The 144,179-nt window shown below is 37.2% G+C and overlaps 5 protein-coding genes across 6 annotated transcripts in view; 4 read left to right on the forward strand and 1 right to left on the reverse strand.

The window, feature by feature from the left end:
* The first annotated feature begins 8,250 nt into the window (after nucleotides 1-8,250).
* Nucleotides 8,251-11,588, forward strand: LOC149839524 (S-adenosylmethionine synthase 2). Its single transcript, XM_090002595.1, has 2 exons — nucleotides 8,251-8,327; nucleotides 10,128-11,588. The coding sequence occupies exon 2, from the start codon at nucleotides 10,137-10,139 to the stop codon at nucleotides 11,316-11,318; it is 1,182 nt and encodes a 393-aa protein (XP_089858721.1). The 5' UTR covers nucleotides 8,251-8,327; nucleotides 10,128-10,136; the 3' UTR covers nucleotides 11,319-11,588.
* Nucleotides 11,589-17,012: 5,424 nt separating this feature from the next.
* Nucleotides 17,013-23,577, reverse strand: LOC149839525 (uncharacterized). The gene is made up of 8 exons (XM_090004160.1): nucleotides 23,063-23,577; nucleotides 21,130-21,163; nucleotides 19,804-20,037; nucleotides 19,488-19,577; nucleotides 17,803-17,868; nucleotides 17,631-17,722; nucleotides 17,439-17,486; nucleotides 17,013-17,355 (listed from the first exon to the last, which is right to left on the reverse strand). The coding sequence occupies exons 1-8, from the start codon at nucleotides 23,401-23,403 to the stop codon at nucleotides 17,241-17,243; spliced, it is 1,020 nt and encodes a 339-aa protein (XP_089860286.1). The 5' UTR covers nucleotides 23,404-23,577; the 3' UTR covers nucleotides 17,013-17,240.
* A 15,562-nt stretch (nucleotides 23,578-39,139) lies between these two features.
* Nucleotides 39,140-87,395, forward strand: LOC149839526 (uncharacterized). 2 transcript variants are annotated; one of them, XM_090002596.1, is made up of 7 exons: nucleotides 39,141-39,445; nucleotides 40,954-41,053; nucleotides 76,794-76,889; nucleotides 77,017-77,069; nucleotides 86,159-86,207; nucleotides 86,978-87,025; nucleotides 87,208-87,395. In XM_090002596.1, the coding sequence occupies exons 1-7, from the start codon at nucleotides 39,240-39,242 to the stop codon at nucleotides 87,301-87,303; spliced, it is 648 nt and encodes a 215-aa protein (XP_089858722.1). In that variant the 5' UTR covers nucleotides 39,141-39,239; the 3' UTR covers nucleotides 87,304-87,395. The 2 variants fall into 2 exon arrangements, with proteins under 2 accessions (XP_089858723.1, XP_089858722.1); XM_090002597.1 differs by lacking the exon at nucleotides 76,794-76,889 and having other exon boundaries at nucleotides 39,140-39,445.
* Nucleotides 87,396-109,046: 21,651 nt separating this feature from the next.
* Nucleotides 109,047-113,758, forward strand: LOC149839527 (putative protein phosphatase 2C 47). Its single transcript, XM_090004161.1, has 4 exons — nucleotides 109,047-109,510; nucleotides 111,490-111,687; nucleotides 111,815-112,050; nucleotides 112,774-113,758. The coding sequence occupies exons 1-4, from the start codon at nucleotides 109,316-109,318 to the stop codon at nucleotides 113,321-113,323; spliced, it is 1,179 nt and encodes a 392-aa protein (XP_089860287.1). The 5' UTR covers nucleotides 109,047-109,315; the 3' UTR covers nucleotides 113,324-113,758.
* A 25,537-nt stretch (nucleotides 113,759-139,295) lies between these two features.
* LOC149839528 (dihydrolipoyl dehydrogenase, mitochondrial-like) overlaps nucleotides 139,296-144,179 on the forward strand; it is a 10,475-nt gene continuing 5,591 nt past the window's right edge. The window contains exon 1 of the mRNA XM_090002599.1: nucleotides 139,296-139,636. Within this exon, the coding sequence (XP_089858725.1) occupies nucleotides 139,364-139,636 (273 nt within the window). The 5' untranslated portion in view covers nucleotides 139,296-139,363. The remainder of the gene's footprint in view (nucleotides 139,637-144,179) is intronic.

Below are 144,179 nucleotides of genomic sequence, written 5' to 3' on the forward strand. Positions count from 1 at the left end.
TTCTTTTCCAGTTGCTCCAAATATTTTCTTCCTTGCGTGTTTGGTAGAAAATGCATACCATAGAAAACGTGTGGATTGATGGTGACCAACGTGGGATCCAGTAGTCCCTCTCAAGTGGCCCACCTCTTTCATTGATGCGATCATGCTCTTCAATTTCTCACATGACTCGATTGACTAAGATTTGGCAGTCGGTGGACTCCCCATAGTCCCCCTTTATGAAATAATGAAAACAAAAATATTGAAATTAACCCTGCACAGAAAGGCGTCTAGGTGAGCAATTTAAATACCATATGAATATTACATTTACGTTTAGCTTACGTTTCTTAAAATAAAAAGTCCTTGTCCTCATGTTTCTGTTTTCAGAAAAAAATTTGTATATTCATGTCCGGTGTCCATATCGAATCCGTGTCCGTATCCATGTATCCAATCTTACTTTCCATAGAAGCATTTGCTGGTAAACGTCCCTCTCAATCACTGTCGTAACCATCTTTTTAGTTTCTACCAACCTTTGGTGAGAGAGGTCGTACGCTTCTGACCCTTCCAAGTTCAAACCGTGTGTACAGAGGATACAGAAACTACCAAATTACCAAAGCCTGACCTGACTTTAAAGACAGCCTTATTTGCGACCGATGACAGCCTCAACTTTTGTCCTTCCCTTTCCATCTTGGATTTTTCAATCCCTTATATTCAATACTTTCATCCATGGTTTTGGCAATCACATATACGGTAAGTATAACCCACTTCCATGTGGGTTTTGTGTGCGCGTGTGGGTCAGAGAGAGAGAGAGAGACCATTAGGTTCTACATAGGGATCCAAACGGGTCTGGTTTTGGATTTAAAAGACATTGGAGAGTAGAGTCTGTTTGGATTCGACCCATGATTTAATTGAGTCAGTTAGTTTTGCAAAAAAAAAAAAAATATATATATATATATATTAGTCACCAGCTCACCAAGCAGCCGAAAATGAAGAAAATTCCTTGGTGGTGGCATAGCACTAATCAGTCAAAACAATAAAGAAAAATCGATGATACCTTGTGCTTTAGCCACCGAAGAAGTGACATCATATTTCGGGTCACCAACCCCTTTGCCTTTGGGCCTTGGCCCACCTAATAGGTGTCGTTCCCATACTCGGATTTCTTACCAACCGCGTTGCAACCGCTACGTGGCGGTCCACAACTGCGCAGGAGCAACCCTCGCTGTCTTTGTACAGTTAATGCAACGTCGTTGGCAAGCTACGGCTCCTCGGCTCGGCTCAGCTCAGCTCGGCCTAGGCGACGTCAGTTTTACCGATTGGAGTTTTCTTTTACTAGGAGAAACCGCCCCAGGCGCAGTGACCTAGCCTGGGCTGGTATTTACGGTCACTGTCCTGTCAGCTTAAAGCTTTGAGGGCTTACCCCTCGACCCCATGGAGTCGCAAAGCTTTGGCTTAAGCTGTCCGTCAAAGGGCCTGCACCCATCCCACTACGCCAGACCCACCGTCACCGTCGTTGGCAAGCTATGGCTCCTCGGCTCGGCTTAGGCAACGCTAGTTTTGCAGAATAATTGAAGTTGATTCAAGAAGAAATCACGGACAGTTATCACAACAGTACGTTACAGAAACAGTACAAGTTCGAGTATGAACAACTTGTAGGTATTAGGATTTTAACTATAAATCTTATTGCTTACAAACCAAACACTTCAACCATCTTCACTGTATGAAACAAAATACATGTAAAATTATGACATTGGTTGTTCATACTCCAACTTGCCAAGCCTTTTTCACGAGTTCGAATGAGCTCTTTACCGGCCGAACGTGTGTAATGGATTGACACCTAAGTTAGGGAGCCCGAATAGTGTTATGAATGGCCTTCTACTGGTACCAAATAGCGCTGCTGGTCATAAAGAGTTGATCACGACAGGTGATCAAAGCAATAGTGACGCTTTTAATTTTGTCCCACCTTTTGTCCCCGACAGCTGATCCAGAGATCTGCCAAACCACTTTAAAAAAAGGGATTTGGCATCCTCACCGTCCACAATGTACACCAATGAACGGTTAAAATGTCAAATCACTTTCTTAACTGCACTTGTGTGCCCCCTGTTAACAATAGAGACAAGAGAGATAATCTCGATCACAATAACGGCGCTCTCACAAGAGGTTTCAATAAGATCAGATGTGAAGCGAGTTACAAACAAGATCAATCACGATAATCAGACTCTCACAAGAGGTTTTGTTATTGTCAAATGTGAAGTCGGTTATGATAGAAATCACAATAATATCAAGCACGTCAACGACACTCTCACAAAAGATTTTGATAAAACCAAATGTGCAACCGATTATAATAGAGATCACAATAGGACCAATGGCGTAGCTAGGATTCATGGGGGGGGGGGGGCAAACAGGGGTGTATCAAGGGCAGCTAGGACTGGACTGGGCTAAAAAAATGGATAAAAATCTATTTCATATGGAATCAGGACTGAGCTTTAAAAAAAAAAAAACTGTTTTGGGAGGCTAGGACTCTTACAAGAGGTTTTGATAACGCCACATATGAAGCTATTGACAATGGGACTCTCACAAGCAGATATGAAATCAACATTATCAAATATAAAGCTAATATAATAGAATCCAAGCTTACCGATAATATCAAGATTATCGATGATAACAACAATCTTGATATTAAAGTTAATATGGTTAGAATAGAGAAACCAAGATAGTGAATGTAATAATCTTATCAAAGAGGAAGAATCTAGAGAAAATCGACTAAGAAAAGTTGATAAGCCATGTAATACTTTAAATAGTAGAAAACTCCACAATTGATGTTGTTGAGTGAAGTATCATGGATGTAGTTGGTAGTTCACCGAACCACGTTAAAATCGTATGTGCATTCTCTTCTTTTATGGTACCAGAGCTTCTTGCATCCTAGGTGATTGGTGTATTCTTCTCAATGGCGTCAACATCTATCGACTGCTCTATCAAATTCTCGTACTCCTTCAACCTGAATGTGGTGAATTTTGTCACAATTAAAGTCAATCATTCAAATTTTCTATTGTGGAAGACACAGTTGCATGGCCTTATTGAGAGCCAAGACATTATTAGCTTTGTAGATGGCGAAACTTTAATTCCAGCTCAAACCATTGATGATGTCTCAAATTCAGAGTTTATTGTCTGAAAAAAATTTGACAGGCTGCTGCGAGGATGGATCACGGGCACTTTGTCCGAGAAAGTTTTTGAATGCCTCTATTATGCCTATAACATCCATCATACCCACAAGTTCGATAATTGTTCTAGAGAGTGTGTTCGAGTGATATTCGTACGCTTAAGTTAGGTATAAAGTGTATGTTCTTGAGTAACATAAATTTTTTGTTAGTAGAGATGTCAAATTTTATGACAACATTTTCTCATTCTGAGATCATAGACTTCCTCACAATGATGACGTTAGTGTATTGCCCATCCTCATTTTTGAGTCACAAGAGCTTCCTTTCTAAACCCAAAAAGTCACTTATAACCATATCTAATGGTTCACAAATCACAGGCTCTTCACCCTCCATGAGTTTCCCTACATAAGACACCGGTAATATACCTTAGACCGTTTTCTCAAGTCATGCACATGAACCGGCTCCTATCAAAAAATCTGATCAAGTTCATCACCCATCTTCGCATCTTAAAGATTTTAGATGTTACTCAATTGCTCTCATCCTCGAATAAGACAATTCGAGCAATGTGGCTCCAAGCACCAGTCATCCTTTCATCCATTTCCTTTCTTATAACATGTTTATCACAATCACCAAGTTTTCTTAGTAGCCATCAATCAAAGTTCTGAACCTAAAACTTTTCTTCAAGTCATACAACACAAACACTGGCACAATGCTATGACCACTAAAATCAACACATGGTCGGTGATCGATTTACTTGAAGGGAAACAACCAGTTGGATGCAAATGAGTCTATAAAATAAAACATAGATACGATGACTCTATCAAACTATATAAGGCGTGGTTGGTTGCAAAGAGATATACATAGATCAAGGGGCTTGATTACAATGAGACATATGTTCTAGTAGCTAAATTTGTTACAATCATATGTCTTCTCGCTATTGCTGCCATTCACAATTGACATTTATATCAAGTTGATGTCAACAATGCATTTTTGAACGGTGATTTGGATAAAAAAGTATACATTAAATTTTCTTTTAGGTTTTCCAGTAAGAGGGCACATCGGATTTGTCGTATCAAAAAATGTTTTTATGGTCTTAAATAGTTTTCGAGAAATTGGTTTGCCAAACTATCTTCATTCTTGAAACAAATCGGGTTTATCCAATCCAAAGTAGACTACTCATTGTTTTTAAGAACCAAGAAGCAAAACCATTTCTATTAGTATACATTGATGACATCATCATAGCCAACAATGATCTCATCAAAATTAAAAAAACTCAAATGAGACTTCAATAATCGGTTTTGTCTCAAAGATCTTGATCTCCTTAAGTACTTTCTTGACATTGAAGTGGCCCAATCTAAGAAATATATAATTTTATCTCAGCAAAAATATGCTTTAAACATATTAGAGAATATGGGATATTTGGGAGTTAGACCATGCAATTTTTCTATGGAGCCGCATCTCAAACTTGACAATGAGGGTGGTGATGCCCTCGATGATAAGCATGTATCGCCACCTAATCGGACGTCTTTCCTACCTCACCATCATGCGGCTGGATATCTTATTTGTTGTTCACATTTTGATTCAATTCCTTATCCAGCTGTGTGCTCCCCACTTGGACAGCTTACCAGATCTTACGATATGTTAAAGTGACAATTGGACATGGTCTACTCATAAATGCAGTCAGCTCCTTCAACGTTATTGGGTATTGTGATACAGATTGGGCCCCATGCCTAATGACCCGCAGATCCACAACCAGCTATTATATCATGATTGGGTCTAATCCAATTTCTTGGAAATAAAAAAAACAATCCACCATCTCTTGTTGTTCCACATAGGCTGACTATCGATCCATGGCTCTTCAAGCTACGAACTTACTTGGGTGAAATACTTATTGACAAATCTCGAAATCCACCATCCTCACCATATGATTCTATATTGTGACAATCATGAGACTCTTCACATCGCTACCAACTCAATCTATCATGAACGTACGAAACACATTGAGTTAGACCGTCATCTTATTCGGGAAAAGCCACTCTTGGACATGGTCTACTCATGAATGCATCCAACTCCTTATACATTATTGGGTATTGTGATTCAGATTGAGCCTCATGCCCAATGACTTGCAGGTTATTATGATTGGGTCTAATTCAATTTCTTGAAAATTAAAAAACTAATCTACAATCTCTCATTCTTCCGTAGAGGCCCACTATTGATCTATGGCTCTTGCAAGCTGCAAACTTACTTGGGTAAAATGCTTATTGACAGATCTCAGAATTCTTCATCATCAATATATATGATTCTATATTGTGACAATCAAGTGGCTCTTCACATCGCTACCCACCCAGTCTATCATGAATGTACGAAACACATCCAGTTAGACTGCCATCGTATCCAAGAAAAGATCCAAAGTGGTCTCATCTGGACCAACTTCATTCCCACATGTTCTCAAGTTGTAGATATATTTACCAAGGCACTAGTTAGTGATCAACTTTGCATCTTAAAATCCATTGGGCATGCTTGACCCGTATGCTCCAACTTGAGGGGGGCGTATTAGCGTTATTATTTTTATTGTTTTACTTTTTTGTAACATTGTGTAAGTTTTCATGTATATCAAGACGTTTTCCATGCATATCAGGAAAGTCAATCCTCTTAATTGGAGATATCGACTTACCATTTGTAACCATTATGCTTGATTTAAGAAAATTCAAATCAAGCAAATTTATATATCTGTACCCTGCCTTATTGAAATAAGATATCGAAAATACATAGAAAGATTTTTCCTCTCATCATCGTCCCTGCACTCCTATCATGCTATCATCTTTAACACTATGTTAGGTAGATACAAGTGCGGGTATAGGTACACAAGGAGGATACGGTATGAAAATTTCAAAATTTGTTAGCATCCATTTGGAAATACCTACATAGCACGAAACAACAAAATTTATGAAAGAATGAAGACGTTACTAAAAACTTTTTGCACTAAAAAAGATGAATGAACAAAGGCATAAAAAGGATTTAATAAAGAGTAATGTGCTCCTTAGGCCCCCTTTTCTCGTTAGGTCTCATTAGGCACCTTCAAAAATCATAGTTTTTAGTATTTTTCTCGCATCTAATACCATAGATGTAAGTTATAGGTTTTGTTCAGTGGGAACCCACTTTTGGATTTTCGAAATCTGACGTGTATACAGGTTTTTTCGGTGATCCAAGAATCAATGGTTATAAAGGCATCAAGTTTTTTTGGCTTATAAAAATACATTTTTTTGTCAAAAAAACATAATCTTAGAGTCAATTCCTACTAAATTGAGCATGATAAATACATCTAATGGTTCAGATCTATCATAAAACACTTCAAACTATGGAGCCTAACAAGACTTAATAAAAAACAGGGCCTAATACATTCAATTCTCTTTAGTAAATAATATAAATAAATAAATAAATAAATATTTATTTATTTATTTATTTATATTGTGGTGACTCCGTGGGGGCAAGGGGTAAGCCCTTGAAGCCCGCTAAGCTAGGTCTATGATCCTAGAGTGGTTTCTTCAAGTAAAAGAAACATAAATATATGAAGTAAAGAAACGACTTGCAAATGAGATTTTTTTTATTGAGAGTAAATGTAATGGAATTACAAAATGAGATCCAAAACTAATGTCAGATCAAGATCCAGTAAAGTTGGATCCATGTTATAATTTTTTTTTTTAAAAGTATTTTCAATACAAATTTTGTGTTCTAGACTTTGTTATCTCTTGAATTAACACCATTCGCTTAAACTACCCATCCTGTCTGGAAGAACCAACCTGGGCCATCTCTCACCGTGTAGCTTAATTTGCACATCTTACATATATTCAAGCAGGTTGAATCTCCCAACTCATTTGATTTCTTCCCATCGGAAAATTAACAATATAACTCGAACACCCGGTCTACGGCTGTCAATGGGCCGGGTCTTTACCTGGTAGCCAGCCTGATGCGAACCTAAAACCCCGGTGCCGGCGCTGTCAATGGGCCGGGTCTTTACCGGGCAGCCAGCCTGATGCGAACCTAAAACCCCAGTGTGGGCATAAAAAGTGCCAACCCAAATATTAATTGGGTCACCCCGAACTTGACCCGAGTAATATGCAGGTAGGAGTTGGGTTAAGATTTTTGTTAGATATCCTATCTAACTTAGCTTTACCCAAGTGCTTTTGTATGCACCTTTATTTGATATAATCTCCTTATGGATCCAAGTTTTGGATTTTATGTTTTTTAACCAGACAAAACCTGGATCAGACCACAAGTTATTTGGGTTGGTTTGGGACTTTGGGTGCGCCCTGATGAATCAGAGAACCAACCCATTGACTGCATTACCCGATGCAATCTGAATGTTTGTCATAGTGCTGAACCGGGTTCGTCTTTCATACAGCGGATGTGGTCGCAAAATGGCCGTGATTTTGATCAATATCTGACCTGTTTGAATCTATGTTACAAATATACAGGTACGACCCGATGCTTGACTGTGACTAGAGTTCGACAGGCATGTTCAATTTTTTATTTTTTTTTTAAATAAGATACGACGACCACGGAATTTTTGAAAATTTTAATCAATAAAAAACTATTTTTTTGATGTTTTATTATATAAAATTGTATTTTTTTCGGAAATGTTATTAGAGAGCGACAAGATAATATTTAACAATATTAAATGAATGTTTGTACGTGTCATAGTGTCCGAGTCATTTAAGTCATGACGCGTCCCTAATGGCGTGTCATTGTGACAGGCTTGACGAAGACCGAGAAAGAGAGGGAGGTCAGGTAGGGGAGTTAGTCGAAATGATCATGGGCAAGATGGTCATTGTAGTTGATGGAGTCCGCAAATTGTCGGCAGCGCGGCTCGAGCCAAAAACTCGAGCAGCCAAACTTTGGGGACTGGGAGTTGGTGGGTGACCGGCTACAAGCGGTGACCAAAGGGTCGTACTCGTAACGCATCGTTGTCCACCACCGACTCCCGAGGAGATTTGGCCGTACGATGGCCCACGATCCGACGATGGGGATTACTCTCTGGGCGTGAACTGCAGCCGTCCGATCTGGACTATGAATATTTGGCAGCTGGAGCACCCTATAAATACCGGGCGGAGTCCCTCATTTCACCCCGCCGAATTACGTTTTTGTATCGAGGGGTGATTCTTCTACTCCGATAAGATCCGCTCTTGTCAACCTAAGGTGTGTCTTTGCCGTTCTCGTCCTCCTCCTTCCATTTCGTCTTTCCGTTCTTTGTTCTGAACTCAGATCTTTGATGTATCTAGTACTCTCGGTCAAGATCTGGGAAATTTTTAGGGGTTTTTGTCTTGGACTTGGGTTTTGCTTTTAAAAAGAACAGATCTGGTGCGAAACAGTGTTTCTTATGCTTCTTTATGGAGATTTTCAGAAGTTTCCTAACCAAACAGTGTTTTTCTTTGTGGTTTGAATGTCAATAGTTGAATCCGTTGTAGATCTGTTTGTAGTTGGAAGATTTTTCTGCGGGATCTAGGGATTTGGATCTGTAGTAGGCTTTTTATCACTATTTTTACTTGGATCGGTTTAGAATATTGTAGATCTCCGTAGATTTCCTCTATATTTCTTTCATTGGGACGGAATGATGTTATTTTTTTATTTTGTTAACAGTTTTTCTGGGGGACGTGGTTTGGATCTTAGTTTTCATTCAGTTTCCTTTTGCTACGATTCTTGAAGATAGTAATAAAGACTATAAACATCTGATTCGTTTGGGGTTTTCTCTGTTCTGTGCTTTATTTGCATCTGGGATTATATTTTCATTCTGTCTATTCTAGTCTGAGGCGAAATTCATAGTTTATCAACACTGAGTTGCTTTGTAATCCTAGATCTGATTTGTTTTTTTCCTTATTTAGCTATCACAATGTTTATTAAGTCATCTCTCTATTCGACTTATACTATGCTTGTTCCGGTCCAGTATTATGATTTTGATCTCTCTTTTCATGTCAAAGCTATTTGCTTCAGTACAGATTCAGTGATTTTTCTTTGCAAAATCTGAACTTGCTTTCTTCTTTCAGATTTAGAAAGAATAAGTGATTTCTAAGATTTCAAATTGCCCTGTGATGCCAAATTAAAAAAGAAATGCTAGTCGCAGTGCTATGCGAAATGGAAATTGTGTTAGCTTGACACCATTTTTTGGGTTGGTGTCCACCTTTTAAAAAATCCGCTCTTTTTGTTCTCCTGATTGGGTTATACCTTGTCGAAAACATGTTTTCCCCCTTAATTTTGTCCTTCATTTTTTAATTTTGTCCTCCATTTTTGTTGGTGTAACTATGTACCGAGTTCTGTCCTGTCTGTAAGTCTTTTCGATCGCAGGGATAAGGTTCAACAGTGTCCTTGTCCTGTCTGTTAGATTTTCAAAGTTTCTAAAATATTTGGGTTTTGCTTACAATTTTTTTGTGATTCATGCAAACGTGTAGGTCTTGTTTGTTTGTTTGTTTCTGGATCTCCACCAATATCTTGTCATTGGCAAGTTCCACACATCACAGGCACATCTGTTCCATCAAATGCTGCACCATTTGGGCAGTCTGGACATTCTTTTTCCATCCTACCTTTGACTTCCTTTAGTATCCAGGCCTCTGTGTGCTAGTTTAATTGTTCGTGCTTGAAACAAAATTCTTGACATGCTCTGTCAATTTCACTAGTTGAGGTTGTGTGCCAGTGTTTTGTTTAAGCAATTTCTTGTTTGTTTATTAAGTTTGTTGGTACCGCCCTCAAACTGAGGCAGTTCTTCCTGTAACCACTGCAGCAAGAATCAGTATTCACAAAATCAGGATGACTTCCTGTTTCTAAGAATCAGGTTACCTGCATGTATATTATTTGATACAATTTCTTGGTGTCTTTCAGTTGTCCCTTGGGAATTCACAGGAGATGTAGAATGTATTCCATGGCGTCTTGTAGTGTGGATGATGCTTAATTCAGATGTTGGTTAAATCATGGGTTATACTGAACGGTTTCCCATGTTGTATGCAGCTTGGAGAAATGGAGACCTTCCTCTTTACTTCAGAGTCCGTCAATGAGGGCCACCCCGACAAGCTCTGCGACCAGATCTCTGATGCCGTCCTCGATGCCTGCCTTGAGCAGGACCCAGACAGCAAGGTTGCCTGCGAGACCTGCACAAAAACCAACATGGTGATGGTGTTTGGTGAGATCACCACCAAGGCCAATGTAGACTATGAGAAGATTGTCCGTGATACTTGCCGCTCCATTGGCTTCGTGTCGGACGATGTTGGGCTTGATGCTGACAACTGCAAGGTCCTTGTCAACATTGAGCAGCAGAGTCCTGATATCGCCCAGGGTGTCCATGGTCATTTCACCAAGCGGCCTGAGGAGATTGGTGCCGGTGATCAGGGGCACATGTTTGGCTACGCCACTGATGAAACCCCTGAGCTCATGCCCCTCAGCCATGTCCTTGCCACCAAGCTTGGTGCTCGCCTCACTGAGGTCCGCAAGAACGGCACCTGCCCTTGGCTCCGCCCTGATGGCAAGACCCAAGTGACTGTCGAGTACTACAATGACAACGGTGCCATGGTTCCCGTCCGTGTCCACACTGTGCTTATCTCCACCCAGCACGATGAGACCGTGACCAATGATGAGATCGCATCTGATCTCAAGGAGCATGTCATCAAGCCAGTGGTCCCGGAGAAGTACCTTGACGAGAAGACCATCTTCCACCTTAACCCATCAGGCCGTTTCGTCATTGGTGGCCCGCACGGTGATGCTGGGCTCACGGGTCGCAAGATCATCATCGACACGTACGGTGGGTGGGGAGCCCACGGTGGTGGTGCCTTCTCTGGCAAGGACCCAACCAAGGTCGACAGGAGTGGTGCATACATTGTCCGCCAAGCTGCAAAGAGCATTGTGGCCAACGGGCTTGCTCGCCGCTGCATTGTTCAGGTCTCTTATGCTATCGGTGTGCCGGAGCCACTCTCGGTTTTCGTTGACAGCTACGGCACAGGGAAGATCCCAGACAAGGAGATCCTGAAGATCGTGAAAGAGAACTTCGACTTCAGGCCTGGGATGATTACCATCAACCTGGATCTGAAGAGAGGAGGGAACGGAAGGTTCTTGAAGACCGCTGCCTATGGGCACTTCGGAAGGGACGACCCCGACTTCACGTGGGAGGTTGTGAAGCCGCTCAAGTGGGAGAAGCCCGCTGCTTGAATCGTTTGTTCCGCGCTATGTTTGGTTACGTTGGCCTAGTCCTCCCCTCGTATCTTTACCAGGCAAAGAATAGGTTGAGGACGCTGAAATCATAATGCTATTTTTTGTGGTAAAAATCTGTGTTTTTTCTTTTCTTCTTTTTGTTTTTTTGGTGGGGGTGTCTTGTTCCTTTTGGAATTTAGTATTTGTTGTAGTTTGTGGCATTGCCTCTCTGTTTGGAGGTCTTCTTGATTAAGCAAAATTTATGGGATCTGTTACTTTTATTCAGTAGTACAACTCGGTATCTTTTTTCCTGTTAAAAGTGGAAAAACGTCATGCTGATGCAAGCATGGTCTGGCAATTTAGGGAAAGCAAAGATCATTACTCTGTGGTGTGAAGATGAATGGCTTGGGACTTGTTTTGGGAGTGGCACAGCCTTTCTTCTGTGTTTTCCTTTTGGAAACTCAGTCAGGTGCTTCAGTCCTCTATGTGGATGGGGTTCCATCAGAGTGTCTGCGTCATATGTAATCTCATTCTATCTCTGGATTCGATCAACTCTTTCGAAAGAGACAATGAATCTGCTCAACTCTTCTTGATGTCTGTCTAAGCTAGTGCTACTGGTGGCTTGCCTGAGTTCGAAGTAGAATTGCCCGAGTTTATCAGTTCCTTGAGTCCGGTCATCAGCTTCCACAAGCTTGGATCTGGTAGCTTAGCTCAAGTGAGCAAGCCACCAAAAGAAAATATTACTTGGTTAATCCATTGACGAGCCCGGTTGCACAGTGCAATTGGGTATGGTTTGTTCGTACGGTTTGTGTTAGGGTTTACTTTGACTCAGGCATCAAAAAAGTTCTTTGAAATTTGAGCTGCTCGTCACCCGGCGATTACCCACTTCGACTGGAAACTTCGTCATAAAAAAGAAGATGAAGCATAAGGCCGCAGATTCATTGAATCTGGACAAGGAAAAAGTTTATGGCTAGTGCAGTAGTGCGTGCTCCGCGCTCAACGCTTGCCATATTTGGGATAATTGAGTGCGGAATGTTGAGGGCAGATTCAATCACATTGCACACTTTGAGTGTGCTGCTTCACCTCCTCCTGCTCTTCCGTCTCTGGAGTATACACAGCCTGACAGCTGTGGGACCCAATATAAGATGGAGGGCAGATCACATGCAGCGGCACTGTGCAATGGGATTGCAACTGGTCTGCCGTCTTCGGGATGCTCTTTATGTCAGCATATCCTTAAAGTGATCTACAGACAGGCACGGCACCAGGTTGGTTTTCAAGTTCATTTTCTGGCCTTTTTTTTTTTTGAAAACAGAAATGAGGGAGATCGGTCATTTGAAAAATTAACAAGATTGTGATGCATCTGTATTGTTTTTTTACTCTAAGGATGGATATTTTTAGCAATTTTCAATGTTGAGCCCTTTCTTTTTGGCTAAGCCAAGAGAAAACCCCTCACTGTAGACTGCACAACATTGGCGGGGGGGGGGGGGGGGGGGGGGCTTTATTTTGGTAAAGCCTTGAGGTCCTACCAACGGGGCTCCGCGTCTCCCTGTGGCAGGTTCAAAACCCCAGTGGTACGTTGAATAGTAACTGGTGGGGTCTGCCTAACCCCAGCTTGCCTTTAAAAAAAAAAGAAAAAGAAAACCTTGAGGTCCTCCTTGCCCGCTTGGCAGTAGGTAGGGCTGGTGAACGAGCCGAACCAAATGAAGGGTGTTCAAGCTTGCCTCCCTGTGGTGTGCCGAGCTGACCTCAAGCTCATGGTGAGACCACTAAGCACGAGTAAAGATTGAAAATAATATAATTTGAACTGAAAACCTAGTGAGCCAAGCTGAAACTGGTTCATTCAAAAAAATTGAACTCTAAATTTATTGTTTGCAAGCCAAACACTTCAACCATCTACACTCCACAATATAAAATATATGCAAAATATATTTATTACCAGTTGAAGAAAAAAGCTGAGCCGAACACTCATTGTCTGTCTTCAGCTTGCCAAGCCTATTTCATTTTCTCTAATATCTTTGCCTTTCAAGAAAGCTCCATTCTCGTTAAAATCCCTCACATACGACTAATCATCACTTTTGTAATAATATTATACAAAAAAATTAAAAATTGATATGGGTAAAAAATCTTTAATATCCATATCCCCTTCCATCTTAGGAATCAATACATTGGGTAGAATTGATATTTCAAACAATCTTATCTTTATTGAATAAGTCCTGAATAGCTCTGGTCACGTCTGCACCAACCACATCCTAGAAAACCCATCTGATCCAGGAGCCTTCTCACCATTTGACTAAAATACAACAATTCTAACATTCCTCAGTATAGACCAAGCTGACCAAAAACTCATTCTCATTTTTACTAACACTAGGACCTAGACAACAAGGAAAGCTATCCACACGCGAGTTGTCCTCAAATAAGAAATTTTGGAAGAAGTTTAAGCACAGCGGATGAATCTCACCCTCCTTCGAATAGTGGCAATTCCCCAACTTCATATTATAAATATTATTCCTCTGTTGCCTGTCCTTGACACTTGCCATGAAAATTTGGAGTTTCTATCACCCTCCTTTAACCACAGGGTTCTCGATTTTTGTCTCCAAAAGGATTCTTCAATCAATAAGGCCTTCTTTAACTCCTCTTTCATGTCAATTTCATCTTGAAGATAATTAACACTGGGATTAGGTCCGTTAACATGCAAATGCATAGCAGCTAACTCCTCTTTAATCCTTGTAACATTATGTTCAACATTGCCAAAGCAATTACTATTCCAATTAGATAGTTGGTTCCTTACCTCATCGAGTTTATTAAGTACTTGAATCATAGAACAGCCAACGTAATTCACCTTCCAGCAGTCCTCCATAATAGCTCTACAATCCTGGGATTCCAACCAAGTTTTTAAAAAATTAACTTTCTTTCTTCTGTGCTGGACTTTTCCCGCTTCAAAAATAATGATGTTATGGTCTGAAACAGAGCAAGGTTGGATAGTAATGCAGCTACTCATACCCACATCATCAAACCAATCGTATAGCTAACAGAACAACTATCCAATTTTGATTGAATATTATATATATACCCTGCTGGTTATTTGTCCAAGTGAAGCTTGCACGATGATTAGACTTCAAATAAACCACACAGACAGAAAATCCTAGAACTAATATGCGTAAAACAAAATAGGAGGATTGCCACCCACCTTCTCTGATTCTTCCAATATGTAATTAAAATCTTTCATTAACAGCCAGGGCCCTCTAACACACAATATTAATTTCTGCAGCTCCAACAATTGGGAATAACGCAAGTCTGAATGAGTACTCAGATAAATGCCATCGAGAAGGAAAAAAGCATTCTTTTCAAGATGCCTTACTCTACACCAAATAAAACCCGAAGATGCATTAATGCCTTCACAAATAGTCTTTTATGTGTTCCAAAACAAGACCACAGTTGCTCTCTCATCGCCACCTAAATTATGGACAACAATAAATTCCTTGAATCTAGCTTTAATCGCCTGAAATTTCTTAGACAGAATCATCGGTTCTTTAATACAAAAAAGATCAAGCCGAAATAATATAATGGCATTTTGCAATTCATGCTAAGTTTGGCCTTAAAGAATGCCTCTAGTATTCCACAAAATAAATCTCATTGTGAAGAAGGGGATTGAGCTTTAATGACTCCATCTTTAGAACCCATGTCTTGTGCACTAGAATGGAATCAAAGCACCCTGTCCACTCCAAGAATAGCCCCTTTGGACTTAACACCCACCTTCTTAGGCCTACCACCTTTACCCCTAGAGGGAACTTCTGAGGCCCTAGGGATAACAATCTCACTCTATGGAACAAAAGTCTCAACCATGAAGTCTCCTCTCACCTTATCCCCCTCCTTCCCAAGCTCCAACTCCCCAATGAATTCTTCAAGAACTACAGTCTCGTCATCATAATCAACTTGTGTATGCCCATCCCCAGGTGGTTTAGGCACTTGTTCTTAGCAAATCTCATCAGCCTTGACAAGAGAAGCCTTCTACTCCGCACCAGCATCCTCTTCCTTTATGGACTAAAGTATATCAAACTTACCGTTACTCTCTATGAAAAGAAGTTTCCTATTCGTTAGCCATTTTCCTTTATGTATGAGGCATCATATGGGTATTTATGTAAAGGCCCATTGCTGGGATAGATGGGTCATCATTTTTTCTTCTTTTAAGGTGCGTTTGATTCATCGGATGCAACTGCGTAAGACCAGCCTGTCTAGACAACTAGTCTTGCGACACTCTTTTGTCCCAACAAATTGAGACTCAAGGCATACAACAGTCCTGCAAATTGTTGCATTCAAGGATACAAACAGGATATATATATATATATATATATAGATAGATAGATAGATATAGAGAGGGAAAATATATGTAATCATACAAATGCATTTAGCATTGTTTATTTTGTTAGATGGTTTTATCATGTTTAATACATCATCATATTCATCTTTGAGATAGCGAAAAACCAATGGCTCACAATTCATGTAAATGAGGGTGGTTTAGAAGTAGTATAAGACATTACATTTCAGTCAATTTTAACGCATGAAAATAGTAAATAGATGCTAAATATGATCCAAAGGTTAGGTTTTGCTTATTGAGCTTAGATCTATGCAAATCAAGTGTGTACCATCATAAGTTATAGTGGGAGATGATTCTGTGCACATTAGCGTACCGGCATCCCTATATACTCTACCATTTTCCAGCCATTATAATACCAGAAAATGGTGAAATCAGTACGCATCCTTATATACTCTACCATTTTCCAGCCATTGTGATACTAGAAACTGGTGAAATCAGTACCATCTCAAAGGGTGTGATGTTCGATACCCATATTCGGTCTTGTGCAACAAGTAAATGGCCATAAAATGTTTAGACTCATGAATGCCCTTCACTATAATAATTGATAATTTTAAACCTAGTTTGACTTGAAACAAGCCACTCCTTGACTTGAACTATTCCAGCATCAGATCAGCTGGAAACCATCAGGGTGACACTGTCCATGCTGACTAGTGTGACCCTAATAATTGCAACTAATCTGATGGTAGAACATGGAGAAAAAATGTTAGTGTATCAACCATCCTGGCACACTTTACAAAACATTTTTCCTATATATATAAATAAAAAAGATAGAAAAAGCGAGTTGTAGGTGTTTGCTTAATTAGAACTTTTAAATATACCTTCTTGAGTTTTTAGTAGAAAATATTTATTAAAATGGGCATTTTTTTATGCTATAAATGCGTTTTTAAAATGACAAAAGAGTAACAGCTCATATTGCAGTAAAACTTGATAAAATTAAAATCAATTTTTCACATCTGATTGATTCAATTAAAACCATGGTTTTGAATAAATAAGCAAATGATTAACACATCCACAACTTTGGATTAAGTGAAAAATACTTGCAACAAAGTTTTTTAGAAGTGTTTAGGATATAAAAATGTCTACCTTGGTCATATCTCTTAATGATAGATCCTCAAGAAACTCTAGCATGCATGAACTTTTAATAGATGAATAGATCTTTATAATTAAGTGAGCTTTCATTAGTTTGTCCAAAATAATTTTTAAAACTTATAACATTAAAGATGAGTTTTTATCAAAGTACATCCATCTCATTTTCAGCTAAACTTGATCATGCTATGAGAAGGATATATGCTTTACAAACCATCAAAACTAATGAACTATCATTGTATATCCTAGCATGGCATCCAACAAAAGCAGGCTTTGCACATTTGCTACCTCCAATAGATCAACAAAACTAGAAGGCTCCACCCACTCTAATACAAAGTAATCAATGAAAATTTGAAACTAAAACCCAAATCAAGGAGCTCATTTTTTAGTTTTTTTATTAGTCATGACAATAATCATGCAAACAAAGGTTGCTTTTCAACTATACATAAGTAGTTAATACATTCTTTGTGGCAGATGGACTATGACCTTATAAATAAATAAGGAAATATTTTTGAAAAAAACATATTTTTAATCTTTACAATCAGGGCATATAGACCATAACATGGGACGTGAATCACTGCCATGATGAAATACCTGCATAAAGTTCATTTATCACACGTCAGAATGTGATTATGGTCCTAATAGGAATACACAAAAAAATTAAAATCATGATTTACCATAGAGGAGCCCACGGAGTTGAGAGCTCAATAAAAGGATAAGGCCACCTAGAAAAAAGAGAGGGAAACTATGTTTTACTAAGTTAAAATAATGAAAAAGAAACCAACATGTTAAGTTTTACATGTGGCTTAAAAACTGAGTTATCCCAAAAAAAAATAGAAACCTAGTTAAGCAATAAAAATAATACTTACAATGAATATCCACAAGCATGAATGACCCATTGAAAAATGATATAGATGCAACTCCAAAGCACGAAATATGAAAAGCGAAACAAAGGAAATGGCTACAAATTAAGCATGGAGTTAGATTTTTTACTAAAACAAAATAACTAGAATAGTCATTTCATGTACAAGTTTGACTTACCAAATTGTTTAAGGAGGTATCTAGGAGAAGAAATATAGCATTGAGTGTATGCATACATCCCGTTAACTGTCAACAAAAAATTTAATAGTAATCATGAACACAAATGTACAACCCCTTTAAGGAGTAAAAGGCAGTATTTCAATAAATCATAAAAGATATGCATAGTGAAATATTCTCTGAAAACTTGGATAAGAGTTAAAGGAGGTTGAATTTGGCTAAAAAGTGGAATAGTCAAGTATTAAATCCTAACATCTACAAAAAAACTAAAAAAAAATAGTTCAAACCATCCCAAATGGATTTAATCAAATCCATGCAAAGAAAACCATCCAAATCAAGGAACCAATTTGGATGGATTCTAATGTCTTGAATCTCACTAGGTTAGATATGTTTAAATGAAACATAAAGAAATGAAAATAATAATGGATATAATTTGCATAACATCAGTAAAATCCAGCCAAGTCGAACTGATTTTATCAAAAAAACAATTCATGTGGACTCAATTTCAATTATGTAACTACTCTATGTTAAATTAATCAAATTAGATAAGTTCAATATGATAATTTTTAACATTTTTCATAAAAAAAAAAAATCAAAACTAAACAAATTGCAAAAAGTAGCATTCAGTCATTCCATTGAATGACATAATAAAAACATTTTGTAACAATTTACATATTCATTTTTATGAGACTAATAAATAGATACGAAAGTTCTAGTATATTTATATTTGATTTTATATCACATTATGCTATAAAATGGGAACATTGAATATACAATTTTATGTTAATCAATATTGTTGATTGAAAATTTCTTTTTTACACTAGGAAGAGCACATGCTAAGTTCTATAACAATTAAAGAATTGAAAAGAAAATTTTCTTACATGTATTGACTTTTGTATATCATATAAGAGACTCTCTTAATGGTCCTAAAAATTTTTTTTTTCATGTATTGACTTTTGTACATTACATAAGGCTCTTTTAGTGGCCTTAAAATTTTCAAAGTAAAATATTAGGTTGTAAAGGATTCCAACAAAGTTTATTTCACTAGATAGATGAAACCTATATGAATTTGATTTTTGTTTCTATGATTAGATAAAAAATTTGTGACTTATTTTACAGTAAAATAATAAAACATTACAAGGCTTCTATTTCATGCTCACTTAAAGAGCAATTGAAGAGTTTGATATTCATGCTTCACAACATATATATATATATATATATATACATATATATATATATATATATATATATATATATATATATATATATATATATATATATATATATATATATATATATATATATATATATATATATATATATATATATATATATATATATTGGTCTTACTACTTCTATATCTTGCATCACAAAATAAGTTGAAATAGTTAATATAAAAATTGCCACAAATTTCTAAAAGATGTCGCTTGTGCATTATCATATTACATTTTCTATCTCCATGTTATGCTGAAACTCGTCCTTGATATTTTTGTTAGTAGTTATTCACATCCATCATGCAGATTTATTTACAATGCTCTTTGATATTTGAAACAAAAAATAATATATATATATATATATATATATATATCAACATTGAATAAAACATTTTATCATAATCATTATTGTAATTTGCTATTTTCAACAACATTACTTTTAAACACAAATAATAACAAAGAAAGAAGTCATACCGTGTTGAGGGTAAGATTCTCTAATTTAATAAATGGGACAATAAGACACCAAAATACAATGTCTGTTATCACCACAGCACCTGCACATGTCTGTTTGATTGATTAAATCAATTTTAGTACCAACCAAATAAGCATAAAAGTAAGAACATAAGAATTTGATAGAAGTGGATATAACAAACCCTATCTAAATTACAAAACACATATATGTGTATGTATGTGTGTGTGTGTGCGATACATGTTTGTATAAGGTGTTGTAACAAAAGAAATGTTGCATAACAAATGCAATATAATATAACACAAATTAGCATAAACAAACCTGGTAGGTAATTTGCATGGCATACCCCCAAAAACCAGCTCTTCGTTCAAGCTCTTCTCGTTCATAATGACTTTGCAATTTGATGGCACCTCGATGTCCATTGCTTTTAAAAGTGATAATTATAGACTTGCTTTCCTCTGCATCTTGAACATTGGTTCTCAAGAAATTAGCTTGTTCCTCCCATTGCCTTTTTGAATGTAACCAACAACCATGTGCAGAGACAATGGTTCCAATCTATGTGAGAAATTGTAATCGTTAGCATGTTGCTATGAAATCTTTAAATTTTCTAATTTGTTTCATAAAATTGATATAGATAACCACAAATATTTCTCTTTGAGATTTGTCAATTCAAAATCAACAAGTTTGATAGCTTGATGCAACATTGTGTCCCTAGAGAGGTGTTATGTATTTATAAGCTTCCAAAATGAGTTATTGGGATCTCAAATCCAAGTCTAAATGTCATGGCCCTAGGTTGAATTTTACTTGGGTAATTTTAGGGGATAAAAATGAGGAATTAATAGCCTAACTTGAGTTCCTAAGGATGAGGATGATTTCCAAAGAGAAAATGACAAAATCCACAAGGTTCTAAGAATTTTGAGCCTAGATAGGTTCTAAGCATTTTGAATCTGGATCGAGTGATTACTCGAACCTATTTTGATAGTTCATCTTAGAAACCCTATAACTTCTCACTCCAACTTCCAATTTTATCAATCTTTAACTTGTTGGAAAGAAAAAATCTTAAATCCAAAAACCAAATATGTAGTTTTCAAGATAAAAAACTTGGAGAAATGGGAAAGCAAATTGAGCTTGCTATCTAGTTCCGCATCCTAAACAATAACTTCTAAAGCCTATAGCACAATCTTGGGCTTGTTGGAAAGCTAAGATCATGGATTATAATTTATCTTTTAAGCTTAAGAGTTAACTTCCCATATTTATGATCAAAATGAGTGTGCGATCCAAGTCCACCATCCAAATAGTATGCCTTCTAGAGAGCATACCTTTATGCTCTATTGTTTAATTTATGTGGTCTTTGGCTTGTTGAAAAGCTAAGGACTTGAGTTATGTTTCTTATTTTAAGCTCAAGAACCAAAAAATCACATTTTGAGTGTCAAAAATATGATTTATATGAGAGTATGGTTCATAGGACTAGGTTTCAACTTGGATCTGTTTGCTGGTTCTACTGGATGACCTGACAACCTGTGATGGAGCTCTATCACAAACCTTTTCTTCATGTTTTTCTTTTTGAAAAAATGTTATCAAAATTTGGGTGTCTATAGTGTGTGTCAATGTAAACTATTAATACTAATGCATAGAAAAGATAGTTACCACAAAGTATACAATGACTAATGTGAAGGTCCACCTGCAAAAGAAAAACTTAGAATAAGTGGTCTGAATTCTTGATCCTAGCAGTGCGGTAATAAAATTGGCCTTACATAAGAAAATAAGGCACACTATATCATGAAAGAAGACAATTTGATGCTGTAATTATTTGAGCATTGCATATAGCTTTTAGACATTATTAATGCTTTAATAGCCCATATACAATTTAGCTCCACAGCTTCATAAAAGCTAACTAGTTTCTCACACAAAAATTGAACTTCAGGTTGCAATAAGCTGGTATAAGTGGCACTTGAAGTATATTCAAGGCCAATTGTTGTGGTGTTGAACATTTAATCTAGTATATTAGAGCCATTGAATACAGTAATTCAAAAGAGCCACCTAGTAAATGCACAAGAAATAGGGATATAGAAGTATCTTGCATATGATTAAAAAGAGTAATTGTAGAAAGTCCATATGTATTTGGAAATAATACATACCTGTCGCAATTAAAAAGTAAACAACATTCATGAACATTAAAAATGGCCGTTGAATTTGGGTTGGATTCAAATTTAGATTCTGATGCAAAATTGGATGCCGAATTTGAACTTGATTATTAATTGGATCCAACTTGCTTTACAAAGTCTGACTAATCATATTTGGATTTGGCCAGATAATGGATCCAATTCTAAGAAAAACATTTTCAATTGGCTCTCTCAATTAATATCTTAATTTATTGCTTTCCTTTCTTCTCTCTCTCTCTCTCTCTCTCTCTCTCTCTCTCTCTGCTTCACGTTAGGCTACCTTAGTTAATATCTAAAAGTTTTTGCTTCTCTCTCCATGTTTTTGTTGAGGTGAGGATAAAATTTACATGAAAATGATTTCAAACTGTTACAAAAATGAATCTCTCTTTTAGATCCATTCAATGTGGCTATTAAAACGGACCTACTTTTTGATGTACTAATACCTTATGTAGACTAGGGCTCATACACATCGGCATAAGTTGCTCATGCTTGATCCAAAAAGAATTTGGATTTTCTGCAATGGATTTGAATATGAGCTTGAATGCTAATAATATTTGATGAAGTATGGTTGAATACAGTACAAAATATACATGCTAATAGTGGACACAGTCAAAGAAAACGGAAAACAAACTCTTAACATGTAAACAGTGTAATTGAAATTAAATTTATCTCAATCCAAATATAGATCCAACATAAGATATTTATTTGAACCCAATTGGATTCAAGCTACTTCATAGGATCTCATTAGGACCTAGGTGTGTGTGTGTGTGTGTGAGAGAGAGAGTTGTTAACGGAACGTAAGATGCTTTAACACAAAAAATGAGAGAGAAAGGTATCTGTTTTTGGTTACTATGGGTCCGCATCGCATTTCTCAAAAAAAAAAAAAGAGGGTAATTCATGGAAGCCCGCTTAACTTTCAGCTATTTACAGAAAGGCGTACTTTATCCAAATGTATTTAATTTGAGGTACCAAATGACATGCTTGTCCTCTTCTTACAGGAAAACTGACACTTCATAATCTTTCCGGCTTCTGCTAAACCGATCAACGCTGAGAGCGTTTTTGGTAACTTCGTTTGCTTAAACAAAGGGCAGCTGAATAATTTAAGAACAGTGTGTATCTATGAAATAAAAATTAGTAAAAGCACGCAGCTAAATGTAATTACCATGACGTTAGGGTTATTCTATAAATAGCTAATAATTTAGGCACATTTATGAAAATTACTTAAAAAATAATGCCATGTTTGGATAAGAGTAGTTGTTCATATCGAAAAGACAAGAACTGAGGTAGGGCAGGAAAACGGCCATCGCCTTTTCCATAATATCCAAACACAATAGCTAGGAATGAGAAAGCCAATTCCCACTCCCCACCAAACATACGCTAGAGCATCATACGCTAAGGCTGAGGAACAAAGCACATACTCAGTGTAGTAGATGAAGACACCGGCGCCATTAGTCCGGATATCCCATGCCAAAAAAGCAGCCATGACAAGCCCGGAGGCCAGCCGGATCACCAAAAGCACGCCAGGATGCACGCAACGCCAGCAGCTCATCCATAACAAATCTGCACCAACATGGCCTGGATGTGTGACACCTACAAACTCATCTTCTTCGGGCCTAGTTAGAAGCAAGCTTTCGTACTTGGGCCCGGTCCGGTACTCGCCAGCGTTCTCTTTGCGCCAGATTACCCACAAGGAGCCGATCATGGCAGCTCCGACGATGGCGAAGCAGATGAAGTCATACCAGTACACCACAAGCGCCATCTGACCTTGACCACTGCCGGAGACCCTGCAGTGATCAGTGATCACACCTCGTTAATCTTTTGATTCAGAAAGGGCAAGGGAAACGAGCAACCAAACAATGTGGGTTGGGTCACATTGGGCTGGTAGGTTTGACCATTTGGTGTCTCACATATGTTTGTTTATGGTCAATATTGTTACTGCTGATACTGAGTGGTTGTTGTGGTGGGACCAAAATGAGAAATATAGACATCAGTCAACGACTTATAGGATGTACCACCTACATTGTTTGGGTTGGAAATTGTGCTGGAGTAATTTGAGTTGGGATCAATCAACTTTTTCACTTTTTAGGGTAATTTTCTGATATAGACCTATTGTTTCCCTCAAATTTCATTTCAGTCCTCACTTTTCTGAAATCCTCACTCGACCTAGGTTTAGCCATCAATGGTCAAATAAGGACCTGTTTTAACCTACCTTTGTCCTCAACTAGGTAACCCGAGCCGAATATTTTAAAATACCAAAAATATACTTTTGCTTTATCCCAACTAGTTAACTTGAGCTCAATATTTATAGAATTTAGTCAAGCATATTTATTCGGGATCTGACCACAAATTTGGATTTATGCTATCCAAAACTGAAAATACGGTTTAGATCTATTTTGGATCTGGGTTGAAACTTTGATCTGTTTCGGTTATCGTAAACTTGTAGAATTTAAGGGTGGATGAACGTAAGTTCATAACATACAAGAAGGGAAATTATGTATTTTTAGTGAATTTAAAATAGAAATTTTAGAGCACTTTAAAACGTTTTCTATCATTGTGTATATGAGCAAGATTAGTTCAAGGTCCTTATTTGACCAGAAGAAGACAAACGAAGAACCTCTGAAAAATGAATTGAGATCAGGTGCAATGTCATTGCATATTTCAACTGTGCTGCTACCTACTCTCTGATATGTTGGGCCCCACAGCTGACAGGCTGTATCATCTCGAAGGTGGTGGGTGATTAGGTGTAGCAGCACACAAAAAGTGTGCAATCACATTGCACCAGATCCTCCCTCCTGAAAATTTGATATATTTCTTGTTGGTTCTGGATTCTGGAATGTGTTCTTTTTTTTTTTTTAATATTTAGGGCTGTCTGGATCATAATGACATATCGCGAGATTTATGAAAACGTAATAATATTGTAAGAAATTACCTGAAAGTTAAAAACGGTAATTTCTCGTGATATTTTCAAAATATCATGATTTTTTATGCAAAAACATAAATATCATGATTTAAACGCAATATTTACGTTTTAAATGGATATTTATCATGAAAAATCATGTGGTTTTAATTTTTAAATATTTCTATTTATATTTTCTTATAAAAACTAGTTTTTATATTTTAAATTAAATTTTTTTGCCGAGATTTTGCTGAAAAAATGTGAGATCTTAAAAAAAAAAATCAGAATCTTGCAAGTTTTTGACTGCCAAAAATGTGCGTTTTAAACTTTTATCACTATGGTCTGGATATGAACCCTGTGTGGAAATCACGTTAGTTACTGGTCACGAACCTAACAAACTTACGTTTTTGACTTGGGCAGTCTAGAAAACACAAAAGCAAATAGGAGAACCTAATATATTAGCTTTTATAAATTGTGCCATTCAACATCACGTATTAACTTTTTCTGTGTTGATGATTAGGTGGAACCAGATCTGGCCCCAATTTTTTAGTATGATATCAAGTTTGGACTCCGGTCTAATTGGACCCATCACAAGAGAAGCCATACCCAGATCTGATAAGAACTACATGAATCAGACCCAGGCCATACCTGGTAAAATAACATTTTTTATCATTTTTACATTGAAAATTTGTGGGTCTTAACCGGAACTTGGTTGGGCCCGGGTCTGGTATAAAATTTCACAAACTATACCTGTTTACATGTATTAATCGGACCTTCGGGTCCGAACCTAGGTCTTCTTATTTATCACCATACCCAGACCCTATAATAAGACCTTTGGGTCGGGACCTGGGTCTTCTTATTTATCACCATACCCAGACCCTATAGGGTTTGGTTTGGTTTGGTTTGGTTCGGGTCTGGGTAAACCCGACCCATTAACACCCCTATTCATGATGTTTGATTTTAAGGTATGTTCATCGTTTTGGATCAGTCTATAATCTAGTTGGATGGTCTGCTGGTTTAACCCAGGCTGACCATGAGCTTGAAGTTGGCACGTTACAAGAATGAGCCGACCTTGAACGCCCTTTGTTTTGTTTACCAGCCTGAGAGCTGCCTCAGTACATGATAGGCTTTTGATTTTAAAGTTTTTCTCTTTTCTACCAAGAGATATTTTTTTTAAATAATTAAAAAAAAGGTACAAAAACTAACAAATATTATCAATATCTTAAAAATAGTTGACCTTGATGAATTGCAATTCAAAAATTCCACTAGATCATTTTAGTTCATTTTTACGAAAACGGGTAAGCAGGGGGGTAGGCCCCCCTTCCATTATTATTCCAAAAAACCTATATACATCCCCAAAAATATATGCAAGCAAATGAATCTCTCTGAGTTTGGCCTATATTCTACTTAATCCATTTCTCTTTCAAATGCATCCACCATGGATTATTGTTGGATCCAAACATATTTAATTGGGCCCAAATGCTTGACAAGTGGGTTTGAGTCAAATGGGAAGGAGTTGTTACATAGGTAGGTTGGTTATGTAGGGTTTTGGTATAAATAGGTATCCAAGATAGGGCTAAAAGGTTTAGAAATAGGTATGAATCTGTTTGGTAAGGTTGAACCAATTTGGAATGTGAATTTTGGATAAGAGTTTGGGGTATTTTGGATAAAAAACAATGGTTTGGAATATGTTTCGGGATATATATGGATCCAAAACACAAGAACCAGTTGGTGGGGGCTTGAAACCAGTCCAAATAAACCAAGAACCAGTACAAAACAGGAATGAACTTGGTTCATTTTCACAAACCGATCTGCCAAATGGTTTTGAGGTCGTACTGCTTTGAGCACAAACCAGTTTGCACTCTTGTGCCATCGGGTTGCCGGGAAAGAGGGCCATGTTGGCGTTTCTTGCATCAACATACACAAAAAACGTACCTAAAAACGCCATAGAGTGTGCGTGGGGTGTTCGACATTCTTCTCATTTGGTCGACGCCCACGATGAGCCCAGGCCTTAGGTCAACGATGAAAAGGACCCTATACCATGTGAACTGAATGTGGAGTTTGGGTAAGCTTACAGCGAAACTCTCATCATCTTCGTAGCAGCCTACCCCCTTATATAATTGGAAAAGAGGCAGTTACGTACGTAACTTCCACCCATTATCTCCCCATTATGTGGCCCACTAATGGTATCAAACTGGGTCACCCTGTGGGTTGGACTCAAACCCATTATGTCCAACATTTTTTCACTTGACCCATTGACACCAAAAGTGCACTAAATCGAGGTTTATACCGTTATCTCGATTTAATTCTTTATGTGGGTTCACATGCTACCCTTTAGCACAAGGATAAATCATGAGAGTCGTGAAGATGAACACTCTTTTATGAAATATCATATTCTTATGTATTACACTATAATTCACTTTCAGTGCTTTAGCACATTTAAATTATCTTTATGAATAGGTTGGTCTCTTATTCTATTAGGTTCTTTAATATTGTTATTCTATTATTCTCTCTAACCCATATGAGAGATCATTTATGTAAAATCAATAATTTACAAAGTCATAGAGAATCAAATTCATATACACAAATGTGATCACATAATGTATTGTCATACATCAGAAGGAATAAAAAAAACCCATCCTCTTTACATGTTGAGAATACAATCTGAGTGTTAGCCCTTTAGTAAGGGGATCCGCGGTCATTTTCTTCATCCCAATTGTATCAATACATACTAGATGATTCTTAGTCATTTCTTTAATAACAAAAATATTTTAACTTCATGTGTCGACATGATATTGAGCTCTTGTTGTTATTTGAAAAGGACACGACTGATTCATTATCACAAAAGATATTTAGTGGTCTCTCAATAGAGTCCACAATACCAAGACCTAAAATAAAGTTTATAATCCATATGGGCTAAGATAAAATCTCGTATAAAATCAATAAATTTTATCCCAATAGATTTCAGAAATTCCTTCACTATCCTACGGTGAGAGATGTCACCTCAAATATTCTGAGCCGCTCATGATTGCAAAAAAAAATATGCTAAGAATATTCAAATAAAAACAAGCATATAAATCACATCTAATATAAATAGAGTCAAAATCTTATACCATGAGACCTCAACTAAATTTTGTACATACAATGGGATTGTAGCAAATAAATAAATAAATGAATGAATGAATAATATATATGTAATTATGTAAACAAACCTTTTTAAATTAACGTTAACATCATTCAACTTATTCAAAATTTTCAAGCATGACAAAAGCAATGACATTCTTGAAAACCATTTTTATTTTGAGTTACACAGGAAAAATTGCATTTAGGAGCCAATTGTTTGCCTCTGATTCTAAAAATATATCTCACGTATTTAAATTTCTCGATTGAGTCTATCTTGTTTTCTGAACTGTCAAACAAGAACTACCTTTATTATTACATATTAACTTAAGGTTAAATTATAAGTCAAATTACAAAAATAACCCTTCTAACCAAATGATTTAAGCCCTGTTAGTAACTGGAGAAGGAACTGTGGCATCTACAAATTCTGTGGAGTTGGTACTTCCTACATGCTTATTTGATAGCACCATCATAAATTCGGCCAGCACTTTGCAAATCTATTTTTAAAACGTTTAGGATGATGTGGATTTCATATTTCCTTCTCTAGCTATCTGTTTCCAAACATATTTTTAATATTCTGTTAGCTTCCAGTCCAACGATACGACAACATTTAAGAATATGATGCTTGAATGGTTGTAGTCATTGCTTCTCTTTGACTTAGCTTGTGCCGACCAACTTCACAAGGTGTTCAAGTTACGTCTGATGCATTGAGCTTGGTTGGGAAGTAGATTTATATATAGAAACAGTTTACTGAAGGTATTTAGAGGATTTTTCGTGGATAAAAAACATGCATATTTGCTCACACATTAGAGAAATGTGCATAATTGTTCCTTGTTACAGAGCTCCCATTTGAAAACACAGACGAAATACCTACATAAACAACCCTTTTGGGATCTGAGTTTTCTCATTTATATAATTATGGAAAATCCACTTCCTCTAGTCAAAAGGAAATGCAAGTAAGGTAGTGACTTCCCATGTCAAAGAGAGACAACATTCTCCTAATTCAAATGCATCTAGAAAAAAATGTTAGTAGTTTGGATCCGGATTGGATCTGGATCTATTTTTCATAATTAACAGTTATGGACTTTCAAATATGCGACATTTTGAATTAGAGATAAGCACTCATTTGAACGTGGGCTTATCCGTAACTGTTAATCAGTTACGGGGGAAAATCTTATAAATGAACATGCATGGTTGAGGGTTGTTTATCCGATTTTTTAAAGGCTTTTAAGAATCGATAATCAGAGAGGTTTTCATATACTGTTAGGGTCCCTGCTCTATTCTTATCATTTTGTGTTGTAACTCACCTAAGGCAGAGAAGAATCCAGAGGAAAAGGCTCCCCCGTTCCACACATTCAAACGCCCGGGCTTCATCATCGAGCAATGGCAGGGACATCAGGTATATGCTAATTTCCTTAATTCTGTATTTCTGATTTTGTTACAGAATACATGTATCATTGCTTAAGTTTTTTGGGTTTCACCTATGATGTATTATCCAAGAATTTTATTTTATCAAACTCTAAGGTCCAATAATTGGTATCAGAGCCATGTTATGGTCCTCTGGGCTTGTTCACCCATTTATGTATAAGGAAGAACAAAGATGAGTCTCAAAAATTTTGAGACTCAGTCTCTGCGCATAGCACGTCCTCTGTTTTTGTATTCTGTTATAATAGAAACAGAAAAACGAGCAAACTCAGAAAGATCAATTCTATTTTTGAAACAGAATCGGTTTTGGTTCTAACAAACTGAAGCAGTTTCTGGAAACCAAACCGGTCTGATACACGTTCCAATCCAGTTCTGGAAACTGTATCGGACCTGACCCGTTTTGGATCAAGTTGTAAACTGAATCGGGTCAAGGTTCTGAACCGCTTGGTTCAAGCCTTGGATCCAGACCCACATTGGGTTTGGGCTAGTCCCTTGTGACCGACATGACTCGTGTCGTGTCACTGTTTCTTTTTCGACATTTTTTTTGCTGGGACCGGATCTTTTCCCATCGATCGCTGGCAAACCCCCATTCTGTTCAAGGAGGGTTTTGCCGGAAAGGACAGGGGACATGTTTTGGGTGAAACCCAAACCCTCTTGGGAACCAGAGACGACATTTATCGGTGCCTAAGAGGGTTTGGGTCACCGTCGGGTGACAGAAGTTGTTTGGCTTGGGTCGGTGCTGGCCGAAAAAGCTCGTCGAAGCCCCAACAAAACTTCTAAAAGGCAACCCTTCTCTCTCTCTTTCCAGTTTTTTCAAAAGCATCTGGTGTGGAAGATGCTGACAAGCTCTACCTTAGGTTCCGCAGGCAGCGCCGCCATCTGTCCTGCCGGGGGCGTCGCTGTCTGGTTCGCTGGAGCCACTGACTGCCTCATTGGATGCTTCAGAACAAAGAGAGAGAGAGAGAGAAATTTTGAAGCGGCTAAAGTTTCAGAAAACATCATAGTGATGTTTAAATACTTGGGAAACCGGATCGGGTCTGGACCTGGGTCGCCTTGTTTCGGGATCCATATACCCGAAGTCTAGGAACACCGGGTATGTCTGTCCTGGACATAGTGTTCTAGAACAGACAGTACGTTCCAGACATCGGGAACATCTATCCCAGACACCCAGTGTGACTATCCCGAAACATGGTGTTTTGGAACAGATAGAATGTTCAGAACAGTTGTCCCATAATAGATTCGTTCTGTCTGAACAGAATGGTCTATTCTGGAACAGACAGAACGATCTGGAACAAACCGTATCGGTTCATATGGCTTCTGAGACCGATACAGGGCATTTCAAGATCGGTTCTGAGTGAATTTAAACCGGTTCCTAGGGTTTTTAAGTCGGTTCTCTCACTTGGCATAACTGGTTTTTCATTTTGAAATTGTTTTGAGGGTGTTTCTTTTATGATTTATTAGGTTTTGAACCAATACATTTATTTCTGGGATTGTTCATCATGTTTTTGGACTGGTTCATGGGTTCTAGGGCCAACATACATGTTTTAGAGCATGCATAACATGTTTATGAGGCATTTTAAGCATATTTAGTTATATTACTGATTCATTATGTTTCAGAGTCATTTTTAATGCTTATATACATGCTTCTATTGATGTTATGCTTGCTCATGCATATATATATATATATATATATATATATATATATATATATATATATATATATATATATACATTTATGAGTGCATGAAGATATGTGTAGTGTTGCCTTTTAGTATGCATGATTGTTTAAGCATTCACATCAATGTTGATATATGGATTAACATGGAATTTGCATTTGTATGTATCTGCTTTCACTAAAGTGAACTGATTTATATTTTTTGCAAATGTCTAGTTAGAAATTTGTTAACATTGAAATTGTATTAGCCTCATAGAAATAATGTGTCATCCAAAGATGATATTATTATGTTCAGAGGCTAGTAGGATAAAATGAAGAAAGTGTCTCCCAACACATGAGATGTGAAGTACCCAAAGATACTATGTTGATTGTCTCTGGGTACATATTTCCTCAGTTTTATCGAGTAGTGGGAGGCGAAGTGCATTCATGTATTATGGGTACCCACCAAAGTGGTACCATAATGACCCCTGACACTTGCTTAGGAAAGAGTAAATAATTAAGGGACTTATTCATGTATTTATCTTTCCATTTACTTGTCTCATTATGTGCAATAATATAGTCTTTTGTCAATACAATGCCTAATACAGTTTTTGGCTCATCTAGTATCCCTTTTGTAACACCTCAAATGCAAGAGATTTTCACAACGAAAATGAAAAAAGGAAGGAAACCCACAACATAAAAAATGTGTAATAGTTTCTCACCTTTGAAACGTGTGATCATAAAGGGGGGTTCCTTGTTCGTACAAAGAGTAGAGAGGAGTCCGGTTTTGTACCCACCCCTACTCTAAGACGTAGAGGAGGAAGAGGGTGTATCCACGATTTTTAGGAGAGAGAATAGTGTGTGAGAGAGAAGAGAGAAAGAGTGTCTCAAAAAAATAAAACACTATTCACCTCTTCTCTCAAAAGTGGCCCCTTATAAAAGCTAGGGTTTCAAAACGTGTGGTGGGGATTCATTCTCCAAAATGGAGGGTGGAGATGGTGCTCACGCCCTTCTAGGGTGTGTCACTACCGAAATTTCTCAAGTGGCCCTCATCTATGGCCAATTAAAACATAACATTTGAATTGGTTTTAAAAATCTTTCAAAACTGACACCGCCCAGTTTGGTGGACTTTATCCTAAATCTTTGGCTTTATTACATGGCTGCCACTAGTCTCCTTCCTGCGAGCCAAGGTGCGCCCACTTGTGGCCACCTTGTTGACATGGGTTGCACCTTGAGTGCTCCCAATACGCGACACTAAACTCAATCCTTCCGATATTTTTTGTGAATGTTTCTCTCAAAAAGACATTAGAGATTACTCCCAAATCAAGCGTTAAAATTTCACAAATGTCTTCTCGTGAGTGGAAGGTTAGAAATTGCCTTCTGAGTCCTATATTTACAAGTTTTGACTAACTCGAACGATAACAATCACTTGTAATAAGCTTTTATCAAAACTTCTTTAAAATTTTATGGATCTTACACATTTTCTAGATGGTTCTAACTTCTCAAAATGGAAAGAAATAATTTTATTTAGTTTAGGGTACATGGATTTAGACCTAGCCCTCAAAAAGGAAGAACCTGCTGAATTAACACTTACTAGCACTCTGGAACAAAAATCCAATTTTGAGAAGTGGGAGTGTTCTAACTGCCTCAGTCTGCTTTTATTGCAATCTAGGGTGGATAAGAACATAAGGAATGTCATTCCCACATGTAAGACTATAAAGGATTTTTTGGCTACTATAGAGGCACAGTTCGTGAGTTTCAACAAGGCTAGGGCCAGTACCCTTATGTTTAAGTTAACATCTATGAGATATATGAATAAGGCTAACATCCGACAACACATACTAGAGATGAGGATCATAGTCATGCAGCTTAATGACATGAAGCTGACTATCTCAGACTCCTTCCTTGTCCAACTCATTATGACATCATTGCCAGCTGAGTACGATCCTTTTAAAATCTCCTACAATACACATAATAACAAATGGACTTTTAATGATCTCATGTCCAAGTGTGTCGAGAAAGATGAGAGGTTGAAGGGTGAGAGTGTGCATAGTGAATATATGGCTTCTCATAAGGTTCAGCAAAAGAGTGGACCGAAAAAGAAATCTTTTAAGAAGAAGCCCAAGAAAAAGTCAGCCTCCCTGTCCAACCAAGCACCTGCTAAGTTTGATGTTCCTGCAGTAAAGTGTTTCTTCTGCAAAAAGAAGGGACATAAGAAAGCAGAGTGCGTAAAGTACCAGTTCTAGTTGAGAAAGAAAGATAACTTGTCATTTATTTCTCATGAATGTAATTTGATTGATGTTTCAATTAATAGTTGGTGGATTGATTCATGTGCCACTGTGCACATTGCCAATTTTCTGCAGGCATTTCTGAACAAGAGGGAACCAACAAGTCATGAATGCAACATCTTCTCCGGAAATAAGATGCGGTCTCATGTGAAGGCTGTTGGGGCTTGCAGAATAATATTAGATAGTGGTTTCATTTTGGATTTGGTAGATACTTTTTATGTTTCATCCTATAGCAAGAACCTTATTTCTGTATCAAGACTTGATACATTTGGATATTGTATGAAATTTGAACAGTACAAATTATATATCAATAAAGATAATGTCCTAATTGGTTCTGCATTATTATGTGATGGATTGTATCGTCTAGAAACCCAAATTCATATCCAAAAAACTCTTAATACTAATCAAGTAATTAACAATAAGCGTAACCTGATAAATGATCAATCCTATCTTCTTTGGCATCATCGTTTAGGATACATCTCGAAAGAGAGTCCAATGGCTTATGAAAGAAGAGATCTTGAAATCCTTAGATTTTACAGATAATGAACTGTGTTTGGACTGCATCAAGGCTAAGCAAACAATCACATATAAGAAAAATGCCAAAAGAAGTGATAAATTATTGAAAATCTTTCATACCGACGTATGTGGACCGTTTACCCTATGTTTTATGGGCCAAAAGTATTTTGTTACCTTTATTAACAATTATTCCAGGTTTATGTATTTGTACCACCTATTTAAAAAATCTGAGGTCTATCAAGTTTTTAAAGACTTCAAGAAAGAGGTAGAAAAATAAATAGGGAGAATAATCAAAATTGTTAGATCCGATAAAGGTGGAGAATACTATGAGAGATTGACTGATATGGGACAACAAGAATGACCATTAGCTCGATTTCTGAAGGAAGACGACATTGTCCCTCAATACATCATGCCTGATAGTGCATATCAGAATGGTGTAGCCGAAAGGCGAAATCGAACACTTAAGGAAATGGTCTGAGAAATGTTGAATTATTCAACATTACCTGTAACCTTGTGGGGTGAAGCCTTAAGGACAACCGTGCATATTTTGAACAAGGTTCCTACAAAAATCATTTCAAAAACTCCTTTTGAGTTATGAACAAGTAGAAAGCCTTTCCTTACTTACATGCACATATGGGGTTGTTCTGCAAAGGCTAAACTTTATAACCCCCACATAAAGGCTTTTGACCATAGAACAACCAATGGTTTCTTTATTGGTTATTCAGAAAGGTCAAAGGGATATAGGTTTTATTGTCCGTCCCATACACCACATATAGTAGAAACGAATAAGGCAAGATTTCTAGAAAACGATTCTGTTGAGAAAGATGCATTACAAAACCTTAATTTTGAGGAATCTCAGGATAAGGATAATACCCCTGAGATAGATCATAGATTGCCTATCATTTTTCAACCAAGTGTTGAACCCACATGTGATGCACCCACTACAGAAGAACCATATGGAGATCCACTAGAGTTAGAAGATCTGCTTTTCATCCAGATTACGTGGTGTATTTACAGGAGCCTGTAAATCTCATAGATGATGATCCAACAACATTTATGGAAGCTGTTGAAAGTAAGCAATCCTCACTTTGGATTGAGGCCATGAAAGAAGAGATAGACTCTATGGCAAAAAACAAAACGTTGAACCTTGTTACATTACCTAGGGGAGTCAAACCCGTTGGGTGTAAATGGATCTTTAAGACCAAAAGGGACTCCAAAGGTAATGTTGATAAATATAAAGTAAGGCTTGTTGCAAAAGGATTTACCCAAATGAAAGACATTAACTATAGTGAGACATTTTTGCTTGACTCCACTAAAGAGTCGATACGGATTGTACTTGCCCTAGTAGATCATTTAGATTTAGAGCTACACCAAATGGATGTAAAAACAACTTTCCTAAATGGTGAACTTGATGATGAAGTTTATATGGATCAACCTCAAGGTTTCTCTAAAGGTGAGTTTGAACATTTAGTTTGCAAGTTAAATAAGTCATTATATAAACTTAAACATACCTCCCGCCAATGGTACATCAAATTTACTGAAGTCGTCCATTTTTTGGATTGGATCTAGATCCATTTTCCATAACTAACAGTTATGGGCTTTCAAATATGTGATGTTTTGAATTAGAGATAAGCCCTCATTTGAACGTGGGCTTATCTGTAACTGTTGATCAGTTACCGGGGAAAATCTTATAAATAAACATGCATGGTTGAGGGTTGTTCATTCAATTTTCTAAAGGCTTTCAAGAATCGGTAATCAGAGAGGTTTTTATATACGATTAGGGTCCTTGCTCTATTCTTCTCATTTTGTGTTGTGACTCACCTAAGGCAGAGAAGAATATAGAAGAAAATACTCTCCCATTCCACACATTCAGACGCCCAGACTTCATCATCGAGCAATGGATGCATGTATCGTTGCTTAAGTTTTCTGGGTTTCACCTATGATGTATTATCCAAGAATTTTATTTTATCAGAACCCTAAGGTCCAACAAAAAAGGGTTCAACACTTCAGCTTACTTAGATCCAAAAAGCTTAGTAAAATATTCAAGAGTCTTGCTTACCACTTCCTGTTATGGATGCCAAGTATTAACTTATTCAAAATTAAGCATAGGTTGGTATACCTTTTTAACACCCACAAGCTTTAAACTTTTGCATTAGTTGTCAATTGCAATCACCAAGTTCAACAAGTCATCAAGTTTCGGTTGAGAAATTGACATGATATGAAGAAGAAAAAACTCTTTTGCATATTTACTTTCTTTATTGAACGTACTATCATCCATAACTTTCAATTGATCCTGTGTCAAACCTTTAAAGTTGTAATCCATGCCATTAAAATGAAACATCATAAACATTTTCTTGAATTGTACCAAGTGTTTCCAACCACATAGCCCCAAGAACCACATCACCGCCCCCCTAATGACCGCACATAAAAGTCTAAGCAAATGGATAAATACTAAACTATCAAAGAAACTTGATAACAAGTACCATTACTTTGAATTTGCTCACCACTGGCAACCATGACCTGAAAAGGATTATCTTTATTAACATGTAGCCCCACCTTCTTGGCTACCTGGGGATCTAAAAAATTATGAGTGCTCCCTGAATCAATCAAAATGATAATTGGAAGGCCTTGTAAGGTTACCAAAACTCTCATGGTTCAGTCTCATCATCAGAACTATTATCAGGGCAATCAAGGATGATTTGGATGATGGCAAGAGATTTGCATCTGTGTTCTATTCCATTTCTCACCACATTTGAAACAAAGTCCTTTTTTCAAACGCTCATCATGTTCGGTTTGTGATAACTATTTGATAGGAGGAGCTTGTGTTGAAGGAATAGGAAGGAAAGGTTTTGTTCACGTTAATAAAACATAACATATGAATTTGAATTAAGTTGTAATCTACACCCAAACCCATATGCTATATTTTTTACTTAATATATGGGTTTGGATTTTCATTAAATCCACACACACACACACACACACACACACACACACACACACATATATATATATATATATATATATATATATACACACGTGCACGAAAGAGTATAGGTGTCCCACAATACTTTTTTTTTCAAAAAACAGTCTTTAACAATTTTCGACCCCCTTTAGAGAGAAAAAAACACAAAAAAAAGTCTGCAAAACCTACTCTCTCTCTCTCTCTCTATATATATATATATAGTGGTAGCTGCACAACTACCTATGCAATTGCGCTGGCCGTCCATCACGGGCTTGATGGATGACGAGCACAAAAACGCAAAAAAAACACTTTTAGCACTTGACCACATCTAAAGGTCCCAGCGGAAATTAGGGCCTTTAGCAACAGTAAAAAATGCCACTAAAAGGGCAAAAACACGCAAATGGCACATGTTTGTCCCTTTTTTTGCACTTTTTTTTGTGTTGCTCGGATACCACTCAATATATATATATATATATATATATATAGACACGCACACACACACACACACTCTGGTACCCACGCTTTTAAAAATTGTGGGATTGTACTCTCATGCTTGTACCTGTACCAAAACCGATGCCCCTACTCATGTGACATTGGCTCGGCTCCTTCAGCTTGTGAAACAGGTTATATGTCCCCCCCCTCCCCCAAGATGGCCGTTAGCTACATCACATGTTTGGGGGTCCCAATGAGTGCCATGTATGTAAACATGTGTGGCTCGTATCCCCATGTTTGTCAGCATCAGTTAGCATCGGAGTCCGGTGTAGTTGCAAAGACTTAAGTACCCTTTCCTCCATTGGTGCCATAAAAATGACGATTCTAGAAAAGGAGTTGTTGCAAAGACTTAAGTACTCCGAAGATGATTATTTAAGATCTAGTCCCTGCACTACAGGATTATCCGAGAAAGGAATCCCTCCTGAAGAAGGCCATGAACATCATCCCTCGCTCTCTCTCTCTCCCTTCCCTTTCTGCCTCTGTACACATCCAACAGATGATCCTACACTGCTTCATCAAGCACCGACTGACATGCACAATTATTGTAGCATGGTTCAACTTGATGAGTTATGGAGCCTGATTCAGAGTTTTTGCCCTTAGAGGAGGGGGGGGGGGGTCCAAGGGCTCCCCCGGTGTGGGTCCCACTGCGCGGTCAGCGGCGGGGGGTCCAGGGGTGCCGCGCCCCCTAGAACAAATATTTTTTTTTGGCTTGTATAAATTCTTTCTTTTCTTTCCCTCTTGTAACTGTCGAAAAAAAACAATAAAGTGTTTTGTTTGATTGTGACACTCATATGTTTCCTTCGATTGTTTCTTGCTGGAGGTTTTTATACCACTCTTTCCCATGATTTTCTGTTTTTTTTTTATATGCGATTTTCGTAAATCTCTACTCGATTTAACGATTTTTCATTTTTTTGCTACATAATTTTCGTAAATCGTTACTTGATTTAGCGATTTGCCATTTTTTTGCTATGCGATTTTCGTAAATCGCTACTCGATATAGCGATTTACGAAATTTGCATAGCGATTTGTCATTTTTTTCGCTACGTGATTTTCATAAATTGCTACTCGATTTTGCGATTTGCCAATTTTTTTACGCTACGTGATTTTTGTAAGTCACTACTGTGTGTAAATCGTAAATCACGATGCCGAACACTGCCCCCTTGAGCACGATCTTCATCGTGATCAGGCTGTAGTCGCCAGCCGTCCCGATGGCAATTTTGAGGTTCGTAATGGAGAAGCCGGAGATGAACGTGCTATTCCTGATGCTCGTGTTGAGCAGTATCAGGGTGGCCTGAAAGGCATAACCCTGATTAAAAGTATTGTCGACGTAGGGGTAGACAAATTATACTTTAAAAGACTATCTTGTAGGTGTACTGGAGGAAGAATCCGTTGTAGGTGTCTCTCGAAGGCGGCAGAGGGGCCACCACAGTCAGTTGTCCGCTGGACGAGAGCAACATTCCAATCACTGTAGTAGAAAGAGGATGACAATCACCATCAGATCACTGTTTTTTTGCCTTAATTTCTTCTCTAGGGAGAGAGAGTTTTACAGTATTTCACATAGAAGGAAGAAGAAGATGACGATGAAAAAGTCAAACAAAATAGAAAGAGAGAGTGCTTCAGGTTCATTTAGCTATTTAGACTTTGAAGAGTCAATATCATCCTCAACTTTTTGGATGAAAAATATTTTTGTCCTTTTTTGAATCATTGTTTTTTTTTTGAATGAAGACATTTTGTTGATAATTTTCTTGAACCATCGATTCATGACAAGAATAGCTAAAAAGGGTACTTAAGTCTTTGCAATAGCATGCCCCACGTGCTTAAATACTTGCCTCTCATTCGGACCCCGAACACGCACTGTGGCATTCAGTGCGTCTTTGGGGGAGAACACACGCCACCCTCTCGGCTCGTTTGCGAGGAGAGAGGGTGAAAGACGTGAAGATACCGTAAATTTTGATTTTCGATTTAACACGGTTAGTGATAAAAGAAAATTTGACGGACATTTATTTTGGAAGTTACCATTTACCAACATACCGTTTATCGCCTGGTAGAGTGGTAGACGGCCAAAGCCAAGTAGCCACCTTGGGTCAACGGGTGACGCCAATTCCATCGACAAACCGCCTTCCCAAACGCAATCCGATTCTAAGGGGACACACCCGACGTCTTTTTTCTCTGTATTCATTCGCTTTCCCTTTGATAACTCGGAGTTTCCGCACACTTCCTACTCCTACCCCTCTCTCTGCCAATGTCTGCCCTCTTCACACGCCCCACTTCTCTCGCTCGAGCAGTGAAATCGAGAAATAGGTTGTTGGTGAAGCCGTTCCTCGCAGGTGGAAGCCCCAAGAAGTCGTCATTGTATGATGCATTCCTGAGGAATCCAGTCAGGATTGACAGGAGATGCATTCTCACGGGTTTCTGGCCTAAAACTGTCATGGAATGGCAGGATTGCAGGTACCCACGCTCATTTCTTGGTTTTCTTGCATACCCATTTATTTTTTCCTTCGTTTTTTTTTTTTTAAAATTTTCCATCTTGTCGTGTGAGAGTTTCATGAGGGCCAGTGCGTTTCGTGATCAATTTGTAGGTTTTGGGGTTTATTTTCTTAGTCTGATTATGCTGGCATACTTGAATCTTCAAGGAACCGCACTAGGGAAACCGATCCGTTCGTCAGCAATCGAAGATATTTGTATGCTATTGTAGAGGTGCACTAAAATTGTGTCATTTAGTGTGTTGAAACCTTGAGTTCTGAATGTATTTGATGAAATTTTATTTTCCAATAAATGTGGGACTTGAGTTTAATGTTAGTTTTTTTTTCTAGAAATGGATTACATGTAATATGGGTTTATCTGATTGAGAAGGATTGTGGTTTTTGGGCACGTCAGAAATTGGAGTTGAACTGCCTCTCGGTTGTTAGGATTGGACTTGGACCCATTTTGTAGATTTAATCAAGCTCGTTGTTTTTTATAAGATGTAAGAAACTCTATGTTCATTTCTTAGAACTTGTTTTGGGCATTACGTCCAGAAAGTATTAGAAAATTAATTACTTTAGGATTTTGGAGCCCAAAAGTATGACCTTTAGGTGAATGGTTACGAACCAATTAACCAAAAGTTTTAGGCACCAAATTTTAGTTGCTCGTTTCTATTTCTATTTAATTTACTTTTGTTTAAAATAAGAAGGAATATATGATAATGGAGAACATTTAAACAATAAAGAAAGAGGGAAGTGAGGAAGCACTATTGGATCATGGATGATGTTCATGTCTCACTTTTTTTAGTTTTCCTTTTCCCTTTTTAAGCTTTGGAGTTTTGCGCCGCGGTGTGACGACCATAGGTATGGCAGGCTGAGCCAGCACGGCCAGGTCTTCATGTCGGGTGAGGTCGGGTTATAATTCAAAAAAATGTTAAGAGTTGGAACTTTGTACATATTAGAGTTTTCATTCGGTTTCTTGACAAAAAAACAATAAGGTGTGGTAGTTTCTATTCGTTCTTTATAGTGGAGCTGGAGGATACCTGAGACTTGCCTGCTAGACTGAAACAAGTTTACATTCAACCATCACAGTTAATTTCAGTTACACTAATTCTGTGTATTAATTTCTTTCTCTTAGACCTTGTATTTACAATAGCTTGTAACAACGGTTCCAAATTGTCACGGATCCAAGAGTGAATCTTTACACATTCATTTGTAGTATGCATCTTTGTCCATTTCCATTTGTTATATATATATATATATATATATATATATATATATATATATATATATATATATATATATATATATATATATATATATATATATATATAAGCTTTGTCTCCATGAAATTTTCAGTAAATTATGATACTATGAGTACGAGGGACTTATCTGTGACCTTTTATTTGTAAAATCTAAGAAATAAACATCTGGCTATAGTTGACTGCCCATTTCCTTTGAAGGATACCTATAACTGCATCAACATTTATGCAGGGCTATGGTGGAAGTTGATGTTCCTTGTTCAGTAGCCTATGACTTTTATTCTGATCGTGAAGCCTTTCCCCGTTGGATGCCAATGATATCATCTGTAAAGGTGCTTAGATGTTTGATTGTAGAATTATTTCTTCATAAGCACCTGCTTATCTTGTTTCAGTTAAAATGGCTCAATTTTTTCAATTAGTCAGTAGGTTAAATTTCTATGTATCATATTAGGAATATGCTAGCAATACCAGCAGTTTTCTTATTTGTCTATGTCCATGAGGTGATCCATGTTCCTTATTTCTAATAAAATCTCCAAAATGTCATGGTTTTGAAGCCAGAAACATTGTATTGTCCTAGATTTTGTCGTGTTTTGTCTATCCAGTTTTAGACAATTCCCTTGATGTATTTTATGACATGATGTATCTAGTACTAATGCTGATGATACTATCGGATTTTTTGTTTGAGATATTTTATGATGTAGACAGATTCATTGTTCTTCAGAGGCAATGGTTCCTCGTGGTTCTTTCCTGACTAATAAAATTGTTTTATTCAATGTTTATAATTCTTATGGAATGAATTAAAGTGTCTTTCCTTCAAAACATTATCCTAGCTTTCTGCAACAAGACTAGGTCTTAACATGTCTAATGTATTTGTCATATCTGTGCTTTATTCTAAATACTGATTGAACAGGCATAGCGTATTTCTTGTAGAACAAATATGGCCCTCATAAGCATGTGGAACTGTAGAGCAGAATATCCATCAAGCTGTATACATTGGCAAAATGTTTGTGTTCTGTCCATGTCAAATTGTAGAATGTTCATAAATTGGCTGGTGTAACGGTTCTGAGTTTATGGTGATTTGGTTCATTTGCAGTGGGTACAAAGGGTTGGAGTGATTCCATTGATTCAATTACAATACTGCAATGCAGTAGTTTATTATGGACAATCTGCATTTTTGCTTATAAATTTGTTTGCAACTTATTTGTAGGTAGGACTCCCAAGTAATAGGTTGTAGATTACTGTAAGTAGCATCTAGTTACTGTATTGCCAGGTTGGACTTTATTGTAGAACTGGAATCAAGAGTAAGTTTTTCTGAGAAATGAAGGCTTATTCTTTTTAATGCACATCCAAAATGCTCCTTTCAAGGAAACCATGATGAACTCTATGAATTTTTGCCAGCAAGGAAATCTCTGTGAAGAAGTCTAGTTCAAGTCAACAATTGGATATGAAACTACTCTAGAAAAAATGGGAATATTTAACTACATAATATCAATATCAACTTCCATTTATATTAATTGACACTAAATTGCACTAGAGGTTTCTTAATTTTGGAATGCTGACATGGAATAGTAAGGTTATTTTTGGACAAGTACTACATTTATATACTAGCCTTCATGTATCCATAAGAAAAGCACTACAAAGTTGATTTTCTCATTGATGTCAGGCATTTCATTAAGTGCATTATTGAAAGTAAAGCGCTCGACTATAAACATCCTATCACCTGTAGATCTCGGGTTTCTTATTGAAAGTAAAGTGCTTGGAGCTATGTCACATGGGTGCGGGTGTGCGATAGGGGAAAAATGTATATATATATATATAAGGGGGGTCCGGGGGTTCCCCCCAGCACGGGTCCCGCATCCATGATTGCTCATTAGCGATTAGAAGGTTACCAAACATATTTCTAAATGTTGGGATTTGACTACCTATCATATGGGTGCCAATGAATTCAATGATTTCATAGACTTAGCAGGACTGATAGAGATTGATTATGGGTCTTCCTGTTTTACTTGGCATAACAAGCAAGTTGGTCCTAACTATCGCGCCAGTAGGATCGATCGCTGCTTCGTTAATGACCATTGGATGTTCAGATCATCCCAACTCTTCCACCTTATGACAAACCGCAATACGTAGCATAAACAGATGAACTGACTTCAGAGGGAGGACAAATCCTATGTGGTGGGAAAAGAGTATTTTTTGAGAGGCCTCAAATTATTTCTTCAAGTTATTTGTCAGGGGCTACATCAATCGTAACCCTTTTAAAGGTTGTCCAGATTCGTGGGGTTGGAAGAAGAGGTGGTTAAGGTGGTCTTTATTCTTGATGGAGATAGCGCCCCAAGCTTAGATGGGTACCCAGATAGCTTCTTTACTTCATTCTGGTCTATTGTATCTAAAGACATTTCTGAGGCGGTTAGAGATTTCTTTCTCAAAGAGAAAATCATGTCCATGATGAGTTGTGGAGCCTGATTCATAGTTTTTGCCCTTGCAGGAAGGGGGTCTGGGGGCTCCCCCATGCGCGAGTCCCGCTGCGCAGTCAGCGGGCGGGGGTCCAGAGGGGCCGCCCCTGGCGGGGGGTTATAGGGGGCAGCGCCCCCCCCCCCCCCCCCCAAGATTTTTTTTTTATTCCGCAGCCCATTTCATAGGGCAATTTTAAAAAAAAAATCCAAAAAATGGACTGAAATGACCCTGGGTGCAGTTAACGCATCCAGGGTCGGGTTGACCGCACCCGCGTCGAGTCGCGTCGACGCGGGTGCGGCACCCTGCTAGCCGAATCCCTGTGACTTAGGCTTGGAGGCATGACAGAGACATGATTGCAAAGAAGTGTGTGGCAAGAGTCTGGCATCCATACTGAAACATGGATTTTGACCTGTGGCAGCTGAGTTAATGTGAGAAATGACATGGGGGTAGCTAGGTTGAGCATTTCATCTTAAAATGTCAATGAAGTAGAGGGAGGTGACAGCATGTTTCACATTTTTATGAGGATAATGCTGCTAGGTTCTAGTTGTTAAAATGTAGCTCCTAAAATCATTGTAAATATAAATATATATATTTATATACATAGAGATATATTTACATATAATATATTATATGTACATATATCTCTATGTATATAAATATATATATTTATATATTTTTACCCAAAAGGGCATTTCTGTCATTTCCTGTTTTGCGCATATTCACTTTTAGAATATGCTGTAATTTTCTTTTTATTTTTACTTTTGTAATTTCTTTTTTTCTTTTTATTTTTTTGATTTATTTTATGTGCATTGGGGGTCCCCCAATAGAGTCGTTGGGGGCTCCCAACGACTCCTTTGGGAGCCCCCCCTTGCACCTTCTAACATTTGTATAAATAGGGGTGTTCCCCCCTTGTATTTCCCAAGCTTGAGAGTCTCAAGCATTTGCTTTTATATATTGAAATACATGCATTATTGCATGTTTATTATTTATACACTTTTTGTGTATTTTGTTCAAGTGTTGTGAGAGTGCTTTCGTGCACTTCTTTTATAAAGTTTTTATGCTTGTTTATGTATTGTCTCTTCGTAGACAATTTCACATGGTATCAGAGCTCGGTTGGTGATTGGAGATCGTGAGATCCGCCTTTGTTCGTGTGCCTCGAAAACCGTGCCTTCGGATTTTTTGAGATTGAAGTGGTGGATCTTGCTTCTCAAATATTTTAGAAGGATCTTGTGCTAAGAAGAAGTTGAAACATCGTGTTGGTACGTCTTTTTTCTTCTTCTCTCTACGTCTTAATGGGTGAGAAAGAGTCTCACTTTGCCCTTGGCTTCAAATTGAATGGGTCCAACTATCATATTTGGGCCGGGAATATGGAGGCCCACATAAAAGGAAAAGGATTGTGGGGTTATGTGCAAGGAACAATTCCGGAGCCGGAACCCAAGATAACCATAATGGATGGAAGTGAAATCAAGATTCTTGAGGGAGAGGAAAGGATCAAAGCTCTTGAAGAATACTCAAAGAAACACGACGAATGGGAAATGAAGAACTTCAAGATTCTTTCTTGGTTCTTCGCATCCGTCGAAACGAAGATTAATGCCAACATTATCAAATTCAAAAAGGCATCGGAAGCTTGACATTATCTCGAGAAGATGTATACATCAAGAGACCTATCTCATAAGTATTACCTTCAAAAGAAGGCCCTCTCCCTTACTCAAGGTGAAATGTCTATTAGGGAATATTTTGCCGATCTTTCCTCTATTTGGGATGAGCTCTCTATGCTTGAACCAAAATGGAGTGGAGAGGCAATTGAACTCCGCCACAAGCAACTTGAAGAAGATCGTTTCTTCAATTTTTTGAATGGGTTGAGACCGGAATTTGAGCAAATAAGGTCATCACTTCTATCCTCATTTACTCCTCCCTCTCTTGAAGATGTTCTCACCAAATTAAGTGGTGAGGAGACTCGTATGAATTTATGTAAACAAGGACCAAGTGTTCTTATGGTTCCTTGTAATTATGAAGAAAATAATGAGGTTAATGCCGTATCAAGACCCGGAAATAATGTAAAGACCTATCGTCCTCCTCACTTTAAATTCCAAAATCAAGGAGGAGATGGTGGACAAAGAGGGAAGCGGGACTATAGCAAGACTATATGTCACTTTTGTAAAGAACCGGGGCATATCAAACCAGTATGTCCCAAATGGAAGAAGCTTCTTGCTATGGCCACCACCGGCGCACCACAAAAGGAAGAGGCATCATCAAGTGGGTCACTCTCGTTGAACCAAATAATGGAAGCCCTTCAACCTCTTCTCAAGGGAGCTACATCCGGTGCCGCCGTGTCTACTTCTTCCATTCCAGGTAAAGTCCCTTGGCTTTTGGACTCAGGTGCATCCTTTCATATGTCCCCAAACATGTTTTCACTTTCCGATTATTCAAAAAATGCTTCTCCATCCTTTGTTTCCACTGCGGATGGAACTTCTCTTGAAATTAAAGGAATAGGTAATTTTGAAACTCAAGATTTTTTTATTCCAAAAATTAGATTTATACCTAAACTTAATTTAAATCTTCTTTCTGTTTCTCAACTCTCGGATCATGGTTGTGATATTAAATTTTCATGTGATAAATGTTTAATACAGGATCGCCTGTCCGGGAAATTGATTGGGGAAGGCTTTAGAAAAAGCGATTTATACTACATGGAATCTCTTCGAGTTCCAAAATCTTTTTGTAATGTTGCCCGAAACAAAGATATAAACATGTGGCACAAAAGACTTGGTCATCCTAATATCACCAAGTTGTCTTACTTACATTTTGCAAAAGACCTATGTAAAAGTTCCTTTTCTTGTAATGACTGTATTCTCGGAAAAATGAAAAGTTTACCTTTTGAGCAAAGAACTATGTTCTCATCAAAACCTTTTGAAATTATTCATTCCGATGTTTGGGGACCAGCACCTATTGTCTCAAAAGGAGGTTTTTCTTATTATGTTATTTTTGTGGATGATTTCTCTAGATATTCATGGATCTTTTTTCTTAAATTCAAACATGAAGTCTTTTCATGCTTTAGAACTTTCCATTTGATGATCAAGAATCAATTTAATAGTAACATAAAGATTTTTAGAAGTGATTCTGGAGGAGAATATCTCTCCAACCAATTTAAAATATATCTTGAAGATCAAGGAATCATTCACCAAAGATCTTGTCCTAAAACCCCCCAACAAAATGGGTTGGCCGAAAGAAAACATAGACATATTATTGAGACCACTAAAACCCTTCTTATTTCTCAAAACATACCAAAAAATTTTTGGGCTGAAGCTGCTCTTGCTTCTGTTTATCTAATAAATCGTTTGCCTTCTAGAATATTAGGAAAAATATCCCCTTTTGAGATCTTGTATAAACTCGAACCAGATTATAATAGGTTACGAGTCTTCGGGTGTAAGTGTTTCATTCTTACGGATAAGAATGACAAACTCTCTCCCAAGGCTATCCCCTGCGCTTTTCTTGGATATTCCGAAACTCAAAAGGGATTTCGATGCTATGATCTTCGAGAAGATAAATTATATGTTTCTAGAAATGTAACCTTTTTGGAAAATGAAAGTGGATTTGAAAAAAATGTTTCTCAACAAGAAAATTTTGATTATTCCTTTCTTTTTGACTTATTATCTAGTAATGATGATACATCCATTGATGATGATATGTCATCAAACCATGATGAGAACATTGAAAGTAATATCGAAGAGCATAACCAACAAGAAGACAGGATTTCTAATGATCCGATAACATACTCTCGTAGAAACCAAGACACCTTTAGAAGTGCTATTGACCAATATAGTGAACATATGCCTGTTCTCGATCACCGAAGGTCTGAGAGGAATAGGAGACCTCCCACTCATTTTGTCTCCTTTGATTCCTTTTCGCCCCGATATAGGGCTTGTCTTAGTGCCATTCATTCTTATTTTGAACCAAGAAACTTTGAAGAAGCAAAGAAATGTATAGAATGGCAAGAAGCTATGCAAAATGAACTTAGTGCTCTTAAAAGGGCTGAAACGTGGGATTTTCAATCTCTACCTATAGGAAAGAAAACTATAGGTTGTCGATGGGTATTTAAAGTTAAAACTAAGAGTGACGGATCACTTGAAAGGTATAAGGCTCGCTTAGTTGCAAAAGGGTATGGGCAAGAGTATGGGATTGATTATGAAGAAACTTTTGCTCCTGTAGCCCGAATGGTTACAGTTAGGTGTCTTATCACTATTGCATCTATCAAAAATTGGAATATCTTTCAAATGGATGTGAAAAATGCCTTTTTAAATGGTGATCTTAATGAAGAAGTGTATATGGACGCTCCACCTGGCATGGAGATCCCCAAAGATAAAGTCCTTCGTCTTCGAAAGGCACTTTATGGTTTGAAACAGGCCCCCAAAGCCTGGTATGACAGATTTACCAGTGTAATGCTGGAAAATGGTTTCTCCTCATGTTATACTGATACTGCTCTATTTACTAGAAAATCTAAAGCAGGGATTGTAATATTGTTATTATATGTTGATGACATGTTAATCACAGGTGATGATATACAAGGAGTCAAGGGTATTAAGTCCGTCTTGACTTCAAAATTTGAGATGTCAGACTTAGGTTTTCTGACATATTTTCTTGGAATTGAGGTTGCTTATTCGCAACGTGGTTATTTTCTATCTCAGTCTAAACTTGCTTGTGAGATTATTGACAGATCAGGGATTTCTGATGACAAAGTATGTGAAACTCCTGAAGTTGTGGGAGCCAAAATGAAGATTGACGACGGTGTTCCTCTAACTGATCCTACTCCTTACAGACAGTTGGTAGGTTCTTTAATGTATCTAAGCATTACTCGACCCGATTTGTCACATGCTATACACATCGCCAGTCAGTTTCAACATGCTCCTACAACCGTCCATATGGGTGCTGTACTTCGCATCATCAGATACTTGAAGGGAACAGTGAATAAGGGAGTATTCCTTTCCTCTTCTTCTGAATTAAAATTGCTTGCTTATACTGACTCAGATTGGGGAGGTGACCCTAGTAACCGTCACTCCACCACTGGTTTTTGTATTTTTTTAGGAGAATCCTTGATCTCGTGGCGATGTAAAAAGCAACAGAAGGTCTCCTTATCATCCACTGAAGCCGAATACAGAGCCATGGCATCTACCACCATGGAAATAGTATGGATTCGACGTCTTTTGGAAGATATGGGAGTAGTTGTCAAAGAACCAACAAAGCTATGCTGTGACAATAAAAGTGCCATCTACATTGCCAAGAACCACACATTTCACGAGCGAACAAAGCATATAGAAATGGATTGTCATTATGTCCGAGAGGAATACTTGAAGAAGGTCATTGATCTGCCATATGTGACATCTGAGTATCAACTTGCCGACTTCTTCACAAAAGCTCTATGTTCGCCCAGATTTCATTTCCTTCTTGACAAACTTGCGGTTATCACACCGTAAGTTTGAGGGGGGGTGTTAAAATGTAGCTCCTAAAATCATTGTAAATATAAATATATATATTTATATACATAAAGATATATTTACATATAATATATTATATGTACATATATCTCTATGTATATAAATATATATATTTATATATTTTTACCCAAAAGGGCATTTCTGTCATTTCCTGTTTTGCGCATATTCACTTTTAGAATATGCTGTAATTTTCTTTTTATTTTTACTTTTGTAATTTCTTTTTTTCTTTTTATTTTTTTGATTTATTTTATGTGCATTGGGGGTCCCCCAATAGAGTCGTTGGGGGCCCCCAACGGTCACAAATGTGACCGTTGGGGGCTCCCAACGACTCCTTTGGGAGCCCCCCCTTGCACCTTCTAACATTTGTATAAATAGGGGTGTTCCCCCCTTGTATTTCCCAAGCTTGAGAGTCTCAAGCATTTGCTTTTATATATTGAAATACATGCATTATTGCATGTTTATTATTTATACACTTTTTGTGTATTTTGTTCAAGTGTTGTGAGAGTGCTTTCGTGCACTTCTTTTATAAAGTTTTTATGCTTGTTTATGTATTGTCTCTTCGTAGACAATTTCACACTAGTTGGCAGTGCAATTCTTGTGTCTGAAAGTAGCCAGCTGTGTGTTTGACCAAGAGGATGGGTAAGTCTAACTTCCTTCATAACTCAAGTTAATTCTCGCCATATCTGTACTATTTGTCTCTGAATGGGTCTATGTATCTAAGACTCCAACTTCATAGCCAAGCGCTAAGCTGTTTGAGCAACTCTTACAGTCTGACATAAAAAAGAACCTTTTTTTTTTTCTCACAAACTATGAAAAATCAAACATACAAATGTGTTCCAGCCACTAGATTTCTGTGAAGCTTGAAAGCATCAGTTTGATGTTGGAATGGAAAGATATATTCAAGATAATGCTAAATTTCAGAAAATAGAACTGTGTATGGCCAAACTAGGACAAGCAAAAGGGAATTAGAATCCAGAGTTTTAGTAATTCTGACTTCTAAAACTAGTTTGTTCAACCACTTCACCAACTTCTTGAGAACTCAAAACGTAAGCCAACTTTCTATCATTTTTTTTACATTATCTTGTCCTAGTACTTCACTATTATTTGTACATTTTTGGAATCGAGAAGGATTAACACGGGGGAATTTGAAGAGAAAAAATAGTCCAGGAGAAAAATATTAATGTCCTAGACATGTTTTATGATGTATATTGTGGAATATCTTTACTTCTTCAGCGTCAATCATAATATCATGTTGTGTCAACAGAAGTACACATAGATAAGTAACATTTCTTTATGACATGGCATTACAACTAAAAGGTACTAATTTGGGATAATTTTGTTGGTGTGTCGTTAAAAAGGTGGTTGATGCGACGTGGGTGTAGTCAACCCGCACCCAGGGTTATATTTATCCAAAATGGACTCGGTCAACTTTGACTAAGTTGTTTTGCTCCAATTTAAAAAAAATGATATTTGGGAGTGGGGGCGTAGGGCACGATCACGCCACCCCCTAACTCCCTCCCCTCCTTCTCTTCCGACGGTGGTGATGGCGACAATGAAGGCGATGACGATGGCGGCGACGACGACGACGATGACGATGATGACGAGGAGGAGGAGGTGAAATAGGTACATCTCTCTCTCTTCCTCCTCTTCTCTTTTCTTCTTCTCCTCCTCCTTCAGTTTTTCTTCTTCCTCCTTCCTCTGTAACGTCCCAAAATCCCGAACTTGTAAACGTTTTAGGAAAAATTTGAAACTTTGCAATCAATCATTTTTCAAAGTTTAAAATTGTAGTTCAACGGAAAACAATATTTGAAAGAACAAGTCAACAGACTTTGGGTGCATTACAGGCGAACTTTTCTTTACATAATGGATTTGTATCTTCATACAGCCATTGAAACCACATAGATTCAAAACAAGGTTTTCGATAATTAAAGTTTACATAAAATGAGGTATTACAAAAGAAACCCTTATTCAAAATTACAAAAAATGTGCTCAAGAGTGCAACAACAGAGAGAGAGAGTGGTTTCTTGATATCATCAACTAGAACAAGCCTAACATATGTGTTATTCCTTTCGCGACGTGCAATTTCAGAATAAGTAAAATGAGCATGGTAATCTTGTTTCGATAATTACTGATCTGTGGGTACGTGCAGGATAAAATGTAGAAACAACTGAGACTGTCCGAGGGTTTATTATTTTATGTATTTTGATAGCCCAAACAGCTAACTCAGTCCGCTCCCAAGGGAATGGGCTATTGACCGAGAGAGAATTCTCCAGAGGTATAAACGACAAGGGATGCATCCGAACTCCTGCAGAAGTCAGTGGGATCTACCACCTAGGATAATATTTGGTAGTGTAGTCCCCTAACTTCGATGACTAGGGACACTGAGTCATTGCTACTCGAGGAGCATAGTTGTTAACAACTTATCCATTAAAGTTCTTGTACCATCCCATCCTCTCTCTTAACTGAACCAAAGAGACAAATGAGTATGTCAAGTCTTATTTTAACTGACGACCCATTTGAAAATAAGTCGTCATTCATGACTAGGTTTGGATCTCGGGATCCAGACCCAACTCGGTTTTATTTAAGCACATGTTCATTAATGACATATTGTAATTTTAACCTATTGTGTAATGGGTATTTTTGTAGCCTAATAATTATACCAGCATATACTTAATGGAAAGCCAATACCGCAGACCTTAATTGGGTTTTATGCAGCCACCGGCATCTCTCTCTTATTTCTACTCCTCTTCTTGTGATTGAATGGTAGAATACCATTTTCTAACATGGTATCAGAGCGGAAGATCCAACCTTGAAGATCGTGTTCTTCTTATGAGCATCCAACCAAGTTTTTTTATCCTCTTCTGAGGTATCTCTTTATCGGTTCATATCCATTCTTTCTGCCTTGTCTCTTTCTATGGTATCTATTGTTTTTTTATCATTCCTTTCTTTTATTCCATAATCCAAAATCTTGGATTTGCTCACTTTCTTTCCCCTGATTTCTTCTTCTCTTATGGTTCTTCCTTTCATATTGCTGCACGTGATTTCACCCAAACAACAAGTTTACATAATCATGCAATATCAAATTTGATATATGCGTGATTTCAAAGGTTGAAATCACGTCAAACTTGTTCTTTCTGCTTTTCCAAATTGACGTGATCTCAGATTCTGATTTGGACGTGATCTCAGATCTGTCTTGATTAACTGATATCACCTTTGAACTTATTCCCCTCTCTGCTTTGGATTTCTTCTCATTTCGAAAAGAAAACACGTTATTCTCAAAGTAATGTGCTTCTTATTGATTAAATTCTTACTTTTTTTTTCAGAACAGTTTTTACTGCATAGTCTGGTTTTCTGCCTCGGGTCTGTAGATCATTTAAAAAAAAGAGGCAGCCGAGTTCTCTGAAATTCAAATATCTGTTCTGAATTTTTATTTTGTTTGCTCTAAAGTGAATCTTCTTTTTGGTTTCTTACTCGTTCTTGTTTTCGCTTCCCACTCACTATGGATTCATTTTCCTCTTCTCAATCTGGTCTTTCTTTCAACTTTCTCAGTTAGCTTGTGTCTGAGAAACTGAACAATTCTAATTTCCTAACTTGGAAGAGATAAATCATCCATTTCATAAGAAGTCAGGATCTTTCTGGGCATCTGGATGGCTCTGTTCCTGTTCCTCCAGAGTTCATATCACAAGAAGGCAAGAATGGGTAGGGTGACACATATATTACTTTTGTTAGAAATCCAAAGTATATATCCTGGATGAAGCGAGATCAGGCTTTGGTTGCCTACATCACTTCCACCCTGTCACAGGAGGTGCTTGTGGCAATCCCAGATGACTGCTCAACTATGCAGTTATGGCATCGTCTTGTTCAGACGTATTCTCAAGTTTTTCAAGCTAGAGTTTTATTTTTTAAAGAAAGAGTTTCAAATGCTGAGAAAAGACTATATGACTGTCATGGAGTACTTAAACAAAATGAAGACTGTCACAGATCAGTTGGCCATCGTGGGTTGCGCAGTCAGTGACAAAGATATGGTGCAACAAACTTTGAGCGGACTGGGACCCGATTATTGTTAAAATGTATCATTCAACATTTGTAATATTATATATATTTTATATATATAAAGTATAATACATATTCATATATGGTATATATGCATATGTATTATCCTAATTATATATATAAAATATATATTTCTCTATTTATAGGCATAGGGGTAGTTTAGACATTTCCAGTTTTACGCATATTCCATTTGGAATATGTTTGTAATTTTATCTTTTATTTTATTTTTTATTTTTTCCTTTTTTCGTGGTTTGCGCAACCTAGGGTGGCTCCCCAAAGAGTCGTTGGGGAGCCCCCAACGATCACAAATGTGACCGTTGGGGGCTCCCAACGACTCCTTTGGGAGCCCCCTAGGTGGCTCCTTTCTTGTGTTATAAATAGGGGTCTCCCCCTTTGTATTTTCTACTTCTTGAGGGAGCTTATGCTCCATTTGTAATGGGGTTTTTACCTCTTGTCCATTGTTTCTTCAATGATATGTAACTTATGACTTTATGTCATATTTTTCCCTTTCTATGGGTTTTATGGGTTAGCACATTATGTGCTTGTGTTGTTTCCCTTTAATGGGTATATTTGCACTTCACGTGCATATGTATGGGTTCATTATTGAACCCAATGTATTCCAACTCACTTTCTAACATGGTATCAGAGCAAGGTTGAGATCGAGTTGCTCTTTGGTGCATCGGGAAGCGTGGTATTCAAGAATTTGTTAAAGAAAAATGGTGAAGTATTCATTTCTCTATATTGTCTTTCTTATAGTTATTCGGTATGCATTCTATTTCTTTGAGTATTGTATGAAGAATGGAATATGTTCTTTTCTTTATGTGTGATTTTTGTCATTATGTCTTTTTTGAGTTTCTTGCTACTCCATTGAATCGTTTTCGTATGTTTTTCTTTGAAAAACTTTAAATGATAACTTGTTTGGCGAAAAATTATATATATGATTGCTCAAAACTTGCTTTAATGGGTCGGTAAAAATTTATGACCATTGGAACTTTGAATTTACATTTTAAACCTAACCTTGTTTATGAAAATACCTTTATATGAATGTTTAGTCTTTAAAGAAAGGTATGTTAAAATTAAAATGCTTGTGAAATATAGTTTTTTGAAAAATGTTTGGCATATATGAAAAATTCCATATTATGTGTCCGTTTTATATGAGCAACATTTAATTAAGAAAGTTTTTTTTTTTAATACCGGTTGAATTAAGTTTTAAAATGTTCTTATGGAATATGGTGATTTTCTTTCCATCTTTACACTCTTAAGGATGTTTTCAACATTTAGAGAGTTCTCTCTCTTTTCAATAAGAGACATTTATATTTTTATGTTGTGATTGTCTCTTGTGGGTTTTGGTGTTTGCCCTTTTGTTTGTTCATTAGTGAATGTTGTAAGTGCTTAATGCACTCTTTTGCTTTTCCGCATATTTCATTACAAAAGTTATGGTCTTCACTAATGTTTATTGTGTACTTATTTCATTAGGAGTAGGTAATAATCTATTAAGTCATGTTTTTTCGATAAAACTTAAGATTGTTAAATTTTTCCTCAATAAATGTTTACTTTTTATTTAAGCCATAGTACAATCTTATTTATCATAAGGTTTTGTTAATGAATCTATTTTGTTGGGATTTCTTCCACTTTAATGGAGTTTTCTCCTTCTTTGGGAGTTGTATATGTTTGTTTGTTCAAACTCTCCTTAAGGAGCCTTTCGGTCCTTATAATCTTCTTGTGAGTATATACTCTTTTATGAAGATTTCATGATTGTTTATCATTTTTAAGTTGAAATAGTAGATTTCATAAGTTTTTCGAAATTCACCATCTTTATGAATGCCTATATTGGCCTAAGTTTGTTATTTTTGAACTTCACCAACTTCACCGTTTAATTGCACCTTATGTCTTTCATAGTTAAGGCTTGTTTGTTCCAAATCAGTTCATACACATGATGTTGCTTAATATTTCATGTTATGTTGCATAGTAAGCCTTTTTTGGTGTACAAGACTTCTTTTGAAGTTTAAGCTTAATTCGTGGTTATGCAAAATTGTTTTGATGGATTATATTGGACCTTTGATTCAATTTGTTAATCGGTCCTCTTTGTAAAAATTTTTTATTTGGAAAATGATTCCTTATGTGTTTATTGCCCTTTTGTGGCATTTATGTTTGTCCATCACATGTTATTTAATGCATCATTGTTTTGGCCTTATTATTGTTTTATTAGAGATGTTTGTTGAGGTGAGTTATGGGCACCTCGTGTTATATCATTTTAGATTGTCCAAATTGCCATATTATAGATGGTGGTTGAGGTGAGTTATGGGCACCTTGGGACTCTAGAATGATTTGGTATATGATCTCTAATTATGAGTGTGACACTCGTTGTTATGTCTTTTTAGATTGCCCACTTACCATATTATAGATGGTGGTTGAGGTGAGTTATGGGCACCTTGGGACTCTAGAATGATTTGATATATGAGTGTGTCACTAGTTTGTTCTTGTGCCATTGATATTATGGATGCTTCTAAGTAAATGTGATGGACATATGGTATTTGAAACCTTAAATGTTTTAAGGTACATTTAAAATCAAGATGTTTTGGGATTATAGCCCAACCTTTTATTTGTTTATGAATCTTATGAGTGCATTTGCACATTTGTGATTCCGTATGTTGTGCTCGTTGTGCACATGTGTTCTTGTGATTTTGCACAAGTATTCTAAGTGTTCTTGGTGTGTGTATGTTCACACATTTGTTCTCAAGAATTTTATTTTATCGATTATAGTATCTTGTTGAAGATATTTTTTACATGCATGTTATTGTTATGAGAATTCATTTTAAAAGGAGTATTGTTTTATTCGAGGTTTATTTTCATTACAAGTTTATTGCCTCAAAAGTCTTTTCCTTTTATGCCCATTATCTAAGTGTCATCATATGTAGACAAGAATTTTATTACACCTTCGTGTGTTTTTAGCCCTTTGTTGGCTTTTGCTCTCTTGATCTAGTAGCTGAACACACTTGACTTGAGTGTTTTTATATGTAGACAAGGCACGTTGATTCACACCATAGTGTGTGATTTTTAGCCTATGTTGGCGTTTGTGTCCTTGTTCTAGTCGCTTTGATGTATGCCCATGGTTGGCTTATTTCACTCATTTCAAGTGCTATCATATGTAGACAAAAGATGTATTATGTTTTAGCCCATGGTTGGCTTATTACTCTTGTTCTAGTAGCTGAACATACTTGGTTTTAAGTGTATTGTTTACGTAGACAAGAGATACTTTTTAGTCCATGTTGGCATGTATTCTCTTGTTCTTGTCGTAGATGCACTTATTTCAAGTATTATTATATGTAGACAAGAGGTCCTTTTACACACCTTTGTGTGTGTCTTTGGCCTTTAATGACTTTATATTCTTGATCTAGTAGCTTATACACTTGATTTATGGGTTTTTGGAGAACTAATGAGGAAGTTGTTTGTAATGGATGAACTATTATTGAAATTTGCAAAATTCCAATCATGACTTGTGTTTTTCAAGTAACTCATATTTTTTGATATGGATATCAAGTTGATTTCTTAGCATTTAATCTATATATTAAGTGATTATGGTTTTTGCCACCCTTATATGCAAAATGTGGATTTTGTCAAGTAAGTATGACTTTCATAAATGATTTTAAAACCTTGTGAACTCTTGGGTTTATTTTGCCTAAAGTATGCTTGGAGACTTCGTTTCTCTTGTTTGAGACTTCATTACATGTTTGAAGCATGATCATTAATGAGTTCTTTGAGTATTAATTCATTTAATGATAAGTATATGCATATGCTCTTTATGGCCTTTTTTGGGCTCTCATTCAATAAAGCATAGGTATGTTATGCCTCTTCGTAGGCTTCTTGTGGTATCCCTTCGTGGATCATTTTGTTATTCCTCATTATGGGGTTATATTTGTTAGAAAGTGAGTTGGAATACATTGGGTTCAATAATGAACCCATGCATATGCACGTGAAGTGCAAATATACCCATTAAAGGGAAACAACACAAGCACATAATGTGCTAACCCATAAAACCCATAAAAAGGGAAAAATATGACATAAAGTCATAAGTTGCATATCATTGAAGAAACAATGGACAAGGGGTAAAAACCCCATTACAAATGGAGCATAAGCTCCCTCAAGAACTAAGAAAATACAAAGGGGATAGCCCCTATTTATAAGCAAGAAAAGGAGCCACAAAGGGGGCTCCCAAGAGAGTCGTTGGGAGCCCCCAACGGTCACATATGTGACCGTTGGAGGCTCCCCAACGACTCTTTGGGGAGCCTCCCTATGTGGCACAAAAGCCGAAAATTAAAAAGGAAAAAAGAAGAAAAATAAAAAATAAAAATGGAAAATTACATGCAATATTCCAAAGTGGAATATGCGCAAAACAGGAATTTACAGAAATACCCTTTTGGGTGAATAAAGAATATATATTTATATTCATATATATATATATATGTATATGTATCTATATATATATATGAATATAAATATATACGAGATTACAAATGACGATAATACACATATTTTAACATCTCCCTCAAACTTTGCGGGGAAAAAACCCGAAAGTTTGGAAAATCAAAGGGAAGTCTTGAGACGAAGTCCAATTCTTCAAAAGTCTTTAAGAAAAAACTCCATCTTCATGACAGTTTGAGCTAGGTCTTCAAGTCCAATTCCCCATCGATCGAATCCATGATGCATCTAATGTTCCACATCTTTAGCGATCCTGTAGAGAATCAACAAAGAAACAAGTAAAACATATCTTTGCATTTTTACTCAAATGGACCATTTCTAACTAGCATAATTATGGATGACCTATGTTAGAAATTATGCAAATTATGCAGAAATGACACTTAAAGTTTCAAAATCATACATCATGTTAAAACAAACTGAGCGGAAGCAAATTATGCAAAAATAAATTGCAAGAATGCATAATGCATTCATAAGGTCCAACATTGGACAAATATAACCCCATAATGGGGAATAACAAAATGATCCACAAAGGGATACCACAAGAAGCCTACGAAGAGGCATAACATACCTATGCTTTATTGAATGAGAGCCCAAAAAAGGCCATAAAGAGCATATGCATATACTTATCATTAAATGAATTAATACTCAAAGAACTCATTAATGATCATGCTTCAAACATGTAATGAAGTCCCAAACAAGAGAAACGAAGTCTCCAAGCATACTTTAGGCAAAATAAACCCAAGAGTTCACAAGGTTTTAAAATCATTTATGAAAGTCATACTTGACAAAATCCACATTTTGCATATAAGGGTGGCAAAAACCATAATCACTTAATATATAGATTAAATGCTAAGAAATCAACTTGATATCCATATCAAAAAATATGAGTTACTTGAAAAACACAAGTCATGAATGGAATTTTGCAAATTTCAATAATAGTTCATCCATTACAAACAACTTCCTCATTAGTTCTCCAAAAACCCATAAATCAAGTGTATAAGCTACTAGATCAAGAATATAAAGTCATTAAAGGCCAAAGACACACACAAAGGTGTGTAAAAGGACCTCTTGTCTACATATAATAATACTTGAAATAAGTGCATCTACGACAAGAACAAGAGAATACATGCCAACATGGACTAAAAAGTATCTCTTGTCTACGTAAACAATACACTTAAAACCAAGTATGTTCAGCTACTAGAACAAGAGTAATAAGCCAACCATGGGCTAAAACATAATACATCTTTTGTCTACATATGATAGCACTTGAAATGAGTGAAATAAGCCAACCATGGGCATACATCAAAGCGACTAGAACAAGGACACAAACGCCAACATAGGCTAAAAATCACACACTATGGTGTGAATCAACGTGCCTTGTCTACATATAAAAACACTCAAGTCAAGTGTGTTCAGCTACTAGATCAAGAGAGCAAAAGCCAACAAAGGGCTAAAAACACACGAAGGTGTAATAAAATTCTTGTCTACATATGATGACACTTAGATAATGGGCATAAAAGGAAAAGACTTTTGAGGCAATAAACTTGTAATGAAAATAAACCTCGAATAAAACAATACTCCTTTTAAAATGAATTCTCATAACAATAACATGCATGTAAAAAATATCTTCAACAAGATACTATAATCGATAAAATAAAATTCTTGAGAACAAATGTGTGAACATACACACACCAAGAACACTTAGAATACTTGTGCAAAATCACAAGAACACATGTGCACAATGAGCACAACATACGGAATCACAAATGTGCAAATGCACTCATAAGATTCATAAACAAATAAAAGGTTGGGCTATAATCCCAAAACATCTTGATTTTAAATGTACCTTAAAACATTTAAGGTTTCAAATACCATATGTCCATCACATTTACTTAGAAGCATCCATAATATCAATGGCACAAGAACAAACTAGTGACACACTCATATATCAAATCATTCTAGAGTCCCAAGGTGCCCATAACTCACCTCAACCACCATCTATAATATGGTAAGTGGGCAATCTAAAAAGACATAACAACGAGTGTCACACTCATAATTAGAGATCATATACCAAATCATTCTAGAGTCCCAAGGTGCAATTAAACGGTGAAGTTGGTGAAGTTCAAAAATAACAAACTTAGGCCAATATAGGCATTCATAAAGATGGTGAATTTCGAAAAACTTATGAAATCTACTATTTCAACTTAAAAATGATAAACAATCATGAAATCTTCATAAAAGAGTATATACTCACAAGAAGATTATAAGGACCTTAAGGCTCCTTAAGGAGAGTTTGAACAAACAAACATATACAACTCCCAAAGAAGGAGAAAACTCCATTAAAGTGGAAGAAATCCCAACAAAATAGATTCATTAACAAAACCTTATGATAAATAAGATTGTACTATGGCTTAAATAAAAAGTAAACATTTATTGAGGAAAAATTTAACACTCTTAAGTTTTATCGAAAAACATGACTTAATAGATTATTACCTACTCCTAATGAAATAAGTACACAATAAACATTAGTGAAGACCATAACTTTTGTAATGAAATATGCGGAAAAGCAAAAGAGTGCGTTAAGCACTTACAACATTCACTAATGAACAAACAAAAGGGCAAACACCAAAACCCACAAGAGACAATCACAACATAAAAATATAAATGTCTCTTATTGAAAAGAGAGAGAACTCTCTAAATGTTGAAAACATCCTTAAGAGTGTAAAGATGGAAAGAAAATCACCATATTCCATAAGACCATTTTAAAACTTAATTCAACCGGTATTAAAAAAAAAAAACTTTCTTAATTAAATGTTGCTCATATAAAACGGACACATAATATGGAATTTTTCATATATGCCAAACATTTTTCAAAAAGCTATATTTCACAAGCATTTTAATCTTAACATACCTTTCTTTAAAGACTAAACATTCATATAAAGGTATTTTCATAAACAAGGTTAGGTTTAAAATGTAAATTCAAAATTCCAACGGTCATAAATTTTTACCGACCCATTAAAGCAAGTTTTGAGCAATCATATATCTAATTTTTCGCCAAACAAGTTATCATTTAAAGTTTTTCAAAGAAAAACATACGAAAACGATTCAATGGAGTAGCAAGAAACTCAAAAAAGACATAATGACAAAAATCACACATAAAGAAAAGAACATATTCCATTCTTCATACAATACTCAAAGAAATAGAATACATACCGAATAACTATAAGAAAGACAATAGAGAGAAATGAATACTTCACCATTTTTCTTTAACAAATTCTTGAATACCACGCTTCCCGATGCACCAAAGAGCAACTCGATCTCAACCTTGCTCTGATACCATGTTAGAAAGTGAGTTGGAATACATTGGGTTCAATAATGAACCCATGCATATGCACGTGAAGTGCAAATATACCCATTAAAGGGAAACAACACAAGCACATAATGTGCTAACCCATAAAAAGGGAAAAATATGACATAAAGTCATAAGTTGCATATCATTGAAGAAACAATGGACAAGGGGTAAAAACCCCATTACAAATGGAGCATAAGCTCCCTCAAGAACTAAGAAAATACAAAGGGGAGAGCCCCTATTTATAAGCAAGAAAAGGAGCCACAAAGGGGGCTCCCAAGAGAGTCGTTGGGAGCCCCCAACGGTCACATATGTGACCGTTGGAGGCTCCCCAACGACTCTTTGGGGAGCCTCCCTATGTGGCACAAAAGCCGAAAATTAAAAAGGAAAAAAGAAGAAAAATAAAAAATAAAAATGGAAAATTACATGCAATATTCCAAAGTGGAATATGCGCAAAACAGGAATTTACAGAAATACCCTTTTGGGTGAATAAAGAATATATATTTATATTCATATATATATATATAGATATACATATACATATATATATATATATGTATATGTATCTATATATATATGAATATAAATATATACGAGATTACAAATGACGATAATACACATATTTTAACAATATTTGTCCAATGTTGGACCTTATGAATGCATTATGCATTCTTGCAATTTATTTTTGCATAATGTGCTTCCGCTCATTTTTGTTTTAACATAATGTATGATTTAGAAACTTTGGTTTTCTAAATTTTTCGTTTCATGCTAAAGTAATTATCATATTATACATAAATTTTGCATCTTGTTAGGAATGTTCCTTTTTGAGTAAAGTGCAAAGGTATTTTTTACTTGTTCTTTATTGTTTTCTTTTCTCAGGATCTTGAAGATAAGAGAAAAGGAAGTCCCTTGGATAGGAGGTGCTCATCGATAAAGACATTGGAGGAAGATATTTACAATGGCATTCGTTCTGAAGGCTCTTGAAGCTTTGAGATTCTTCTTCTTGCCGTCTTCAACCTTTTCGTTCCCCCACGCAAAGCTTGAGGGGGGGTGTTAAAATGTATCATTCAACATTTGTAATATTATATATATTATATATATAAAGTATAATACATATTCATATATGGTATATATGCATATGTATTATCCTAATTATATATATAAAATATATATTTCTCTATTTATAGGCATAGGGGTAGTTTAGACATTTTCAGTTTTACGCATATTCCATTTGGAATATGTTTGTAATTTTATCTTTTATTTTATTTTTTATTTTTTCCTTTTTTCGTGGTTTGCGCAACCTAGGGTGGCTCCCCAAAGAGTCGTTGTTGAGCCCCCAACGGTCACAAATGTGACCGTTGGGGGCTCCCAATGACTCCTTTGGGATCCCCCTAGGTGGCTCCTTTCTTGTGTTATAAATAGGGGTCTCCCCCTTTGTATTTTCTACTTCTTGAGGGAGCTTATGCTCCATTTGTAATGGGGTTTTTACCCCTTGTCCATTGTTTCTTCAATGATATGTAACTTATGACTTTATGTCATATTTTTCCCTTTCTATGGGTTTTATGGGTTAGCACATTATGTGCTTGTGTTGTTTCCCTTTAATGGGTATATTTGCACTTCACGTGCATATGTATGGGTTCATTATTGAACCCAATGTATTCCAACTCACTTTCTAACAATTATCACATGATGGTTACTTCCTTATTGTCTAACCATGAAATGACTCTTTTTTCATGTCCAAGAACAATCCCCTGTCTAACCATGAAATGATTCTTTTTTCAGCTAAGTACAAGATTTGTCTCCATGCATCGTTTCAGCACTCTCGCTAACTTTTGAAGACAATCATCGAATGAAGAGCCATAAACCCAAAAATTGTCCATGAATATCTTAAAGACGTCATCCACCATGTGGGAGAATATCGCCATCATGCACCTCTGAAAAGTTGCCGGGGTATTGCAAAACCCAAACAACATTCTTCTAAACACGAAGGTGCCATAGGGACAGTTGAATGTAGTCTTTTCCTAGTCCTCAGGGTGAATAACCACCTGATTATATCCTGAATAACCATCCAGGAAATAAAAATAATGCTGGCATGCGAGTTTCCCTAAGATCTGGTCGATGAATGACAATGGGAAGCGGTCCTTCCATGTTGCATTATTCAGCTTCCGATAATCAATGCATACTCGCCGCCCTGTGGTAGTCATGAAGATGCTCTCTCCTTTATCATTGATGGTGATAGTGAGCCCAAACTTCTTGGGGACAACCTGGGTTGGGCTCATCCACTGACTGTCAGAGATGGGATAGATGATCTCTGCATCAAGCGACTTGACTACCTCTTTCTTCGCCACCTCTTTTATGTGGGAATTCAGCTTCCTTTGCATTTCTCTAGAGGGTTTGGCACCCTCTTCCATGATGATCCTATGCATGCAAAAGGAAGGGTCTATCCTCTTGAGATCCGCTACAGACCAACCGATCAGCTCTCTATGCTCATGCAAAACCTGCGAAAGCTGCCACTCTTGAGTGTCAGTCAGGTCTGCTGAAATGATGACCAGTAGAATCCGATCCTTTCCTAAGAAAGTGTACTTGAGCGAAGTTGGCAATGACTTTAGCTCAAGTTCAGGCGGGCTCTCAATAGAGGGTTTGGCAGGCTGGTCTGCCAAATCCGGGAGGGGCTCGAAGTTCCAGGTCCAATTCAGTTCACCTAACCCTATATCAGTCAATCTAAGGCTATCTCCCTTGAATGATTCATCCTCTTCCTCCTGAGGTAGATCACTCAACGTCCATATCGGCTCTGCTTCCACCAGGTCCTGAACAAAATTGACCTGCAAAGAAGCATCCTCTCATGTAGTGCCCATTGCTGCATTGAAGATGTTCAACCTCATCTTCCTGTTACCAAATGAGACATCCATTGCACTAGTGCGACAATTGATGCACATGTTGGCAGTAGCCAGGAACAAACGACCTAAAATAATGGGCGTCTGCCTCACATCATCCACTCTCTCCATATCCAAAATAATGAAGTCAACAGGGAAGTAAAAGTCCTCCACCTTGACCAGAACATCCTCAAGAATCCCTCGCGGGACTTTGATGGACCGGTCTACTAGCTGCTAGGTCATCGGTGTCAACTTCATTCCCAAAAGCCCGAACGCATCGTAAAAGAAACCCAACAAGATATTCACACTTGTCCCGAGATCGAGCAAAGCACGCTCGACTGTGATGCCTCCAATGATGCAAGAGATAATAGGATCTCGTGGGTCCTTGAGCTTGGGTGGAGTTTGGTGCTGTAACACTACACTCACCTGCTTAGTAAGATAGATCTTTTTCGGAACGTCGGACCACAACTTTCTCTTCTGCGTACAAAGCTCTTTCAGAAACTTTGCGTATGTAGGGACTTGCTGGATGACGTCAAGCACGGGGAGGTTTATCTGAACGTGCTTAAAAATCTCAAGCATCTCTTGCATCTTCATCTCTTGCTTGCTGAACGACTTCGTTTTTTCAAGTGCCTCAAGAAAGGGGGCTTTGGGTATGTAGGATTTGTAAGGCTCAGATGGGGGAGCCCTCCCGCTTTCCTAGGGTGTCTCAGTAGGGGCTTGCTGTTTATCGTTTGGTCTCTCGCTTTCTTTTGTAGCCTCCGTTGCTCGGTACTCCTTCCTACTTCTAAGGGTGATAACCGCTTGAGTCTGCTCTTGATGGACATCTGTCATATGCAGGCCATGCATCAGCTCCTTACCCCTAGAGTTAACCACCGACTGACTAGGCAGTATCCCCTCGCTTCGCCTGCTTAGCGCCTCGGGGAGTTGTCCCATCTGCTTCTCTGATTTGGCAATGGATTGCGTATGAGAACTCAGGTTTGCCTTGATATTTGAGAAAGCCTAAAGTATCTTATCCTCAAAGGACTGGCTGGAAGTAGGCTCCTGAGATGGAGGCTAATTAAAGGAGGGCTAAGCTGGAGGGTAGCTCGGTCTTTGAAAATTCGGTGAATAACTGCCTTGCCTGGGTTGGTTCTGGGAAGAGACGGAGGGTTGTTGCTGTGGATTTCTCCACGAGAAATTAGAATGGTTTCGCCAACCCAGATTGTAGGTGTTGGAAAATGGGTTGGGAACGAGTTTAACGAAACCTTATGCCATCTGAGCTTGCTCCTGGACAAACTCAGGATACTGCGGCGTCGTAGGGCAGTAAAAAACATGGTGTGCTGGGCTAGCACACAGTGCGCACACCTGCATAGTTGGTAAGGGATTCAAAAGCAGCTGATCCAATTTTTGAGTCAGCAGGTCGACCTTGTTTTGCAACTCAAGGTGTGTCCCTAACTAAAAAATACTAGTCTTCTTGGCTCCAACAGGGGCATGTGTTGCCCTTTTAGTGCGTGAGGCCAAAGCGTGGTGCATCGAATTTTTGCTAAGGGTCTCAAATAGGGCCCACGCTTCGTCTTCACTCTTCAGCATGAAAGTGCCCCCAAAACCTGCATCAACCATCCGACGATTCTTCTCAGTCATCTTGTCGTAGAAATACTACACCTGTTGTCATTGGGGCACCTGGTGATGGAGACACTTTTAGAGAAGATCTTTCATCCTCTCTCAGGTCTCATAGAACTGTTCTCCATCAATCTGAGAGAACTGATCATAACCTTTCAAAACTGGTTCGTCTTACCTATTGGGAAGTATTTCTTGAGAAACTCTCTCAACATCTATTCCCAAGAGGTAATCTGAACCGTATCTAAAGACTTAAGCCAATGCTTGACTTTATCCTTGAGGGAGAACGAAAACAAGGTTAACCTCACTGCATCATCTCCGAAATTGTTGATCCGCACCGTAAAGCAGATCTCGAGAAACTCGTCGAGATGACAATATGGGTCTTTGTTACTAAGGCCATAAAATGAGGGTAACATTTGTATAACAGTGGCCTTGATTTCAAACTGATTCGCTCCTACATCAGGTCTCGCGATGCAGGACACAAGAGTATAAGCATTGGGAATGAAATACTCCCTAAGGGGACGGGTCAACTATTGATCCTCAGCTATGGGGCTGGACCTACAGGCTCTCCTAATACTGGACTTGGGGTCCTCAACTGGCTCCATAAGCTCGGAGTCAAGCGAGCGTTGCCCTTGAATACACCTGAAGTAGAGACCGGTGTAGCAACCGTCATAGAGATTGGTTTTCTACCTACCTAACGCGCAAACGTGATCAAACCACACCACGAAAGCAAGCAAAAATAAAATAAAGATTGAAAGCAAGAAATAAACAATCACACAATTGCACTCAAGCAGTTATTTTGCAGAAATCAAACTATGTGCAAGGTATCAATCATGCACAGTCACCTATGAAAGGGTAGCCTACTAGGTGGGTCGGGCAAGAAAAGTAAACTTGGCTCTAGGGATAGCAAGCAACGTGGTTCTACAAATCCTAATTGTAAAAGCAAATTAACAATCCTAATTAATAAGCAGGGAATATAAACTAACAATCCTAATTAATAAGCAGAGAACATAAATTAACAATCTTAAATAATTTACAGAAAGGAAACTAACAGTCCTAAATAACACACGAACAAACAAAAGACAATAAAGTGAATACTCGTTTTTCGATTGTCGTTCTCCTAATAACGGTGTCAAAAATTTGGTGTAAGTTTTATGAAATGAATTTTTAAAGATATATTTTGATAAAATATTTTTGTGAAAGCCAGATACCAAATAATAAAAATCGGCTCACACTAGGCTGAGATCTGGGTCGAACTCAGGGAACAAAATGAAAAACTTTGTATTACACAGAAATGCAATCTTTATCGACTCAAAAATTAAATAAAATAAAGTAATGGAATGAGAGTGCTACCATCTGCGGAGGTCTTAAAGAATAAAAATAATAATTACAGACCTTATTACAAACCCATTTAAATTAAATATTCCTAAAACTAAATGGAAATAAAAAGAAAGGTTCTTCTTGCTTGAGCTCTAGTCCCTTTGATCTTCACTACATAGCTTGAATCCAAGAGCTATTGGTATTTCTTCTTGATTTATCTTGCATTCATTGCTTACATTTCTCACACATCACACATCATCTGAAGGGCCTTCTTAAGGGCTCTCTTAGGGGCCTTCAAGATTCAAGAGACCTTTTAGGGACCTCTGAGGGCTCTTTGTGAGCACTTTCGAGGGTCTTTTTGAGGGTTTGTCACACATGCAAACGTTTCCTAAAAAAAAAAAAAGCAAAGCAGGAAAAACTATCCCTAAAACTAATGTTAGTCAAGTCTAAAACAAGAAACAAGAAACAAGAATCTAACAAATTCGTAACAAATAATCTAACATGTAATAACTACACTAACAAACTATAAAACAATCTAACTAAAAATTAGAATATAACAAACTATTTAACTACAAATCACAATTAAAACATTGAATCTAAACTAACTATGAAACAACTAGAAGCAAACTAACTGACTACCATAAAAAACCGTTTAACTAAACAAAAGATTCTAATCTAACTAATTAAACCTAAGATTAATGTAATCAAATAAACTAATGCTAACTTATTACATTAACTACGTAAAAAAAGAGACAATAAGAGAAATCATGAACTAGACTAAGAACTACTTAATGGAAGAAAAAAATCTAACGAAACTAAGTAGATGAGAACATTGAACCACGACCTAGCTAAACTATGTTAAAATTTTTAACACATGACAACTAACTAATGCAACAACTATTGAATTAACTAGGCATTAAAAAAAAACGTAACAGCAAGTCACATACTCATTAGCAAACAGGATATTAAAACCATTGAAACATAAAAAAAAAACTATGCTGAACTATTTAATCAATTCCCACGTGCTGCAAAGAGAAATACTTTTATTAACGTCAACCACACTGTGCATGATTGACATCAATAATCTTGGACTGTTCACGTGCAAACGTGCGTGTATTACATGATCAGACAATGCATGCTAAAAATCTATACGTATCCAGCATAAAACAATAATAAAAAACTGAATTGAGCCGAGTCTTGCAAACTGGAATTTACAGCGTTGTTTAGAATCTTTAGATCAAGACCCGATCTAGTCCTTTACTCCCAAACTGTTGCAACTCACACACAGATGCAGAACATGATACCAAAGAGTTAAGAAAAGGAAAACGTGGTTCACCAAGAATCATGTTATTCCTTGTTATTCATTGATATGCAAAACTCACTCCATCTGACGTGACGAACTGCTGGACCGTGTAAAAAAAATGAACAACGAACTGCAAGCATTGACGGCTAACTATATTATGCGAAAATAAATTCTAAGTTATCCTACATGCAACAAAAGGGCATAAAATCAAGTATGTTGTGTGCAATGATAAAATGCACTATGATGCACTTGATAAACTTAAAAAAAAAACTAAACTAAACTAAATATCTAAAGAGACAAGGGAGAAGAAACTTACCTCGCAATTCGCTTCCGACGGAAGGGTTGAGAGGAAAAATGGCCTTTCTCCGGGCTGCACGTGCCTCCGACGATGGGGAAAAGAAGAAGCCGGCAAAAGCAAGGGTTAGAAGTAAAGACGAAACGAAGAAGGAAGAACCGAGGAAGAAACCTGCCAAGAGTGAAACGGGGGAAGAAGAGAGAATAGAGAGAGGGAGGAAGAGGCTGGGTGTGAATCCCTAGAGGAAAGACGCCCCCTCCTTAAAAATTAGATTTTATACTAGAAAATTTCGGTTACACGATTTTTCTAAAAACCACCACTAAATTTTCAAAAATTCCAAATGAACACTCTTCTAAAAGCGTGTTTCAGAAAAGGACAGTTCTAAACAAAATAAAATATTAGTTGAAACTCCTAAACTAATTAAACTACAAATTAAAAAATTCTAAACTAACTAAAATACTGTAAAAATGCAGGAAAGGTTTGAAATTAGCGATCTTATCTTTATTTTGATTTTAAAGCAGTTTCTCGAAAACATTGACAAGAATGGGTTTTTAATGCATTTTTTTAACGAATCATGCATATATATATATATAATACATAAATTATGCATGATCACTAGGTCGAGAATTTTCTTGAATCCAAGCCACACAATGATCACAAACCTTCATGAAGCACAAACTTGAACCAAAGAATCTTAAGATTCAAGAGGCAAAATGCCAAGAAAGATTTCTTAGTTGTGATACCATATAATGAAATATGCGAAAATACAAAACAAGGGCCTTTAAGGGTTTACAATATCATAAAAACAAAGTGCACAAAGGCACTAAACAAGTACTAAGTACATTTAAGACAATAAAGAATTTAAAAGAGAAATACAAAAACATAAAAATATATAGAAGCATTCAATAACAATAAGGGGTTCACCTCTATTTATACACAAGAGATAGTCTCAAATAGAGTTGTTGGACTGTTTCAACAACTCTATTGACTAGTCAACTCTATCTTGACTAGTTCAAAAGGAACCCAACAACTCTATTTGGTTAAAGACCAAAAAGTCCCTATAAAAACAAAAAAGGACCAAAAAAACAAAATAAAGTAAAAGTATTGATGTATTCCTAATGGGCACAACCTATTATAAGGATTGAAATGACCAAAATGCCCCTAATGGGTATTTACCTATTATATATATACATACAACTTAACAATCTCTCCTAGAAATACCCTCTCCGAGACATTACCATTAATGATACAAGTGATTATGATATATATATTGATAGAAATCATGGGTTCCTTTCTTCATCCATAAGCAATAACACAAGGGGAGAGAGAACATGGCTGCAGCAAAAATCCCTAATCAGGGTATTCAGTTTCTTTTCTCTGATTAAATACACACAAATATGATAGCTAGGGTACGAAAATACCCATTATATGATATGATAAAATTACAACATGCCATTAATAAAACATTAATGAGCATGTGTTTAAATGAAAGGAATTGGGTCTGGATCCTGAGATCCAGACCCTATACTGAATGACAATATCTTTTCACCCTCCCTCAAGTTGTACATGGTTTTGGACCATGAACAACTTGCCTTTTAACATCCAAAATCTGTCCTTGATAAGTCCTTTTGTAAACAAGTCAGCAACTTGATCAGCAGTCTACACGTATTCTGGTTCAATTTCCTTCTCTTCGACCTTTTGTCTTACAAAATGTTAATCAATTTCAATATGTTTGGCACGACTATGGTAGATAGGATTGAATGACATGTTGATAGCACTTTGATTGTCGCACAAGAGAATGCTTTTAGAAATCGATTCTCCTACTTCTGTCAGTCAACAGGTATCTGATCCATGTTACTTCAGCTGTAGCAGCTGCCATTGATCTATATTCAGCTTTTGTGCTCGACCTGGCTATGACTTTTTGTTTTCTATTGCTCAAAGAGACAAGATTTAGCCCAATGAAAACACAGTATCCTGAGACAGACCTACGTTCATATGGATCTCCTGCCCAATCTGCATCTGTGTAAGTAAAGAGTTCATGCATATGATGACCAGACATACTCTTTCTGTACAGAAGACCATCTCCAATAGTACCCTTCAAATATTGAAGAATGCGTTTAACGACTTCCATATGCCCAATATGTGGTTCATGCATGAACTGAGATACTCGATTGACAGAATAGATAATGTCAGGCCGAGTGAAGGTAAGATATTGAAGCATTCCTACTATCCTGCAATATCCTGTAGGATCCTCATACAAATCTCCATCTTGGCAACTGAGTTTTTGATGAAGTACACTGGGTGTGCTTAGGGGCTTGCAATCTGTCATACCTGCCTTGCTAAGAACATCAATGTTATACTTATGCTGAGTAAGCGTCATGCCTTCAGGAGTCCTGTAAACTTCTACTCTAAGAAAGTATCGCAGTTTACCAAGATCCTTCATCTTGAATCTATGGTTCAAAAGTTCTTTAACCTATTCAATATGTTCATTAGAGTTACCTGTAATGATAATGTCATCAACATATATCAATAACAGGGTAACTATATCTTTGCATTTGAATATGAAAAGAGAATGGTCAAGAAGAGATCGACTAAACCCATATTTTTCTACTTCAAGAGAGAAACTGTTAAACCAAGATCGAGATGCCTGCTTCAGACCATATATAGCTCTCTTTAACCTGCACACGTATTCTTTAGAGTTCCCTTCTGCATACCCAGTGGGCTGCTCCATGCATACTTCTTCCTTCAGAGCTCCATGTAGAAACACATTTTTCACATCCAGTTGGTTGAGAGTCCACTGGTGCTTAACAACCATTGATAGTACGATACGGATAGTTTCCATTTTCACGACTGGACTAAAGGTTTCATCATAGTTTTGTCCTTGCTCCTATGTGAATCCTTTGGCAACCACCCTTGCCTTGTATTGCTCGATAGTACCATCTGGCTTATACTTTATCTTATACACCCACTTTGACCCAACCACATTTCGATTGTATGGTCTAGTAACAATATCCCAAGTGCCACACTCATGAAGAGCCTCCATTTCGTCGTTCATAGCTTCAATCCATCTCTTAGAATTTATTGCTTGATAAAATGTTGTGGGTTGATCTTCCTTGCCCAAAGAGGTTAAGAAAAGTTGAAAATCCATCGTGAAGTTCTCATAACTAACCCACCTATCAATAGGATGCCAAGGTCGGGTAGACCTTCTGTGAGCAGTTGATTGAGTGAAAACAGAAGGGGAATTATGCTCCTGATTAAGGCTGGGAGGTATCTCCTTCTCACGTCGAGAGTAAACAATGCCTTTATACCTTTCGGGGGCCAATAGTGATTCAGACATTACACTTTCTTGAGTCCTTTGCGCAGCAGTAGATACGTTTCCCTCGTCTCTTTGATTACATTCAGAAGAACACACATTATCAATGCTAGAAAAGAGATCTGAGTTCAACCAAGGGTGATAAACTTCAATTTCAGGAGTGCTAACATTATGACCAAAATTTGATTCGTCAAACACAACATTTCTGGATATTTTGATGCGCTTGCTCACGGGATCATAACATCTGTAGCCTTTGTAATCATCTGCATACACCACAAATCTGCACTTTAAGGCCTTATCCTGAAACTTGTGTCGCATTTAACTGTCAACATGAACATAACATACACACCCGAATACACGCAAATCGTGATAATTTGGATGCACACCATGCAAAGAGAAATAGGGTGATTTGTTTTCTAAGATGTTCATAGGCAATCGATTTATGACATAGACCACTCTGTGAAAAGCCTCCGCCCAGAAGGTAACTGGAAGGTTACTATCATACATCATGCTCATTGCACTCTCAACAATATGGCGATGCTTTCGTTCAACAATCCCATTATGTTGAGGTGCACGAGGGCAAGACACCTGTCTACTTATTCCATTTGTCTGGAGGAAATTAATAAAGTCATTTGAAGAGAATTCACCCCTCCATCACATTGGAAACAAATAATATTCTTAGAGAATTGGTTTTGAACAAAAGAATGAAAATTCTGAAATAACTTGAAGGTTTCATATTTACTTTTCATAAAGAAGATCCATGTATATCGAGAATAGCTGTCAACAAATATGAGATAATATCTAGTGCCAGACATGGAAGGAACTGGAGCTGGACCCCAAACATCAGAACATATAATTTCAAATGGTCTTGAATCTCTTTTATTAATGAAATGAAAAGGAAGAACATGACTCTTACACTGAAGACAACTAGTATAGGGTCTGTTCTAAATAAAATTCAATTTAGTAATAGGTACGTTATTTTGAAAATAACGTGTTTTCCTTTTAGAATAATGAGAAAAGAGGCAAACAGTACAAAACAGAGATGAAAATGAGTTCGAAGATGAAATTATTTTAATCAAAGACAGATCTGGACGTGCATATCACAATTCGATCTGAAGTCAATATGCGAATGAGTTTGGCGTGATCCTTTTCAACTCTTGTAATCACGCGTAGATCAAAAATTGATCTTGCGTGATTATTTTAGTTATGGATGGGTAAGATCACGTGCAACAATGTGAAAGAAGTAGCAGGTATGACAGAAGAACAACAGGCAGTGAAAGCAGGAGGAAATATGACAACGTGACCAAATTTAAGTTTTGGATTTTGGAAATAAGAGAAACACGTTGGCTTAAATAAAAAAAGGGGGAAATAAAAAAGAGGTACTTGAAGGAGACAATAAGCAGATTAATGAGGTATTTCAAAAGAACAAAAGAAAGGGGACAATACGAAGAAGAGATTTCAGATGGACTGCAGATTTGAATGCAAAGAGAAATCGATAGGGGCAAGGAGGAAACATGTACCTTAGAAGGAGACAAATCAGTCATAGGTGGAACCGATCTTCAATATTGAACCTGTTGCTCTGATACCATGATAGAAATCATGGGTTCCTTTCTTCATCCTCAAGCAACAACACAATAAGGGGAGAGAGAACGTGGCTGCAGCAAAAATCCCTAATCAGGGTATTCAGTTTCTCTTCTCTGATTAAATACACACAGATACAATAGCTAGGGTACGAAAATACCCATTATATGATATGATAAAATTACAACATGCCATTAATGAAACATTAATGAGCATGTGTTTAAATGAAAGGAATTGGGTTTGGATTCTGAGATCCAGACCCTATACTGAATGACAATATCTTTTCATATATATATATATATATATATATATATATATAGAGAGAGAGAGAGAGAGAGAGAGAGAGAGAGAGAGAGAGAGAGAACATTCATCATTCAACATTACCAAAATACATCCAACAGAATATTGGATGAGAGAGGAACATAAGAGTAAGACAGCCACCATCTAGATGGTGACTGTGCACAATTCAGAGTACAAGTAGATCCAACCCCCCGTCTCTACCATGTAATTTAAGAGCCAGATACACATCAGACATAACCCGTTGACGTAGCCTTCCAAAATTGAATTTGATGCCCCTGAAAAAGATATCGTTTCTTTCAGTCCAGATCACCCACCATGTTGAAAACAACCATACCCGCCACAATAATCTCCATTTTTTTTTGTTTCGTAAAATCATGGGACCAAGCAAGAGGTCCCGAATAACAGAACTCGAATGAGTTTGAACAGGCGGTGCACCCCAAGTTTGAAAAAATAGGTCTAGAACTACTGGGCAAAACCAAAATAGGTGAGTCGTGTCCTCTACTGCCTTCTCGCAAAGAACACACATGCTGGGAAATTGAAGCCCCCGTTTCCTGACATTAATCTGGGTTTGAACACGATCCAGAACCACTAGCCATGCCAACGCTTTTGCCCTTGGAGCGGGCCCCTTGCCCCATATACAATCAGTGGAAAACTAGTCCATCCCGGATGGCAACAAGGAATGATAAACTTGCTTAATGGAGAACTTATCTCCGCTCGCCATGGCCTAGTGAAGCCACGGACGGCCATGGCTAGGCCTAAGATCCCTATCATTGAAGGAGCGAAGTGTCTTCCGCCACTCCAACCAGAGGGACGAATGACACACTGAACTGGGCGTCGAAAGAAGGGAGTCAGGTAGACTACCATATTTTTGCCTAACAAGCATAGCCCAAGGAGATGGAGATGTGGAAGCGACCCAGGCCCACTTCAAGACTAAAACAATGCTCCTCTTTCTCAGAGCCGGAATCTCCAAGCCGCCTCAGGAGAACGATCTTCTGCCAAAAAACAAGCATGTAATTTTTGTGAGACGCATTCCCAGACCAAAGAAAGTGCGAAAGCAAACAGTTAATCGTTCGTTCTACTGTCGTCGGTATAACAGACATGCTCATACGAAAATCTGGTAATCTGGCCAAAACATGGCGAATTAGCGTCATTCATCCCGCAAAAGATAAATATCGGGCCTTCAAAGTCTGCAATCTCCCTTGCACCCGCTCTATAGTAGACATCCAAGACGAAGTCCTCGACGACTGCAGTGAGTGCAACGATAGACCCAATAAATTAACAGGAAGGTCGGATATTGGGCAGTTGAAGATCCTTGCAGCAACCGATTGGAGTAGAGGGTCAGCATTGAGTAAGACCAGAGTACACTTACTCTTGTTCAGACGAAGGCCTGAAATTGCAGCGAATACTTTAATAATGAAGCACAACATTCGCATGACCAAATATTATAGTATCATCTGCATATTGAATTGTGTGACCAACAAAACCAGGAATGCCCAACGAATTCAAGAAGCCTGTTTGTTCTGCCCTTTTCATGAGAATAGGTAAACCCTGCCGCGATATTAAAAAGAATGGGGGGTAGGGGACAACCCTGTCGCACACCTTTAGCCAACTTGAATTCTTCCCCTCTCAGTCCGTTGATGCAAACCGACGACACGGATTTCGCGACCAGCTCCTTAACCCATGCTATAAACCGGTTGTCGAACCCCATATTTGTTAGAGATTCAAACAAAAAATCCCATGCCAGACTATCATAAGCCTTGTGAAAATCCAATTTTAACAAGAAGTACGGTGCTTCAGTCGACTGTAAAGAGTGAAGAAGCTCAGTTGCACAAATAAAAGACCCTTGCATACTTCGACCTTGAATAAAAGCCCCCTGATTCAGAGAGACAAGTTGATCAATGACAACGCCCAACCGGTTAGCCAACACTTTAGATATAATGCGATACTGAGCGCCCATCACCGAAATCGGCCTGAAGTTGGATATGTCTGATGCCCCTTGCCTCTTAGGAATAAAAAAGATGACTGCTACATGGTATGGTTTAGACAGCCTGGCATTACAATAGAATTCATCGAACAAGTGGAGCAGGTCAGCTTTAACAATTAGCCAAAAAGCTTTGAAGAAGTCTACGTGGAAACCATCAAGGCCTGGGGCCTTCCATCCTGAGAGGCCGCTAATAGCATTAGAAATCTTAGCTTCGGTGAATCGAGCCTGCAGAGGAACAAATTGGTTTGCCGCCAACTGCTTATAACCCATATCGCCGATGACCCCCCCCCCCCCCCAACGCCTATATCAGTCGAATATAGCCTGGAGAAATAAGAAGTAATAGCTGGCAGACAATTTTGCTGACCAAACTGGCATCCATCGATCTCGATCGAGAGGAACCGGTTCTTACTGTACTTATTTGATGCGTTCATATGAAAAAATCATGTATTATCATCGCCATTAGCCAACCATGCAACTCTGGCCCTCAACTTCCATCTAAGCTCATCTCGCGCTCTTCATTCTGCAACGAGGGCAGAGAGGACAACGATACGCTCCTGCAATTGAAGCACTTGACCCTCCGACACACCAACAAGATTGACCTGACGTTGGGCCAAAGAGGAGAGCTCAACTTCCCACTGGCCTATGAACCTAAACTTGTTCAGGTTATTAAAGCTGAGCCATTTCTTAATACGTTGCCGAAGATGAAGAAGCTTTGCATGGATGCGGATGGCCGCCCAAGATCATGTAACAGGTTGAGCCCACGAAGAGAGAGAGAGAGTTACTAGAATATAAGAACTGAAATATGAGAACTAGAGATATGGGCATTTTCAACACTTTTTTTTTGCAAATCCAACCATGTGGATGTGCTTGGCATGTTGAATTTTCTAAGAATCAACTATTGGATTGTGTATTTTCGATGAAAAAATGTGATTTTTTGAATGCTTGAATATTTATGAAGGTTATGAGCTATTAATTTTAAAGCCTTAAAAAGTATCGTTTATTCATCAAAATCGGATGATTCAAGAGCGGGTTTTTATAAAACCAAGCATGTAGATCACATCTGTCCGGTTAGACTCAAGAGAAAAGAACAAAAAATTCATGAAAATTGTGGTTCACACATTAGTTCTCATATTTTAGTGACTATATATAGAGAGAGAGAGGGAGAGAGAGACAGGAGTTTATCGTCTAATGCCCAATAAGTTTGACCCAAGTCAAACAAAATTGCACCGCTTCTTGTGTGCACAATCAGCGGTGCAATTTTATTTTTTTGTACAAAAACACCTTTTAGCTGCAGTCAACGACCACCTCTAAAGGTCCCAAAAAGGCCATGTGTCCAAATGTTGTTCGATGTTTCAGGGGTCTCCAAAGTTACCTCTCTCTCTCTCTCTATATATATATATATATATATTATATATCACAAAAACTACTTCATGTGTCTAACTTCATGCCATGCAAATTGTTCAAAAGTTGAGGCATAACTTTTGTGATGGTCAGCAGAGCCTTCAAAAAGAAAAGGTTACAAAGAAAAAAAGTTTGAAAGGTTTAAACAGAGTATTTTTTTTCTTTTCATTGTAGACCTCATGCTACAGCAATTTTCCTTTTTTATGCACCAATTTTTCACTCAATTATGTAACTTTGCCATGGAATTTGCCTCATGGAAACATGATATTTAATGTTGAGCAGGTCTTAAAAGATAAACCTGATTTATCACAATGGACTTTATCATACGATTTTTTTGGCCGTGATTACACATTTTCGTGGCTTGCTCGTAATTTTCAGGTGAAACAATCGTGAACCTTTTCCTTCATGTAACTTCTTGAACTGAACTATATTTATGCAAGGCAATAATTTGTTACCCTAATAATTTGTCTTGTTGCTAAAAGATATCATGCTGGTTATTTTGCAGCCAATTCCCAACCAAAAAATTCATTGGCGTTCTCTTGATGGTCTCCCTAACAGGTAAAAATATTACTTTGGTATTGGATGGGAATGTGCTTGCCCTTTGCCAAGAAACTGATTAGCCATCTACATAATTATGTCAGTATGTACTTGTGAATTGTGAATACTTTATTATATTGCAATTTTCAACTTCATGATTGATAGAGTCCTAAGGGTATCTTGGCTAGGGATGACCATGTGAACATTAAGGCAGATATGTAATGTCTTATAATTTGATCTTCTACTAATATTGTTAATCAAGTTTGTGAAGCATTCACGAAGATAAGTATAAATTCTTCTCATTTATCTATCAAACAAAAGTTCTCATCTAATTACTTACCTTTTCTTCTTTCCTTTTGTTTTTTCAATCATTCAAGTTTGTCATTTTTGCAAATCTCTGTTTCTTTTTTAACCAGATGTCACCTAAAGGGAAGAAACCATACTTTGTATCCTCTTCGAAGTTTATGTTATAAATGCATGTTTGGAATCACATGTACGTCTTTTCTTTTTTACTAGCTCAAAGGAATTGCATTTCTTTTCTTGGGAGTGCATTTGCAGCTTTCTGCACAAATGCTTTTACCCACCTACTTGCTCATTTCGTTGAGATAAAGAAAATCAAGGAAACTTTCTTTTACTTTTTTTCTCAAAAAACGATAAAATGATATATGGTAGTAAAAAAGAAACATTGCTTAAATTCATGTCTTGAAAAACAAAATCAGGATATTCACAAGGAGTTGTCCATATTTTTATACTTTCTGTGATTTGTGTAATGTTATTGTGATCATGATATTCTAAAAATGCTGATATTTTTTCAAATGTCAAGAAAAGCTGCTTTTCCACTATGTCAAATATAGATATATTCAGCATCAAGTGTCATGCCATGCCAAACAACTCCCCATAGTTTCTTGCTTTTTGTGGCTCTCTTATTACATAATATTAGTTGGCATCATAGAGATAATTTTCAGAATCGTGAGTTTGAAAATCATCTCCCTGAAAATGATTTAAACAAAGCTTTCCCCTTGTTTCCTATGGCAAGATATGGTGGCGTGTAAAAGGAACTAAACATACAAATAAGGTGCACTATACATAATTCTCTCAAGTAAAATGTGCAATTCTATGTGGAGTGAGGCATTTGATGCCAACTTGGTGCATCATCAGACAACTGCCCACTGTGAACAGGACAGTCATTCTCTAACTTTTTATTATTTGATCACATGACCTATTTGAGTATATTACAAAAATTTTAGCTGCAATGATTACTTAGTGTTTCAAGAGTTTACTTTATTATGATAAAGCACTGAGTGGAAATGATTGCATGACCATGCTGTTGTCCTGACACTAAGGTCCCACAATTTTCTGCTGCCATACGCAACATATCTTATTTTTCCAAACAATTCCTTATCTGTTTTTCTAATTCCAGGAATGCTTCTGATGTTTAAGTTATGCTCATTTTTTTATGGGATGATTTAGGCACCATTTGAATGACATCTTTAAAAAATTATTTTATTTTTTAAAACAAACTTATTGAAAATTTACTTTTCAACACGTCATTTTAGTATATAATAAAATAGAATTGTGTTTGGATGATGAAAAAGTTTTTCATGTTTATAATTAGATAAATAGATTTTTGATTTGTCATTTCTCCCTCCCCTCAGCCACATTATCATGCATCCCTTTTTCTATGACATTGTCACCATAATCTTGTTCTTCAATACCACCATCCACCAACCCCACTTACATGAAGTGACATCGTCAGAGTTCTGAATGATGCACCACCATTGCCACTATCATAGTCCTCACAAACCATACCACAACCACTGTCATTGGAAAAATAGGGGAGTGAGTTTTGCCCAATATTATGTAAACTCTCCTTGCATTTCTTTTTTTTTATTATTTTAACCAAAAAATAGGGGAGAGAGTTCTCTGCCAATATTATGGAAACTCTCTCTGCATTTCTTTTTTTATTATTACATGACTAGGAAGCATAGGAAATACATGCTATTGCTTGTAGTTTCTGGTGATATTTCAGTCCGTAGCTAGAGATATGATATGGTTATCTCTCTCTCCCTCTCTTGCTTTCCTGTTGCTTTCTCGATTTTCTCTGGCCATGGTAGAGTAGTTCTCAAAAAAACCGATTCTATAAAAACCAAGGTTTTAAAACTTGCCGAGTCAACTCGGTGACTCGGATCGGCTCGGCTCGGCCCTCCAGCGAGTCAACCCAGCAAGCTAAACTCGGTCTGCGAAGACTCGGCTGTGACTCGGCCTGACTCGGCTTGACTCGGGCGAGTTCTGGAATGTTTAAAATTTGATTTTTTGAGTATTTCAGAATAACAAAAATTTGTAATATTATTGAGAATATTGTTGTTTCTTTATGTCTTCAATATGTAAAGAAGACAATATGTGACTATGATCTAAGGTAAATGTTATTGGATATGAATCTATTTCTAGAAGCATCAGGCAGGACAATCTTCAGATTCAACAACAGCTAATTAATATTTTATGATCAAGTAGATTGCTGCTTTTATTATGTTCTACACAATTATATTTTTTGCAGTTTCTTTGCATAAATGCATTTAATATTTTGCTTTAAACTTTACTAACATGACTATATAACAAGGAAGAATTTGGTTTTCTCCTCACACCTTTCCTCTTTGCCCCATCTTTATGAAGGCATAATAGACAAGAAACTGGAACAAAGTCATACATAACTTTGTCCTTAACATCCATAGAGTTCCAACATCTACTTGGTGCTTCTTTCTTGTCCTTTCAGACTTCATATTTTCTTTGTATCTCATATAGGCTATACCCCTTTAATCAGAACCAATTGTCCTCACCTTGCCTTATCACATCCAACAAAAATTTCTCTTTTCTTTATAGGCATGTGCATTTTTAATGCATAAAGGCATCTATGTAACTGGAATAAATTGTGCTCTTTCATTCCACATTTCCAACTTATTGCTCATTAATGAACAATTTATCCACATGCTACGATCTCCTTATTTTAGTTCAACCCAAGATTCTGCATGGAGCCAAAAAACATCTCTTGTTTACTGAAAAACATGGTTTGAGACAAATTAAATATTGTTTTTCTTTTAAAATCAAAAGTTAACAAAACCCGGTCCGAATCACCGAGTTGACCCGCCGAGTCACGAGTCAATAAAGAACGAGTCGAGTCCCGAGTCACTGGGTTTTAAAACCTTGGTAAAAAAACAGCTTTCTTTCATTTTTCTTTTGCTATTTGTGAGCCAAAGACTTCATTCCGAAAATCAATTTTTAAAGACATGATTTGGGTGCACAAAATAAGGTTTTGAGAGTAATACTTCATTAATATTTGTTGAAAATCAAATCTATCTTCATGTATGGTTCAGCTTGAAGGAGAAGAATCTTGCTACAACAGATATTAATTGCCTAGCTAGCAAAGACTGTTATTGATATTTCTGATTGTCTTACATGATGAACCAGAGGCAGACATAGGCTTCGAAGTCCCAACCTTCAAGATTGACTTAAAAGTTCAGATGAGCCTACAGTTGCACAGTGAAAGGCATAAAAGAACATTATGGCTATTAAAAAACAAACCATCCTCCCAAATCCTAGAGAAAGTGGCTATCGGTAGGGTTGAATAACCAGATGGTGTAGGCCACATGACTGGACCAACTTCTAGTTGACTAGAGGCACATTATGTAAAACCTGTAAATTTTCAAGAGAAAATAAATAAAGGAATTGACTCTTTTTGAGTTAAAATTGGTGTTTTTATCTTTTATTGTCAATTTCTTATGTTTTATACGTTTAATTTTATCTTTTTGACAAATAAGGGTAAAATAGTCATTTCAATAATAGTGGTAAATAAAATATTATTAAAATATTCAATTTAATCATTTTGATGAGTCACAAACCCATTTAGGTGTTTTTGAGGTGTTTTGAACTTAACATGACATATTTTAATTGTTCTCGAAATATTTTCGTAAAAACAGTATTTTAGTCATAAGATTAATCTTGGAAAAATATTTTAATTGAATAAAGTATTTTCTTTAAAACCAAATAGTTTAATTCTAGTGTTACTTTATTTCTTTTATTTTTATTTACTTTTCACATTTCATTATAGAAATTCTTTAGTTTTATTATTTTCAAATGGTTTTTCATTTTCTTTTTTTTTCTCTTATTTAAGTTCCTCGGGTCGGGCCTGAATCGGTCCCGAACTGTACCCGAACTGGACCCGATGAAGCACCCGTAAATGCCCTAACATGCAAATCCTCATTTCTCTTTTTCATTTCAGTTTTCTCTCACGCAGTCGATCTCTCCCCTTTTCCCTTTCCTCGACCAGAGACCGGCCGAAGCTAGGCCGTCGCCAACCTCCACCGGCCGACGCCAACCTTCGTCGGCCGACGCCATCTCTCCCTCCTTCCTCTCTTTTTCCCCTTCATCTTCTTTTCCTCTTCTTTCCTTTCCTGTTCGGAAACCGGTCGAAGCTGGGCACCAGCGTAGACCCCTACCTCACCAATGAATCCTCTTCCCCTCCTCTCTTCTTTCCTCCTTTCCCCTTCTTCTTTCCCATGTTCGTGCGGGACTAGTGACGCATGACCTTTTACCAGCCGAGCCCCTATTCACCATGCTGGGCCACCATCGCCAGAGGGAAGTCCATCGTCGGAAGCCATCTGCGAGCTACTGTCACCCGTGGACCTAGCTGAGCCTCGGATTTCGCTCGTTAACGAGCTACACCCTGTGCCTCCACCGCCGACGCCGAAAAATTTAGGTGAACCGCTACACTCTATACGAATTTATGTTTTCTATTCTTCTTTTCCTCCTCTGTTCAGCAATGCATGTCGTTGATAGGCAATTTTTGGTTGTTGGGGCTCAATTTCCCCATTTGCGCATCTTTGTTAGGGTTCGGTTTCCCCTATTTTTGCTGGATCCGGACCACCGTAGGTGGTTAGACACCTGTACCACCTGGAAACGACCCCCAACCGTGAGGGGGGGTTTTCACCATTTGGAATAGCAACTCTTTTTTTTTTCTGTTCTTCTGTCCATTTCCATGTTTTCCTTTCTGCCGTGTAGTATTTGTTTTCATTTTTGTTCTGTCTATGTTTGGTGTTGCCTGGGTCACCGACTGCGTGACCATCACACCATGCTCTTTATATTTTGCTTGACTTTATCAAACAAGGTGATTCACATTTCGGTTGGGCCATAAATCAGATTTAAGTGACAAGTTAAAATGGTTTAGGGCTGAATTGTTTTGATTAAAATGATAACTATGTGCCTTCTTTTAATTTTCAACCATGGATTATGTATTGCTTACGTATTATTCTAGCTGATCTTCATTACCATCATTGCCTTGTTTTGCGTGCCTGATTCTCAAAATTGAGAATTGTACCAGGCTGCTGTCGACACCATTGTCAGCCATGACAGCAGGTGTCCCCTGTGCATGCTAGTATTCTTTTCCATGTAAATTCCATGTTTTTTGGTTTCGTTTCACATGAAGATATAAAATCTTTCCCTCGACATAGTGTACCTCGATGTTTGTATCACTGGGGTGATGCACAGGGCAGCGTGCAGCCTGTGGAGCTGCACCACACAGCTATCTAATCTGATTTGGACTTGTCAAGGTTTTGCTTTTTGGTTTTCGCCAATCGGGTTACCGAATGTCGTGTGGACTTTTATCGCTCGTGAGCGAAAACATATTTAGATAAATGTTATTGTTGTTTGTGCAACACGGTAGCACTCTCTCTTTGTGAGAGTGACAAGTAGAATGTGTTGTGCGACAGTTGCACCGGACTTTCAGGATCCTAAGTTTCGTTTTACCTTTCGTCGCATCGAAAATGTAGGATTCCTAAACTAAAATTTTAGAATGTAATTCTTGTTGTATGATAGAAATCTGAAAGTTAGTTTGCACGTACACTGAATTCGTAGCATAGTCACATTGTTAGAAATAGTTTATAATTGTATTGCATTGTCTATATAATTATGCATTGCAAGTGTGTAGCTGAGCAAATTGCGCGATGCTTAATGCTAAGCATCGCTTGCGGCTAAAAATGCCAAAAAAAAAAAATACAAATACAAAAGCATGCAAATCGGATAACTACCTGTGATAAGTGGTGCAAGCGCACCACAGGTTAATTACTTTCTTGAATGCAACACTCTCCTGCTCACACACTCACTTAGTTGTGGATATCTAGGACTCTTGACAATTGTAGTTCGGATATCATGCTGGACATGGTTGTAGCTAACGAGATATTGGAGTGCGTTAGTTGCAGGTATTTGTTTAACATTATTGTAAAATTGATGGTTGACTGTATTGTTATACTTGAATTGACTCCATCACGTGCTTGCATGACATTAATTTTTATTGATTTTGCCATGCATGTGAAAGTTGTATAATGAAGACATGCCTAAAATGAATGCATTATGCTTGTGATGATGATTACATTTTTTGTATATCCTGTTAATGTGTCCAAGTATGATGTGATGTGTTTTGCGCATGGAATAATAAAATTATCTATGCATGCATAATAGTTCATGTGAGTCTATCTTGTGTTAAGCATGTTGAGATTTAATCATGCATGAAATCATGTTAGAATTGAATTATGCATGTGAGCATGTATAGTTGAATCATGACATGATAGGGTCATGTATGAAAGAGAATACAAATCTGTTATGTAATGAACATGCATGAGAGCATGTAAATTTGAATTATGCGAGTGACATATTTTTGTATCATGCATGAGAGCATGTAAATTCGAATTATGCAAGTGGCATAAACTTTGATATCATGCACGAGAGCATGTAAGTTTAAGTTATGCATGTGACATAGACTTTTGAATTCATGCATGAGGGCATGAGATGGTTATCTTGTGAGAATATAGTGTTTGGCTCTAACCTATGACTTAATAATAAAGATAACCTCGGACCATGGGTCATTTTGAGGAGCCAGCAAGGCTAGGCACTCTCAGATGGCTGGATCCATTCCGATCTCGTGTCCTCTCAGGAGAGGGAAGGGCGGTACAAGCCATGTGGGACATGTGTTTCGAGGGCTGAAGGCACCTCTTGTCTCCGTCCCACGAAGGTTAGGGGATAGGTCTATTAGTGAGTCTTAGGTGGTAGTACCACAACTCTGTAGAGTTAGGGATGCATGCCTGATTTTTCGCCGGTGATTTTGGTTTGGTGTAGGCCAAGACCTGGGACCATGGGTTCGTTCTCCTAACCGCTGCACTGCAGAGTTGAATCGCTCGGAAAAGACCCAGTTAAGCCATAGGAGGGCAATAAAAAATACATAGAATGATAAATACTCCTATGGTTATTTTTGGATGTCTATACCCTCTTTTGTACCAGATGGGTTTGAATAACAAGAAAAACATATAATTAGATTTTTAGGATAACTACTTCCATATGCATAATCATATATGTAAACATGTAGAGAATTTTAAGTTTGCATGATTATTGCATATTAATTTTGTTACATATGAATGAAAAAGACATGTTTATGCTTGGTCATATGATTTGACCTGTTGTTATAAGCCAAAGGTTTGGTTGATGCACGTGAGGTGCTTGTGTGTGCGAGGCACACAGGAATGGTCAAGATAGGACCTGTTCCATTATGATATCTGAATTGCAAAGTGCATAAATGTTTTGATAAATGACATGTGAATTTATAATTGAAATAATGCATGCCTTAGTCATAAGTTGAACATGAGCGTATTTTCTCTTAAGTATAAAGAAAGTGAATGATGACATTACATGATATATTGCATTTTTGCTTCACTTTGGAGTATGCTATAAACTGTTAGTTTCATTCATTTATGCAAATGATTATCATGTATATGAATAGTTATGAAATTGAATGTCATGAATTAACATGAGAATGATTTTGAGTTCCCATTGCATATAAGTGAAGTAATTATGAATGCCATGAAATGTATGATGGCTTATGAAATTGAATATCATATTCTTATTATGATGTGGATTACCTTGACTTTCATTTCTAAAATGATGAGAATTACACTTGATTGCATCATTTCAACTTGAATTGCATTCTTCAAGTTTAGTTTTGGTTTCCTACGGGCATGTGGCTCCACTCTTACCTAGTACGATTCTTGAAGGGATCAAGCAAAAGTTTGAGTTGGTTAAAAACTTGTGTAAATTTTACTTTTTTATCTAAATCCTTATATCTAAAGAAGTGTAATATTTTAGAATGAGAACATTTTTAAATTCTGTCATTTCATTCCTATTATGTTCTTGCATATGGTTTAGAACTTTAAATTTTTACGTTAACTCCTTAATTATCTTAAATCTTGATACATTTTGTCTTCCACATTTTCTTTTTTCACATGTGGGAATCCCTTAAAGTAATAGTTTCAATCAAGTTGTGTCTATGGATAATTCTGTACTAGATCTGATACTGGGAGGCTAATATACAATCTCCTTTGCGCTCAGGTGGGTCGTCTAGTATTTGGAACAGTTGAAATATAGCCATAGCTGAACTTGTTGGCATATTACTTTTGGGAACCATGTGAATTGTTTATATAAATAAAAAGTTTTAAATTTTTCTCAAAATTTGAGGTTTGAAAAAGTTTTAAAAAGGTTGGATTTTTGAGGGACATTACACATGATTAGTAGGTATTTTATTTGTAAGGGTATTTCAAAGGTGCTAGGATCAGGTTGTATAAGCATTTTGACAATGGATATAGGCTATTGATAATTCTTTAAGGAATGTTAATATAGAATAGGTGGAATATATATATATATATATATATATATATATATATATATATATATATATATATATATATATATATATATATATATATAGGTGACAGATTCACAAGTATAGAATATTTGTAATAGTAGGTGCTTGGAGTTTGGACATTGTGCTTTCGACTGCAAGCTCATGCATAATTTCACTTTTAATCCTCTTGATATCTTTCAAAGTGCTGCAGTTTGCTTTTCTCTTTTAAGGATTTGATTGAGTGTATCATTGTTTTTAAAATGGTGAGAATTTTGTTGTTCTACTGTCATATTTTCATATCATTGATGCTCTCTTTTATTACTTGGGAGATCATCTACCAATCTATTATTCTGATTTGAAATTAGTAAATTAAATTATCTTATTGAATGCACAGGGGAGCTGTTCGATTTTTCCCGAAAGGTTCAGCTTCCTGCACAGTTGAAGTGAGTATTTAGTTTAATGTTATTGTATTCCTTCTTATCAAACCCAAAGGGCTCTTTCCTTCTTGTGTCATATGAAGAAAAATGACATAATGAACCCCATGGCATGTAAATGATGTGAAATGCCATTTCCATAAACAGATCATTGGCATTTTGCTCATTTTGTCTACTGCATGTGCCTGCCACCTCTAGAAACCATGTCTTGGCATCAGTTTGAAGTCTTCTTGCCTACTTTGAGTGTGTATATGTATGCATGTGTTGCACAGTCCTTTTAGCATCAGATAGAAGCCTTGTTATTTACATTCGTGTGTGGTGTCTGTGTATTTTTAACACACGCATCTGCTTGTCCCCATGCTTGTGTTTGTGTGTTTAGCACATGCATCTGCTTCTCCATCCTTCCGTCCAGGATGATTACAAACAGATGAAAGTCAAGTGTCCATATTGCGTGATGTTGTCATTGCAAGTTGCGAGTCTTGCAAAGAAAGGGCTAAGTTAAAATTGAGCACATAAAATGCCAGAATCTGGAAAAAGTGACATCCAGATGTTAATTGCTGTTCGCTTGTGCTTCATCTGCAGTGGTAAACAGCCATACCTTCTAAAAGGATCATGGGGTATATTTATTGTGCTTTGTGCCATCCAATGATCATGCAGAGTCTTCCTAGTGGAGACCTGTTATATCAGGATGTTTCTGTTCAGTTTCATGATTTCACACCAAAGAGCATACTTCATCCTCTTAAATTGGTCTTTGACTGCTTTAGTTTTTTGACTTCCAGCTTACTGTTTCATATGAAGTTCCTCAAGTTCTATCTCCTATAGCAGCGGTAAGAGTCCTGAATCTTGCTGTAATTATCTTTGCTAGAAGATTTTCTTGTGATGTTGGTTTTGAAATCAGAGAGTAGAATTCTTATAACACAATGATATGCTTCTCCTAGAATTGTCCATGTTTCACTTCCTGGAAATGTCACTTGTTTTCCTAAGAATTGTATGTCCCGTGGATTTCCAGGCGCTTAGACCATTTGTGGAAAGCTTACTTCAGAGTGGTCTGGACAAATTTGCAGTGCAAGTGAAAGATTACACGGCAGATTCTCCAAAGGGTTGATCTATTTTTGGTATATGTAATAAAATCATATAATTAAAGAGTGGTATTTTTATGTAATTATCATTCTTTAATATCATTTAGAGTCATGATAAGCCTGACTCCAAAGATGCTTACAGTTAAGCAAACATTGTGTTGTTTTTTTCTGGATTTGCTGCAAACGTGTGTTGTCGTTACATGGTAAATTGCAAAGGGTTAGCAATGAAACTTATTAAAAAAGAAAAAAACTAGAATTCGCCTCGAATGGAAGAAAGCACTCGTTTTACGTGAGTTGATGCCATTAATGCCCTTTTCTCAGGGTATTTTCCAAGACCATTTTGACCAATATAGATGAATGCTGATCCCATAAGTGAAATGCGGGTGGTGGTATCTTCAGTCGGTTCCTTTACCTCCAAAGTGGGCTAAACACTCCCTCCATTTTTTTCCATTAGAGGATTGTTGGTCAAGCTCATGAGCCTACGAAGACTCGCTTCAAGAAAAAGGGGACAGAACGTTTCTAATTTTATTGTCCGTTTGGTAGCTTGGGACAATTCGCCTCTTTCTTTTAAGACAAATTGTCCAGAGAATTTTTTTCCCTTTGTTTTTTTTACTAGGTTTTTGGGAGCATCCTAATAAGTTGGCTGGGTACTTGTGAAATGTATCTGAAGCTGTTTGGGACATTGTCAAATGCTCTCCCAGACATGGTCTAATGCTCTTCCGACGCTTTTAAAGTTGGAGGGCCTTTGGAGATCGCCACATAGCTGCTGGAGATGGTCGTTGGTGTGGTAGTTGCAAACTACCACCTCCCTTTAGCGCAGTTCAGTTGCACTTTGTTTGGACACCCATGTTGGAGGCAGTTGCAAGGCGTCAGGGAGAATCGAACTACCAGAATTCAAGGAAAATGGATTTGGAAGGAATTGTGGACTCCCTCTTTTGTTTGGAAGCATAAACAACTCCTTCAAGGAATCAGGTTTGTAACTACTTGGGATTCCTCACCATGTTTGGGAACCCTTAGCATAGTATTTGAGCTGGGCTAGGGCTTATAAATTAGCCTTAAGCTTGGCCTATATATATATATATATATATATATATATATATATATATATATATATAAACAACAACAACAACTACGCCTTCATCCCAAAACAATTGGGGTCAGCGATATGAACCAAAAAAGAAATTCATTTTGGGTCTTCCACATGAATCCTTTTCCTCCAATCATTTCTATCCAACGCCATGTCCTCGGTGAGGTTCAAAGCATTCATATCCTTTCCTATCATCTCCATCCAAGTCTTCCTAGGCCTACCCCGACCTTTAAAAACTAATGGTACTGTAGGAGTATTTGACGTGATTCTTTAAAAACCTACAATTTTCATATTCAAAATCACAAATATCAAACATTGGTAAGACACTTTTACCTTTCGCAATAGTGCATTTAGGCATTTTTGCAATAAAATTGTATTGCTCGTCGAATATGTTTAACACCCACTTAAATCCAAAATCGTAGGTTTTTTTTTTCATGCAAATTTAGGTCTCACGAACTTGCATAAATTTATTTACAAAATCTCGGTGAAACTGAAACCACAAAAAATGCAATATCATACTCTTTCACATATATTTTATATTTTGCATAAATATATTTGTGAAACTCTACTTACCACTAATTTTGCAAATATTTTATTTTTTGCATATAATTCCTGAAATCACATAAATTTATATGTGAAACTACACTTACCACTTACTACCAAATTCTCAAATATCTTACTTATTCACATATACGACACAAATATCCATTTTACGAAACCCCACTACATTTGCAAATATTTTACTTATTCGCATATACTACACGTTCTCGCATAACGTAAATCATGAACAACCTTATATTACAAATATATTACATAAGTATTTGTGAAAGAATGACACATATGCGATACTTTTTATTTGTTGTAAAATATTTTCTCGAATCATATATTAACCTGCTATAATCCCCAACCTGATTATTTTTGCATAATATAGGATTTATTATTGCATAATATAGGGTTTGTTTTTTGTCTTTTGTCCTCAACCAATGGTCCCCAACCTGCTTCTCTTCTGACAACTATTTTTGCTAAATATTTCTGGCAACTATTTTCAGCAACAATTCATCAGAGGCATTTCATCGTTGAACCATTGACAACGTTTTTTTTGGTAAGCACAATATGCCCTTTTTGTTAACGTTGAATCAAACATTATTCCATTTGTTTAATGTTTGAATCAAACATTATTTCATTTGTTTAACAGTCGAATAAAACAATATTCATTTATTTTTAAATACTTTTTGAAATGCAAATATGTTATTTATTTTTTATAATGCTTGTTCAATATTTCCTTTATTGTTATTATAGAAAAATTTGAATATGTTTATTAATTCAATATGGCTAATAAAAAGAAAACTTTGTTGAAGAAGACCACACTCACATCATCTGAAAATTTTCAAGTACAACTAGAAAAACCAACAAAAAACTATGAATTAGGTCATCCTAGTAATTTGAAAGCATGGCTTAGTGTGCATAAGTGGGTAGAGAGAGAACCACATCCATTGCCAAAAATGTGGGTGATCAACGTTTCATAAAAAATGCATCATCGATAATTACATAATTGTGTTCAAGCAATGAGCTAAAAAAAACTGAATTCTAGTAACAAAAGTAGCCTGTTTCTAAGGTAGAATATGTATAAAAAGTTAAGTAGTTTATAAGCACAATCTTCTCTCCTATTTCAAAAGCATCGAAAGAAGGGGAGGGTGACCTATTGACTGACTATGAGGTTGTTGCTAATCTCAATACAAAAAAAATAAAGCTGAAAATGCGAGAGTAAAGGAAGTACCTGATCAAGGAGCTGAGGTTAATGTGGACCCTTCTCAAAAAGTAGATGTGAGGGTCATGTGGCTGGTCTTTATGCGCAAGAGAAAGTACATGCTTCGATGAAGAGGTTGCAACAAGAAAGAATGTTTGGTGCTCGTAGAAAAGTAAAATTTCATTGCAATTGACTCATTTTATTGATTAAATTGATATATATATATATATATAATTGATTAGTTTGTCATGTATGTGTAATTGATTATATATATTGTTACTATTCATATGAATTGATTAGTTTATCGTTCCAAGACTTAATCTATTGTATATTACTTACTACATTATATCAATTTATCACATATAAACACATTTCCAAAAATTCTTCAAAAAATTGCATGCATTATAGAAGGGGCTCAAGCCAATTGTCCTTCAACCGGGTTTCCTCGTACATATTCTAGTGATCTTAAGAGAGAGAGATTTCAAACTACTGAGTTGGGGAGAAGGATTACACACAGGGGAAAAGGCGAAGCAGATTATATGTTCCCCCCCGAAGACGGTCGTTAGCTACATCGCGTGTTCGGGGGTCCTAATGAGCGCCACGTATGTAAGCACATGTGGCTCGTATCCCCATATTTGTCAGCATCAATTAGCATCAGAGTTCGGTGCAGTTGCAAAGACTTAAGTACTCTTTCCTCCATTGGTGCCATAAAACAACGATTCTAGAAAAGGAGTGGTTACAAAGACTTAAGTACCCCAAAGATGGTTATTTAAGACCCAGTCCCTACATTGCAGGATTATCCGAGAAAGGAATCTCCCCTGAAGAAGGCCATGAACATCAACCCTCTCTCACTCTCTCCCTTCTCTTTCTGCCTCTGTGCACATCCAACAGACAATCCTACACTGCTCCATCAAGCATTGACTGACCTCAACACTGCCTCTGTGCACATCCAACAGACGATCCTACACTGCTCCATCAAGCACTGACTGACCTCCACACTGTCTCTGTGCACATCTAGCAGACGATCCTATACTGTAGCATGGTTCACGTTGATGAGTTGTGAAGCTTGATTCAGAATTTTTGCCCTTACATAAGGGGGGTCCGGGGGCTCCCCCAGTGCAGGTATAGGAGGGGGGGGGTGTTCTGGGGGGTAGCGCCCCCAAGAACAAATTTCTTTTTGGGCATTGTATAAATTCTTTTTTTTCTTTCTCTCTTGTAACTGTCAAAAAAAAGCAATAAAGTGTTTTGTTTGATCGTGACGCTCATATGTTTCTTTCAATTGATTTTTGCTTGAGGTTTTCGTAACACCCTTTCCTGCAAAATTTTTTTCGCTAATCGATTTTTCGTAAATCGCTACTCGATTTAGCAATTTTTTATTTTTTTTTCGCTACACGATTTATGAAAATATTATTTAGTATAAGCATGTAATCTAATCTAATCTGCATAGTTGTTGAGGGGGTTATAGAGTTTAATAGATCATTATCTTATGTTAATGGTGCAATTAAGTACAATCCTTCATTGGATCCCTATATATAGACAACAAGACATGACATAGACATGAGTTCTAATGGAGGATTGAGAAAATCCAAAAATGTGAAGACGGTTGGAATAGCTCAATGGTAGAACGTGTGTCATTACAAGGTTAGAGGTTCAACCTCTCTTTCTAGTGCATACCCCGTTCAGATTCAGTAACCCCATCCACACCGAAATTAGGAACCACCAGGTTCTAACAATATATATATATATATATAATATGTATATATATATAAAGAGAGAGAGAGTACCTAGGGACGTTCTCTGGTGGACAATGATGAAGAAAGGTGTTTCTCTCAAGTACATTAGTATAATTAAGGATATGTATGAAGGAGTAGTAACCAATGTCCGCACTTGTGGAGGGGTGACAACCAATTTTCCTATAACGGTTGGGTTACATCAAAGATCTACTTTAAGCCCTTTCCTATTTGCTATAGTGATGGATGAGCTTACGAGATCAATTCAAGAAAATGTGCCGTGGTGTATGTTGTTTGCTGATGATATTGTTTTGATTGATGAGTCTAGAGCTGGGGTTAATGCTAAGTTAGAATTATGGAAATAGACATTGGAAGCAAGAGGTTTTAAGTTGAGTAAGAGTAAGACAGAATATATGGAATGTCGGTTTAGTAAGCAACGAAGTAGTGATGGGAGTGTAGTGAAGCTTGGTGAGCAAGAAATACCAGTGGATGATTGTTTCAAATATTTGAGATCTATCATTCAAAAGTATAGAGAAATTGATGGAGATGTAAATCATAGGATAAAGGTTGGGTGAATGAAATGGAATAGTGAAACTGGAGTGTTGTGCGATCATAGAATGCCATTGCGGTTAAAGGAAAAGTTTTATAGTACGACTATTAGGCCCGCTTTACTATATGGTACGGAATGATGGGCTGCCAAGAGACATCATATTCAAAAAATGAGTGTAGCTGAGATGCGTATGCTTAGATGAATGTGTGGAAATACAATAAAAGATAAGATTTGGAACAAGGAGATACGAAAGAAGGTAGGCGTTGCACCCATTGAAAATAAGATGAGAGAGAATCGTTTACGGTGGTTTGGACATATTCGGCGAAGGCCTAATGATGCTCCAGTTAGAAGGATGGAGAAATGGGAAAATATATTAGTTAAAAGAGGTCAGGGTAGGCCTAGGAAGACTTGGATTGAGATGATAGGAAAGGGTATGAATGCTTTGAACCTCACCGAGGACATGGCATTGGATAGAAATGATTGGAGGATAAGGATTCATGTGGAAGACCAAGAATGATTTTCTTTGTTGGTTCATATCGTCGACCTCAATTGTTTTGGGATGAAGGCGTAGTTGTTGTTGTATAAAGAGAGAGAGAGAGAGTAATGCTATCGTGCTCCCAGAGTACTTAATCCAACATACTAGAAATAATGGTTGTAGGTTTTATCTTCTCAATTAAACCTTATGGATGCACTCAACATAGTTTACTTGATAAGAATCATGCTTTGTATCATGTTTTTTGGTCATAAAAGTAAGTCTTAAAAACATACATGCACTACAAGAAAAACCTTAATTAACGACATAAATTTATGATGGATTATTTATGTCATAAATTTGTGATGGATTAGCTAGAGAAAACTAGTCATAATTAAAACTAGAATTAATTACGAAATTAGCAATGAAATAATTCTATCTCGAAATCCATTGCTAATTAGCGACGAAAACTTTTCGCCGCAAACTCTGTCGTAAATTAGTGACAAAAAAATGTCATTAATTTATCGCTAATTTACGACGACGTTTGCGATGAAATATTTCCGTTGCTAAACCGTCATTACTTTTCGATTTAAACCGGGGTGAAAAATTCTCCCTCTCTCTCTCTCTCTCGACCCCTATGCAGCGGCTGGGCTGCGAGGCCACTGGCGAGAGGCCGACGATGGCACCCTGATGTCTCTCCCTCTTAGTCGTGGTCCCCCAATGCCAGCCACCCCCATCCTTGTCATCAACCCTCTCTCTCCGACCACCATCGTCGTCTGTCTCCCATCATTGGTCACCACTGTCACCAGTCCCAATACCTCCATCTAGCCATGTTTCTCCCAAACCCTTAGCCGAGGTCCCCCAACGCTGGTCACCATCGTCGTCGGCCCCCATCATTGGCCACCACTGTCGCTTGTCCCAACACCTCTATTTTGCCCTGTTCAGTTCTCTCTCTCTCTCCCAAACCCAAAGTCGGTTCCCCATTGCCGACCACCACTATCATCGGTCCCAACACCTCCATCACCGACACCTCTTCCAGGTGGGCTTCCACGGCACCGACACCATAGTCCTCGGCGTCTAGAAGAAGTCCACCGCCAAGCTCCAAGACTACCGAGTGAAAGGGGGGTTTCGGCCACCGGCGTCAAGGATTTCGACCACCACTGCCAATCTAACGGTGAGTGGTTCCACTCTTTCTCTCTCTCTCTCCCAGACCACTATGTCCGCTTGCTGGGGTCATCGATGCCGATATGGCCCGATTTCGATGCCCTTCCACCCCCTCACCAGACTCCCTCTCACTCGCTCTCTCTTTGTGAGGACTTTATCTTTTATGGTGTTGGGGCTGCTCTAATTTTTGTGATTTTTTTCCTTTAATAGATGGGGCAAATTGCAATGCTCTTAATTGACTCTGGTTAAATTGCCTTTTTTTATGTGGCATTTATATTTTCAGTTGTGTTTCTTCTGAATCTTCAGATCAATTTGAGTGTATTTGATTGTCTTAGGAGATAAACTTGGGATTATTTAATAGATAGATTGTATTAGTAGCCAATAATCCAATCTTCTTTTCTATTTTTTATTTTTGTAGTTATGAATTTTCATTCTACTGTCTTTGTTTTATAAATTTTCTTATTCATTTTTTTATTACTTAGGTCCATATTCCAGTGGCATTGTGTTTCCCCTTTAATAGAAAATAGTGTTTCTGCCATATCTTTACTTACCTGCTTATCTCATACATGAGAGTTTGATTCTTATTTTGGTGATCTTTTAACAGGGGACTAGAAGCTCTCATTATGAAGCATCATGGAGAAAGCATAACAATCGGTCAGTGGAGAAAACCAAATATACTTCTGTTGGTGCATGAACAACCCTGTTTTGTACTTTTTTTGTTGAATTGTTGATTTTCATCACAGGATGTGCTTATAAATCACCGCATCGTGATTTATTGACAAATTTTTTTATGTACACAGGGTTGTTAAAATGTTCATTTTATAGATTTGGTTGATTCTCCATGGGTGTCTTCCTGTTGGTCTAGCTATAACAAGCTTATGTTGATGCGGCATGAGCATGACATCCATGTATTAGAAGTTCTTCTATATTTGAACTTGATGTGTACATCCAAGTAGTTAAGACCATGTCTAAAGTTTCTGAAAGGAGGGTCTTTTAAAACAAAATTCTTTCTTACATGGCATTGGTTAATGTAGAAGAATTCCTCTGCATTTGCAGTAAGGTGTGAATGCACTTATGCATACTTTACTACAGACATGGAGGCACCTTTTTTTTTTATCTTTTTTTCTTGTTCCCTGCAAGGCACCACTTATTTGTTGGATGTAAATGATTAGAAAATATCCATCTTTCCCCATGGGCTTTAGCTCTTCTTTCAGCTATGATACTAAATTCTCAATCTGGTTTCAAAGGGACACTATTTGCATGTTTATACTTCTAATAGTTTAACCTTTTCAAGGATTGTATTTGAATGACTGTATATTCTATTATAATATGTATTCTATGTTTGTTCATTATTGTTTTCTTAATTTTCTTTTTCTTTTTGTTCTCAGATGCAATAGAGCTCTTCTTTCTTAGCTCATCTTTGTACTATGGTGGTCAAGACATTTGTGTTTGTTCACTGACTTTGCCAGCCTATACCTTGAACATTGTGAGTGTCCTATACAAAAGTATGTTCTTTCTTAAAACCCTTGAATCAAAGCATAAAGTGGGGGACATTGTTTCAGTTAGTGGCAAGGTACAATTTATGTTTATTCACCTTCTTACAGAAACATGGAATCCTTGTTTTTTTTTTCCTCTGAAGGATAGGGTTGGGATAGAATCATTCTATTGAAATTTGAGTGCTGCTGTTTTCATTTGAAATCTTGGTCATAGACTGCTATGAAGCTTCTTCCCTGGAATTGGGATTAGCATTTGAAAGGTGATATTGACATTTTCGAGAATTGTGGGAGCCACCTCTTTTTTCCCTAATTTTTTTTTGTATATCTGAATTGAGTTTTACCTACCATATGAATTCATTATCACTGGGACCAACTCTTTCAGTTTTGTGCCTAAAATGTCATATATATATATATATATATATATATATATATATACAATTCATAATGGGCTTCAAACCTAAGTTATCAAAAGATTGCAAGTCCACAATGACAACCTTGTACCTTGAAGTGCAGTATGTGTACTTGCACAAGCAGATCTCTTCTCAAATAATATGCTATTAGTGTACAATAATGCCCTTGGCATTACTTCTTATCACATAGTCCTAATCTTGTGTGTCTATAGACAATATGATAAGTTGTTGAATGGATCTTCACTATAAAATTGTATTGATATAGATGGAAGGATGTGAATTGTGAACCCTCTGAAAATCAGTTGTCTGATTTTTGAAGTTCCAGGGCTAGTGTATTGCAACAAATTTGACAGTTGTTACTAAACAATCATACCTTCATGAATATAGCTTCTGGGAGATTTTATGAACAGCCTATACACATGAATTTTGTCTCAATAGTATATTTACTACAGCTGTTGTGAGATGTGGCAAATATTTTTTCTTTTCTTTTACTAACTTATCTTTTCCCTTCTTTTACTAATTTATCTTTTCCATTTGCTCTTTTTTTCCCTTGTCACTCAGATTACTAATTTACCGCTTGGCAAGCTGCCAGTAGAGACCTATGCTTTTGAAGGAAATCAGGTTGGATTAGAAAAAATGTACCGGTGATACTTTTTATTTCATTATTGAACAATTCTCTTGCCTTATTTGAAGGTTTTTTTTAAGGTGGCATATGAATGTATATCCAAGTCTGATTACCTGGGTCTTATCAAGTTTTTGGTGGTAGACCTGATAAGTTTCTAGCAGAGTATCAAACAAATTTGTCTTATCCAAGTCTGATCACTGACTTTCTCAATATTTAGATTTCAAACAATTATTTTTTAAATTTTGCGATGGATTAGCGATGGATAATATCCATCGCTAATATTTGGTTTTGCAAAGGAATGTAATCCATCACAAAACTAAATCCATGCTTATTTAGCGCCGGATTATGTTTGTCGCTAATCCATCTTTAATTAGTGATAGATTAGCGATCGATCAATTCTGTCACTAATTAGCGACCAGGAATATGCGACGAACGCTATCCGGCATGAATCCGTCGTTAAACATCATCAACGACAGATTTGCGACGGATAGCGTCCATCGCTAATCCATATTTTTCTTGTAGTGATGTATGATATAATCGTGTGATCCAAAATTTATTTTCTACTAAATAATGCTTATAGATCATATCTATAAATTCTGATCAACAAAAAAAAGTTTAAGAAATTTGAAAATCTAAAGCTTGTATTAGGTGGGAGTAGTTTCTCTCGAAGCACCCATATATATATATATATATATATATATATATATATATATATATATATATATATATATATAAACCGATGCAAATGTAGGCTGGATAGAGCTGTTTTGAGAAATACAACGGGCACGCAAAGGTTGGAGAAATTTTGTAACGAGAGCATTTTTAATGGGAGGAACAATTATCTTAAAACGGCATGTATATATTGGTCTTTTTAATAGATAACTAACAGGAGCTTTTGACTTTAACTGATTAGGGTGTCACTTGCTTAACGCATGATAAAACTTTGGTGGAGAGTTGAAAACCCCCAAAAGTTTGTTATACATCTAAATTAGACTAAAAGGTTTAGTGGGTATTTGAAAATTTCCTCTCTCCCTTTATCTATCTATCTATCTATCTATCTATCTATCTATCTATCTATATATATGTATATATATATATATATAAAGTAATGTGCTGCTGACTTTCTGATTCTGCCCCCTCAAAATTGTAGTCTTTTGATATTTTTTTCTCACATCTAACACCATAGATATAATTTATAGGTTTTGTTTAGTGGGAACTGGTTTTTGGATCACCAGAATCTGACCTGGATACAGATTTTTTTGGTGATCCAAAATCAATGGCTATGAAGGCATTAATTTTTCTTGGCTCATAAATATATTTTTTCGTCAAAAAAATATGATCCAAGAGTCTATTCCCACTCAATCGAGCATGCTAAACAATCTAACGATTCAAATCTATCATAAAACACTTTAAACTATGGGGCAGAACGCGAAAAGTGGGCCTAATATATTCAGTTCTCTCTCTCTCACTATATATATATATACTTTTTAAAATTTTAACCAGCAACTGGCTAGAAAAATGACCGGAAGAAATCTCTCAAAAAAGTAAAATAAAATTTAACGCCTACTATCGACTGGAAAATGGCTGGAATAGTGCTGTTAGGCATGATGTTACTGTCCAAACAGTTTCCAAAACCAAGTTTTCCTTATGAAAAAACTATGCAGGGATATGTTTTTAAAACTGAGTTTTTACTTAAATAAAAAATCAAAGTTTATCTAAGCCTAGTTTCGTGACACCCAAACAACTATCCAAAATGTTTAAAAAGTAAAACGTAGTCCAAAATCAGGTTTTCAACCTGATTTCGAATTCCATATAAACGCCTTATAAGTTTTGTATAACAATAATTGCTTTGGAAATTAAATTGAGAATCTCTTTTAACAAAATGTTAAGGGCAAGCATTCCACAAAGATGGTTTTGCTTGATGGTCAGCTTGGATATAGGCTTTACTAAACCCAGCATCATTGGATATTGCCTAATCACATTCAGATGGAAACCAGTAGTAACAAATCCAGATCCGGATAACTCAAACTAGCTAATTTGGTTATGCTTTTACACATAATAAAAATAAGTCATGAACTTACATTTGTATTTGGATGCACAATCTCATAGAAAAACCGAATCTGGTTGTTAATCAATTAGATGTACCTTCATATACCGAAATCTGATTACTTGGATTTGGATTCGGTTTTGATATCCAACCAGACCTGAACCTTTGACCTTCTTAAACACAGCACCCCCACCAATGAATGATAAGGAACAACCTGAAGGTTATTTAAGTAGGCCAACTGCCCTATATACTAATTGGGAAGCAGATCAGGTCATGAACATGAGATTTTTGCTCATGCCAACATCGTGGCCGTCTGTTTGCATTTTATATGCTACGTGGCATTCATCCAAAATACAAAATGAACGGCCACAATATTGGCATGAGCAAAAAAGCTCATGTTCTCTGCTTTCTACTAATTGGGTCCTTTTTTGTCTGACTTGGATTGTAATTAGACCTCTTTTTTTATCATCAAACCCTGACCCTAGTTCGAGGTCAAATTCGACCCGATGACACCTGGTATCACCACGTTTGGCAAATGCCACGTGACCTCCGTTATCCAACTTCTTGAGAGATGATACTGGAGCATAAAGCACTCCAATTGGGTTACTATTCCGGGCTGGACACAATGCCAATTGCAAAGGATAAACGACGTAAGACGGATTAACTAAAAGAATTAAAAAGGAAACCAAGCTTATCATGTGATTAAGGGTTAAGTTGACGAATAAAAGTTGAAAGCAGGCATGCCTCTCTTTCTTGCTCAAAACGAAATGTTTTCAGTCTCTTGAAAGTATAAAAATTCAATGGTGTGGTCACTATCTACATAAAAGTCTAACTATTTGCACATTGGGAGGTGGGATCAGTGTGATCATCACCATTTGAATAGTATAGGCTCGTCCATTGAAGATTGAACTTATTTGTTATTTATTTGATTAGTGAGAAATGTTGCAGTGAGGGAGGGACTGACCCTTTTGCTCCTAATGGAAAAGGCCAACTTTGCCATCCATGCTGTTCATTCTTTCCTGCTGATGGCAAAGGCCCAACTTGGTAATGAAAGTGATGGTTGGTGTCTTACATGGTGATGCAATGTGTAGTAGTATTTTTTTTTTTAAAGGCAAGCTGGGGTTAGGCAGGGGTGTCAACCAGTCAGGTTTGATTCGAACCAGACTTGAATCAGATTTTCGGGTATGGTATCGGGTCCAAAAACGAGTTTAATCAGGTCTATTATAAGAGAAATCATACCCAGACTCGATAAAAGCTACATGAACTAGACCCGGACCATACTCGGTAAAATAGTATTTTTTAACTTTACATTGAAAATCATGGGTCTTAATCGGAACTCAGGTCGGTCCCGGTTTGGTATAAACTTTCTCAAACTATACCCAGATCCATATATTAATCAGACCTTCAGGTCCGGACCCAGGTCTTCTTATTATCACCATATCGGGACCCTATAGGATTTGGTTCCGGTAAACCCAATCTATTGACACCCCTTGGGTTAGGCAGACCCCTACCAGTATCAGATATACAACTATATCATTGGGTTTTGAACCTAAATCGCCCACGCGCTCTAACTGCTCCTACCAGACAAGCGGAGCCCCCCGCCCCCCCCTCATTGGTCACGTGTTTTAATATCTAATATGCCGTACGTAGTGCCCTTGAAATAAGAATAAGATGAGAGGCGATGTTGTATTTAGTGGCCTCCTACCACATCCCTTCCCTCTCACCAAACCTAATTCCGTATCCATTTTGTTGGCAATAGAAAAATACAGTGGTTAATGGATTTGTTGGTCAAAGTAATAGAAAAATAAAGTTAGTATTTTTTTTATTTTTTATAAATAAAGACTAGCCCCTATTAGGGATGATAGTGGACACGGGGGGGTTTGGCCCCGCCTCACCCCGTTTGGACCGGGGATGAACTTATGCATCCCTCCTTGCCCCTCCAGTCCTCAATCCTTCATGGGGTAACTATAGTGTTAGTCCAACCTTGTGAAAAATGGATTTCAAAAAAGAGTTCTCAAGCCTAGAGGCACATTCTTAAGATCGCTATCTTTAGAACTTCAATCGCCCCACTTCGGAAAGTTCGAAGAAGCGAAAAAGGGGTTTGTTGCGACTGAGTTTCCAAGATACAATTAGGCTTGAACCTCAAGAGAGTCACTGCTTCGCAAGGATATATGATCTCTACCACACTTGTACTCAGCAAGCCAAATCGAGAAGAAGGAAGAAGAAGATTGGAGAGTCAGAAAATTCTTGTGTATACAAAAGACAAAAAATAGAAGATATTTATAGACTTTTAGAGATGTCAAAACGTTTTGTGATAAATGAGATTAATGTCCATAAATCTGACGGTTTGAAAATAGGACGAAAAGGTACTTGAACGGTCACTCACCTTTGACTGTCAATCAAAGGCCTTCAAAACCGTTAACTCAATATACATGCAACTTAAAGCCTTTCAAACGGCCAGAAAACTCAAAACCGAAAAGTCAAAACGGACATTTGCACCTCGCACCGCTGCAAGCGTACGAAGTGCACCATCAAAACGCCACATTGCACCTCAAGCACCCTTGCACACACACATATGTGCGTGCACGTACGCGCGAACAATGCGTCCATTGTTGCACGATGCACAACAACGTTCGCAAGCCACCCAAAGACTCAAGGCTTACCAAAGTAAAGAATAGATAACAAAGCCTGTATTTAAACCACTAGAAAAACTGATTTCTCTTAGATATGAGACTAAACCTTTTAAAACACTTTTGGTGGAAAGAATCACCAATTTAAAAACTTTCCTAACATATAGACCCAAGAGAAACAGGGCTGACTCACCCCTGTTTGTTTGAACCGGGATGAAGGATATGAAACAGTGATGGAGATGGGGGTTGGATGTTAAAATTCATCCACGTGCAGAGATGAGCCGAGTATGGAAGTTCGGATTTTGAGCCAGGGGCTGAGTGGAGACTTTGTCCCCCGCTCCCTCCCCGATCCACTGCATCCCTAGCCCCACGGGGTTGAGCATAGTGGAAGGGGGCCTTGACTATATTAGACCGGTAGTCAAAGTTTCATTCTCATCGGTGTCAATCCCTTGTACGTAAGAAAGGGCAAGGTCATTATCCCTTTTGCCACGACTCTCTAATGGCAAGGGGTGTGCCACGGGTTTACACCGTCAGAAAAGCAATCAAAAGTATGGCAGACTAAACCAATGCAGCAATGTGATTGGTTTTTTCGTTTTTTATAAAAAAAAATAAAAACCATTTTTAAATATTTCAATACTTAAAAAAACAATTTTAGTCATATATTATTAAAAATGGTTATAAATTATTCAAAAGTATTAAAATAATATCCATGATGTATCAGTCTCCGCATCATCTCATGCCCGATCGTAATGCACCACCACCAAAATGGTGTCTCCCTGTGACATGGGTTAATTAAAACACTTGTACTCGAAGTGTTTAGAACTGAAAACTGAAGGTTGCTTGGTCCAGTGAGCTCCATTTGGAGAATACCAACCCATAAGGACTCTCCTTTTTTGATTATTGATATTCAAAAGGAAGAAACTTTAACTAATCAACAAAAAACCGAGGGTGCTTGGTTTCTTTTATGTTTATATGAAAATTTTACAAAGACCAGCATAACCTTTGATCCAGTTACAAATACACGCTTTTAATGATGTTTGAGATTTTACAAACTTACGCGCAAGTTTGAAAATTAATTTTCCTTTAATAACTCAGCTTGGTTTACTATGATTAAAGCTTTAGTACTTTTACATAATTACCCCTTCTTTCAACAACCTTAGCCTCTATCGTACCCATGGTTGAGTTGAGATCAGATTGCTGAAGACGTCTTCGCTCGCCGATCATTGGAGCTTGTTCCTTACCGGTTGCAGGATACCAAGCACCGTTTGTTGTTCGTTGGTGATGTGGCAATCGAAGTGACTCGATTTACATCAAAATTCTACCCAACTAACAAAAGACAATTAAAAAAATACGGAAAAATAACTAAAAAAAAAACTTAATTTCATATTTCAACTCAACTTCACTTCACGGTCCTAAAATTACCAATTCTAATAACCCTCTAAACCATACAATTTATCCTAATCTAATAAAATATTACTTTGAATCTAATATATAAATCCAATATATGTTCCAAATAAACCAAAATACAAAATGATCTAAATACAATATATCCAAGTGATAAAAATTCAAAATATGAATCGGATCTAGATGGATTCTTACGTACGTGAGTCTTTTGCTCTGCTTCTGCATCATTTTCTTCAAGTTGAAGAAGACTTGCCCTCAAATCTGGATCCGTTTGCGCTTTTTTCAATCTCGCTCCACCTTGTGGGTTATGAGCCCACAATATAGAACCAGATCCGTGTACTGCTCTATAAACTGAATGAACCAAAAAAGCATATATTTCAACATGCTTACTAAAACTAGAAACATTCTTTCTAAACCAACTAAAGTCATCTGGAACCTTATACTGATACGGGACAAAGGGATCAAATGGATGGAGTGCCAGTTTCATCTTGGGTGGAGTAGTTGACAAGACGAGGACCATGAGTTTTCACTCCATCATGTCACGCTCTTCATGTTGTTGATGATGCACTCTAACTAAGTTCAAGACTTGGAGCAAGCTTGATTCAGGTAAGGAGAGGGCAAGTAGGGTTTGGATTTGGATAATTGGCCTTTAATCCAAAATAGGTTTGGGTATAGTAAGTCTCGAGGAAGTCCACTTGAGATTGAATCAATTAGATTTGGGTTGAAGTTCAAGTTAAGGTTTTCGAGTCTTATAAGGGATTTTGATTGCAAATATTCTTTAATTAGATCTGGGTTTTTAGGAGTGCCTTGGGTGGATTCTAAGGAAGGATTATATAAATTAGATCCTAATTCGGTTTTACTTACTTTGGTTTCGATAGAAGTCTTAGGATCAAAAGCAAAAGGTTGTTGATTTGCAAACCTAACCTGCATCAATTGTTTCATGTCGCTTCATTTATGGACCAGCCTAAATCCTCAGTTCTCACAGTCTGTCTACAGATTGATCTTGAGCCAAACTACTCAATTGTAACGAAACCACCTGTGTCTTTTGATGCTCTGGCACAGATGCAACTTGAAAGACAACTACATTGAGTGGATCCAACTGAAAAGAAGTTTTGCAATAAATTTGTCCACAAACTCTCATGTATGTTCGACTTGAGGACGTGTGTATTGGGTTGTGCGTCCAACGGGTTTCGGGCCGAAACCTGGTCCCGAACTGTACAAAACGGTTCTAGATGGATCCCCATAGCTTGCCTAACCTGTTGTAGATCGATGGGGGCGAACCATCAAGGGCACCTTGTAGCTAGGGCACCTGATGGCAGGTGGGGAGGATCCCCATGCATCCGCTCTGCCCTGCACACCACCTTTGGGCAGCCAACCGTAGGACAAAGGGAGGCCCCTTGGGCCAACCTCCGCTGGTGCGTTATCGTCAACTGAACTTGCTTGGTGGAGGAACACTGGATGAGGTCCAACCAACGAGGACATTGGAGCTTTCTCAGTGATTGTGGGGCTTTCCCGTCGTGGACAATGCCTAGCTAGGAAGATGTTGGCGGAGTTGCTAGTACTGTTACGTTGGATTGAAGCGGTCGACGGACTCGTAGTGGTGTTGGTTGAGATGGCGGCCATGGGTGGATGTCTCAATTGGTCATGCAGCCATGCAAACATCACTTTTTGATCACCATTCTTGTCATCGATCCGGGTAACTATAAGACATGTAACTGATCGATCAGTGAGGTCACTCACCGGGTTGAATCCTTGGATGAATATGAAATCTGGTGGGATTGTTTTCTCAAATCGTTCATTTGAACGAATCCAGGCCGAACCTATGGCTTAATTTGATACTACTTTGATGCAAATCAAAGGGATTCAATTTACATCAATATTGTATCCAACTACAATTATCTAAGAAAAAACAAGAAATAACTAAAAAAATACAGAAAAATAATTGGAAAATAAAAAAAATAACTAAATTTCATATTCTAATTCCACTTCACTTCACTCATAGGTGGAATTGTTTTAGTTAGAAACTTGTGATTTTAGTTTTCTTTTTCTTTTTTTTTTTGTAATTAACATATATATGAAATTATGAATGACATTCGTTAAGATTTAGGCTTTAGGTTTTTGATTTATTTTTTATAGCATGAATATTTAATTAAGTTTTGAGAGTTTTGTGTTTTTTAATTAGTATTTAAGTTAATGATTTTGGTTTTTTAAATGAAATTAATATTTAATTAGGTATTTTTGTGTTCTTTTAATCAACATTAAACATGATTCCACATGATTGATTTAAATTTAAATTTGAAGGGTTCCTTTTTTCTCAAGTAGATTATATATGAATGATGCTTGTTAGGATTGTGTTTTTTATTTAGTTTTTCTAAATAGCATGAATATTTAATTAGGTTTTAAAGTTTTTTATATTTTTTATTAGCATTTAATTTTTTATTTTGTTCTTTAAATGAGATAAATATTTAATTAGGTACTTTTGTGTTTTGTTAATCAATATTAAACATGATTTCACGTGCTTGATTTTAGTTAGAATTTTAGGATTTTTTTTTCAATTAGCCTATATATGAATGTTGTTTGTTAGGATGTAAGGTTCTAATTTGGTTTTTTGTAAAATGGCATAAAAGATTACTTATGGTTTTAGGGTTTTCTATGTTTTTTTCTCAATTACCATTAGGCATGAATCCATGAATAATTAATAATGAATGTTTGATTTGGATTAAAATATTAAGTTTTTTTTATCAATTGGCATAATTTTTTTTATATTTTTGAGAATTTGGGGTTTTGATTTTGCATTTTTTTAAATGACATGAATAGTAAATTATGGTTTTAGGTTTTTATGTGTTTTTCTTTCTCAATTATAAAAGGTATGCTTTAGAATAAATATTTGATTTTTTTTAAAAACATATTAGTATAGTTTATTAGGAATTATTTTTTTTACTTTATCTTTCTGCCCACCCTAGTTTAGATTTATGTTTTCGCCCTTGTTTGCGTGTTGTGGAACGCTGTGGCTTTTCATAAAACTGCACAACATTTGATGCAATTCTGTGGGACCCACTGCAACAACATGGAAATGGAGACTTGGTGTGTGTGTGTGTGGGGGGGGGGGGGGTTGGTTGCGTCCATTTTTTTATTTGACAGGCAAGCTAGGGTTAGGTAGGCCCTCACTAGTTACACAACATACCACTAGGTTTTCAACTTTCAACGTCCCAACGCTTGGTGACATATACTAACAACTCCTACCAAATAAATGGATCTCCCGTTGGTTTATCTGTGGCATCCATGCTGTCTGTCTATCGTAGGCAAACGAGCCTTGAGGGCTTGTTTTATGGCCTGTCCAAGATTGGACCGAACAAAACAGACATAGCACATGTTTTGTCTATTCTGTAACAATTGTATTCAATCAAACGTTTGGTGGCTTGTTCATGAAAATTGTATTCCTTATATCAAACATTTGTTATACATCATGGACACACATGTATAATGGGTAGGATAACTTCATTTTAGATCATACGACTCATTCCACCCAACCATATGTGTATTTTAACTTGTTTATTATGGATTTAAACTTGGAAAATGCAACAAAATGCAATCATAGCCCACAATACCCAAAAAGAAGAAGAGGCAGTCACAAAGCTAAACTGGTAACTCTGCGGCCATTGATTGGAGAAGAAGGCGGAGGAAGGTAAAGGCTTCTCCTTCTTCCAGGAATCTTTGTCATCATCGTCGACCTCGATCATCTTCTGCATCTCGACGTCAGTCTTGTGCAGGAAACTCCTCTCGCTGTGATCGTTTATGTCCTCCTCTCCTCCGCTCACCATGAACACCTCGCCTTCTCCATCCCTCCACTCCAAAAAGGGGAAGAACCTACTTTCAGGAATTAGAATTTCGAGAAATTGTGCAAGATTTTAGGATAATTTCTGAATACATTGTCTTGAAAAAGAGAACCGCTGAAAGCGAGAGAGGGAACAAGAAAGAGAGGTTTATGGGAAGAAGGACATGGAGTTCTCAGGCAATGTTGTTGGGAGTTATCAGGCAACTTAAACCTCTCTTTCAATTTTTTTAATTTTTGCTTTTTTTATTTCTCCGTCCTTGTTCTTTTCATAACATGCGGGGTAGAATGGTGTTTAATTAGTCCCTAAAATGGATACGGTGGAAGGTGTTCTGCGCACAGCTTCCAACGTTTATTACAAAAACTGTTCCAAGCAGACGCACCATCAAACAAACCCTGAATCTCGTAAAAGTTGGTCACAAAATTGACCTTGTGGCCAACAATGTATTTTCTCAGTTGTGATTATAATTCCCCATCTACTAAGAAATCAAACATGCTCGAAAATTTTAACTTCTCGCCAGTTATAGAAATTTTAGCAGCGAGCAAACTTCGCATAATAAAATAAATACAAAGAAGTTCAAAATCACGTGAACATTCGTCACAATTGTTCGAACCCAGTTAGTCAAAAGTGGGCTCAGCACCATGTGCAGTCTGAGATCGGTCGAGTTAGCTTTGATCCCATGCATTACCCCTTGGGTCCAGACGGGGTCGCAAGAGTTTCCACGAGTCACGACTCGGATGAGGGCCAGCTGACTGAAGGGGCAATTTCGACATTTTTCAAAAGCAAGAAAATTCCTCTCCTTCAAAAGAAAAAAAAGGTGTAGAAAAATTTCCCCGTTTAAACGAGACTAACGTCACGAGTCCGGTTCGTGCTTCCCGGTTGCCTCTCCAGAGTTTCATTGAAAGGAAAGTTGACACGTTTCAGTTTCCAAGCGTGTTGTTACCACGCGCCTAGGTGCCGCGGCGGCCTTGTCATGAAAATGCCCCTCGTAGGTCGTTAAATTTCAGAAAAGCCACTGCACAAGAACTGACCTCAAGAGTTTTTTACTTAAATGCCCTTGCAGGAAGAGTTGATGAAATGCCGCGGACGGATACAATTTGTTTACCAGGATCCGAACTCACATATCCCTGAATTTGATCCGGACTCCATCAATGTCACAAATCTCAGCACATGAAAAATCCCACTCTAAATTAAAACTATGGTTTTTAGAAAACATCAAATGAAATATCTGTGTAATATAAATACATAGGTAGACACAAAGGAATATGTTAAACAATATAAAAATTTTAAAGGGGTAAATATCATATATGAGATATTTTAAAAATATCATTCTTTTACAAGAATACATCCGATTATGAGATAGCACTCCTATCCATAGATCCTGGTAAGATCCAAACTCAGAGGTTTTAACTAACAATTCACAACCCCGAGTACCAGACCATTTATACGAGAGGCGAGAGGCTCTGAGTCATAGATATTCTTCGGTAGGGGTGTCAACGGGTCGGGTTTACCCTGACCTGTCCCGAATCAAACACTGTAGGGTCCACGTATGATAATAAATAAGAAGACCCGAAGGTCTGATTAATATATGAACCTGGTATAGTTTGTGAAATTTTATATCAGACCCGGACCTGACTTAAGTTCCGATTAAGACCCGTAATTAATTTTCACTATAAAAATGATAAAAAATATGGTTTTATAGAGTATGGTCTGGGTTTGGTTCATGTAGTTCTTATTGGATCCGGGTATGATTTTTCTTATAGTAGACCTGATTAGACTCGGGTTCAATACCATACCCAAAAATCTGGTCCAAGTCTATTTCCACCTAGGTTCTAACCAAACCCAACCTGTTGACACCTCTACTCTTCAGGCTGAAGAACAAGCCAAAACCCACACTGTACCAGGCCAAGTGGATCTATTACCCGATGCTGCTGCAGAGGACCTCACCAAAGTCTTGTAATTTCTTAAATAATAGTTTCCTACAAGTAGGATGCACACCGAACCCAGCTGGCTCAAGCTCAGCTCGGCTTGGCTTGGGCTCGACGACTTCGTAAATGAGCTGAGCTTAAACCAGTGTATATGAATTTCGAATGAGCTATCGAACCAAGCTTGAACGACCCGTGGAGCCCGATAAAACTTGACAAACTCGATAAGGCTCAGTTCATTGCAAACCCCGTGTATATAATGTCTTTGCAAAAAGTTCAGAACTGCATTGTTACTGTAATGGGTAAGGCATTAGTCTTTATTAAGAACGTGTTGAGCTTAAATCTTACATTTTACACCTTTTTTGCTAAGAATTTTTAGTATGTATATTTTTTTTTTAGTAATAATGATCAAAAGACATATTTTGAGGTCAGGAGATCAAATCCCTCCTCGAGCTTGGAACGGAGCCGAGTTCGAACAGCCCAGGCTCGGCTCGTGTCCATCCCTGCGTCCCAGGTTTTCCATCTCTGTATGACTAAGTTCTGTAACTAGCTAATCTTAATTACGTAATTTTCACTCTTGCATTGGGTCAATATTGTAATTATGAAACACTTAGACTATAAAATCTCGTCTGCCCCGTGACACGGTTCGTTGTTTCCCTGCTGCTAAGACGTTTTTCCTTCTGCAATTTCTTCCTCCCTCTAATTCTTTCTCCTCAGAATCGCGCTCTCTCGAAGAAGAAAGAACGAAAGAAGAAGGCGATCTCTCTGCTCTCTCTAGCATCCTTCTGTGAGCGATCTGCGACGGATTCTGGCTTTCCTTCTCCGAGACGCCGAGGGATCTTGGAAAACTCCGCCTTGTTCTCGCGGAAAGACTCGGTCTTCAGGGTTCAGTTCGTGTCCTGCGTTGATCCTAGAGAGATGGTCGTGGGAGCGGAATTGTGTAACCAGAACATCCCTCTGCTGGGTGTTCGGTACCGGTGCATCTCTAAGTCGGGCGGCATCCAGAAGATCGAAGAGATCATCGAGACTCCGGTGCCGTCAAGGCCTGTTTTCCATCAAATCTGCGCCAACGGCTCGATATCGATCCCTTCAGCGGCTTCTCTGAACGAATTGGTGAGATCCCACGGCTTCTCTGCCTTTTATTGTTGTCTGTTGGCTAGAATTTGATGAGAGAGAGAGAGAGAGAGAGAGAGAGAGAGAGAGAGAGAGAGAGAGAGAGAGAGATTGGTTAGGGCTTGTGCTGGCTTTTACTAGAGATTCGATTAGAGGAAGATGAACTACGGCGAGTTTTGGTGGACGTTTTCTGGTTGTATTGAAGATTCGTTTATAGAAATACTTGTTTGATATGGATGATGATTTTGTAAAAGCTCTCCTTGTCTCTGCTTTTTTCTTTTACTTTCTTCTTTTTATTGACCCTTTTTTCCCGTTATAATGAAGTCGGAGTAGCTGTTAAATTATATTACTTTATCAAATCTCTGTTTGGTGGATTAGGGTTCTTGCTGATTTGTGGATTTTCCGGTTTCTGTTCTGTGAAATTTTGTCCAGTTCGAATTTATTTATTTTCACTAGGTTTTTGTTTGCTTTGTAAGGGTTTCCGAAACTCTGGAGTTGGGACACCTGAAACGTAATCGCTTCTTAATTGAAATTTCGTATTTTTTCTCTAGTGTTGGAAATTTGGTGGAGAAATCATGCTGTTCTTTAATTTTTTGCTATTCCCTGTTTCAGGATTTAGACTCTTGGGTAGCTTTAATTTATGGCTTCGAAAGTTTTGAGGGTTGAAATTGAGGTCACTATTGAATTTGGGATAATCCAAGGAAAAAAATCCCATCACGGACCGCACATTGGTTGGTAAAAGTAAAGCCCTTGAGTTCCCCTGGCCACCTGAAAAGATCAGGTGCAATATGAGCATTAAATACCTGATCACCCGTTTCGCATATTCATTTGACTTTTCTACGTATCGTCCTGCGCTTGCGTGTTTCTCGTCTTTAATTTTTTGGCCGTGTCTGGGTACTTAGAAGGGTGAAACTGACATTTGCTGTTCTACTCTAGTTTGTTCAATCTCTTAGTGCATCTTTATGATGATATTTCTTTCTTCCTTTTCTTTTGTAAGTTTTTTTAAGCAAATCCTTATTTAGGCATTTTTTTTTGAAAGGCAAGCTGGGGTTAGGCAGACCCCTACCAGTTATTCAACTATACCATTGGGTTTTGAACCTGCGACGTCCCAACACAAGGAGACGTGCACTTGGTACTCCTACCAGACAAGCGGAGCCCCAGTTGGTATTCTTTAGGCAAATTTGCCATCTAGATAAGTCCGAGTGAAAATCGTATCACCCCTTCTAATTTTTTTGCCCTGATGTACATTTTTGTTTGCCCTTTTCGTGCATTAGATTGGAAATAGTATCGAGGGGCCTTTGCCATTTAATTAGTGTATATTTGAACAATGCAATTCTTGGCCTTATAGTGAGGAAATTGTTGAATGATCTCGATTAAATTTTCTTCCATGTTTGACATAAAACACTTGAGATGATGACATCTTTCTTCAGTTTTGGTTTATAAGATAACATGGGATAATTAATTAACTATCAGCCCTTTCCTTTTGCTATAGTGAATCAATCTTGGAATGTTCTCTGCCTACTTCACATCAATCTGCTTTAAGCATGGAGTGTGTGCGTGTGCACCATGTGCATGTACATGCATGACAATAAGTGAAGTTTGTTGTATATTGTTGCGAAACTAAAGCTTTCTTGATTTCACAATGGAATTTGTCACATGATTCCAATTCGTTTGGAAATCTATCTCAATTTTGCTTTTCTGTGCAATATCTTCTATGGTTAATGGTCTTGTTTAATATGTTATAAGGAAGAAATTCATTGTTAACTGTAAGAGCCGTTTAATTTCTGCAAGACAAGTCGCGCTGCTCTTACTGCCAAGCTGTTCTTGTGGCATATTTCAGTCCATCAAAATGATGCTGATATTGAATATCTAAAAGCATACGATAGATGTACACGATTTTAGTCTTCTGGTTAGACTTCTCTGACGAGAAATGATTAGATATCTAAACGCTCACTAACCATGATTGTGTTTGATATCAGGGCCTATTATCTCCAAAGCCTGCACCAGATGCTTCCGTTGACTCTGAGATTCTTACAGAGTTCCCATGCATAAGATCAGGAAGCTTCTCTGACATTGGGCCTCGAAGGTTCATGGAAGATGAGCACATCCGAATTGATGATTTGTCTGCTCAATTTGGATCAATGTTCAGATTTCCTACACCTAGTGCTTTTTATGCGGTACGAATCCTTTTTTCACCCTGATCTATTGTTTCTCCTTTTAATTATTAGTAGCAAGTATTACTTTTTGTTCTCAGATTGAATTTGGTATGACTAGGGAGAGACACTAAGGTGATTTCCCCTGCAGGTGTTTGATGGGCACGGTGGTGCCGATGCAGCTGGCTACTTGAGAAAGAACGCTCTCAGATTTTTCTTTGAAGATGGGGATTTCCCCCAGTCAGATTTCGCTGATGATGCCTTCCTTGAAGGAGTTGAGGAGTCCGTCCGTGATGCGTTCCTTTCGGCTGATCTTGCACTAACAGATGACTGCAGCATCAGCGCCTCCTCAGGCAGCACCGTGCTTACAGCACTTATCTTTGGAAGGTCGGTTTGCTCACCACGTTCTCAAATTTTAGAACTAGGTTAGTAACTTAGTAGAGCATTATAATACAAATCACCAATTGCAGTTTTGTGGCTGGGGATGCTTGGGAGTGGAGGGTGTAGATCTCACCCGCTGTTATATTTTCGTTTTAGGTTTGCTAGTGCACTAATCGTGTCTAAAAAATGCACTGGTAGCTTCACCTGATAATATGATGAGTCTACCATGGTTGGAGAAAGTCACTGAACTTGTGCTGGTCATTTTAAATCCTGATACCATGGGCCTACTATCTGTTCTTGGTTGTTCAGATCTGCACACGAAGGCGGGCCCCTGTTTATATAATCTTCTGGACCATAGCTAAGGTGTTTGCTCGTTTAAAACTCTAAAGAAATTTAACACATTAATTTTTTGAGCAAATTTTGGCCAAACAAAAGCGGCCTTGGTGTTTTTACGTATGGCTAAAAATGCTGACCTGTGGGTCATGTCTGGTTTGTGGACTTGTCACGTGTGCCATTTGTGTGATTTGACTCTTCAGGGCCCGTGATCTCTGCTCGGGAGTCGAGGGGTCTGAGTAGTCATGAGCTGGAAGCTTCACGTGCTGTGCGGAATCTGAGTTTATCTGTGAAATGGTTGCTTTGAATGAATCCGTTTGTCTCTTTGTGCTGCTTCTTTGATGCTAGATGACCACTCTGCTAACTCAAGCGCCCGCCCCCTCTTGTTTTTTTCAGGTTGCTTCTGGTTGCAAATGCCGGTGACTGTAGAGCAGTCTTGTGCCGGAAAGGAGAAGCCATCGACATGTCTCAAGATCACAGACCGGTTTATGCTTCTGAGAGGAGACGTATTGAGGATTCGGGCGGGTTTGTGGATGATGGTTACCTAAACGGGCTGTTGTCCGTCAGTCGTGCACTAGGTGACTGGGACATGAAGCTGCCTAAAGGATCTGTTTCTCCGTTAATAGCAGACCCTGAATTTCGGCAAGTTATATTGACAGAAGATGATGAGTTCTTGATCATTGGCTGTGATGGGATCTGGGATGTTATGTCCAGCCAGGACGCGGTGGCCGTGGTTCGGCGAGGTCTTCGCAGTCACGATGACCCCGAGCGATGTGCGAAGCAATTGGTGATGGAGGCTCTGAGGAAGAACACATTCGACAATCTTACAGTCATTGTTGTCTGTTTCTCAAGCGACCCGGGCTTCAGTCAGAACCAGAGGCCTAGACTAAGGTGTTGCAGCATTTCTGCTGAAGCTCTTTGTAACCTCAAGAGTTTGCTGGAATGATGAAGGTGGCTTCTAGGTTTAGGTAACTTGACAATCTGCAGAAAAGCGAGCTCTCCGTTTTTTTGCTTATGCTCCTCCTTTATTTTTTATTTTTCTCTTTCTTGATCCTAGCGGTAAAATGATGGGCTGATGGCTTATCTGTTTTGTAGTGTTTTTTGTTTTGCCCTTTTGTAGATAAGGTAGGAGTGGGACAAAGTAGGACTGTCACAGGCATAGAATTTTTCGCAATCCCGCAACGCGCTTGCAAAGTCTGAACAGTCCAACGGCCAAAGGTCACGACACAATACTTTTTTATGTGCTGAATCATTTTCATTGGCCTGCGCGCCACTTCGTGCGCAATTGTCTAGCGAAAGTTGATCATGCGTATCTTCAAGTGTGCATTCCATGTAATCCATGCTGCTTAGTGTCGTCTCATATCAGCTATCACTTTCGAAAGAAGCACAAACTTTGCTTTAACCTTGCGTGCCATGAAGTGTCTTGCGACTTCATGCGCACAACATAGAAAAACCCTGCCGTTGAATGTACAAGACCTTGCGGCCTCTAGTTCGAAGACCAGTTGATGATATTGAACACCATAGCAAAGAGCACCACCTAGACTCATTCGCCAACGCCTAGGCATTCACTCGCCTAACCCTGAGTCACCATACTCGGTTGGAATCACCTAAGGTGATTCTTGGGAGAATTAGCCCTAATCCAATTCTTGGGAGAATTAGCCCTAATCCACACGCACCTCCGTGCCTCAAACTGCTACGCGTAAGAAACTCCAAGTCGAGAGGTCGATAACAAAATCTCCAAAGACAACATCCTTTGATCCATTGACACTGCATATTCAACCAACGCTCTACGTTTGAGCTATCACCTAAAGGTGCACTAACACCAATATCGTTGCTTATCGCGTGTGGCGCTATCACCGCGCGTCACCGATCAAGCCAACACATACTGCATGCTGCTAAACTCAATGCGTTTACCACTCAGCAGAACTTCGCACTGCACATGCCTCATTCTGAAGGCTTAGTCCAGGACATTTTCTCCCACCCAAACCATTGTCGTCCTCGACAATGTCGGTGCAAGTAAGAACACAATCTTAACTGATATGCCAATTTCTCTTTAGATCCAGCTTTGGTTTACTCTTTTCTTTTCCCTACTTAGCTTGTTCTGGTTTTCGTCCACCATCGTCGCAACCTTTAATATGCCAAGTCTCATTCCTTAACGCGCCTTCAATTACTTAGACATTGGTCTTTTGTTGCATCAACATCGATCATCACGTGCTCGTGGAACCCCATTGAAGTCCCAAACTTCAAGCAGGTCATCCTCGCTCGCACGACAAACTTGTCGTCTTTATGCTCATGGTTGAGGTGCCTTTCGACCCCAGCAAGGGTAATTCCAAACCCTCCGTGGTGCACACAGATAAGCATGACCACCAACACGTGCTATAAAATATAAACTTTCTTAGGCACCAATTTGTGGTTTTTCAATGGTCCAAACTAGTCCTCACGTAGGGGACGCTTACTTACGTAACACTCCAAAGCGGTTCATCCAAGCATCTTTCTGGGCACTCGTTCACACAAGGGGTAACACCGTCCAACGCTGCAACTCTCTTTCAGAGCCAGCAAACGTTTCCACAGGAACCAAACCGACGAGCAACAAACCACAACTTTTTAGCACACACAATCCATAGAGGAACTCTCAACTCAAAGGACCAAAGCAATGAGCATCTTTGCTCATCATGGGCACTCCGATAACCCACAATCTTGGGAGAGAATCTAAAACTTTTAATTGAGTCTCCCATGCCCAAAGGTGCAAATCCATCCAGTCAAATCCAACGTGCATTCTCTACATGCATAAGGCAAATGCCACGCTCCACCTGCAAGCCTAACACACAACTGGTAGGAATCTTTGGTTTATCTACGTTTCCTTAAACAACTGAACAATAACCTTACACTTTTGCTTATCATCGACAAGATGTCCCATAACATCCTACCAACATCTTGCTTCTTTGCTCAATCAATCACACTTCAGTTGTGCAAAATTATGTAACCAAGATAAACCATCGTTGCTCTCTTCAATGTCGCACACAATGAAAAATAAGGTCTCCATGAATCTTTTTGTTCTGATGTCAATTTGTCACAGGCATAGAATTTTTTGCAAACCCACAATGTGTCAGACTACACAGTCTTAACAACCCAACGGCCAAAGGTCATGCCACAACACTTTCCTATATCCTGAATCATTTTCATTGGCCCTGCACACCATCTCGTGCGCAACTGCCTAGCGAAAGCTGATCAAGCGCATCTTCAAGTGCGCATTTTATGTAGTCCATGCCGCTTAGTGCATAGTCGTCCCATATCAGCTATCACTTTCGAAAGAGGCACAAACTTTGCCATAGCCTTGCATGCCATGAAGTGTCTTGCGACCCCATGCGCACGACATAGCAAAACCCCGTCAATGAAGGGACAAGACCTTGCGACCCCCAGTCCGAAGACTAGTTGATGATTGAACACCATAGCAAAAAGCACCACCCAGACTTATTCGCCGGCGCCTAGGCATTCACTCACCTAGCCCTGAGTCACCATACTCGGTTGGAATCACCTAAGGTGATTCCTGGGAGAAAACCCTAATCCACACGCACCCCCGTGCATCCAACCGTTACGCGTGGGAAACTCCAAGTCGAGAGGCCCATAAAAAAATCTCCAAAGGCAACATCGTCTGATCCGTTGGCACTGCATATCCAACCAACGCTCTACGTTTGAGCCACCACCCAAAGGTGCACTAATGCCAATATTGTTGCTTATCGCATGTGGCGCTATCATCGCCCGTCACCGATCAAGCCAACACATACTGCACACTGCTACACTCGATGCATTTACCACTCAGCAGAGCTCCGCACTGCACATGCCTCATTCCGAAGGTTCAGTCTGGGACATTCTCCCCCACCCAAACCATTGTCGTCCTCGACAATGTCAGTGCAAGTAAGAACACAGTCTTAACTGATATGCCAATTTCTCTTTAGATTCATATTTGATTTAGTCTTTTCTTCTCCCTACTCAGCTTGTTCTGGTTTTCGTCTACCATCGTCGTAACCTTTAATACGCCAAGTCTTATTTCTTAACGCGCCTCCAATTACTTAGACAGTGGTCTTTTGCTGCATCAACATCGAGCATCATTTACTCGTGGAACCTCAGTGAAGTCTCAAACTTCAAGCAGGTCATTCTCGCTCGCACGACAAACTTGTCGTCTTTATGCTCATAGCTGGGGTGCCTTCCAACCCCAGTAAGGGTAATTCCAAACCCTCCGTGGTGCACGCAGATAAGCATGTCCACCAACGCGTGCCATAAAATATCAACTCTCTTAGGCACCAACTTGCGGGTTTCCAATGATCCAAACTAGTCCTCACGTAGGGAACGCTTACTTGCGTAACATCCCAAAGCAGTCTATCCAAGCGTCTTCCTGGTCACTCATCCACACAAGGGGCAACACCGCCCAACGCTGCAACTCTCTTCCAGAGCCAGCAAACATTCTCACAGGAACCAAACCGATGAGTCATGAACCACAATTTTTTAGCACACACAATCCATAGAGGAACTCTCAACTCAAATGACCAAAGCAATGAGCATCTTTGCTCATCATGGGCACTCCGCTAACCTATAATCTTGGGAGAGAATCTAAAACTTTTAATTGAGTCTCCCATACCCAAAGGTGCAAATTTATCCAGTCGAATCCAACGTGCATTCTCTGCATGCATAAGGCAAACGCTACGCTCCACCTGTAAGCCTAACACATAATTGATAGGAATCTTTGGCTCATCTACGTTCCTTTAAACAACTGAACAACAACCTTACACTTTTGCTTATCATCGACAAGATGTCCTATAACATCCTGCCAACATCCCGCTTTTGTGCTCGGTCAATCACACTTCAACTGTGCAAAATTATGTAACCAATATAAACCACCGTTGTTCTTTTCAGTGTCACACATAATGAAAAACAAGGTCTCCATGAATCTTTCTGCTCTGATGCCAATTTGTCACGGGCATTGAATTTTTTGCAAACCTGCAACGCGCCAGACTGCACAGTCTGAACAACCCAACTGCCATAAGTCACGCCACAACACTTTTCTATGTGCTGAATCATTTTCATTGGCCCTGCGCACCACCTCGTGTGCAACTGCGTAGCGGAAGCTGATCAAGCGCTTCTTCAAGTGCGCATTTTAGGTAGTTCATGTCGCTAAGTACTTAACCGTCTCATATCAGCTATCACTTTCGAAAGATACACAAACTTTGCCTTAGCCTTGCGTGTCATGAAGTGTCTTGCGACTCCATGTGCACGACATAGCAAAACCCTGTCACTGAAGGGACAAGACCTTGCGGCCCCCAGTCCGAAGACCAGTTGATGATTGAACATCATAACAAAGAGCACCACCCAGACTCATTCGCCGACGCCTAGTCATTTACTCGCCTAACCCCGAGTCACTATACTCGGTTGGAATCACCTAAGGTGATTCTTGGGGGAATTAGCCCTAACCCACACGCATCCCCATGCGTCCAACCGCTACGCGTGGAAAACTCCAAGTCTCATTCAACTAATCTTCTTTCAAATTGCAGACAACCCCAAGATTTACTGGACAACTAGAAGCAAAAGACAAACTCTGAACATCAATGTTGGGCTGCTGCCCACTTATTATAGTACTAGTGAAATCATTTGAATTTCCCATTGCATTCTGTTCTTTTTCTGACACTCATTGTCATCTCATTCTTGGATCCTGCAATATATAGTTCATGATAAGACCTTCCACTTAAACATAAACTAATATGTAGTAACACTCACTTTTCTTCATTCAGTTCATGCGCAAAAGACATTAACAATTTCATGGTAAATGGAATAACAACCATGATGCTACTTAGTATTCATGGTCTATAATTTTGCACTTGCCGAGGGAAGTCCTAGAATCAGAGTTTTCCAGTCAAAGTCAAAGACTGGATCAGACAATGACATGGCATGTCCAGTGACAATTATATAAAATGGATGCAGATTAACCTTCAATGACCACCACTCATTTCAGAATTCTCTATCAATGGTAACAGGAACCATAAAGAGAATTTAAAGGTACCTGTAAACGATCCAAAAAAAGACAAGTCATTTGCAAGGTTGTATCTTGTAAGTATAGAATCGCAACCCGTATCGATCCGTCTCAAAATAAGATAGGTATGGTATCATAAAAAATCATAAATTTTGAAAACAAAAATTAAAAATTCTAAAAAACAAAAAAAAAAAACAAAAAATCTAAAAAATCATAACACCCAAAACAATGAGAAATGCACAAACTGCAACCATAAAATCACATATAAGCATTTATGTCTTTATGAGCTACATAAGACATCATCTATGTCACATAGGTGCGGGTGCAGATACGGGCACGAAATCAATGATGCAACACTTTAAAAAAACTTGGGTGCAGGGTGCGGGAAGGGTATATATATAATTTTTAATAATTTTAAGTTAACAATGCATGCATGTGTGCATTTATGTATATATATATATATATATATATATATATATATATATATATATATATATATATATATATACTGAATTTACTTTTTAGACAGAAATGGACCACAATGTGATTGATTTCACCTGACAAAAAGGATGTTGTGTCCAAGTGTCACACCCGCTTGGGTGCAGGTGCGGTGCTCTCTTAGAAGAGTCTGTATTACATAGGTTATGTGTGACATACTATCACTTGTCGGGCTTGATTGATAAGAAACAAAAAATAGATTTTTTTTTTACTTTAACCCACTTCCTTGAGTGAAAAAATAATGGAAATGCACTCTTGATGAATTCGCAAAAGCTTTCTCTCTTGCTTACGATCGGTCTCAAACAACTCTCATGACTCCTAGGGTATGTGGATATCTCTTTAATGGCCTCTACACAAATGAGGGAGTCGGCCCTCAAGGGGTGTTTAAAATTAAAAAATACGAAATTACTTTTCAGCCCTTTATAAAATATGTTGACATTGTATCGTATGATATGAATACGATGTACACTAGTATCATGATACGAGTGTACATCATATCATTTTTATAAAAAATAACAGTATGTATCATAGTGTATCATAAGGTACGTATCATAGCGTACGATACGCTACGATACAAACAACATTGATTATTTGTTTGGCCCAATAAAGATCATAGTTTTTCTGAGGGTCAACAAAACATATTTTAAGTGATGAGGTGAACCATATGCATAGTAACAGAAAACATAATACACTCCAGTACAAATACAAAAACCTGAGACCCACTTAGAGTAATATTTCTAGCATGTCATGCAGAATATAGGATTACGTAATGTCAATTACAGCTATATGATTATGTAACATGAGTTACATCCCACGTTGATCATTTTCATCTCCATGACTCGATTCTGACTATATGTAAAACTTTCCTTTGTTTTGTGTTTGTCACATAGATTCTTGAATTTTTGAATAATTATGTTTGGCTTATGCTTATGCTTATGCTTGACATGAATGCATTATGTCAAAAACTGTATAGAAAATATCTATGCTAGTGTCGAGTGCCATATGACATCAATTGTTTATATTTATGCTAAATGCAAATTGCATATAAAATTCTAAGGCTATGCGAAAATAACTTTAGTTATTAAACATATAAATAATAAAAATAAAGCATTAAGAACTGTGTCGATAAATAACTTTAGTTAAATTTTTGAATTCAAAGGTATTTTATGTCGTCATGCATTAAAGACACTTAATCAAGAGAAGATACAAGAAATACCTGAGTCATATATAATGCGAAGATGGACGCGACAAGCAAAGATTGAACTGCTGGATAGAAATAATGTCAGTCAATCTGGTGTTGATGAGAAGTGCCACATAACCTCCCGTTACCAACAACTATGTAGGTCACTTATGCATGTTGTAGATTTGGCATCAAAAAATGAAGTAGCCTATGTATGTATGAGAAAAGTGTCAAGGGAATTACTTGAAAAAGTGCAGTTAATTCACCATGAGTCCGTTGCAGCTCATGAAGACCAATCTAAGAAAAGAGAATTGAACAACGTAGGTGAAATTTACATTTCCCCTGACTCTTATGACAAGTTGCACCAAAGCGTCAACATCATCTTTGACAAGTCAGGAATAAACCTTGTAGATTATGATGAAAATATTCACCTAGCGAATGGTATTAAAAGGAAAACTGCCTCTGATCGCAGTCGTCGGAGGACAAAGGGTGCACTGAAACTGGTTTGCAAGAAAATATGTAAGAAACACTGAACCCTTAAGCAACCAAGCCCTTCACATGAAAAGGTATGTAATACAGTATATTGCTTCTCATGTAAATTGTATTACGTGCAACTTATCAATATCTAATTTATGTAATTTTCAACATGCAGCAATACCCTACATACATGTATTACAACGTTGGAACCTGTAATCCCCCCGACCTGTTTCAGTGGAACGATGACATGAGTTTGACAAGTCTTTTGGTATGTAACAATTTTGGGATGATGTTTGCATTTCTTGTTGAACTTAATGTAGTGCCTGATATTGTCCTGTTTAATGACAGACTCAGTTCAATTCAAAAGTAAGCAACACAACACAGGAATCACGTGTGGATTCTTCAGCTACAAAATACTTGCAGCATTTAACTTTCATTAGTGTAAATCATTGTAATGTTTAATATTCTGTAATTCTTTGTTGTAATTCTATAATTCTTTGTTGTAAATCGATAATTCTTTCTTGTAATTTTATAATTTTTTGCTGTAAATCTATAATTCTTTGTTGTAATGTTATAATTCTTTGTTGTAATTCTAGAATAGAAATCATACTACAAATATCATAAAACACGTCCCTAGAAAATACATAATATCTCACAAATCGATATACAACAATTGTGCATAATATCTTATAAATCAATATACGCCAATTCAACATAATAGCTTACTAATCGATATTAATAAACAAAACAATATCTCAACAATCGACACTAGAAAACACATAACATCTTACAAATCGCTATACAATAATTTAGCATAATATTACAAATTGATATTAACAAATAGAACAATATCAACAAATCAACACTATATCGGGATGCTTCATTCTAAAAAAGGTGGGTTGTAGATAAGGTTTCACCTCATTAATTTCGTCGAGAGAAGAGAGGGTATGCTGACAAAAACAGTAATCAGACTGGCATTAAGAAGCCAAAGATTGAACCCGCTGATGAACCTTTCCCTATTTCATCAATTAATGACCTAAAAGTGACCATTTCTAAGAAAGCTCGTAAGAATTTTCACTTCTCTTTGGCTTGATATCTTACAAATCAATTTACAACAATTCAGCATAATATATTCCAAATCGATATACGACAAATCAACATAATATATTACAAATCAATATTAACAAACAAAATAATATCACCAAATCGTCATTCAAAAACACATAATATCTTACAAATCGATATATCGCAATTCAACACAATAGCTTATAAATCAATATTAAGAAACAAAACAATATCTCACCAAATCAACACTAGAAAACACATAATATCTTAAAAATCGATATACGACAATTCACAATAATAGCTTACAAATCAACACTATATCGGGAAGCTTCATTTTAAAAAAGGTGGGTTGCGGATAAGGTTTCGCCTCATTAATTTCCTCGAGAAAAGAGAGGATGTGCTGACAAAAACAGTAAACAGACTGACATTAAGAAGCCAAAGATTGAACCCGCTGATGAATCTTTCCCTATTTCATCAATTAATGACCTAAAAGTGACCATTTCTAAGAAAGCTCGTAAGAATTTTCAGTTATCTTTGGCTTGATATCTTACAAATGGATTTACAGTAATTCAGCATAATATATTTCAAATCGATATACGGCAAATCAACATAATATATTATAAATCGATATTAACAAACAAAACAATATCACCAAATTGACGTTCAAAAACACATAATATCTTACAAATTGATATACCACAATTTAGCGTAATAGCTTACAAATCGATATTAACAAATAGAACAATATCTCACAAATCGATACTAAAAAACGCATAATATCTCACAAATCGATATACGACAATTCACCATAATAGCTTACTAATCGATATTAACAAACAAAATAATATCGATCAAATCGACAATATATCAGCATAAGAGCTTACTAATCGATATTAACAAGTGCCAGTTGCGTAATTTTGTAAGATATTTGTATTATGATTTTGAAACGTGTGCCTGTGCAATTGACATTATTGTGATTTGCGTGCTTGAAGTGGCGATTTGCGTATTCAACACATATGTGCCAATGCGTAATATTGATGATGGTTATGTATTGTATCTAAGCTAAACCATTGGTCATGATGTATTGTATCTAAATTCTAATATTTTTTGTATATGAATGTGGTTTTAAATCATGTGGATTTGTAGTTATGAAATTACGACGAGAACGATATGTGTTTGTAAAAGCAAATCGCGATAGCACGTGGCCTTCATACGTCATTGTGTAAATCGCGATGGTACATGTCATTCACTTAGACAAAGCTCATTGTCTAAAAGACAGACGTCATTATGTAAATCATGATGGTATAATGATTTACACAATGACGTCTATGTCAGCCATATCTAAATAAAAATTACAGTGCATGAGTACAGAGCGCGTTTGTGCAAATCATTTCAACCGTTTATCAAAATTTATGCAAAGCGATTCATTACTAGTAGATTACTTTTACGTTTCATAATTCACCGTTTCATACATTTATTAACTCAACTGTGTAAATCACGATAGAAACAACTCGTAAAAGCAAATCAGTGGCATTTTCACTGTACACAACGCTAAGCGATTGTTTGATTTTTATTTACGAATGCCGATCATTACAATGATTTGTTTAGTGACAACGGTTTAGTCCATTTGCTTTTGTTACGAAAATATTGTCATAGCATCATACAAATCGATATGAAAATTCCTGTTGATAGCTTATAAATCGATATACAAAAACAACATATAACTCAATATTTAGAATCATAACAATAACATATAAATCGATATTAAGAATCAAAACAATAACTTAAATCGATATCAAGAATCAACACAGAAATCCATATTAAGATTCAGAACAATATCTTAAATTGATTTGAAAATTCGTTTTGATATCTTAAAAATCGATATTTAGAATCAAAACAATATCTTAAATCGATATTAAGAATCAAAACATTTTCTTAAATTGATATGGCAAATCCTATTGATATCTTAAAAATCGTTGTAATGTTTAGTCGATTTGCCTTTGTTACGAAAATATTGTCATAGTATAACGCAAATCGATGATCAAATATCATATAAATCGATATGAAAATTTCTGTTTATAGCTTATAAATCGATATACCGAATCATCTTCATAATCGAGGGTTTAGTTTATAGGTTTTAGGGTTAGGGGTTAGGGTTTAGTAATATATTAAGGGTTTAGGGTTAGGGTTTAGTAAGATATTAAGGGTTTAGGATTTAGGTTAAGGGTTTAGGGTTAGAGTTTAGTAAGATATTAAGGGTTTAGGGTTTAGGTTAAGGGTTTAGGGTCTAGGGTCTAGGGTTATGGTTTAGTAAGATATTAAGGGTTTAGGGTTTAGGTTAAGGGTTAAGGGTTAAGGGTTTAGGGTTTAGGGTTTAGGGTTTAGGGTTAGGGTTTAGTAAGATATTAAGGGTTTAGGGTTTAGTAATATATTAAGGGTTTATGGTTTAACATTACGGTTTAGTAAGATATTAAGAGTTTAGGGTTAGGGTTTAGGGTTAGGGTTTAGTAAGATATTAAGAGTTTAGGGTTAGGGTTTAGGGTTTAGGGTTAGGGTTTAGTAAGATACTAAGGGTTTAGGTTTAGGGTATAGGATTTAGGTTTTAGGGTTAGCGTTTAGGCATTAAGGGTTTTAGGGTTCCTGCTTTAAACATACAAATCGCTGCTTCAAACGTACAAATCGATGTAGATATCACACCCTTCATAAGTATATATAGTTGTAACGTTTGGACTTCAACATTAAACATCATTATACAATTTAGCAAACTTGATTACAAATCTTGGTAACTTTATAAATCATAAATCTCTACTCATTAAATATATAAATCGTTGTTGCTTTAAATGTGTAAATCATAAATCGCCACAATGATTTGCCTTTGTTACGAAAATATGTGTCATTCATTTGTAAAAAAAGCGTCATTTCACATCCCGCTCGTTGTCAAAAATCGATATGCCTTGTGAGACCTGGATTCCGGTTGTGATGTTTGCGATTTAAGCAATGACGTATATGTAAGCAACAACGATTTTTCTTTGTATAGAAAATATTGGAATAATATAACGTAAATCGCGGTTGTAGTAACATACTATTGATTTGCAAGATATTGTTTTGTTTGTTAATATCGATTTGTAAGCTATTATGCTGAATTTTCGTATCGATTTATAATATATTATGCGATATGTATATCGATTTGTAACATACTATGTGTTTGCTAGTGTTGATTTGTATGATATTTGTATTTAACATACTATTTATATTGTTGCACGATTGCGGTGGCGATGTGCGTATTGAAATAACTATTCATTTAGTGATTAAAATTGAAATCGCTTTGCAGCATAGTAGATGTCATTAAATCGTTGTCTCTTGATTCGTTATTGTCAACACACATATACGATAAGTCGTTTCTTTTATTGGCACGGTAAATAACAACTCGATGCATAATATAGTGTGATGCAACTGACGATCATGACACATAACATGAAGAATGATGTGCATTTAGATTTAATTTTGCATGGTCAGCAAGAAGAAGTCCTTTTGCCTCATAAGTGTGCGTAGTTTTCATTCTCCTCCTCTTCCTTCATTTGCTTTTCCTTCTCTTCGTCATCCTTCTTCTTATTTTTCATCTTTAGTTCTTCCTCATATTTCTTCGTTTGCTTTTCATCTTCAATATCTGAAGGATCAGGCTCCGCATAATAAATATCCAACAATTTGTTCCTGTCTTTTTCATTCTCAATGTTCTTTACATAACCCTCACATATATCAGATTGGAGAATGATTTCTCCAAGAGTCATCCCCTCAAACGACGAAGGCTTTCTTGTCTTACGAATTGTAGTCATTGCTAACCTGCACAACACATAAATTTAACTGCATCATTGTATGTTACAACTGCTTTCCCAAGTATATATTATTACAAATTATCACATTCGTTAAATAATCACCAACATTACAAGCCGTCGTAATATTTGGCTTCATAAATAAACATTATAGTATGATTTAGTAAAATTAAGTACAAATCGAGGTAGCTTCATAATTACACATCTCTACTTCATCAAATGTATAAATCGTTGTTGCTTCAAGCGTATAAATCATTGTACAAATCTCACCCTTCATAAGTACATATCGTTGTAACGTTTTGGCTTCCTAAGTAAACATTGTAGTACGATTTAGCAAACTTAAGTACAAATCGTGATAACTTCATAAATCATAAATACACATGACTACTGCTTTAAACGTATAAATCGTTGTTGCATCGAACGTACAAAGTGCTCCTTCAAACATACAAATCATTGTAGAAATCAAACCCTTCATAAGTACACATCGTTGTAAATCATAAATCGCTATTGCATTAAATGTATAAATTGTTGCTGCTTTAAATGTATAAATCATAAATAAATCGCTACTGCTTGAAACGTATAAATCGTTGATGTATCGAACAAATCGCTACTGTATTAAATGTATAACTCTTTGTTAATTTCGAACTTACAAATCATTGTAGCAATTTAGCCTTCATAAGTACATATTGTTGTCTTTCATGACTCTTGTTTCAGTATGAAAATAGGTGTTATTTAGCATGTATAGTACAACCACTTGTAAGATTTAGCATTCTGATTTATAAATTGATTTGTTTACATAACGAAAACTTACACAAAACTCACCTTCTAGGACACAAGTTTTGCTAATCCGACAGTGGAGGAGAAACACCTAGATGGTAGATGCAGCAGACGATGATAAAGGGAGCTCCTGTTACAACAGATGATGTATCATCAAATGGTGATCCAAAACGTTTAGGGTGACATATTGCGAGGAGCTCCTGTTAAAGTAGAGGAGTTTACTCCTTAGGGTGAAAACGATGATGATTTTAACCCTTTCTGGTGGGAGGACATTTTTGTCCTTTACTCAAAACATTGTTTTACGATGCTAATGGTGGAAAAGGGTACTTAAGTCTTTGCAAATGCACCAAACTTTGATGCTAAGTGATGCAGACACACACGGGGAAATGAGCCCTATGTGCTTACATACATGACGCTCATTCAGACCCGAGAACATGCACTTGCATGTTACGGGGGGGGAACATATAACCTGCTTCAACGCCATATTCATGTGAGGGAGGTCATAGATAAAGATGTCCACCCGCGCATGAAATTATCGGATGTTAGGACGCGTCTGTCTCCATAGGTCATGAGGGAAGTTGAAGGGAAAACATGGCAGTTGAGGGTGAAGGATGAAATCCACTATAAGACAACAGAGGGATTTTCAATGAGGAATGCTCGAGGACTAACAAGAGGAAAAGGGTACCAAAATGATCTATTCTAGAAGGTATGGAATAGAAAAGCCCCACCTACTCTTTGATTGGCTATCGAGGGTCGGTTACTCACCCATAATCGATTAAAAAAGCTAGGGTTTCAGTTGCCAAGCAGATGTGAGTTTTGTAAAAAGAAAGGAAATAATCACTACAAGAAAAATGCGGATTTGCGACGGCCGATTTCCGTCATCAATCCATCGCTAATCCGTTGCTAATGTATTTAGCGACGGATTAATGACAGAAATCGACCATCACATAATGCTGGTCGCTAAAATGTGACAAAATTTATCTATCGCTAGTCCGTCGCTAATTAGCGATGGATTAATATCGAATAATGTTTGTCGCTAATCCGTTGCTAAATAAGGACTGATGTGGTTTTATGAAGGAATATATTCTGTCGCTAAAATTTAATGATGAATATGTATCCATCGTTAATGTATGTCGCCAATTGAGCGAGGAGTTAGTGAGGGATTAAATTCCATCGTCAAACATCAACTGATTTAAATTGGCGATGGATATTAGCGACGACTAATATCCATCGCTAATCCATTGCAAATTTTAAAAAAAATAAATTTTTTTTTGAAATATGAATATCGAGAAAAATTTCTTGTTATACAATTTATATAACCTGTGTATAAAAAATAAAGTATATATAATATATATATATATATACAAAGCAGGTGAAATAAATTTAACACAAATTATAAGTTACATTATAGTCATTGCCAAGTTTTAATTAGTTACAAGTACGTGAAATAAATTAAACATATGAATCTAATCCTCGCCAAGATTCGGGGCATCATCCGCTTTATTGTCTCGATTTGCCTCTCCATCCATGCCTCCATCAGCTCCTCTACGTTGATCATCTCCAGTATCCTACAAGAGAACCAAAATGTTAGTATTGATAAACAAAATATAATGAAATAAATTATATGCAATGCACCTAGTCTAATGCAATCAAAGTAAATGGCTGAATGACACATAGACTAGCAATAAAGTGAAGGACAATAACAGAATTCAAATATGTATTCTAAGACTGACAAAAAAAATTCATAGTGATTCAATCATGTAGATATGTGTTCTAAAGTTGTCAAAAAAATGTCACAGTGATTCATGCATGCATATAATGTTTATAAGGCTGTCAAATAAATGTGTTATATATCACAATTATGCATATATGTGTTATAAGGCAGTAAAAAAACTTTCATAGTGATGAAATCATGCTTATATGTGTTCTAAGGTTGTCAAAAAACTTTTATATTGATTCAATCATGCATATATGTGTTCTAAGGCAGTAAAAAAAATTCATAATGATTTAATCATGCATATATGTGTTCTAAGACAGTAAAACAATTTCATAGTGATGAAATCATGCTTATATGTGTTTTAAGGTTGTCAAAAAACTTTCATAGTGATTCAATCATGCATATATGTGTTCTAAGGTTGTCAAAAAACTTTCATATTGATTCAATCATACATATATGTGTTATAAGGCAGTCAAAAAACTTTCATATATGCTAATATTATGCTCATATGTGTTCTAAGGTTGTCAAAAAATTTCATAGTGATTCAATCATGCTCATATGTGTTCTAAGGCAGTCAAAAAACTTTCATAGTTATTTAATCATGCATATATGTGTTTTAAGGTTGTCAAAAAACTTTCATATTGATTCAATTATGCATATGTGTTATAAGACAGTAAAAAAACTTTCATATATGCTGATATCATGTTCATATGTGTTCTAAAGTTGTCATAGTGATGAAAGAATGCCTGTATGTGTTCTAAGGTTATCAAAAACTTTCATAGTGATTCAATCATGCATATATGTGTTATAAGGGAGTCAGAAAATTTTATAGTGATGAAATCACGCTTATATGTGTTCAATCATGCATATACTAGCTTGAAATCAATGACATGAAACAAATTACATGAATCTTTATACCTGACGGGCACTGAAGCTCATGTTGAATTCAAACGAAGTTCCCCTGTCCCGAAAAAAGTTGCACAACTCATTATGAACAAGGTTGGGAATGGCTTCATGTAAAAAGTCACACATTTTGTCCTCAAGACACTGACAGACACCATCCCAAGACATAGCATGGTCAATCGGATGATAAGAGTTGATACTGGTGGGAGAACTATGAGAGCGTTGACTGCAGGAGGCAACGACCGATGTGGTGTTCATGTTACTCTCAAACCCAAACACACGGCCCTTTTTAGGTTCACCGGTTGCAGTCACCCATGCTGCAGGATCAAAAGGTGGATGCTGAGTGGAGTCATCGTCATATCGCTCTATCATCTGCTGCTCGTATGACTTCTACAAAGTAATGATTATAATATAAATTAATAATTAAGAATTACAATATTTATGATAATGTAATTTATAGTAACTTGTATATTACAATGTTTATTAATACAATAAATACATACCGATGTTACTCTCGCCTTCTCTGATATAAACTCTCCCGTGCTCTTACGTTTATGTGTTTCAACAAATACATCCCTGTGAGGCACAATGCCTCCTTTTTTTTGTTCCTGTAAGGTTAAATGATAAAAAAATCAATTAAAAAGTATGCAGAAATACTTATAAATTTGAAAATATATATTAATAAGTTACCATTTTCTTCTAGTGGCTCCCAAAAGTCCTAGATTCACCTGTGTGTAGATGGACATAAGGCATCTTTGCTTAGTTTTAAAATTCACAAGCCTTTGTTGAGCGGTTTTGAAATTCATTGCTCGTCCACTTGTCACACATTCCCTCCCAATAATCTCTCCTGATAGTAGAAGGGTTATAGCCCTTCCACTGCAGTGGATCATCTATTTCACCAGCTGCTTTAATTGCTGCAATCTTTATATTATACAACATGTCGGCAAATCGATTGGTAACCACCTTCTGCCATACTACCCTCACATCCTTCTCCTCGTTCACAGTTGCAAAGAGATGTGAAGCTTACAAATACTTTCAGAAAGTTAACACACATGACTATAACAAAAAATTAAATATGAAACACATTAGTTATGATAAACAATTGCATACCATGACTGAGGACAATAATCTATCTAACACCTCCTTCGGGTACTCTTTTCATTGAGCGATAGGTCCTGGAAGATGCTGCAGTAGTGACTTCCTAATTTCTCATACTACTTCTTGTGGCTCGAATCTCACGCTGCATATGAATTAATACACATTAACAATCGACTGTCGATATACACTATTTATAAGATAAGTATTGGACAAGTGACAATGAAATACTTACGGTCGACTATCGATATATACTATTTGAATAAGTCATCATGTGTCAGACTGAGAAGACCCTGTATCCGGCATTGTCTCGTGATGCGTATGAATAGATGGTGTAGGTGGGTCATGTGCAGGCGAAACATTACCTATAGAAAATTGAGTTAGAAATTTACACAATGCACATTTAAACTAATCAAGTATACAATTAGTTAAATGATATACCTATCGAAGCAGATCGTGAAGATGAAGACTGAGACTGACTACCACTGGGTGCTCGACCACTGTGACCTCCACAAACCATAATCTAACAAATAAAAATTTTATTTGGATCAGTTACATAACTCTATATCTTCATGGATACATAATCAAATAAAAAATAACTTCATGCAATACATTCAAATCATTGCAATACATTGTAATATATTCAAATTATTCACATCAAATCATTACAATACATTGCAAATCATTCACATCAAACATTGTAATACATCCAAATAATTCAAATCATTGCAATACATTTCAATACATTCAAATCATTTAAATCATTCACATCAAACATAAGGTATGTATTACAAAATGTATTTAACTAGCTCAAGTATGCTTCCTCATCACTTATTTTTCTTCTTCATGGGGTGCCCATCCACTTAGTATATCATTTGGATCACATTCTTCCATACGTGTGCCATCAGACAATGGAGATGTGACATGCAGACCATGTGTGATATCATGACCATAAGAGAAGTCATACATATCATCTTATTGATAGTAATCACCCTCTTTAGTAATCTTGTCTTCCTATAACTGATCATACTCGAGGTATAGTTTAGACTTCACCTTGCAAACCGCCTACCATTCATTTTTATCTGACTTTCTTGTATTAAGATATGAAGTATAGTAAACTTGTTGAGCTTGTAATGCTAATATGAATGATTCATATGTTCCAAACCTTGATTTATGATTCACCTCCACAATGCCTGAGACTTTGTCGACTCTTGTTGTTGTGGGATCAAACCAATGACACTTGAATAAAGTTACCCTGTTATTTATGCCTAAGTAAGTCAACTCCATTATTTCTTCTATAACACCTTAGTAGTCAAGTTCATTTTTACCGTAACTGCTACCCTTGACACACACACCACTATTCATCATTGACTTGTTTACACCGTAGTCTTTTGTATAGAATCGATAACCATTTACGATGTATCAATTGTAACATTGCACAACTTTGGTCAGACCATTTTATAAATCACATATTCCTTGGTCATTAACATCACCATGACGGACCTACAAGCATAAACAATGACTGAAAACACGACCAATTAAGTAACATATTATTGTTTACACAGAAAGAATGCATGTCATCGTCCCTACCAACTCTTTCAACCATGCCACAAACTTATTTTCACGTTCTTTTTGTAATTCTGAATCAGTGAGATGAGAAAATTCTCTTCGCAACTCCAGATCAATTCGTCTGCACTTAACAAATAATTATATTACCGAACTATGTATGTAGAGAACTTAGTGTAACATATTATGTATACTTACTCGATGTAGGGGTCGATCTCTGAGCAATTAAAAAGGATATAGATTTATGTTGCATCTTGCTCTCGATCTTCTAAGAGTCTTGACCAGCAATTGCCAAAGGCATTCTCAAGTGGTTTAAATATCGATAGTTTGTTAGCCACAATAACTTGTTCTCCATCATCATTACAAGGTAGGCAAGTGTAACATGTTAGAATGTGAGGCTCAAAGTACATAGATGAGAAATTTGAAATCTCTTCTAAAGTATACGCCTCACAAATTGAACCCTTCACTCTTGCTTTATTTCGAACCTTTTTTTTGAGGTCAAACATGCATCTGTCAACAATATACATCTCATAATACAATAAAATTCTAATAGCATTAGAGAGAAAAATATAAACAAAAATTTACCTTTCAAATGGGTACATCCACCGATATTGCACAGGACCACCAACTCTAAGTTTATATGGCAAGTGTATGATCTCATATTCCACAACGTCGAAAAATGCTGGAGGAAATATCTTCTCTAGCTGATAAATAGCAGTGACGACAAAATACTCTAGATTCTTTACCTCAGTTACTATAACTTTCGATGCACACAATGTTCTAAAAAATCGACTCAACTCGGATAATACCTCCCATATAGGTTTGTCTAACATATCATAGAATGCTAGGGGAATCAACTGTTGCATGATAACATGACAATCATGGCTCTTCAACCCATCTAATTGTCTCTCGTCTATCTTCACACCCCGAGCAATATTATAGACATATCCATCTGGAAATCTCAACTGTCTTAACCACTGGCATACCTGCTCTACTTGATCTGGTTCAAGCATGTACCTTGCCTTTGGTTTTAGTAGTTTTCCATTATACTCTTTGAGTTTCAATTCTGGTCTTTTACATATTACTTTTAAATTCATCTGGGCCTTTGGATTATCCTTCATTTTTCTTTTGACATTCATTACCGTATTGAACATATTATCAAACATATTTTTCTTCACATGCATCACATCCAAATTATGTCGTATCAATAAGGTCAGCCAATATGGTAGTTCCCAAAATATAGATTTATTTGTCCAATTGTGATCCTTCTCAAATCTAAAGAAGGGCCTCACACTACAGGCATTTGTCAGTCTATATGAAAAGTATCACAATTATCTTAAAATCTCTATGCCAGACAACCATGTAGGTGGACCTTCTATTTCAGTTTTGCCTACGTTGAACACATTCCTTTGTCGTCAGAACAGATGGTTGCTGGGTAGAAATCGACGGTGACAATCAAACCAACACGGTTTCTTTCTATGCGTCAATTTAAAAGACTTTGTATCTTCCATACAGTACGAACATGTCAACCTCCCATGTGTGTTCCAACCAGATAACATACCATATGCAGGGAAGTCACTAATTATCCATAAAACAACAACCTTCATATTGAAGTTTTATTTTTTGTGGGCATTGTACGTGAGAATACCATCATCCCATAATATTTTTAGTTCAGCAATCAATGACCTCAAATATACATCAAGATTTTGGCCCGGAGACGTCAGACCAGGGATCAATAGAGACAAGAAAAGATTTTGACACTTCATATACAAGTTTGGAGGAAGGTTGTATGGGATGACAAATACTAGCCAACATGAGTATGGAGTTGATCTACCCCCAAATGGATTGAATCCATCTATACATAAACCGAGCCTAACATTTCTCGCTTCCATTGTGAAGGTCTGATGAGAACGATCAAAGTGCTTCCAAGCTTCTGCGTCAACCGGATGCGTGATTTTGTCTTCATCATGTTGAACTTTATTTGCATGTCATATTGTGTGTGTAGCTGTCCTCGAAGACATATACAATCATTGCAATCTAGGGGTGAGAGGGTAGTAGCAGAGCGACTTGTATGATACTTCTTTTGACCTCGTGCTGCCATTGCCCCTTGTCTTTGGCTTGAACCGAGGATGCCCACATGACGGACATGATTTGCTATTTTCTTGATCTTTGAAATACAACATGCAGTGATTTAGACAAACATCTATCTTTTGATACCTCATAACTAAAGCGTTAACCATAACCTTCGCACGATAGAAATTTTGTAGCAATTTATCATCTTTGGGTAACATACTCTTCACAATAGAGCACAAATGGTCAAAACATGATTGACTCAAATTATACTCGGATTTCAAATTCATTAGTTGAATAACTGCAGACAAGATAGTGTGACTTTTGCAACTATTCCAAAGTGGCTCATCAGCATCTCTAAGTAAATCATAAAATCTACTAGCTGCATCGTTTGTTGCTTCTTCCTCTATCCCAATTGGTACATCACTAGGACCCATAGCAGAACCCAATTCTGGTTCTGCGGTATCAAATATCAAATCCACATATGGATTATCGTGCACCATAACCACCCGTGCATCAAAATTGTTCCAAAATTCTTCACCATGAAGCATCCAATTCTGATAATCACTCACAAAATCCTTCCTGTATAGGTGATGTATAACGCCATGAGGTTCTGCAAATCGATTGTTCTAACACATCGTATAGGGGTACCTGATCCGACCTGTGGGATCCACTGTACTGACACTTGTCATTACAAATTCAATAAAACTGTCAACACCATCCATATATTCAAGTGATACCTCATTGCCAACTATCCTATAATACATCCATTTACGGTTTGCAATCATTTTGTCTTATGATGTTACAGATATTATCCTAACCAGTTAAAAGAGAATCATAAGAATGCTATGATGAAGAAAATATCAAATTTATGATGCATTCATGGTAGATGTAATGATTTGATATATATATATATATATAATGTCATTCAATCACAAGAACAATGATGCATACATTGATAACTTAATATTTTTATATGCAAAACCATTCATTTGAAGCATATTTTTATGATATAATTTCACATGGAAGGCATAATCAAATTGAAAATAACTGCATGCAAGCATGAATACAGTTACACCAAACATTGCAATACATTTAAATCAATCATATCAAACCAATGTCAAACATGTACCTGCAACAAACACACTCCAATATCCCACTAACTACTACCATGACTAGCATGAAATCTGAACTTCAAAAATAAGAGCACTTCTATTTTCATACATTAAAATCATGCTCAGCATGATCTCCAAACTCCATCAAAGTAGTCCTAGATCTCCATAACTAAGTGAGTGTGTGAACACAAAATTGTTGCTTCTAAGAAATTAAATAACCTGTGATGCGCTTGCATCACTTACTCACCACGGGTATTTACCTGATTTGCATGCTATTGCCTTTGCATTTTTTTATTTCTTTTTGCATTTTATTTTTAGTCGCATGCGATGCTTAGCACTAAGCATCGCGTAGTTAGCTCAGCTACGTACATGCAAAGCACAATTATATATGACCAAGAAAAAAAAAGGGAGGAGGGGGCGTAGGGGCCGATGGCTCTGTCAGACCAAGACGAAAAAAAAGGGGTGGGGGGTGCAGGGGCCAAAGGCCCCTGCGGCTCTTGAAAAGGAGGAGGCAGAAGCCGATGGACCCTGTCGGACCAAGACGAAAAAAAAAAAGAAAAGGAGACAACGCAGGGGGAGAGAGGGATCACCTGAGGGAGAGGGAGCGCAGAAGGGGGGCTCCGGCGACTGAGGAGGCTCGAGAGGGAGCGAAACCAAGAGGGAGGGGGGGTTGAGGTGATCGGGCGGGGTCGGTCGCCCGACAAGGAGGCACCAGTGGAGCTGCCAAAAAAGGGGCGTCGGTGGTCTAACAGGAGGATCGACGGAGACGGGAGGGTTAGGGTTTAATTTGGGAGAAATCAGAGAGAGAGAAAAGAGAATGTCGTGGCTTAGACGAGCTTATATCGAAAAATAGCGAAGGATTAGCGACAGAAATATTCTGTCTCAAAATCCGTCGCTAAGTAGCAACTTTCTTAGCGACGAAAAACTTATGTTGCTAATTCGTTGCTACATTGCGACAGAGTTTGACATAGAACTTTTTCATCGCTAATTAGTGATGGAGTATAAGACAAAATGTTTTCGTCCCTAAATTTGTAGCAAATTTTAGCGATGACTACTTTTCTCTCGCTAAGCCATCACAACTTTGAGACAAAAATAATCAGTCGCTAATTAACGTTTTTCTTATAGTGAATGGAGCATATGTTCTAAAGATGTCAGTGGGTGGTTCATGTATGGGAAGCAATAGCTAATTTTTTTTGGCAAACATTGGAAACGAGGTTCCAATGAAGAGGATCTAGATAAGTGGCCAGTGAGGAAGTTCAAGGAAAGACAAGTTCATGTAAGTTGGGATATTGTTTTTCATGTTATCATCTACAAGTTATGGAAGGAAAGAAACAAAATCATCTTTGAATCCAAATCCAAATCCAAATCCCAAATGTAGTTGGTGAAGGACATTACCCGTGTAGTGCGAGAACATATTATGCTTTATTTTAAGAAATAGAAAGCTTCAGTGAGCACTATGTGAAGATTTATGCGTACATGGGTCCCTCTCCCTACGGGTTGGGTGAAACTCAACATCCATAGCCTCTACAAAGCGGGGTGGCACTCTGGATACACGGTAGGGTGTGGCACATGCTGTTTCACAAAGGTAGGAAGATTGGAAGAACGAGAGTGATGCACATGGTTGGACATCATCAAAGAATCAAATATTTCAGGGAAGGTGAACCTTGAGACTGGTCAAGCGGACTTGGCCGGTAGCACAACACGATCCTTGGACGGAAGGAGATTCAAGATGGACATTCCCACACCACTTATAGACACCTTGTGAGAAAGGGTCCCCAACTGATGAATGGGTGATTTTGTATACAAATTACGACTTATAGTTCTTTCAATGAACCGGTAAGAGTCTGCAGCTTGACCATAAAAAAGAAAAAGAAAAGAAAAACAAATAAACAGAACCATCCAAAGAGGCTTGGATACACCCAGATTTCAAGCTTTAAACAAACCATAACCATCCATTTTTCTGTCCTGGATGCCGATCATCTAGAAAATTGGACGGCATCCCAAAGTCTTGTGGGCCCCATAGGTTTTCCGTTTGGATGTTTGGACCTCATCCACATTCACATGCAGCAATAAGACAGCAAACATGATAAAGCCGTAGGATGGTGCATGGGAGGTGAGGAGGAGAAGTTAACCACAGGACATTGCTCCCACCATATCCAAACCCCTTCAATCTTACAAGTCGCAACCAAAAATATCTGCATTTTAATATACGAACCGAGGTGTGTACTTAATTGGTTAGCTCAATGACAGAAACACCCTCACTGAATGGGCGGAGTCGGCTTGTGCACACCTTATCTCAGAGCAAATTATTGGAAAAAAAAAACACAATTACAAGTGTCATTCAAAATTCAAAACAATTTCAATACTTTATTGTTTTTTTTAAATTAAAGAACAAACAAACTTGAAACTAGGGCTGGAAAAAGTTTGGCTTGTAAGGAGTTGGTTAAAACACATAAACTAATCTCAACTAGGTCAATATGAACAATAGATGTTAGGCTCTCGGCTTGTACAAACTCATTGAGCAGTAATAAATACACTTTAGATGCATTATATATATAGAATATATAGTGTAAAAGTAAATAGTTGAAGTGTTTGGCTTGCAAACAAGAAGTTTAGAGTTAAAATCTTATTGCCTTCAACTCTGAAACAATATATATGTTTTAAAGCTTGCCAACTTAAGTTCATTACTTATACAGTTCAAATCTCATTACTTTCATTTTTATAATATATATATATATATATAGATAGAGAGAGAGAGAGAGAGAGAGAGAGATTGATAACTGCTCACACATTAGGTGCGAAATCATTAGTGCTAAATGAGTTTTTCTACCATTCTGGTGTTTTTTTTTGCAGTTCCAACCCCATAAATGTGTTGGGCATGGTTGATTTACGAGGAATCCACAGCTGGATCATGTGTTTTAGATGAAAACAATGATATTTGGAGCCCTGAAATTTGATAAAGATTTTAGACTGTTGATTTTTTGAACCTTATAAAAACCTACCCATGTGACGGCATAGAACGCTGATCCCTATAAAATCAAGTACATAGATCACATCTGTACACTTGAAATTTAAAAATAAAATAAAAAAGGCTGAAAACCATTTAGCATGTTCATTTCGCACCTAAGTGAACAGCTACCAATCTCTCTCTCTCTCTCTCTCTCTATATATATATATATATATTCTAAAATAAGCCTGATTACAATTAGTTTGTTTAACTTAGGCTTGTTATAAGCTTGAGCTCGACTTGATTTGCCAAAAAAACAGCCAACCTTGAACACCTTATACTCGGTTCATTCAGCTCATTATTTTTATATCTACTCAGAGAAACCACCACCAGGATCAGATACCTAGCTGCGCTGGCTTTGCATGCCATACTTAGAATCACTGTCCTCCCAGCCTTACCCCTCTTCTTTACTAACCTTATCTTTGGTATGCTCTGACTTCCAATCACATTGAAAGAATGCATCACATGCAACTTTTTGACTTTTCTGCATTAAGAAACTTCTCATCTTCTTTTCTTCTCTTCTCACATTCTACTACATATTTTCAGGAAATTTTGAAGCACTGGGCTCTACAAAGATCACTTCCAGAACAATAACAATTAACCTTTCCAGTCCGGTCTAAACTTATTTATAAAACGATAAAATCGGTATAAATATGTAAAAAGACTTACCCTTACCCGGTTTTAACAGTTCTTGTTTAAACCCAGAACTTAATAAAAAATACCAGGTGGGATTGAGCAAAAAGTTGAGTGAGATGGTAAAAAACTGGAGACCCCAACCCGATTTTTACAACATTGCATGCAAGACTGGCATACGTTTAACACAAAAGTAGGGGTCAATGGGCCGGGTTTGGTTTGGACCCGGGCGAAATCAGACTTGAACCAGATTTTCAGGTATAGACTCGGGTCCGAACCCGAATCTAATCAGGTCCACTATAAGAAAAACCATATCAGGACCCCTACTATACCTGTTAAAATCATATTTTTTATCATTTTTACATTGAAAATTTATGGGTCTTAATCGAAACTCGGGTCCGGGTCTAGTATAGGGACTCGTTTTGTGAACTCGGCCATCATGATTAACCAAATTGGTTTCCACTGATCCCGAAATCGCTATCCTCGTACCTTTGAGATTTCATTGATGCAAGTTGTTTAGATGAATTAGGAGTTCATAGATATGATCTACAACATTCATTTAGAGAAGATCAATATTTAGATAGCCTAAATCTGAACTGTGTGCATTTTTTTGGCGATTCAAAAATCAACAATTGACAAAACATAAAATTTTATGATTTAAAAAACTCATATTTTATAGTTAAAAAAATATAAATTCTTGAATATAAAAAAGTTTATGAAATCTTATTAATGGACCATGTTGAATTCATCTATAAAGTCAGATTTGATAAAAAAAACTTATGGGGATGACACGGTTTGAGTGGAACCGAACTAATGATTAACAAGTCAAGTCTGAGCCAAAGCTCAGCTCGGATTCGAAGTAAATCCAAGCCACCCGGGTGGACCATTGTTTCGTAAATTTAAACAAAAATCAAGGGCATTTCTCGAATTTCAGTTGAACAAACGCAAAATACCCTGCTCCCCGAGACAAAGGAGAGAGAGAGTGAAGGGAAAGGAAAGGTGGAGAGAGAGAGGAGAGAGAGAGAGAGGGAATGGCGATGGCGGGGTACAGCGGCGGCAGGCGGAGGGCGCTACTTTTTCTGGGCAGCAATTTCGCGGGGCCGAACTTGCTGAGGCACTCCTTCGTTGCTTCTAGAACCTTCTCGTCGGCGTCGGAGGAGAATGACGTCGTGGTGATCGGCGGCGGCCCCGGCGGGTACGTGGCAGCGATCAAGGCCGCGCAGCTCGGCCTGAAGACGACGTGCATAGAGAAGAGGGGAGCCCTGGGAGGCACCTGCCTCAACGTCGGTTGCATCCCTTCCAAAGTAAATCCTCTCTCCCCCTTTGTGTCTGTTACTAGATTCATAGTGGTAATTATTGATTTTGTATCAGATCCGGAGATTGATTACGATTTCGTCAGACTGCCTTCCGATTTCTTGAGTTTTTTTGAGATTTTCTGCGACATAATTCGATTTGTTGGTTATTCTTTATAGGCTTTCGATTGATACTGATTGAATTTAGACAGATGAACTCACAACAAGTTTACTTGGTGTTATTATCCGCGTCTCTAATTCAATGGAGTTTTCTATTATGTTGCTTGCCTACGGGATGGAACGATGATTTTGATGTTTGGTTCGGAGGGAGAAAAAGGGGCAGAAATTACAAGAGAAATAATCGTTTGATTTGTCGATCCTCGGACTCAGAGAAGGAAATCATGAAAAATTTCTTTTCTTTTCTTTTTTAAATCTAATATGCAGTTCAGTTGTACTCTTTTAGTTGCATTTCAGTTACCTGATTAACGTCAAGGAGTTGGGTCTGGGTAATTTATATTTGTTGTCAAAAGGTTTTTTTGTGTTTTATAAAGTGATTTGTTGTTTTTGTATGCGAATAAATAACTGTGAAATCCCCAAAAGATGAAGAAAAGCTTTCTATAACAAAAAACAACTGGAAGACTAGCTAAAGCTTGTTATCTGTTATGCTCGTATCTTAAAAAGTGTTCTGTTCTATGTGCGCTTAGGTTGTCCATTTCTTTCTCATTGCTGGTTAGTATTATTTATCGAGAAGCACATATTTGTTGATGAAATTGATTTTTTTAGTTTCTTCCTATTAAATTCAAGTTTTAGTTTTTCTTTTTCTCACATCTATTCAATGTGTGAATTGAAGTCGGTGCATTTTGTAAAATCACTTATACATTGTGTTATGTATCACTTGATTCTGGATTGAGGATTTGATAGTTAGCACATTTTAGATACCCATGGATCTATTAAAATCAGTTGGGTTAGGTCTAGTGAGGTTGGTTCCTTGTATTGTATCAGGTTTACCCTACCCGCTCAAGCCCCTGCTTTTAGTAAATTGTAGATTATTAGGAATGCTAAAGTTTGAATAGATGATAATATTTTCAAAGTGTTGCATAAATTGAGCTTATCACATTAATCTTAGGGGTGTGTCTAGGAGATTCTCCTAGAGCTTTCAAGATCTGTTTTTTTTTTCTTTTTTGATATTGATTTTATGAGTGTTTATTTAAAATTTTTGAAATTTATTAAAATATCTTTGCTGAGAATCTTAGATATTCCCAAAGATGTCTGTGATAGCTATATGGACTGTGACAAGTACATAATTGAGTTATTTAGATGAAAATGTTGCTTCTCTTGCCATTCCTCATTGTCAAGGGTGCTCCTTTGGATGACGTAATTTCTTACTGATCGCAGACCTGTGGCTTTTTTATGGCCATTTGCAGTTGCCCAATTTCTGTAGATACTCCCCTTTATAGGAGACTTCCTCCTACATGTGATACATGGAAAAGTCTAGAATTCATAGTTGCTTACCAATAATAATCTAAAGAGGCAATTGCAATGTGATCTGAAAACCACAAATGTCGGGCTCCATTTATGCTTTATTACATTCAGTAATTTCAATTTATGATTGTTCTTGTTACATAACATCCTTTTGCAAGTAATAATAAAGTCATGTGCACTCGCAATAACTTAGGTGTCAATATGCAACGATAGCCTCTCTTATTCATATCTCAGGATGGGAGGCTTGGACCTCATTTTTAGACTCAACCTGGCCTAAATTGGGCTTAGGCTTGGCACTAGATGATGGGCCATGGGCTAATCAAACAACCTGCGACCAATGAACAGGCCCATGGGCACAGTCAAAATTAGGCCTGGCTTGGCCCAGCCCTTTCTTCATTGAAAAATGGGGCTGCCCATGGCCTGAACCCTTTTGGGCATGGTCTGGGTAGGATTTTAGCCCTGGCCCAACCTGAATCTGGGTTAAGCTTGACATGGTCTGTGATGCGCTGAGCTTGACTGGGCCTAACCCATTGGGTTGTCTAAGATGTTGGGTCAGCTCCACCCGTCGCTGAACCCTAATCATCTCTCAACTCTTACATTCTACTTTTGATGAGCTGTAATGGCCATGAAAAACTGCTATTTGCCTAATTTTCCCAATACCGTTCTAACGCTTAGACTTCCTGAGCAAATGATAACTTTTAGGATGATGAAGTTGCTTCAATAGAAGACAAGTAGGAGGAAAATATGATTATATGTCTTGTTATGAATCCAATGAAGGTTTACTGCTTAACTCTATGGGAAAAGTTCACTAGGTGTTTCATTCATGTTGGCAAAGCTTTATAAGAAAAATCCTCTCACCAAACAAATAGCTTCTTTTATTCTCAATTGTATGATTAATCCATTTGGAAGGTAGTGCAGAAGCCATGCGTCATAGTGCTATTGCTATCTTCTTTATAACATGGCCAGAAAGAAGGCAACTCCACCATGATGGATCTCCTTTGCCTTCTTATATTGTACCAATGTATGCTTTTGCTTTTCTTGATCTTTTGGTCTGTTTTCTATCATTTTTTAGTGTTCTGATCTGGATTGTAAGTTTGACCAATTTTGAATTAGTTTTGTGGTTAATGGCTATGAGTTGGGGAAGTGATCACTTGAGGAGCTCAAAATTAGGGTACATGTTGTAGAGGATGTATGAATCTTGCCTACATGATTAAATAAAAAAAGTATCTTTAGGAATGTCATTCCTTGATTGTCATTATAATGAGAGCAATTTGCTGTGGATGAATCTGTCAATTAGGAATAAAAACTTCCCTTTTTTAATGAAGTTAGAGATTTTCTGAGCCATCAATCTTCATTTTATCCACTATTATGTATGGGGAGTTGTTCCAGTTAAAATGTCTATTTAGAGGTGTCGTTGTTATCATGTTCATTCTGATCCTTGGCCTATTCAATTAGGATTGCCATTGCCTCACATTTCATCATCTGTCTCTAAGGTTAGGTCCCAAGTCACTTCTCACCTTCATGGGTACTTTACTAAGCTGCTAATGATCAATGTTGACAGAAAGATGGATGTGCCAATGACGACAAAGAAGCAACAAAATCTGTCTGCTTTCCTTCTAACAAAGACAATCTTAGAGCAAATTGGGAATGCAAAACGAAATCTAAGATAGTTGATGTGAAGGATTGATGCTTGCTTCCTACTACAAGGATACTATCAAGAATATGATTTTGTGCTTTATTAGACCATGGACCATACCTTTTGGCCTTTTATTTTTGTCTACCTTTTTAAAGCTAAAATCCTAGTATTTATCTTGAGGATGAACTATGTGGAACAAATAAAGGAAGGACTGACCTGGGGAACCTAGCCCACTTGAATGTTTCTTAGAAAGCCATTGCTGCTACTGCTTTCTGCATTGAAGAATGAGATTCTCCTGGAAGTTCTTTTGTAACATGTCTTTCTTTTGTATTCTGAGTAACCACTGATAAAATCATTCCCATATTCAGGAGTATCGCTGATGTTTTGAAAATATCATGATAATGTCAGCATTTTTGGGTAAACCAAAATTATTGGCCATATATCAGGATATTTTCAAAATATCGCGATAATATCACGATAGTTTCATAATATTTTTGGAAAAATTCTGTTTTTAGTAATATTTTAACCCTACTTTTTCTATCCTTTTTGTTTCTTTTCTATTTTAAAACCTTTTAAAACTTGTTTCGTTATATTTTTTGCAAGAAAAATAATGGAAGACTTATTATTTTCTTATCATTACTTAGATTTTTCAATTTTTTAAACTTCTGAGATCTTCTCAGGAAAAACCGCTTCGACTCTGAGAAAAAACCCTCCGCAATGAATGATATAGGTGACTGATGCTTCCCATTGAATGTGCTAGTTTAGGGTGAACCACCAACAGGCAGTAGTGAAGCCGTTGAGACTGAAGGGTGTTGTTATCTGGAGGACTTTATTACAAATTTTCGCATATGAAATCAATCTGTAGGTTTAATAGATCTCAAACTATCTCAGATGAACTTATGGATTAAAGACATAGAGTGTCATATTTGGAACCAAATTGTTTGATGGCCTTTGTACCAAAACTCTGCATTCTTATATGGAAATCTGATTGAATATACCTGCATTAAGTATCATCAGGCTTCTGAGATTCTTGGTTTTATTGGTATATTTGTCTTCTTGGTTTTATTGGTATATCACGAGATAAGAGATTTGAAATTCTCCCATGAAGCCTGGCTTAAGGATTTATATTTCCATGTGCTGGAAGCTTTCTGCAGTGCCTTGTTGACCCTACTGTTTGTCAAATGATTAGTATCTGTTTTACTAGCTCCTTGTAGCAATATTTTCTTCACTACATTGACATTAATAGGGAATCAGCTGCCTCTTTTGGTGTTTGTATTGGTTTGCTTCTTTTTTTGGGGTTGCATGATGTCGATTGATCTTGTGAAAAGACTGAATGTGTGTTTATGTGCTCTATTTCTTTGATTATTATTGTAATGGTGGGGATGAAACTATATCTGGGCTGTGCATATGACTTAGAGTCCGGAGTTCTATAACCAT

Source organism: Nuphar pumila, chromosome 4 (genome assembly GCF_984573655.1).
Source record: "Nuphar pumila chromosome 4, dmNupPumi1.hap1.1, whole genome shotgun sequence".
NCBI lineage: Eukaryota > Viridiplantae > Streptophyta > Magnoliopsida > Nymphaeales > Nymphaeaceae > Nuphar > Nuphar pumila.

Coding starts and splice junctions, on each gene's coding strand:
- LOC149839524 (XM_090002595.1), top strand. CDS start 10,137: ATGGAGACCTTCCTCTTTACTTCAGAGTCCGTCAATGAGGGCCACCCC.
- LOC149839525 (XM_090004160.1), bottom strand. CDS start 23,403: ATGGCGCTTGTGGTGTACTGGTATGACTTCATCTGCTTCGCCATCGTC. Junction 21,164..23,062: donor GTCTTCATCTACTACACTGA/GTATGTGCTTTG, acceptor TTTCTTTTGCAG/GTGGACCTTCACATTAGTCA. Junction 17,356..17,438: donor ACTCCGTGGGCTCCTCTATG/GTAAATCATGAT, acceptor AACTTTATGCAG/GTATTTCATCATGGCAGTGA.
- LOC149839526 (XM_090002596.1), top strand. CDS start 39,240: ATGTCTGCCCTCTTCACACGCCCCACTTCTCTCGCTCGAGCAGTGAAA. Junction 39,446..40,953: donor ATGGAATGGCAGGATTGCAG/GTACCCACGCTC, acceptor ACATTTATGCAG/GGCTATGGTGGAAGTTGATG. Junction 77,070..86,158: donor CTTGATGGTCTCCCTAACAG/GTAAAAATATTA, acceptor TTGAATGCACAG/GGGAGCTGTTCGATTTTTCC.
- LOC149839527 (XM_090004161.1), top strand. CDS start 109,316: ATGGTCGTGGGAGCGGAATTGTGTAACCAGAACATCCCTCTGCTGGGT. Junction 111,688..111,814: donor CACCTAGTGCTTTTTATGCG/GTACGAATCCTT, acceptor TTTCCCCTGCAG/GTGTTTGATGGGCACGGTGG. Junction 112,051..112,773: donor ACAGCACTTATCTTTGGAAG/GTCGGTTTGCTC, acceptor TGTTTTTTTCAG/GTTGCTTCTGGTTGCAAATG.